At 42.6% G+C, this 142,085-nt stretch overlaps 1 protein-coding gene across 5 annotated transcripts; it reads right to left on the bottom strand.

Moving 5' to 3' along the window:
* Positions 1–75,678: 75,678 nt before the first annotated feature.
* Positions 75,679–135,698, bottom strand: MAPK9 (mitogen-activated protein kinase 9). Of its 5 annotated transcripts, XM_089909813.1 has the most exons (13): positions 116,572–116,677; positions 115,929–116,169; positions 104,165–104,294; positions 103,217–103,272; positions 101,624–101,682; positions 99,073–99,211; positions 89,527–89,692; positions 88,004–88,075; positions 84,659–84,841; positions 83,524–83,648; positions 82,438–82,501; positions 80,611–80,682; positions 75,679–79,260 (listed from the first exon to the last, which is right to left on the bottom strand). In XM_089909813.1, exons 6-13 carry the CDS (start codon positions 99,199–99,201, stop codon positions 79,118–79,120), a joined length of 954 nt encoding a protein of 317 aa, XP_089765939.1. In that variant the 5' UTR covers positions 99,202–99,211; positions 101,624–101,682; positions 103,217–103,272; positions 104,165–104,294; positions 115,929–116,169; positions 116,572–116,677; the 3' UTR covers positions 75,679–79,117. The 5 variants fall into 5 exon arrangements, with proteins under 5 accessions (XP_089765939.1, XP_022419022.1, XP_089765937.1 ...); XM_022563314.3 differs by lacking the exons at positions 103,217–103,272; positions 115,929–116,169 and adding an exon at positions 135,526–135,697 and having other exon boundaries at positions 116,572–116,742; XM_089909811.1 differs by lacking the exon at positions 103,217–103,272.
* Between the last annotated feature and the right edge of the window lie 6,387 nt (positions 135,699–142,085).

Raw genomic sequence — 142,085 nt, 5'->3', positions numbered from 1 at the left:
AGAGTGTTCTTTCACCTTAATCAAATCCTTGGAAATTTATCCCAAGAAAATCATCTAAAGAGGAAAAGTTTTGGAAAGGAGTTTGGTTTGGTGTTAATTATAAGCAGTGAACAAAATGCAGAACGCCACAGATGATGAACAGAAGGAGAACATACCCATTAGTGGAGTTTCTGTTGCCGTTGAAATGACAATTATGAGGACTCAGTGATAACACAGAAATGGTTATGATGTAACAAAGTGAAAATGGGAGGAGAGAAAACTGCACATATGACACGATACAAGCAATATTATTCCAATGAATAAAATTACAATGGGACACTGAAAAAATGCTTCATTGGTGTTCATGCCCCCTTTGCCCCGATGTATGCTATTGTCTTGGTGCTATCCATTCAAGCTGAATGAAGGTCGAGCTCAGTCATCAAACATAGCTGAGAAGACGAAAGGCCCCCAGAACACCTGAACACATCCCAGGGCTATGGCGGGTGGTGGGATCGCGGGCATGCTCACCCCGTGACCCTCTGAGGGGACGCAACCAACAGTGGCCCAGCCATGGTTTGAATGCAAAGTCCACTTTCTGATGTGTCCAGGTGAGGGCCCCTTTACCCCAGGACTAACCACACACCACACCTTCGAACACGCTGCACCTGCTTGCCTGGCATGCCTCCTGACCCCTGTGACCCCTGGGCCTCCCCAATCCCCCAGGCTTCACACTGGCCTTGGTCTCCTGGCATTGTGTTCTCTCCAGGAGGAGGCTGGCTCGCCCACTGCTGCACTCTAGGGCCCGGCTCCCTGACACACATGCACAGTGGGTGCTCGGTCAAGATACGTGGCATTCAAGTGATTCAGTGGTGCAGGTGAGAGGCAGTGAAGCCTGAAATTGAACAGTGCAAAAAGGGATGATGAGGTGTGGCCAACACACCAGGCATTCAAGTACTGGAGTCTGTGGGAGGGAGGCTGGGGAGAAGCCTGCAGTCCTGACCTGGGAAGGCCAATCTTCCCTGCCTGACGCCCCATCTCATCCCTTAGGCCTCCCATCTTACCGATAAGGAAACTGAGGCTCAGAGTGGGAAAGGCAGGTACCCAGCTCTCATGCTGAGTACATGGAAGAGCTGGGACTTGAGCACAGGTGAGTCTGAACTCCAGGCCCTGTTCCTGACCATCAGCCCACCTGGGCACTGATGCTGGTATCCCCAGGCCACAGTGTCAGAGGGACTCGGTCAGACACTTGAGGTGTGACCAGCAGTGCCCAAAACACGAGGAGAGAAAAAGCCCATGCTGGTTGGCCCGGGGTCACAGTGGCCCCTACGGGGACAGGCCATCCCTTCCAGGTATTAACTTTGGCCTGTGGGCCCACGTGCACAGAGGACCTCCTCTCCCAGGTGCCACATCTCCTTCCCAGCCCAGACCTGAGCTCCAAATCCACCCCTCTTGGCACCTCCATTGGCTGGGTCTGCTTTCTTGGCCTCCATCTCCTTTCTTTCTGGCTACAAACACAGGAGTTTTGCTTTGGGGAGTAACCACACCCTCTGATGAATACTGACAGTCCTGGTGGGACTACCAGGGAGGCCCACCCTCACTTGGCCAAGGGGCGGGAACCAGCCCAGCCTGGGCCAATCAGACGCACTGCCCTGGAAAATGCACTTGGTTGGTGTGGGGGGACCTGACCTAAGCAGGCCTGACCTGCTGCAGGCCAGGCCTGGGAGTGGCAGGGGTGGCTTCTGAGTCAGTTTCCCCCCAACCTAGGCTTGTGCTCCTGCCTCAGTTTCTCTGCCTATGTCTCCTATTCCCCTGCTTAGTCCCTGCCCCTCAGGCGTATATATGGATCCCCGTGTTTAAGTCTCCAGGCCCTGCATGTGGAGGTGCTGGGACTCCCATGACAGTTATGAGGGGTGGGCAGCGAGCCTGCATTGCATGGATCTGATCTGCAGGAAGACTGGCAGATGCAGGGAGAGGACCCCCAGCAAGCCACCCTGCAGGTGAGGCTGGTAGAGAGTGGCCAGAGCTGTGGGCACGAGAAAACACAGCTCCGCTGGGCTCCCTGAGGGCTGACCACGTGCTCAGACCTTCCAGGTTTAAGAGAGCCCAGAATTCCTGACATTTTGTATTTTGATTTTAATTAAATTTGTTTTTTTAAAAAAGCCACAGTGGGGACCACACTGTATGACGAAAGCACATTTAGAAATGACATCTCTGGCTCCTGGGTGGCCAGTCTACAACCCTCATTCTGCTGGCCCAGCCCACAGGGCTGGTGATCGGCATAAAAAAGCTGCCAAAAATGGAAATCCAAAGACCCTATGGAAGGAATGTGTGTGGCTGGTCAGTGCAACATGTCTTAGGGACTGGAGAGGAGATGTTCTCTCCAGCCTTCTTTCCTGGGTGGGCACCGGGCCAGGCTTGACCGAGGGGACAGAGGGAAAGACACTCCTAGAAAACGGCCCTGAAAAGTGCCTTTGTGCACAGAGAACAGGGAAAAGAATCCCTCCTCTTTAGTTTATGAAGAGGAACCGGTAAGATTAAGTGCACAAAGCACTCAGCACAATACCTGCCATGGAGAAGAAAGGACCACCAAGGTCAGTCCTCCCCACGGGTGCTCACCACCTGCAAGGGCTTAGAACACAACATGAGCAGCAATTCCAACTGCTAATGGAGCTCTGTGCCAAAATTCCGAACAGCACTCCTGTGCTTCACCAGGGTTTCCAAGCTGGTTGTGGCCTGATGGCCCTCTACCCTGCTCCTCCAGGCTTGTAGCTGGAGCTTCTGAAACCAGCTATCAATAGCTGCTGGGGGTTATCCCTGCCAACTGACTCTTGAAGGATGTAGTTGTGGCCACAACTTCAAATCAGAGCCACTTCTGCCTTTGCCTCCCTATGCAGCATACGTTTACACATTTACATATTTGCATCCCATCATTTCTTCCCCCTCCCCCATTATATCTTTCTCAAAAATTGTTGTAATATCTGCTTAACATAAAATTTATCATATTAACCATTTTTAAGTGTACACTTCAGTGGCATTAACCATCTAGTTGCTCAATCATCACCACTATCCAACTCCAGAAATTTTCCATCTTCTCCAAATAAAACTCCATGCCCAGTAAGCAATAACTCCCCATTCTCCCCTCCCTTCAGCCCCTGGTCATCACCATTCTATTTTCTTCTTTAAGAATTTGACAATTCTAGGTACCTGTATAAGTAGAATCATATAGTATTTGTCCTTTTGGAAGGCAGCTATGTTCACCACTATACCACCAACACTGCACAGCAGTATTTGTCCTTTTGGGACTGGCTTATTTCACTTAGTAGAAAGTCTTCAAGGTTCATTCCTGTTGTAGTATGTGTCAGAATTTCCTTTCTTTTTTTTTTTTTTTTTTTTTTTGCGGTACGCAGGCCTCTCACTGTTGTGGCCTCTCCCGTTGTGGAGCACAGGCTCTGGACACGCAGGCCCAGCGGCCATGGCTCACGGGCCCAGCTGCTCCACGGCATGTGGGATCTTCTCGGACTGGGGCACAAACCCGTGTCCCCTGCACTGTTAGGCGGACTCTCAACCACTGCGCCACTAGGGAAGTCCCAGAATTTCCTTTCTTTTTAAGGCTGGATATTTATACTGTATTTCACTGTATATTTATACTACATTTTCTTTATCCATTCATCCATCAGTGGACATTTGGGTTGCTTCCACCTTTGTCACACTGCTTTCCACAGCAGTTGTCCATTTTACATTCCTACCAGCAATGTAAAAGGGTTCCAGTTTCTCCACATCCATGCTAATACCGATTTTCTTTATTTTATTTTTGCGGTACGCGGGCCTCTCACTGTTGTGGTCTCTCCCGTTGTGGAGCACAGGCTCCGGATGCGCAGGCTCAGCGGCCATGGCTCACGGGCCTAGCTGTGACCGGGGCACGAACCCGTGTCCCCTGCATCGGCAGGCAGACTCCCAACCACTGTGCCACCAGGGAAGCCCCGATTTTCTTTATTTTTGATGGTAGCCACCATTAATGTATGAAGTGGTATCTCATTGTGGTTTTGATTTGTATTTCCCTAATGATCAGTGATGTTGAACATCTTTTCATGTGCTTATTGGCCATTCATATACATCTTCTTTGGAGAAATGTCTATTCAAGTCCTTGGCCCATTTTTGTATTGAGCTGTTTTTATTGTTGTTGAGTTTTAGGAGTTCTTTATGTATTTCAGATATTAATCCCTCTTAGCTTTGTGATTTGTAAATATTTTCTTCTATTATGTGGGTTGCCTTTTTACTCTGATGATAGTGTCTTTTGATGCACCAAAGTTTTTCATTTGGGTAAAGTCCAATTCGTCTATTTTTTTCTTTTGTTGCCTGTGACTTTGGTGTCATATGTAAGAAATCATTGACAAATGCAATGTCATAAAGTTTTTTTCCAATGTTTTCTTCTAAGAGTTTTATAGTTTCAGCCCTTATGTTTAGGGCTTTGATCCATTTTGCATTAATTTTTGTATATGGTATTAGGAAAGGGTCCAGCTTCATGATTTGACCTGTGGATATCCAGTTTTCCCAGCACCATTTGGGAAAGGATTTTTCTTTCCCCACTGAATGGTCTTGGCACGCTTGTCAAAAATAATTTGATTCTATACACTGGCATTTATTTCTGGGCTTTCTATTCTATTCCATTGGTCTATATGTTTGTCTTTATGGCAATACTACACTGTTTTGATTACTGTAGCTCTGTATTAAATTTGAAATCAGCAAGTGCAACGCAAATCCTACAACTTTGTTTTTCCATTTCAAGATTGTTTTGGCTATTCAGGGTCCCTTGAGATTCCATATAAAGTTTAGATGGAGTTTTCTACCTTGGCCAAAAACCCAATTGTAATTTTGATAGAGATTGCATTAAATCTGTAGATTGCTTTGGATAGTGTTAACATCTTAACAATATTAAGTCTTCCAATCCATGACACAGGTTGTCTCCACTTATTGGTGTCTTCTCTCATTTCTTTCAGTAATGTTTTGTAGTTTTCAGGGTATAAGTGTTTTGCCTCCTGGGTTAAATTGATTCCTAAGTGTAAGTTTCTAAGTTTATTCTTTTGATGCTATTATAAATGGAGTTGTTTTCTTAATTTCCATTTTGGATTGTTCATTGTTAGTATACAGATACACAACTAATTTTTTTTTTTTTTTTTTTTGCAGTATGCGGGCCTCTCACTGCTGCAGCCTGTCCTGCTGCGGAGCACAGGCTCCGGACGTGCAGGCTCAGCGGCCATGGCTCACGGGCCCAGCTGCTCTGCGGCATGCGGGATCCTCCCGGACTGGGGCATGAACCCGTGTCCCCTGCATTGGCAGGCAGACTCCCAACCACTGTGCCATGGTGGGAAGCCCCACAACTAATTTTTTTGGTGTTGATTTTGTAGCCTGCTACTTTGCTGAATTTGTTAATTAGTACTAACAGTTTTGTTTTGTTTTTTGTATGTAATCTTTAGGGTTTTCTATATATTAGGTCATTTGTTTGCAAACAGCTAATTTTACTTCTTTTCTAATTTGGTTGCATTTTATTTCTTTTTCTTGCTCTGGCTAGAGCTTTTTTCACTATGTTGAATAGAAGTGGCAAAAACAGGCATCCTTGTCTTGCCCCTGATTTTAGAGGGAAAGCTTTCAGTCTTTCACCAGTGAGTATAATATTAGCTGTGGGTTTTTCATGTACGGCTTTTATTATGTTGAGGTAGTTTCCTTCTATTCCTAGTTTGTTGAGAGTTTTTATCATTAAAGGGTACTGAATTTTTTCAAATTCTTTTTCTGCATCAATTGAAATGATCAGACGATTTTTTCCTTCTTTTTTTAATGTGATGTGTTACATTAATTGATTTTCATAGGTTGAGTCATCTTTGAATTCTAAGAATAAATCCCACTTGGTCCTTCTAATATGCTGCTGAATTCAGTTTTCTAGTATTTTGTAGAGGAACTTTGCATCGATGTTCATGAGGTGTATTGGTCTATAGTTTTCTTTTCTTGCAGTGTCTTTGTCTGGCTTTCATATCAGGGCAATACTGGCCTCATAGAATGAGTTAGGAAGTGTTCTCTCTTTACTTTTTGAGAAAAGTTTGGAAGGATTGGTGTTAATTCTTCTTTAAATGTTTGGTAGAAATTCACCAGTGAAGCTGTCAGCTCCAGGGCTTTTCTTTGTCAGGAGGATTTAAATTACTGATTCAATCTCCTTACTAGTTATAGGTCTATTTAGATTTTCTATTTCTTTGTGATTCAATCTTGGTAGGTTTTGTGTTTCTAGGAATTGTACATTTCATCGCGGTTATCTAATTTGTTCTCATACAATTGTTCATAGTATTTTCTTATAATCCTTTTGTAGAATTGGAAGTAATGTTCCCACTTTCATTTCTAACTTTAGTAATTGAGTAATTCTCTTTTTTATTGTCAATCTAGTTAAAAGTTTGTTGATTCTGTTAATCTTTTTGAAGAACTAACTTTAGGTTTCATTGATTTTCTGTAATTTTTTTCTATTCTATATCTTATTTACCTCTTCTCTAATCTTCATCAGTTCCTCCATTCTGCTAGATTTGGGTTTAGGTTGCTCTTCTTTTTCTAGTTCCTTGTTGATTTGAGATCTTTCTTCTTTTGTTTTTTTAAATAAATAAATTATTTATTTATTTATTTTTGCCTGTGTTGGGTCTTCATTGCTGCGTGCAGGCTTTCTCTAGTTGTGGCTGGTGGGGGGGCTACTCTTCATTGCAGTGCACGGGCTTCTCCTTGCAGTGGCTTTTCTTATTGCAGAGCATGGGATCCAGGCATGCGGGCTTCCGTAGTTGTGGCACATGGGCTCAGTAGTTGTGGCTCGTGGGCTCTAGAGCGCAGGCTCAGCAGTTGTGGCACATGGGCTTAGTTGCTCTGTGGCATGTGGGATCTTCCCAGACCAGGGTTCGAACCCATGTCCCCTTCATTGGCAGGCAGATTCTTAACCACTGTGCCACCAGGGAAGCCCTCTTTCTTCTTTTTTTTTTTTGTGGTATGCAGGCCTCTCACTGTTGTGGCCTCTCCCGTTGCGGAGCACAGGCTCCGGACGCGCAGGCTCAGCAGCCATGGCTCACAGGCCCAGCCGCTCTGCGGCATGTGGGATCCTCCCAGACCTGGGCACGAACCCGTGTCCCCTGCATCGGCAGGCGGACTCTCAACCACTGCACCACCAGGGAAGCCCTCTTTCTTCTTTTTTAATGTAAGTGTTTATAGCTATAAACTTCTCTCTTAACATTGTTTTCACTGCAACCCATAAGTTTTAGTATGTGGTGTTTCCATTTTCATTTGTCTCTAAGGATTTTCTAATTTCCTTTATGATTTTTTTCTTTGAACCATTGGTTAAGAGTGCATTGTTTAGTTTCCACAGATTTGTGAATTTTCTAGTTTTCTTTTTTATTGTTGACCTCTAATTCATCCTTGTTGTGGTTGGAGAAGATACTTTGTATGATAGATATCTTTTTTTAATATATTGAGACTTGATTTGTGGCCCATTATATGGTCTATCCTGGAAAATGTCCCCTGTGCACTTGAGAAGAATGTGTAATCTATTGTTGTCGCATAGAGTGTTTTGTATATGTCTCGTAGATCTAGTTGGCTCATTGTGTTTTTCAAATCCTATATTTCTTTACTTATCTTTTGTCTGATTGTTTTATCCATTATTGAGAGTGGGGTATTAAAGTCTCCAACTGTTATTGTAGAACTATCTGTCTCTTTAATTCTTGTAATTTTTTTCTTCATATATTTTGATGGTCTGTTTTAAAGTTATGTAAATGTTTATAATTGCTATATCTTGCTGTAGTGAACCTTTTATTAATATATGATGTCCTTCCTTATCTCTTGTAACCTTTTTAAATTTAAAGTTTATTTTCTGCTATTAGCATAGCCACCCCACTCTCTTTTGGTTAGTGGAATATCTTTTCCCATCCTTTCACTTTTAACATATTTATGTCTTTGAATCTAAAACGAGTCTCTTGTAGACAGCACGTAGTTCGATCATTTTTTAAAATCCATTCTGCCAATCTCTTTTTGACTGGAGAATTTAATCCATTTAGATTTAAAATAGTAACTGTTAAGGGGAATTTACTTCTGCCATTTTGCTATATTTTCTATATGCCTTATAGCTTTTTGTCCCTCATTTCCTGTATTACTGTCTTCTTTTGTATTTAGTTAATTTTTTATTGTGAAACATTTAAATTATTTTCCAATTTCCTTTTGTGTATATTCCATAGCTATTTTCTTTGTGGTTACCATGGAGATTACATTTATCATCCTAAAGTTATAACACTCTAGTTTGAATTTATGCTAGCTTAACTTTAATAGCATACAAAAACTCTGTCCCTATACCATTCTGTCCCTACACTGTTTCAGTTATTGAGGTCACAAAACCACGTCTTTATGCAGTTAGTGTCATAGGCTAATAATTATTTTTGTAAAAAAATCCATTAGTCTCTTAAATCATGTAGAAAACAAAAAGTGGAGTTACAAACCAAAGTTACAATAATACTAACTTTTATACTTGCCCATGTATATATCTTTACTAGAGATCTTTATTTCTTCATATGGCTTTGAGTTACTGATTAGTGTCTTTTTGTTTCAACTTGAAGGACTCCATTGAGTATTTCTTGTTCTGGTATAATGAAACCATTCAGCTTTTGTTTATCTTGGAATATCTTAATTTCTCCCTCATTTTTGAAGGATAGTTTTGCTGTATATTGAATTCTTGGTTGGCAATGTTTTTACTGTCAGAACTTTGACTATATCAACCCATTGCCTTCTGGCCTCAAAGGTTTCTGATGAGAAAAATGCCAATAATCTTATTGAGGTTCTCTTGTATGTGACAATTTGCTCCTCTCTTGCTGCTTTCCATATTCTTTTTGTCTTTATCTTTCGATATTTGATTACAATGTGTTTCATCATGGTTCTCTTTGAGTTTATTTTACGTGGAGTTTGTTGAGATTCTTGAATGTTTATATTCATGTTTTTCATCAAATTTGGGAAGTTTTCAACCATCATTTCTTCAAACAATCTCTCTGCTCCTTTCTCTCTCTCCTCTCCTTCTGGGAGTCTCACAACATGTATGTTTGTTTTCTTATTAGTGTCCCACAGGCTCCTTAGGCTCTGTTCACTTTTCTTCAGCATTTTTTCTTTATGTTCTTAAGACTCAATAATTTCAATCATCCTAGCTTTAAGTTCACTGATTCTTTCTTCTGTGTGCTCAAATCTGCTTTGGAATATATCTAGTGAATTTTTCATTTCAGGTATTGTACTTTTCTGCTCCGAAATTCCTTTTTTTTTTTTTATGTTTTCCATCTCTTTATTGATATTTCTATTTTGTTCATAGTTTTCTCAACTGGTCACCTCATCTTTGTCTAATAAGTCCATCATCTAGTCTTCCTCAGGGATGGTTTATGCTGATTTTTTTCTCCTTTCAATGGTCCACACATTCCTGTTTCTTTGTATGCCTTATGATATTCTGTTGTTGTTGAACACTGGACGTTTGACTCTTATAAAGTAGTAACTAAAATCTGGAAATAAGATTTCCTCAGGATTAAAAAAAAAAATTTCTTCAGGGTGCCTTTGTGCTGGGATCAGCCTAACATGTAAAATTAAGATCTTTTTGGGTCTTTTACGAGCCTGCACCTTTCCATAGGCATGTTCAGTAACTTTAGAAATTCTTCCCTATATGTGGTTATTTTTGAAAGTCCTAATCCTTAAATGTTTGGCTCTCAAGAGGGGAAAAAGAGAAAAAAGAAGGGAGGGGGAACCAGGCTCTGGCCCTTTAAATCCCCTAAAGCCTATTCAGCCAGCAGGAATTGCAACTATGGTGGCCTGCTTCTGTATCTGCACCTCCATGATCAGAAGCAATAGGTATAAGAACCCAGATCCCTGATATTTAGAGAACAAGGGCATTATTGCCCACCTTGGCTCCCATAAACTGTGTGCAAGCTGCTCCAGGAATATGTGCATGGCTGCCTGCCCTGAGGCTGAAGGGTGGAGGATGCTGCTACCATGCTCAGATCTGAAACTGACCAAAATTAACTGAAATTTACTGCTTAAGCCTTCCTCTGGGAGCTGCAGGCCTTTAAATAGACTCTGGAGTGCTGAAATAATTACATTAGACAGATTCTGCCAGTTCAACTGTCATCTAGGTGGAGATGGAATCCTGGTACTTCCTATGCCACTATCTTCCCTGATGTCCCCCCATTATATCTTTAACTGGGTATTGCTATTGGGTTTTTGTTTGTTTAGTTTCTTGTTTTATAAATTTATTTATTTTATTTATTTATTATTTTTGGCTGTGTTGGGTCTTTGTTGATGCACACAGGCTTTCTCTAGTTGTGGCGAGTGGGGGATACTCTTTGTTGTGGTGCTACTCTTCTCATTGTGGTGGCTTCTCTTGTTGTGGAGCACAGGCTCTAGGCATGAGGGCTTCAGTAGTAGTGGCGCGCGGGCTCAGTATTTGTGGCTCGCAGGCTCTAGAGCACAGGCTCAGTAGTTGTGGTGCACGGGCTTAGTTGCTCTGCGACATGTGGAATCTTCCTGGGCCAGGGCTCAAACTCGTGTGCCCTGCATTGGCAGGTGGATACTTAACCACTGTGCCACCAGGTAAGTCCCTGCTATGGGGTTTTGTATATGGATTTTTTTATCTCATTAGTTCTAATAGTCTTGGGTTTTCCAGAAACCAATCATGTCTACAATTAATAGTAATTTCATTTTTTCCTTTCTTGTGGTTAAACCTCACTCCCTTTTCTTGTCATAGTGTATTGGACAAAACTCCTGCAAAAACAATACTAGTGGGAATAAACATCTTAAATTGTTCCATCTCTCGATCAGGGACAGGTATGCTCTGGGACAGAGATGAGAGCCCTTCTACGATGATGCTCCTAGTCCCCTTGCAGCTTTTTGGGAGGGTTTGGGGCCACACACAGTTCCTGAATCTGTGTGTGCCCTGGAAGCCTCAGGCATCCTCCTTCCCCTGCCATGAGAAAGAGCTCCCTGTCTAGATGGCCTCTTCAGAGACCATGTTTCAGTTTTACTTCTATCTGTGCAGGGCTGCCTGTCTAGATGGCCTCTTCAGAGACCATGTTTCAGTTTTACTTCTATCTGTGCAGGGCCACCAGAGGCTCTGAGAAGAGGCCTAAATTCCAAGCTTTTCTCACAGGGTCCAGGCAAGACCTGCTCCCCAGGTAGGGCATCTGGAGCCTCAGCTGGCCCAAGGCATGATTGAGAGCGTTGAATGGGCATCTTTGATTGGGACTGCTTCTGCAGGAATAGGGACAGTCTCTGTGCCCTTAGGGGAAGAGGAGCTAAACTTGGGGCTGTTTCCAAGGGTCCTGGATGAAGTACTTGCCCCATCTGACCCAGACAGGCTCTGACCCCCAGGGGTTTCATTTCAAGAAGAAAGAGATTCTGTGTCATGTTTCATGTGTCTTTTGTTCTCACATGTCACTTAATCCTTAAAACGACCATATGGGAATGATTGCCTACTTCATAGATGAGCAAACCTGGGTCCTACATGGTAAAGTGGAGTGGATAAGGTTACTAGCTGGTGACTATTACCCAGATCCCAGACTCCAGACCCAGCTCCTATCTTTGGCCCTGGGAAGGAAACTGGTAAATGCTGAACGGAAGACAGACATGGCCCAGAGATTCAGCAGGGGAGCTGGGCTTAGGGGCTGAGAGCTTGAGGAGGGCAGCCTGATTACTGGGAATCCCAATATGGCCCAGCCTCCAGGAGGCAGGAAGCCCCCTGAGCAGCCCCTAATGGACTCAGCTGAAGAAGAGGTTTCAGCCCATGGCCAAGCCCTTCCCCCACCCTCACTGGAACCTCAGAGGAGGAAAGGGTCCAAGGGTAGGGGCGTGAACCATGCCATCTCATGCTTGGCTGCTCTGAGCAGTGGCAGCATTTGTTCAGAGCCCCAAAAACCTCTGTGGTCCTCCTCCCCTCCCTCCCTAACAAAGCCTGGAGCTGAGACACTCATCTCATTACAGTTTGGGTCCAATGAAGGGCTCCTCCTTGTTTCCTACTGTCTGAAGGGATACTGTGGGGGTGCTAGGGTCTCCCTCAAACCTGAGCGCAGAGGTGGCACATGCGCAGCCTGGCCTTGCCTTTGGGAGGCCATCCAACAGACTTGGCTGTGAGGGGAGGACTGGCATGGGTTATTTTTGTGCTCCATATGGCCCTCAGCTCCTGCTGACAGAGACTGCTGCTTCCATATCTTGGGAAGCTTGGGTTTCTGAGATCCTAGGGCCCAGCTTGCAGGCAATCTGTTGAGTGCAGGTTGACAGCACCAAGACCCACCACAGGTCAGTAAGTAAAATAGAGCTCTTCAAAGAGGGAAAATTGGTCTCTCTCTCGCTCCATAATCCATCCAGTCAGTCCCTTACTCTTGGTCCACATCCTTGATTGTTTCCTGAGGACACACTTCTAGAAGGAGCAAGACTGGGCTGAAAGACACCAGTCCTTACAAGCAAATCAAACTATACTGCCCAGTTGCTCCCCCAAACCACAGTGAAGGGGTTTTGTTTTACCCTTCCAACTGCCATGCTTCCTTACTTCCAGGAACCACTTCTCCCCACTGGCTGGAATCCTGCTTAGGTGGGCTTGGGGCGGGTGGTAAACTGGGTCCTGGCAAATGAAAATGAAGCATCCTCTCCTCTCACCCCTGAGTGAGGGACCCAGGTTATCCAATCAGAGTAAATATGGGGCCTTGCTTGGCGACCACCACAGAGAGACGTTCCCTTGATACTTTTTCCTCTCTTCACTTAAAAAAAAAACTAAACACAAAAGATTCTATGAACACACCTATAATTTAAATAAGAATTATTTTTATTATTATTAAAACAATATGAATGAACATCTGTGAACTGCTACCCAGGCTAAGAAAAAGAGAATTACCAGTACGTTAAAATCCCTTACGTACTTTCCCTGATGAATCCACTCCTTACTCCCTAACCTCTAGGCAATAACCATTCTGACTTTTGTGCTAATTGTTCCCTTGCTTTTCTTTATAGGTCTACCTGTGTATCTATCCCAAGAAACATACTTCTTAGTCTTGAAATTGAAGGGCAAGCACACACCAGCCATGCAAGGAGCGGGCAGCACTGTCCCTGCTGGGCAGAGGCTCCAGGAGGAGATGAGTGGAGCAGTCTTGGTCTAACTTCCGCTTCTCTGGGAGGTGACAAGGCCCTTTCTGGGGAACTCATGAGCAAGGTCACGAGTGAGTCTTGGGAAACACTGGGCTCTCCACAGTTGGGTGCCTGGCAAGACTGGGGTGTAGACCAGGCACTGGACATGCAGCAGCAGAAGTCCGGTCAGTGAAAGTGGGCTGCTCTGTCCTTTCTATATTTGAGCCCACTGTGGTCTACCTCCCACTCTCAGGGGAAAGCTGGAAACTTCTGTGAGTGATATGCATGTCTTCAGCAGAGCCTGAGGGGAGAGACCCTCATTAGCACATGGTCAAGACAAGCCAAGTACTGATGAGAAGCTGGCCCAAGTTGTCCTGGGTGTTCTGTCCTTGGGTTAAGAAGATGGCCTGATGGAAGGGGGGTCTTAATGATGACAGTTTGTTTCTTGGGTTGCCCTGATGCAGTGTGGCTCAGTTGCCTTCCACATGTGGTACAGAGCTGCTATCCTGGAATCATTTTCACCATCCTCCAAAGGATGATTCCCTTGTCATTTCTTTTGTGTGGGGTCTCCTTCTTTCTGTAGCTCATGTCTTCTTCTTTTCTGGTTTATTCTTTCATTTCAATGGAGCTCATCCTCCAGTGGCTTCTTGAGAAGAGTGCTTAGGAAACAAATTTGAATTGTAGGACACCCAGCTGGTGCTGGGGGTGTCGTGAGTGTGAGAGTAAAGGAGAAACACACACCGGATCTCAGATCACATCATGCAGACCTCCTTTGGAGGCCCCTAGACATTGCATCACCAGGGCTATTTTCTCATAGTCTTTGATACCTACTGAAATTCTCACGTCTGTTTGTTTGCTTATTTCTCCTCTGTTTCCCCACAAGATCAGGAGCCCTGGAACATGGTCTCTCACGTCCACTGAAGCATCCCCAGTGCCTGGACTGTGCTTAGGCACATGGTAGTTACCCCAAAACATATTTAAACGAAGAAATGAGTGAGCAGATAGATGGCTATTAGAGTCTGGTCCTATCTGGCCACTGACCTGTGGTATAGCCTGGGACAGAATGCTTCCCTTCTCTGGGCCTCATTTCCTCACTGAGCTAAGGGGACTGGGGTGGGAAGGTACTTGACCTTGTCTAGCTCTGGTCTGCACAGGGGCAAGAGCACTGTCCAAAGTCAACAGCTTCCTGCTCACAGGTCCTGCCTTCTTTCTGAAAATCAGGATGATTTTTGCATGCCTCTAGACACCGGATCCCTCCATCTTTCAGGGCCACAGAGGTCCCACACAGAGGCTGGAAATTCATCCCTGAGTCTCAAAGTGCCGGGCAAGAATCCAGCTGGACCAGGAGATGGAGAAACTGAGGACTGGAGAGGGGACACTCGCACTACAGGTCCAAGCTCTGGCTGCCAGCCTGGAGGATTCCCAGTCCTGGGTGGTGGATGGAGGGACCACAGTCCACATGCCACCATGCAGAGCAGACCCCGGTGGGTGTCTCAGATTCTCAGAGCCGAAAACAGAACTGTCCTCTGGACTTAGATCTCCTCTGTGTCACCCTGAGCAACTCAAAGCCAAACAGCATTTCATTAGTGACATTTGATGATCAGCTCCCCTTATCTCATTAAGGAACTTTTTACAGGCATGCATTGTCATAAATAGATTTATGATTTTACTAATATTTTGGTGTGTTAAACTATTCTGGTTCCTTTACCTTTCCATATACATTTTAGAATGACCTTGTCTGTATCTACAAAAACCCCTTCTGGGATTTTGACTGGAACTGTAGCAAATCTGTAGATTAATTTGGGGAGAACTGGTAACTTTACTATGTTGATTGTTCCAATCCATGAGCACAGTATGTATTATTATTTTTTTTTTTTGTGGTACGCTGGCCTCTCACTGTTGTGGCCTCTCCTGTTGCAGAGCACAGGCTCCGGACGCGCAGGCTCAGTGGCCATGGCTCATGGGCCCAGCCACTCCACGGCATGTGGGATCTTCCCGGACCGGGGCACGAACCCATGTCCCCTGCATCGGCAGGCGGACTCTCAACCACTGCACCACCAGGGAAGCCCCACAGTATGTTTTTAATGTCATTGATTTCTACATTTATCTTTATTATTTCCTTCCTTCTGTCTGCTTTGGGTCTATCTTGCTCTTCTTTTTCTGGTATCTTAAGGTGAAAGTTTTAATTATTATTTAAGATTTTTCTTCCCTTCTAATGTGAGAATTTAATGCTATCAATTTCTTTTTACAGTACTGTTTGAGGCATATCCCACAAATTTTGATATGCTGTATTTTCATTCTCATTCAGTTAAAAATATTTTCTAATTTCCCTTGAGACTGCCCCTCTTACCTACGAATTATTTAGAAATGTGTTGTTTTATTTCTAAGTGTTTGGAGATTATTCTGTTGTTCTTCTATATTTGATTTCCAATCTAATTCCTTTATGGTCAGAAGACATACTTTGTATTAATGCAATGTTTTTATATTTGTTAAGGTGTGTTTTATAATCCGACATAGTCTATCTTGGTGAATACTCCATGTGCATTTGAAAAGAATGTGTATTCTGCTGTTGTTGGGTAAAGTGTTGTATAAATGTCAATTAGATCCAGTTGGTTGATGGCATTGTTTGGTTCTGTATCCTTGTTGATTTCTGTCTACTAGTTCTCATGATTAGTGAGAGAGAAGTGTTGAAGTCCCTAAATATATTTGTGGGTTTTGTCTATTTTGCCTTTCAGTTCTGTCAGTTTTGCTTCATGTATTTTGATGCTCTGCTTTTAGAAGCATGCACATTTAGGACTGTTATGTACACTTTGCAAATGACCCTCTTATCATCATGTAACATCCCTCTTTATCTTTGGTGATTTTCTGGAGTTCATTCTGTTATTAATATTGCTACTCTAGGTTTCTTTTGATTAGTTTTTCATGGTATATCCTTTCCCATTCTTTTTCTTTGAACCTATCTATGTCATTATACAGTTGACCCTGGAACAATGCAGGGGTTAGCAGTGCTGACCCTCCATGCACTCAAAAATCCACATTTAACTTTACAGTCAGCACTCTGTATCTGCAGTTCTGCGTCTGCAGTTCTGTAGTAGATTTTCCATAATTCTTAAGGGCCCAAGGATTTGAGGGGTGGTAAATGAGCACTGGCTTTATCGTAAAGTTAGCATTAGCCCCTAATGAGAGATTTCTCCTACCCTTTGAAGCTTTGAAGCTAGGCACTGACTTGTCCTCTCCAGCTATTAAAGTCCTAGATGGCACCTTCTTCCAATATAAAGCTATATTAAAAATCTGTTGCTTAGTGTAGCCACCTTTATTCATTATCTTAGCTAGATCTCCTGGATAGCTTGCTGGAGCTTCTTCTTCAGCACTTGCTGCTTTACCTTGCACTTTTATGTTAAGGAGACGGCGTCTTTCCTTAAACCTCATAAACAAACCTCTGCTAGCTTCAAACTTTTCTTCTGCAGCTTCCTCACCTCTCTCAGCCTTCACATAATTGAAGAGAGTTAGGGCCTTTCTCTGGATTAGGCTTTGGCTTAAGGGAATGTTGTGGCTGGTTTGATCTTCTCTCCAGAACACGAAAACTTTCTCCATATTAGCAACAATGCTGTTTCACTTTTGTATCATTCGTGTGTTCACTGGAGTAGCACTTTTCATTTCCTTCCGGAACCTTCCCTTTGCATTCACTACTTGCCTAACTGTTTGGCACAAGAGATCTAGCTTTCCGCCTATCTTGGCTTTTGACATACCTTTCTCACTAAGCGTAATCATTTCTAGCTTTTGATTTAAAGTGAGAGGCATATGATTCTTCCTTTTATTGAACACTTAGAGGACCTTGTAAGGTTGTAATTGGCCTAATTTCAATACTGTTGTGTTTCAGGGAATAGGGAGGCTGGAGGAGAGGGAGAGAGACAGGGAAATGGCCTGTTGGTGGAGCAGTCGGAACACACATGTATTGATTAAATTTGTTGTCTTTATGGGTGCTGTTCGTGGTGCCTCAAAACAATTACGGTAGTAACGTCAAAGATCATTGATCACAGACCACCCTAACAATTACAGTAATAATGAAATAGTTTGGAATATTGTGAGAATTAACAAAATATACTGCAGAGACACAAAGTGAGCAAATGCTGTTGGAAAAATTGCTTGACACAGAGTTGCCACAAGCCTTCAAATCGTAAAAAATGCAGTAATTACAAAGTGCAATAAAATGAGGTATGCTTGTAGGTACTTTTCATAGTCTATTTAGAATCAATATTTTTTACCACTTCAAGTGAAATATAGAAAACTTAGCCACCACTAGGGTGCTTTACCCTCTCTCCTCTATATTGTAAGCATCTTATATGTTACATCTACATACAGTGAAAACAACATCTGACAATGTTATCATCTTTGTTTTCAACCACCAAACATATTTTAAAAATTCAAAGGGAGAATAGTCTGTTGTATTTATACAGGTATTTATCATTTCTGTTACTATTCCTTCATTCCTGATGTTATAAGTGCCCTTCTGGTATCACTTCCCTTCTACCAGAGCAACTTCCTTTAGCAATGCAAAAGAGCAGGTCTGTTGGCAATAAATTCTTAGTTTCCTTTCAGATGAGTGTTTCTTATAACATCTTCATTCCTGAAGGATCTTTTCAATGGATCTAGAATTGTGGGTTGACAGTTCTTTTCTTTCAGCACGTTAAAAAATGTTGTTCCAATTATTTGACCTCTATGGTTTCTAATGAGAAGTCCACAGTCATTTGACTCACTCTTCCCTTCTAAGTAAAGCATCATTTCTCTTGGCTGCTTTTAAGATTTTTTTCTTTGTGTTTAGTTTTCAGTGGTTTGATTATGAGGTGTCTGGGCATGAATTTCTTTGTGTTTTATTTTGTTTGGGATTCACCTTGTTTTGGGGTTCTTGAATATGTGGATTTATATCTTTGATTAAATTGAGACATTTTCAGCCATTATTTCTTCAAATACTTTTTCGGCATTACACTTTTTCTCCCGCCCTTTTGGGACTCCAGTGACATAACTGTTAGACTTTTTGCTATTATTCCATAGATGCCTGAAGCTCTGTTAATTTTTCTTTCAATTTCTCTCTGTTGTTCAGACTGGATAATTTCTATTGAACTACCTTCAGTATCACTGATCATTCTCTCTCATTTCCATTCTGTTACTAAGCCCTTCCAGTGAGTTTCTAGATTTGGGTTATTGCATTTTTCAGTTCTAAGATTTCCATTTGGTTCTTTACATCTCTTGTTTCTTTGCTGACATTTTCTATCTTTCCATTTGTTTCAAGCGTGTTTGCCCTTACTTGTTGGAGCATTTTTATAATAGCTGCTTTAAAGTCTTTGTCAGATTATTTGAATTTGCTAAGATTCATCTTAGCATTGGCATCTATTCATTGTCTTTTCCCATGTGAGTTGAGATTTTCCTAGTTCTTCACATGTCAAGTAATTTTGGATGGTGTTCTAGACATTTTGAATACTATGTTTACAAATTCTTGTTCTTTTAAAAATCCCATGGAGAATATTTATGTTTCTGTCTTAGCAGGCAATTGATCCAGTTGGGCTTGTTCCAAAAGTTGGGCTTGTTCTGATGGGGTTGTGGTTTTAATGTTAGTTTTATTTTCAAAGCCATTGAGTTGATGTTCAAATCTGTATGTCATGCAGTGGCTAATCTGAGATGTGGGCAATAGTCTTATTTTGTATTTTAGTTATCAAAGCCTATGATGTGCTCTTCAGGGTCAGATCCCCACATGTGCAGCTTGGGTACGAGCCCAGGAGTTCATAAACAATTTAAGAGGTTGCTTTCCTGACCTCCTCCCTTTCTACAATCTATGGTATTTTCCAGTGTCCTGGGGCTCCCTTTTTTTGGTCTTCAAGGCAGAAAGCTAGGGCTTTACTTATCCCGTTCTGCTATGCACTTCCTATGACTATGCCTGCATCCATGGCTAAGTGGTGTGAGGACAGAGAGAGATAGAAAAGTGGCAAGGTCACCCTGTCTTCAGTGGGGCAACAGCTCCTCTGCTCAGAGAGAAAGGTTCCCTTCCTCAGAGTTTTAGGTTCTTGTGGGGTCCAAGAAATGGTCTTGTGGGTTGCTTGTGAGCTAGAGTATAAAAGAGCACAGGAAAGATTTTTTAAATGGATTTTCCTGCTCTCTCAGAAATAAGAGGCCTCTCACTTGCTCCTTGAGCCAGAACCAGTGGGTGTCTCCTGAAGCTCTCGGTGCCAGTGTTGATGTCCCTTTTAGGTTTCAGGCTGCCCTGAGTTCAGGCTAGCGAACACCAGTGGAGGAAAAATGGTAAACTCACTGCCAGTTAGGTGGTACTTCAAATTCTGATTTTCTTCCCCAATCTGCCTGCTATTATTCAGTTTTCAAAGTCCTCTAGCTGCTCCATGTGTACTGTTAGATTTTAAGCTGCAGTGGGAGAGATAGGATGGAGTATGCTTATACTATCCTAGAACCCGAAAGCTGGTGCTTATATTACATTTTGTAGTTTTATTCTTTTTAAAAATCAATAATGTTTGTTTTCATTACATTAATTTTATGGTCACTTTCAATTGATGGGAAGTGATACTGGTGATTTAGATAGGAATGTAAAATTTCATTACAGAATACTTTCATTTTAATAAATGAGTTGATTTTATAAAAAATAGTAAGCAAGACTACACCAGTATCTGCCTGCCTGCTGTGCCCCAAACATGCATCCACACTCCCACCACTGAGTCAGGTTTTCAACTGTTTCCTCCATTTTAGAGGACCCGTCTTCTGTTCCTCTTGAAGGTCCAGCTGCAGTGTTCCCTCCTGGAAGAAGCCTTCAAAAATGCAGTGGAGGGCTTCCCTGGTGGCGCAGTGGTTGAGAGTCCGCCTGCCGATGCAGGGGACACGGGTTCGTGCCCCGGTCCAGGAAGATCCCACATGCCGTGGAGCGGCTAGGCCCGTGAGCCATGGCCGCTAAGCCTGTGTGTCTGGAGCCTGTGCTCCGCAACGGGAGAGGCCACAACAGTGAGAGGCCTGCGTACCACAAAAAAAAAAAAAAAAAAAGCAGTAGATAGGGGGCTGGGGCCAAATGCATTTGGAGGCGGCCACTAGAGGAACAGAGTAAAGAAAGGGTCCTCTGAGCAGCTGGGGTTATAGAGACAGACTTGGGAAGGGCTGGTAGGCTGGGACAAGGGGAGCGGGTGGCAGGTGGGCATGAGCTGCAAGGGTGTGTGTGGACTCCTCCCTGAGCATGAGTTTCCCCCCATGAACAATGGGGATGGTAAGCCCACATAAGCATGGAGAGGTTGTGAGCAACTGCGCCCAGGACAGCACTGGAACTTGGTCAGAACCATCCCCGGGTACATCCCATGACATGGTTGGGCCCTCCTCTAAAGTCCTTCTCATGGCCCATGAGGTCCCCCCGACTGGGCTCCAAGCCCACCACTCCAACCTCGTCCTAAATTCTCCCCTTGCACACACTGCACTCATTCTTGCCTCGGGGCTCTGTGCTTGCTGTTCCCCACTGGGAACACCCTTCCTCCCGGATGCCTCCCTCTCATCCCCCATCAGAGCCTTCCCTGACTGCAGGTCCACATGGCATTCACTGCCCAGTCATTCTCCACCCTGGACATCATTTCATATTCCTGTGGCATGAAGCTATCGTGTGTCTTATTTGTCTCCTGTTCTCCCCATGGGACCGTGAGCTCCTTGGGGGCACAGCTTTGTTAGTCCTATTCATGGCTGCACCCCCAACATCTGGACCAGGGCTCAGCCAGCACTTGCTGAATGAATGAATGAATGAATGAACAAACGAACAACCGTCACTAGGTGGTGACTGGATGCAACACCAGACAGTGGAGGGCAGAGGAAGTGCTTAGTGGTGCCTGGCCAGGAGCTGAGGCTGACAGTGGTGACCATGCTGCTTCATGGGGCTGGCCAGCCAGGCGACAGCTGCCAGGGAGGAGTGTGGCTTGTTTTGTGAGGGGAAAACAAGTGTCTTATTTATCACAGACAATGAATATCAGACTGTGTGAAAAACACATTTGTCACTGAGATGTGTGAATCAAGGACCCAGGAATGAAAGTGCTAACTGTTCCTCAGCTGAGATTCTTTTAGATACTGCTACCCACCAGCGGAGAGGCACAGCCCTGCCTGCCCTGCCCAGGCCCAGCCACCTCATCCCCTTGGAGGCCACCACCCCAGTCAGGCTCACCACCCTCCTGTGACTGACCAGAGTCAGCTGTCCCCAGGTTTCTCTCCTGTCGAACCTCCTGATGGCTCCTGTGGCCCCAGCCCTCAGCTGAGCCCCTCTCTGTGCTGCAGCCAAAGGGGCTGCACTAGCAGCTAGGTCATGTCCCTCTCTTGCTCCCCGCATCATCAGAGCTGAGTCCTGAACATGGTGGTAGCTGTGGGAGCTGCCCCAAGGCTAGGGCCCCTGCTCTTGGCTCCCTGCCTCACCTCAGGCTATGATGTGTGTGTCTCCCTCCAGTGGGTGGGGTCAGGATCACCCCTCTGTGGCCCCTGTCCAGCGAGAGGCTGGACATAAGTACTGGCTCTCATAAGCATTGTAAAGCCGCTCCAAATTGGGGCCCTTGAGTCCCAGAGAGTTGGCGACAGCCCGGGTCAGAAGGCCATGGTCCTGGTTCCAGGTGCAGGGGCCACACCTTGAGACACAGGCCATGGCTCCCATCCTAGGCATCCTGGGGCCCCCCTCCAGCCCAGGAGTGGGATCCTCACCTCTTTAACCTCCTTGGGGAGGGAGTACCCAGTGGGCTACAGGGAAGAAAAACCATTCTCAGCTCAGGTTTTGTGGCTTCTGAGTTGCAAGAGCCTGGGACTTTCAGCTTCCATAGCTGAGCTCTGAAGGCGGGCCTCAGGTGAATATAGAAGGTGTGAGCCATCTAGGAGGTCATGGGCCCTGGGGCCTGCTCACCTGGAGGTGGCAGGGCAGGGGGAGCCTCATGTTCAGACACTGAAGACTGGAAGAAAGGGACATCAACAAGGACCACGGTCCCCACCCTGCATGGCCCTGGAACCCAGCATAACCCTGGAGATGACAACACCCCAGCAAACCCAGAGCCAGCATTCTGGGCTGAGGGATTTGTCTTTGTTAACGCTGAAAACACTTGGAATGTCTAGTCCACTGTGCTCGGCACCCACTGCCTTGACTCCCTGCTGTGGGTCAGCCCCGGCTGCCTGCACACCTGCAGGGATGCTGCCCATATCTCCTTGGAGTTTGAGGCAAAAATAGCTAATTGCATCTCCAAGTGTCTGCATGAGTCACCCGCACCTCCTGACAAACACCTCTCAGGTGTTTTCAAGGATGGGAAATGGTTGGCAAAAATAAAGCCTTTGTTTTTTATCCCTGTGGCTTCTGGGATTCGTTTCAGAGTGTCTGGGGAGGCAAGCCTGGGAGGCCTGGGGACGTGCCCTGTGGGCTATGCGCTGGTGGTGGGGGGTCTTCCTCACCGTCTGGCACTGGGACAGTCCCTTCCCCTGTATGAGCCTCAGTTTCCACATCTATAAAGTGCACTGATAATAGCCACCCTGAGGTGGGTCTACTGGGGTCAGGAGCAGAGTCAGTGCTCTATCGGTGTGGTCCTGCCCACTCTCTGACAAGGGGCACTCAGGATCCTATCGTTCTCAGATGGCCGGGAGGCCATCCCAGCCTGCTCCCCTGCCTCCTTCAGGTGGGAACTGCCCCTGGCCCAGGCTGCCCGGCCTTCCACTGCCACTTGTGTTATCCTGGCCTCTCTCAGACCTCAGGATCTGGCCAAGTGCACCTTATGCCATCCTGGTCAGGCCCCAGGAATCACGAGGTGGCTAAGGAAGTGGGGGCATGGAGGTGCAGGGATCCCCAGCAGTCAGGACGGTCTGGGGTGTGCACAACTCCCAGATGCTGCTGCCCACTAGCTCCTCTCAGACCCTCCCATCAAGCCCAGCCAGGGCCTTCCTGCCCCAGCCTGAAAAGAACTGGGCCCACCTCCTCCTTTCTCTAGAATCCCTGCCAGGCCCCACCGTGGAGCTGGAGCCCACCTGGATCTCCTCCCCACAAGTGTGGCCTCTCACCCTATAGCCCTCCCACCTGCCCACCAACATTCCATTCCCACCTCTCCAGGCCTTTGCACTTGCTGTACCCTCTTCTTGGATGGCAGAGGCTGAAGTTCAACCCGCTGTCCTTTCCTCCAGGGAGCCTGACTCAATCCCCTCCGCTGGTGGCCAGAGCTCCCTTTCTGGGCTCCCATGCCCTTCGCACAGTCCTCTGGGCACATATGTCCCTGGGCAGGGCTTGCGTTCCCTGTCTGGCTCTCTCACCTACTTGTTCATGGCCAGGGAGGGTGCAGTTCACCTCTCTGTCCCCGGTACTGGTCTTGGCGGGCACCGGCCAAATGCAAGCTCAATGGTCACTCCAGGTAAGTCACCTGAGGTTGACAAGCAGAGGCCCAGGTGTCCTGCCCTTTTAAACGGTGAATTTGCTGACCTTATTTACACAAGGGCTTTCATAAGAATCAGCATTTCTGCCTTCGCTCAAGAGCTCAGAAGAGCCAGCCACATCAGGCCTGTGTTCCCGCCTGGCACCTGTCCCTCTACCCGGGGATGCCACCACCTCACTGTCCCCATCAGCCGCGTGTCCCTGCTCTGCCTGGCCTGATTAAATCCTCTGTGGTCGCCTGGGATTTGGGCACCTCAGGGTACCCTGGGGCAGGGGTCCTGCTGTCCTGGGGCACACTGGAGACCAGACCCTCACACTGACTGTACCTGTGGAAGCCACATGGACATCACTCCCTGGGGCTGTTTCCTTCTAGTTAGAGATGTCTGTTAAGGGTCTGGAAAATCGTAATGAACAGAGAAATCATTTCATTTCTCCCTGAATTTGGAAATCTTCAGGAAGGAGATTCCCATTCCCTGTGGGATGGGGCTTCCCTGGTGGCGCAGTGGTTGAGAGTCCGCCTGCCAATGCAGAGGACACGGGTTCGTGCCCCAGTCCAGGAAGATCCCCCATGCCGCAGAGCGGCTGGGCCCGTGAGCCATGGCCGCTAAGCCTGCGCGTCCGGAGCCTGTGCTCCACAATGGGAGAGGCCACAACAGTGAGAGGCCCGTGTACCACACACAAAAAAAACAAAAAACCTGTGGGATGGTCCCAGAGAGTTGGGCAGCTGAATGACTAGGAGGGCGCTGTGGACTTCCCACCTCTTCTCCTCCCCCCACACATGGTAGGAACTGGAGAAGTAGGGTCTGAGTGACACCCAGCAGGGCCACTTATCTGAAAATAACTCCGAGAAGTAAGAAGCTGCTTTTAAATACTTCTCATTCTTGCTATAAGAAGAGGCTCTCACAGCTGAACTTTAACAAATTCGTCATTGTCTTTTCTGGGAAGACAAGGGAAGATGAAGTCATCAGTGTTATAATAAAACAAAGAAACATACTGTTTTTCTCTGGCTTCTCTCAGGAATGTCGAGTAGACAGAGAAAAGGCCCTTGTCAGAGAGGCTGGGAGGATGTATGTGTGTGTCTGAGCCCCGTAGCTGGTGGCTCCATTTGGCATTCTGAGTCACTCCCTATCCTGGGCTGTAGCCTCTGGACCACTGGGGCCCTTGTCCACGGCCAACAGCATGCAGCATGTGCACAAACACAATTGTGAATCTGGTTCCCTCCAGGCTTGCTGAAAAGCAGTTTGACTGTCACCTGCAGGGGACACAGAAGGGGTTCTGTGGTTGTCACAGAAGGGGAAACTGAGGCTCAGAGAGAGGGCCTGACCTGTGCTAGGTCACCCAGCTGGATTGAGGGGGGGACCAAGATGGTCCCCACCCCTTCCAGGGATTCAAATTGATATTGGGCTTTTATTGACTTCTGAAATGGGTCTGGGGTAGCCCACAGCCGGGACTGATTCTGACTTGGGAGGGTCTCCACACAGAGACCCCAGGCAGTTCATGTGGGGAAAGGCCCAGGCTGGATTGTGGGCTACTCGGATCACAGGCACTAGAGGCTGCCCCAGCGCACATGGTCAACCCCGGGGGCCCAGGCAGATCAGTGCCTCCCCAGCCACTGTCCTAAAAGACAGTAAAGGAGGTAATGGTGTTAGAACTTGAGTCCTGTGTAAGAGGCTACTTGTCCATGGCCCCCTTTGCAGAAGGCAGTGAGCTTCTGCCTCTGAGGCTGAGACCTCCCACACTGGGGGTAGGGCCATCTTGGTCAGATGTGGGCACTGGACATCTGTCCCTGCCCTCAGCATCTGGGGGAGGCTGGAAGTCACTGGAGTTGCTCCTGGAAAATGCAGATGCCTGGGCCTCGCCCCAGCTTGTGGACATCCTGGGTGGTTCCAATGCTCAACCAGCCAGATCCTTCACCTAGAGGAGTCCCAGATGTGGGGACCCACAGACCACCACCCATCTGGGAGCCCTCAGGCAAGTCCCATCCCCCTAAGAGCTTCCTAATAAAGTGGATACAGTGGACAGGAGGATACAGGTGTGAACCAGCCGCCACGCGCCAAACTCACAGCCCAAAGACGGTTAACACACACATCCTTGAAAATAAACACATGAGTATTAAGAAAGCCCAACAATGCCCTGGCAGAAAGGGGACAGCCAGTTTTCCCTCCGACAGATTCACCAGTCCTTCTACTAGTAGCAGTAGTGATGGTGGAAGCAGTAAGAGGGATCACAGCGACAGCAGGAGCCCAGACTCACTGCTCAGCCACTGGGTGGATTCCTCATCGTCTCTGTCCCCCACCACGCCGTTGCTCTCATCCTCCCTGTTTCACATGAGGTGACCCTGGTTGAGTGACTTGCTGCTGCAGGGTGGGGAGCTGGGGGAGCCAGGCCATGGCACAGCATGTGACCAAGAACGCAGCTCACCCCACTTCCTCCATTCTGGGCCCTGGGCCACATGTGTCAGTGCATGGAATCCCCAAGAGGGAGTGCTGGAGAAGTGAGGACACCCACCAGAAGGAGAAGTTTTCACAGGGCTAGGGACACCGATATGCCAGGTACCAGCAGGGTGATAAGGGTGGGGCCCCCCTGCGCGCACCTGCCCTGTGCAGTCCCCTGGGTCCCTCCAAGAGCCTGACTTGGGCTTAGGGCCTTCAGAACATGAAACCGCTCATTTCAGCGTTCGTTGAATGACACACTCCAGGATCAATTTCATGATATTTCCGGTCTGACTACTCTCTGCACAGCTATTCACTTAATCATGCTCTTTATATCAATTCACATTTTAAAATTAGCATCATTCTTTCCAATAATATCTATGAACTCATAGGTCTAATGTGCTGGCTGTGTGCTTTTTAAAATGCATTAAAATAAACATGTCAACACATAACAGTGACTGAATAGTGAACAAGTGTTGTAGTCAATCCTCAGCCCAGCCTGAAGAGGCAGGATTGCTGGTCCCTGAGGACAATGGCTGTTGGGTGAGGTGGATTTTAGGACCTCTAAAATCTTGGGGTCTCTTAGGCGAACGAAGCTGCCTCCTTGACATGCCTGAGACCCACAGGGACCCATGTCTTTGGGCCTCAGCTGGCTACACCCTCCAGCAGCAGGTGGCCCTTGAGGCAGAGGTCACGCAGGCCACGCCCTCCCCTCAGCACGCTTTCTCTGTGGTCTCCAGTCCATGGAGGGCCTGGGAGGGCAGTGAATGGTCCAGCCATGCTGAGTGCTGCTTTAATCTTGCAAAGGCCTGTCCTAAGTGGCTGCCAATCCTGTCATCAGGACAATGACTTCCAGGTTCTGTACGGGCCACCAGGCCAGCCCAGGCACCACCTATCATACCTCCAGGACTTGCCAGGATGTGGCAGGGAGGAATCACTGCTTGTGCAGATGGGCCATGCTGCTCTGGGGACAGGGGACCCTGGCTTTCTGGGACTAATACTTTTCTTCAAAAAAAGACACAGACACTATGAAAACATCACTGTTCTGGTGATGGCAGCTGTCAGGGCCTGGCAGAGGCCAGTCCCACATGAGTATCCTCCTGGCCCCAATCTGCTCCTGGAGGAGGGGGCTACAGAGAAGAGGGGCTTCCAGGGATGGTGACTTTGCCAGCATGTGGGGGACCGAGATGTGTGGGGTGAGACCCTCAGTGAGAGAAGGAGTGGCCAGGTAAGGGGCAGTGAGGGTGATGCTAGTCTAAGGGCCATAGAGCAACTGGAGTTACTTCCAGAAATATCCCTCCTAAGAAAGGATGTCTTTGGGGCTGTCTGCACATAATATCCCTGGCTCAGCAGCCCTGATCCCTTCCCTCTCCAGGCCCACCTCCTACTCAGTGCAGGGGCTGGCCTGCCTTAGTAACTTATTTCAAGGTGAACTCACTGAGTGCTTATGCTCTGCTCACCTAGCAGTTTCCCTAAGGAAGCAGCCTGTTAATTGGCTCCATTTTAACCTCTTCTCAGTTCCAGCAGCCCCAGAAAAGGCCCTCAGATGAGTGTCTGCACTATCCCTCTGGCCAGGCTGGAGCAGTACATGGACCAAGTGAGGCTAGGGCGCAGTAAGCAAGAGAAAGACCCCAGCTTGCCTCCTGGTCCACACCAAGACTTGGCCCTGCTGTAGCTGCCCAAGGTCACGGGACTCTGTGGCTTCTGCCTACCCAGCATCTATTCCTCCTTCTGGCAACAGAACCCATTCTGTCCTCTCTCTCTTGCCTGTGGTATTAAAGGCACATGGCCCTAGTGGCTACTTGGGGTAGGAACTAGCTTGGCCTACAGTGCTTTGGGATGGGCATGCGATTCAGGCCCGGCCACTCGGTGCATTCTACCTCCAGACTTTGGGATAGATTCATGGGTAGGCATGTCACTTGGGTGGGCCACCAGATAGATAAATGTTCTTGGGACATTTATCCCAAGATAAATGTCTTGGGAGCAGAGACTCTGTCTTCTGCTTAGGGAAAGTACAGGACAGGAGGTAAGTGCAAGGTTGCTGAGACCCTTCTTATAAAAGAAGCCCATGTGGAGAAAGAAGAGCCAACAGGCAGAGAGCCTGAGACCATGTCCTAGATCTAGCCATGCCTGAAGTCTACCCCTGGGCTTTTTATTTACAGATGCAAATACATTCTCTTTTTGTGCTTATGTCTGCTTGAGCTGCGTTTCTGCACATGCAATAGAAAGAACCTTAATGACCCAGGCGCTCAAGACAGGCATGTTTTTGGAGTACACCACCACCGTGGGCTGTGGGAAGCGCATTGGCTTTACACATAGGCTGACCAGGGCAGATGTAGGTTTGGTCCTTAGCTGTGAGTTCCTGGGGAGGTCACCTTCCCTCTCATATTCTCTTCTGTAAAATGGATCTAATGACCCCAGCTCACAGGCTGATGTGCCAAGGTGACATCTGGCCTGGAACTCAATGGCAGGAAGGACCAGATATGGGAAGGACATCCTGGGAGTTGGGGAAGGGCTGTGTAGGGGGGCAGCAAGTGCCAAGGCCCAGAGGAGGGAGCAAGCCAAGAGGAGCGAGGCCGCTGTGGCTAGAGCAGGTGACGAGAATCCTCACCATGGGGCACGGGATGGGGAAGAGGTAGGTTTGCTCAAGTGTTGTGGGATGGCCCTGGTGGGTCTCTACTGGGTGAAGAATGGGCATGATTGTGGGATGAGCTGGAATCAGGGGGTGGAGAGAAGTGGCTGCATTCTGGACAGATCAGGAAGTTGACACCCACAGGCCATGCAGATGTTTGGATGGCAAGGGGGTGGCTGATGGAAAAGGACACTCAGCTACTCAGGTTGGCACCTGGCCACCTGGGTGACTTGACTGGGATGAGGGAGACTGTAGGGAGAAGAGGTGGGAGGGGTGGGGGGAAGCCCAGAGTGGAACAGTGGAGGAAGGAAGGGCTGATCAGTGGGCCAACCATACAGAGAGCAGAGGACAGCATGAGGGGATACCCCAAGGTTTTCAGGACCTGCTCCAGAGCAACTGATGGGTGGCATGAAGGCAGAAGCTAGCATGGATCTTCACCTTCGACCTTAACCATTACTCTGAGACCCTATCCAGGGAGAGTGCAACGATCAATAGCACCTGCCAAGGGCAAGGAGGCTCACCACACTGCTAAGAATGTGCAGCACCCGGCAACAGGCACTGGTTAAGCGAAGTGTGGTCCCTCTCTTCAACAGAATACCATGCAGCAGTCAGAGGAGCACAAGAGATGCTGAGAATGTCTGCCAGCTAAGGAGTGAGAAAAGCCAGTTATAATTCAGGCTATGTTTAGAATGAGCGAAGCTTTGCAAAAGAAAAATATACCTCCATGCACCCAGAGAAAAAGTCCAGCACAGTCAATGATGAGAGGGATTATCTTGTCCTTAATAGGCTAGTGAGTAGTTTTGGTTTCTCCTTTACCACTTTCTGCATTTCTGACATTTTCCCCTTTAATGGCTTGTATTACTCTTACAAAGAAGCATCAGAGAGTTTTCATTTTGGGGAAAAAAGAAAGGAAATACAAGGAGAGAGCAGACAGGTGATGGAGGAGGAGTGTGGCTCCAGGTCCCCCAGCAGACGCCAGGGGCCTGCAGCTTTGGGGAAGGCAGCCAATTCCTCTCTCTCCAGCCACTCGTTAGTCTGAGGAGGTAATAACACACAGAAGCATGCAGGGCACATTTGAGTTTAATAAAAAGCAGGGATGATTGACTCCAAGTCATTTCTCAAAGCAGAAGCCAGCATATGGGATGGCCTGGCTGCTGCCTTCAGACACCAAACAGCTGCAAGGCCGACTCTTTTCTAAAACCAGTGCTGCCACCACTGCTCTTTGAGATGAGCTCCAAGACCCAAATACTCAGAATACAAACTGCCATTTGGGGGTTCACACTGGCATGTGCACAGCTCTTTACAGTTGGCAGAGTCCTTTCACATGTCATTCCCTTTGAGTCCTAGGTTCCTGCATATACACTCAGGGAGCTAAGCCCCCGCCCCAGGCTGGTCACTAGCAAGCAGCCCAGGACCCAGCTCCTGCCCAAGGGACTGCCAAGTTTACTCCCACAAGCAGAGCCCCTGGGGCCCTTAGCTTCTTTTTCAGCCTTAGTTATTGTTACTTGTTTGTGTTTTAACTTTTTAATGAAGTATAGCATACATCCTGAAATGTACACACATTTGAAGTGTGCACCTAGGTGAGTTCTCCCAAAGTGAACACACCTGTGCAACCAGCACCCAGGTGGAGAAACAGCACATTTCCAGCTCCCTGAAGTCCAGCCTGGGCCCCTTTCCTCTCATTAACCCTTAATTTCAGCTGGAAAGAAAAATGAAGAGGGATCACCACGTAGGAAACCATCACTGTTAAGACAACGCCTGAGACGTGCAGTACCCAGAGGGCTACTCCTAAATGCAGAGAAAGGAGATGAGGAGGGGCCCCATGTGCCCTGCATGTGTGGCTGTGGTGGGCTGCACACCCAGCTTGGGGCCACTCTGCCCCTCTTGTCACTGGTGGTCAGGAGGCCGCTGCCTGGGGATACACCAAGCCTGCTCAGCCTCAGTCCCACCCCAGGTCTACATAAAAGAAGCAAAAACAAGGGAAATATATGGGTAGATATAAAGACATTTTTTCTTTTCATTTAAATATCTTTAAAATGTAATTGACTGTTCAAAGCAAAAATAACGTAGTGTGGGGTTTATAAATATGTAGAAATACAATGTATGACAACAGCACTGTTATGGGTTTCACTGTTTCCCCCCAAAAAAGATATGTTGAATTTCTAACCCCTAGTATCTCCGAATGTAACATTATTTGGAAATAGGGTCACTGTAGATTTAATTAGTTAAGATGAGGTCATTCTAGAGTCAGATGGGCCCCTAATTTGACTCGTATCCTTAAAAGATGATGGCCATTTGAAGACACAAGCACACTGAGAGGAAATCATGTGACAATGAAGGTGGAGATTGAAGCTTCAAGCCAAGTAATGTCAAAGATTTCTGGCAAACCACCAGAAGCTAGGAAGAGGCAAGGAGGGATTTTCCTATTGGTTTCAGAGAAAGCATGGCCCTGTTGATGCCTTGATTTTGGACTTCTACCCTATGAGAGAATAAATTTCTGTTGTTTTAAGCCAACCCAGTTTGTAGTACTTTGTTACACAACTCTAAGAAACAAATACCAGCACAAAGGCTGAGAGACAACGGAAGTACACTGGCATCAGGTCCTCATACCATATGTGAAGTAGTATAGTATCACTTGAAGGTAGACTATGCTAAGTTAAAGATGTGGTGGGAAGAATTCTAAGATGGCCCCTCAGATTCCCAGCCCCTGGTGTACACGCCTTGTGTAATCCCTTCTCCTTGAGTGTGGGTGAGACCCATGAATGTCATGGATGGTACTCCCATGATTAGGTTATGTTACACAGCAAAGGTGAAGGGAATTTTACAAATTTAATTAAGGACCTTAATCAGTTGGCTTACAGCTAATCTAGATTAGGTCAGGCTCCTGGGTGAGCCTGACCTAATCAGGTGAGCTATTAAAAAAAAAAAGTCTAGAAGTCGGAGACTCGCATCAGAAGCTCTCCTGATGTCCTTGAGAAACTAAGCCACTATGAGTTCAACAGCTGCAAGGAAATGAATTCTGCCGCCATCTACATGAGCTTGGAAGGGGATCCTAAGGTTCAGATGAGATTCCAACCCCAGGCTTCTGAGACTCTGAGGAAAGGACCCAGCTAACCTGTCCCTGGAAACTGACTCATGGAAACTCTAAAATAATAAATGTGTGTTGTTTTATGTTACCAAGATTGTTTTAATGCTTTAGGTAACAACAAAAAAGTAATACAATGTATATTATTATTACACCTAAATCCAGCCCTAAAATAACATAAAACAGGAATACAGCTAATACATCAACAAAGGGGATAAAATGGGATCACTAAAAAACAGCCAATCGCCTAAATCCAGCCCTAAAATAACATAAAACAGGAATACAGCTAATACCTCAACAAAGGGGATAAAACGGGATCACTAAAAAACAGCCAATTAATCCAAAATAAGTCAGAAAAAGAACATAAAAAGGATAAAGAACATCTGAAATAAATAAAAAGTAAATAACAAGGTGGTAGATATAAATCCAAAAATATCAATAATCACATTAAGTGTAAATGGTCTAAACAACCAAATGAAAAGGCAGAGATTTTCAGATTAGATAGAAACCTAGAACCACACAGAGCCCTCTATTTAAATATAAAGACACAAATAGTGGCAAAGTAAAAAGATGAAAAAAAGGAAAGAAAGATGGTGTGTCTACATTATTCTCAGAGTAGACAAAGAGGGGCATTTAATAATGACAAAGGGGTCCATTTATTAAGAGGACATAAACATCCTAAATGTGTACTCACCTGATAACAGAGTTTCAAAATATATGAAGCAAGAACAGATACAACATAGCAGAATGACTGAGGCATAAGAATGAATAAGTGACCTGGAAGATAAAATAGTGGAAATAACTACCACAGAGCAGAATAAAGAAAAAGAATGAAAAGAATTGAGGACAGTTTCAGAGATCTCTGGGACAACATTAAATGCACCAACATTCGAATTATAGGGGTCCCAGAAGAAGAAGAGAAAAAGAAAGGGGTGGAGAAAATATTTGAAGGATTACAGTTGAAAACTTCCCTGACATAGGAAATATTCAATCAAGTCCAGGAAGTGCAGAGAGTCCCATACAGGATAAATCCAAGGAGAAACACACCAAGACACATATTAATCAAACTATCAAAAATTAAATACAAAGAAAAAATGTTAAAAGCAGCAAGGGAAAAAACAACAAATAACATACAAGGGAATCCCCATAAGGTTAACAGCTGATCTTTCAGCAGAAACTCTGCAAGCCAAAAGGGAGTGGCAGGACATATTTAAAGTGATGAAAGGGAAAAACCTACAACCAAGATTACTCTACCCAGCAAGGATCTCATTCAGATTTGACAGAGAAATTAAAACATTTACAGACAAGCAAAATCTAAGAGAATTCAGCACCACCAAACCAGCTTTACAACAAATGCTAAAGGAACTTCTCTAGGCAGGAAACACAAGAAAAGGAAAAGACCTACAAAAACAAACCCAAAACAATTAAGAAAATGGTAATAGGAACATACATATCGATAATTACCTTAAATGTAAATGGATTAAATGCTCCAACCAAAAGACACAGACTGGCTGAATGGATACAAAAACAAGACCCGTATATACGCTGTCTACAAGAGACCCACTTCAGACCTAGGGACACATACAGACTGAAAGTGAGGGGATGGAAAAAGATATTCCATGAAAATGCAATTCAAAAGAAAGCTGGAGTAGCAATACTCATATCAGATAAAATAGACTTTAAAATGAAGCATGTTATAAGAGACAAGGAAGGACACTACATAATGATCAAGTCAATCCAAGAAGAAGATATAACAATTGTAAATATCTATGCACCCAATATAGGAGCACTCCAATACATAAGGCAAATAGTAACAGCCATAAAAGGGGAAATCAACAGTAACACAATCATAGTAGGGGACTTTAACACCCCACTTTCACCATTGGAGAGATCATCCAAAATGAAAATAAATAAGGAAACACAAGCTTTAAATGATACATTAAACAAGATGGACTTAATTGATATTTATAGGACATTCCATCCCAAAACAACAGAATACACTTTCTTCTCAAGTGCTCATGGAACATTCTCCAGGATAGATCATATCTTGGGTCACAAATCAACCCTTGGTAAATTTAAGAAAACTGAAATCGTATAAGTATCTTTTCTGACCACAATGCTATGAGACTAGATATCAATTACAGGAAAAAAAATCTGTAAAAAAATACAAACACATGGAGGCTAAACAATACACTACTTAACAACCAAGAGGTCACTGAAGAAATCAAAGAGGAAATCAAAAAATACCTAGAAACAAATGACAATGGAGACACGACGACCCAAAACCTATGAGATGCAGCAAAAGCAGTTCTAAGAGGGAAGTTTATAGCAGTACAATCCTACCTCAAGAAACAAGAAAAATCTCAAATAAACAACCTAACCTTACACCTAAAGCAATTAGAGAAACAAGAACAAAAAACATCCAAGGTTAGCAGAAGGAAAGAAATCATAAAGATCAGATCAGAAATAAATGAAAAAGAAATGAAGGAAACAGTAGCAAACATCAATAAAAGGAAAAGCTGGTTCTTTGAGAAGACAAACAAAATTGATAAACCATTAGACAGACTCATCAAGAAAAAAAGGAAGAAGACTCAAATCAATAGAATTAGAAATAAAAAAGGATAAGTAACAACTGACACTGCAGAAATACAAAGGATCATGAGAGATTACTACAAGCAACTATATGCCAATAAAATGGACAACCTGGAAGAAATGGACAAATTCCTAGAAATGCACAACCTTCCGAGACTGGAGCAGGAAGAAATAGAAAATATGAACAGACCAATCACAAGCACTGAAATTGAAACTTTGATTAAAAATCTTCCAACAAACAAAAGCCCAGGACCAGATGGCTTCACAGGCGAATTCTATCAAACATTTAGAGAAGAGCTACCACCTATCCTTCTCAAACTCTTTCAAAATATAGCAGAGGGAGGAACACTCCCAAACTCATTCTATGAGGCCACCATCACCCTGACACCAAAACCAGACAAACATGTCACAAAAAAGAAAACTACAGACCAGTATCACTGATGAACATAGATGCAAAAATCCTGAACAAAATACTAGCAAACAGAATCCAACAACACATTAAAAGGATCACACACCATGATAAGTGGAGTTTAGCCCAGGAATGCAAGGATTCTTCAATATATGCAAATCGATCAATGTGATAGACCATATTAACAAATTGAAGGAGAAAAACCATATGATCACCTCAATAGATGCAGAAAAAGCTTTCAACAAAATTCAACACCCAATTATGATAAAAACTCTCCAGAAAGTAGGCATAGAGGGAACTTTCCTCAACATAATAAACGCCATATATGACACACCCACAGCCAACATCGTCCTCAATGGTGAAAAACTGAAACCATTTCCACTAAGATCAGGAACAAGACAAGGGTGCCCACTCTCACCACTCTTACTCAACAAAGTTTTGGAAGCTTTAGCCACAGCAATCAGAGAAGAAAAAGAAATAAGAATCCAAATCGGAAAAGAAGAAGTAAAGCTGTCACTGTTTGCAGATGAAATGATACTATACATAGAAACTCCTAAAGATGCTACCAGAAAATTACTAGAGCTAATCAATGAATTTGGTAAAGTAGCAGGATACAAATTTAATGCACAGAAATCTCTTGCATTCCTATACACTAATGAGGAAATATCTGAAAGTGAAATTAAGAAAACACTCCCATTTACCATTGCAACAAAAAGAATAAAATATCTAGGAATAAACCTACCTAAGGAGAAAAAAGACCTGTATGCAGAAAAGTATAAGACACTGATGAAAGAAATTAAAGATGATACAAGTAGATGGAGAGATATACCATGTTCTTGGATTGGAAGAATCAACACTGTGAAAATGACTGTACTACCCAAAGCAATCTACAGATTCAATGCAATCCCTATCAAAATACCACTGGCATTTTTCACAGAACTAGAACAAAAAATTTCACAATTTGTGTGGAAACATAAAAGACCCCAAATAGACAAAGCAATCTTAAGAAAGAAAAACGGAGCTGGAGGAATCAGGCTCCCTGACTTCAGACTATACTACAAAGCTACAGTAATCAAGACAGTATGGTACTGGCACAAAAACAGATATATAGATCAATGGAACAGGATAGAAAGCCCAGTGATAAACCCATGCACATATGGTCACCTTATCTTTGATAAAGGAGGCAAGAATATACAATGGAGAAAGGACAGCCTCTTCAATAAGTGGTGCTTGGAAAACTGGACAGCTACATGTAAAAGAATGAAATTAGAACACTCCCTAACACCATACACAAAAGTAAACTCAAAATGGATTAAAGACCTAAATGTACAGCCAGACACTATCAAACTCTTAGAGGAAAACATAGGCAGAATACTCTATGATGTAAATCACAGCAAGATCCTTTTTGACCCACCTCCTAGAGAAATGGAAATAAAAACAAAAATAAACAAATGGAACCCAATGAAACTTAAAATCTTTTGCACAGCAAAAGAAACCATAAACAAGACCAAAAGACAACCCTCAGAATGGGAGAAAATATTTGCAAATGAAGCAACTGACAAAGGATTAATCTCCAAAATTTACAAGCAGCTCATGCAGCTCAATATCAAAAAAACAAACAACCCAATCCAAAAATGGGCAGAAGACCTAAATAGACATTTCTCCAAAGAAGATATACAGATTGACAACAAACACATGAAAGAATGCTCAACATCATTAATCATCAGAGAAATGCAAATCAAAACTACAATGAGATATCATCTCACACCGGTCAGAATGGCTATCATCAAAAAATCTAGAAACAATAAATGCTGGAGAGGGTGTGTAGAAAAGGGAACCCTTTTGCACTGTTGGTGGGAATGTAAATTGATACAGCCATTATGGAGAACAGTACAGAGGTTCCTTAAAAAACTAAAAATAGAACTACCATACGACCCAGGAATCCCACTACTGGGCATATACCCTGAGAAAAACATAATTCAAAAAGAGTCATGTACCACAAAGCTCGTTGCAGCTCTATTTACAATAGCGAGGACATGGAAGCAACCTAAGTGTCCATCGACAGATGAATGGCTATAGAAGATGTGGCACATATATACAATGGAATATTACTCAGCCACAAAAAGAAACAAAATTTAGTTATTTGTAGTGAGGTGGATGGACCTAAAATCTGTCATACAGAGTGAAGTAAGTCAGAAAGAGAGAAACAAATACCGTATGCTAACACATATATATGGAATCTAAAAAAAAATGATTCTGATGAACCTAGGGGCAGGACAGGAATAAAGATGCAGATGTAGAGAATGGATTTGATGATATGGTGAGGGGAGGGGAAGGGTAAGCTGGCACAAAGAGAGAGAGTAGCACTGACATAAATACACTGTGAAATGTAAAATAGCTAGTGGGAAGCAGCTACATAGCACAGGGAGACCAGCTTGGTGCTTTGTAACAACCTAGAGGGGTGGGATAGGGAGGGTGGAGGGAGATGCAAGAGGGAGTGGATATGGGGATATATGTATACATATGACTGATTCACTTTGTTATACAGCAGAAACTAACACAACATTGTAAAGCAATTATACTCCAATAAAGATGTTAAAAAAAAAGAACAGATAGAACTGTGAGAAGAAAATCGATAACTGCAGCTGAGATTTTAATGCCCCCTACTCAATAATAGACAGAATAAGTAGACAGAAAATCAGGAAGAATACTGAACACTTGAACAACATTACCAAGCAACTTAAACTGATTGCTGTTTACAGAAGAACATACAAGAACAGCAGAATGCACATTCATTTCAACTGCACACTCAAGAACAGCAGAATACACATTCATTTCAAATGCACATTCAAGATAGACTATATTCTAGGCTTTAACACAAGTCTTAGTAAATTTAAAAGGACTCAAGTCACAGAAAGTATATTCTTTGACCAAAAAGGAATTGAATTAGATATAATTAACAAAGGTATCTGGAAAATCCCCAATTATTTGGAAGCTAAATAATATACTTCTAAATAACTTATGGGTGAAAGAAAAAATAATCAAGGAATTAAAACATATTCTAATTTGAATATAATGAAAACACAACATATCAAAATATGTGGGATGCAGCTAAAGTGGTACTTAGAAGAAATTTTATAGCAGTAAATGCCTATATTAGAAAAAAAGTAGATCTCAAATCATATACTCACATTGATGACCTCAGCTTCTACCTTAAGAAACAAGAACAGCAAATGAAACCCAAAGTAAGCAGAAGAAAGGAAATGATACTATTCAGAGCAGAAAATAAATGAGGTATACAACAGAAAAACAATACAACAAAACAATGAACCAAAAATCTTGTTCTCTGAGAAGATAAAAAAATTTAATAAACTTCTAGACAGACTAATCAGGAAAAAAGAGAGAATATGCAAATTACCAATATCACAAATGAGAGAGGTGACATTAATACAAGTTCTAAAGATATCAAAAGGATAATAAGGAAATACCATGGACAACTTTATGCCAATCAATTGACAACTGACAATAGATAACATGGAAAATTTTCTTAATATATACAAACTACCAAATCTCATGAAAGTAGAAACAGATAACCCAAATAGCCCAATATCTATCAAAGAAATTGAAACTGTTGTTAAAAGCCTTCCCATCAGGAGTAAGACAAGGATGTCTGCTTTCACCATTGCTATTCAATATTGTATTGGAAATGCTAGACACTGCAATGAGGCAAGGGAAAGAAATAAAAGGCATTAAATTAAAAGGAAACAGTAGAACCATCTTTATTCAGAGATGACATGACCCCCTATATACAAAATCCTAAAGAATCCACAAATAAACTACTAGAGCTATTAAACAAATTTTCAGTAAAGGTGCAAAAATACAAGCTCAAGACACAAAAATCAGTTGTTTTTCTATATATTAGCAATTAACACTCTGAAAAAGAAATTAAGAAAAGAATACAATTTATTTTTTACATTTATTCTTTTATTTTTATTTATTTATTTATTTATTTATTTTGGCTGCATCAGGTCTTAGTTGCAGCATGCGGGATCTTCGTTGAGGTATGCAGGATCTTTCGTTGTGGTGCACGGGCTCTTCGTTGCAGTATGTGGGCTTCTCTCTAGCTGTGGCGTGTGGGTTTTCCCTTCTCTAGTTGTGGCGTGCAGGCTCCAGGGCATGTGGGCTCTGTAGTTGTGGCGTGTGGGTTCCAGAATGCGTGGGCTCTGTAGTTTGTGGCACGTGGGCTCTCACGTTGAGGCATGTGAGCTCAGCAGTTGTGGTATGCGGGATTAGCTGACCTGTGGCATGTGGGAACCTAGTTCCCCAACCAGGGATCAAACCTGCATCCCCTGCATTGGAAGGCGGATTCTTTACCACTGGACCACCAGGGACGTCCCTATTTATTTTTTAAATTAAAAAAAATTTTCTTGGAGTAGAGTAGATTTACAACATTGTGTTTGTTTCAGGTGTACAGCAAAGTGATTCAGTTATACATGTACATATATTTTTTAGATTCTTTTCTCATATAGGTTATCACAGAATATTGAGTAGAGTTCCCTGTGCTATACAGTAGGTCCTTGTTGGTTATCTATGTTATATATAGTAGTGTGTGTATGTTCACCCCAACTCCTGATTTATCCCTCCCCCCACCATGTTTCCCCTTTAGTATCCATAAGTTTGTTTTCCGTATCTGTAACTCTATTTCTGTTTTGTAAATAAACTCATTTGTATCATTTTTAAAAATTAGATTCCAAATATGAGTGGTATCCTATGATATTTGTCTTTCTTTGTCTGACTTACTTTACTCAGTATGATAATCTCTAGGTCCATCCATGTTGCTACAAATGGCATTATTTCATACTTTTTTATGGCTGAGTAATATTCCATTGTATATACGTACCACATCTTCTTTATCCATTCCTGTCAATGGACAGAGGTTGCTTCCATGTCCTGGCTATTGTATAGTGCTGCAATGAACACTGGGGTTCATGTATCTTTTCGAATTATGGTTTTCTCCGATATAGGTCCAGGAGTGGGATTGCTGGATCATATGGTAGCTCTATTTTTACTTTTTTAAGGAATCTCCTTACTGTTCTTCATAGTGGTTGTACCAATTTACATTCCCACCGACAGTGTAGGAGGGTTCCCTTTTCTCCACACCCTCTGCAGCATTTATTGTTTGCAGATTTTTTTGATGATGGTCATTCTGACCGGTGTGTGGTGATACCTCATTGCAGTTTTGATTTGCATTTCTCTAATAATAGTGATGTTGAGCATCTTTCCATGTGCTTTTTGGCCATCTGTATGTCTTCTTTGGAGAAACGTCTGTTTAGATCTTCTGCCCAGTTTTTGATTGGGTGGTTTGTTTTTTTGACATAGAGCTGCATGAGCTGTTTGTATATTTTGGAGATTAATCCTTTGTCGGTTGCTTCATTTGAAAATATTTTATCCCATTCTGTGGGTTGTCTTTTCATTTTGTTTATGGTTTCCTTTGCTGTGCAAAAGCTTTTAAGTTTAACTAGGTCCCATTTATTTATTTTTGTTTTTATTTTCATTGCTCTAGGAGGTGGCTCCAAAAAGATCTTGCTGTGATTTATGTCAAAGAGTGTTTTGCCTAAGTTTTCCTCTAAGAGTTTTATAGTAACAGGTCTTATATTTAGGTCTTTATTCCATTTTGATTTTATTTTTGTGAATCGTGTTAGAGAATGTTCTAATTTCATTCTTTTACATGTAGCTGTCTAGTGTTCCCAGCACCACTTATTGAAGAGACTGTCTTTTCTCCATTGTATATTCTTGCCTCCTTTGTTGTAGATTAATTGACCACAGGTGCGTGGGTTTATCTCTGAACTTTCTATTCTGTTCCATTGACCTATATTTCTGTTTTTGTGCCAGTACCATACTCTTTGATTACTGTAGCTTTGTAGTATAGTCTGAAATCAGGGAATCTGATTCCTCCAGCTCCGTTTTTCTTTCTCAGTATTGCTTTGGCTATTTGAGGTCTTTTGTGTTTCCATATAGATTTAAAATTTTTTTGTTCTAGTTCTGTGAGAAATGTCACTGGTAATTTGATAGGGATTGCATTGAATCTATAGATTGCCTTGGGTATTATAGTCATTTTGACCATATTGATTCTTCCAATCCAAGAACATGGTGTATCTTTCCATTTGTTTGTGTCGTCTTCTATTTCTTTCATCAATGTCTTATAGTTTTCAGAGTACTGGTGTTTGTCTCCTTAGGTAGGTTTATTCCTAGGTATTTTATTCTTTCTGATGTGATGGTACGGGAATACAATTTATAATAGCCTCCAAAAGAAGAAAATATCTGAGAATAAATTTAACCAAGAAGGTAAAAGACTTGTACACTGCAAACTATAAAATATTGTTGAAAAGAAATGAAAGAAAACCTAAATAAAATGAATGATATTTTATGTTCATAGATTAAAAGATTTAATATCATAAAAGTGGCAATACTACTCAAAGTGATCTATATATTTAATGCGATCCTAACCAAAATTCCAATGGCCGTTTTTGCAGATATCAAAAACCCATCTTAAAATTCATATGGAATTGTGAAAACAAAGCTGGAGAACTCACACTTCCTGATTTCAAAACTTACTATAAGCTACAGTAATCAAAACAGTGCAGTATTGGCATAAGGACAGACATACAGATCAATGAAACAGAATCAAGGGTCCAGAAATAAACCCATAGATGTATGGCCAGTTGATTTTTGAAAAGGGTGCTGAGATCATTCAATGGGGAAAAACAGTCTCTTCAGCAAATGGTGCTGGAATAACTGGATATCCAAATGCAAAAGAAGTTGGACCCCTTACCTTGCACCATATGCAAAAATTAACTCAAAATGGATCAGAGACCTGTATATAAAAGCTAAAAGTAAGAAACTCTTAGGAGAAAACATAAGGGGAAAGCTTCATGACATTAGATTTGGCAGTGGATTTGTAAATATGACACCAAAAGTATGAGCAACAAAAGAACAAATGGATAAAACTGGAGTTCACCAAAATTAAAAACTTGTGTGCAGCAAATGGCATTATAAAGAATATGAGGGCTTCCCTGGTGGTACAGTGGTTAAGAATCCACTTGCCAGTGCAGGGGACACGAGTTTGATGCCTGGTCTGGGAAGATCCCACATGCCGTGAAGCAACTAAGCCTGTGTGCCACAACTACTGAGCCTGTGCTCTAGAGCCCACGAGCCACAACTACTGAAGCCCGTGTGCCTATAGCCTGTGCTCCACAACAAAAGAAGCCACTGTGATGAGAAGCCCATGCACTGCAACGAAGAGTTGCCCCTGCTTGCTGCAACCAGAGAAAGTCCGCACACAGCAACAAAGAACCAATGCAGCCAAAATAATAATAATAATAAAATAAAGAATATTAAAAAGACAAATTACAGAATGGTAGAAAATATTTGCAAATCATGTGTCTGATATAGGTCTAGTATCCTGAATATATAAAGAACTCCTACAATTCAACAACAAAAAGACAAACAACCCAATTTAAAAACTAAACAGTCAAATTACTTGAACAGACATTTCCCCAAGGAAGATCTGCAAATGGCCAACAAGCACATGAAAAGGTGGTTAACATCATTAGTCATTAGGGAAATACAAATCAAAACCACAATGAGATACCACTTCACATCCACAAGGATGGCCATAATCAACAAACGGAAAGTAATGAGTGTTGGTGAGGATGTGAAGAAACTGGAACCCTTGTTCAGTGCTAGTGGGGATGTAAAATGGTCAGCTGCTATGGAAAACAGTTTGGTGCTTCCTCAGTAAGTTAATCATAGACCCAGCAGTTCTACTCCTAGTTATATACCTAAAAGAAGTGAAAACAGGTACTCAAACAAATACTTGTACCTGAATGATCACAGCAGAACTATTCACAATAGCCAAAACGTGGAAACATCCTAAAAGTCCATCAACAGATGAATGGATAAATAATTGTGGTATATACATACAATGGAATATTATTCACCCATAAAAAGCAATGAAGTACTGATATATGCTACAACATGGATGAACCTCAAAAACATTAAGTGAAAGAAGCCAGACACGAAAGGTCACATACTATATGATTCCATTTACATGAAATATCCAGGATAAGTACATCTGTAGAGCTAGAAACAGATTAGTGGCTGCTAGGGGCTGGGGGAGGGCAGAGTTGGGAGCAACTGCTTAAGGGGCATGGGGTTTTAGTTTGCGGTAATAAAAATGTTTTGGAACTAGATAGAGGTTGTGGTTACACAACCTTTGTAATTTACCATATTAACAGACTAAAAAAGAAAAACCATATGATCATCTCAAGGATGCCAAAAAGTATTGGACAAAGTTCAAAATCCATTCCTGATTAAAAACTCTCAGCCATCTAGGAATAGAAAGGAGGTTTCCCAACTTGATAAAGGGCATCTGTGAGAAACCTACAGCTCATGTCATACCAAATAGAGAAAAACTGAATGTGTTCCCCCTAAGATCAGGAAAAGGCAAGGACGTCCACTCTTATTACTTCTATTCAACACTGTACTGGAGGTTTCACTAGTGCAATGAGGTAAGAAAAAGAAATAAAAGGCACCCAGATTGAAAAGGAAGAAATAAAACTATTTTTATTTGTAAATGATGTGATCATCTATGTTGAAATTCCTTTAAAAGCACTGTAACTAATAAATGAGTTTGGCAAGGATGCTGTGTACAAGATCGATGTACAAATATCAACTGCATTTCTATTTACCAGCAACAAGACATTGAAAATTGAAATTTAAAAATATGATTTACAATAGATAAAAAAGTACTGAAGGCTAAAGTTGAGAAAAGATGTGCAAGAGTACCTGGAAAAGTATAAAACATTTCTGAGAGAAATTAAGGATCTAAATAAATGTCTGTTCATACATCAGAAAATTCAATATTCTTGTCAATTCTCCCAAATTGATCTATAGACGGTAGAAATTGGCAAGCTGATTCTCAAATTTATTTCAAAATGCAAGGGAATGAGAACATCTAAAACTACTTTGGAAAAGTAGAACAAAGTTGGAGTACTTACACTTCCTGTCTTTAAGACTTATTTTAAAGCTATAGTAATCAAGAGAGTGGGGTGCTGAAATCAAGATAGACCAAGCGATCACTGGAATACAATAGAGAGGCCAGAAACAGAGCCACAAGTTTACGGTCAATTGATTTTTTAAGAAAATGTAAATGCAATTCAGTTAAGAAAGATGGTCATTTCAATAAATGGTGTTGGAACAATTGGTTATCTGATGCAAAAACACTAATATTGATACATTCTTCCCATCATAAGCAAAAATTAACTCAAAATGGATCACAGATTAAGACCTATAAAGTTTCTAGAAGAAAATATGGGAGAAAAATCTTTGTAACCTTGGGTTAGGTAAAAATTCCTTAAGCACCAAAACATAATTGAAAAGAAAAAATTGATAAAGTGGACTTCATCAAAATTAAACACTCTGTTCTTCAAAAGACACTGTGAAAAGAATAAATGACAGTCACATAATAAGGGGAAAATTTATAAATCACTTACTGATAAAGAACTTGTATCCAGGGCTTCCCTGGTGGCGCAGTGGTTAAGAATCCTCCTACCAATGCAAGGAACACGGGTTCGAGCCCTGGTCCAGGAAGATCCCACATGCTACAGAGCAACTAAGCCCGCGCGCCACAACTACTGAAGCCCGCGGGCCTAGAGCCCATGCTGTGCAACGAAGAGTATCCCCCACTCGCTGCAACTAGAGAAAGCCTGCACGCAGCAATGAAGACCCAACACAGCCAAAAATAAAAATAAATAATAAGATTTATAAAGAACTTGTATCCAGAATATGTAAGGAACTCTCAAAAAGTAATAAGAAACAAACCTGATTTTTAAATATGCAAAATATCTGAACAGACATTTCATCAAAGAAGATACACGGACGGCAAATAGGCATAAGAAAAGATGTCCAAATAATTAGCCATTAGGGGAATGAAAATTGAAACCACAATGAGATCCCTCTCCACAACTATTAGAACAGATAAAATGAAAAAGACTGACAATACCAAGTGTAGCAAGGATGTCGAGCAAGTGGAACTTCCATACATTGCTATGGGGTTCAACCATTTTGGAAAAGAATTTGGCAGTTTCTTTAAAAGTTAAACATGAACTTGCCATATTACCTAGCCATTCCACTCCCACGTATTTATCTAAGAAAAATGAAAGCAGGTATCCATACAAAGATTTGCATGTAAGTGTTCATAGCAGCTTTATTTATAATAGTCCCAAAGCATAAAGAACCCATATGTCCATCAGCAGATGCAATGGATACATGTATTTGATTTTTATTACTTTGTAACAAATACCATAAACGTAGAATACAATCACCGAAAACTTAAACAAATTAATTATCTCTCAGTTTCTTTGGGTCATGATCCTGGAACATTTTGGTTGGGTACTCCGCTCAAGGACTCACCAGGTTGAAATCAGGGTGCCAGCAGGGCTGCCATCTCATCTAGGCCTTAGGTTCCTCTTCCTACTTCACTGCTGGCTGGCAGAATTCAATCCCTTGCAGTTGCAGGACTGAGGCCCTCAGCTCTAAGAGGCCACCCACCTTCTGTACAACATGGCAGTTTGCACCTTCACGGCCAAAAGGAGAGGCTTTAAACCTGTCTGACTTCCAGAAGAACCCAATTAGGTCAGGTCCACACAGAATAATCTCCCTTTTCATTAACTCACAGTCAACTAGCCAGTGACCTTAATTACATCTGCAAAATTCCTTCTGGCATATAACGTAACCTAATAGCCTAAAATCTCATATTCACAAGTCCCTCTCACTCGAGGGGAGGGGATTACCCAGCACATGTACCCCAAGGAGTGGGAATCCTGGGGGCCATCTTAGAATGCTGTCTACCACATAAACAAGTTGTGGCACATCCAACCAACAGGAATCCTGCTCAGCAATGAAAGGGAAGAAACTGTTGATACACACAACAACATAGATATACTTTAAAATAATTTTGATGAGTGAAAGTAGGTAGATGGATATTTTGATTGCGGTGATGGATTCATGAGTGTTTACATGTTTACATGTGTCATGAGTGTCTACTGTATGTCAGTTATACACATGTTTAAAAAAGAAGTTTATAGAATGTGATATTCGATAGCTATTAGAAAACATTTAAGTATGTTTTTCAACTTTTCAACCTGTATCTGAAATACAGATTAGTTATTTATGATGACACAATATTCAAACTGAGGTGTGCTATAAGCACAAATGCACATCTGATTTTAAAGACCATATGAAAAAGGAATGTAAAATATATCATTGGTAACTTTTATATTGATTACATGTTGGAATGATAATACTTTGGATACGTTTGGTTAAATAAACATAGTTGTTAGTTGTGTTACTAATCTTAATTTCACCTTTTTTAATGTGGCTACAAGAAAATTTCAAATTACCCATAGGGCTCCATGATATTTCTACTGGACAGTGCTGCTCTAGATCAAACTGCTTGGTTAGGGAAGTATGGGGGATAGACAAACAAGTTCACTGACATCAGAAGGAGACCAAATTCAGAACATGGGACACTCTACAGGACAAATGTCCCCTTTTCTCTAAGAAATCAATGGAATGAAGACCAAAAAACCCCTAAAAAAACCCAAAACGTGGGGGGGGAGGACTATTTATAGAATAAAAGAAACTTAAGAGTTATAAAAATCAAGTGCAATGTGTGAAACTTGCTAGGATCCTGATTTGAACAAACCAACTATAAAAAATATTTCTGAATTAATTGGGGCATCTGATTATAGACTGGCTATTAGATAATAATCAGAAATTATTATTAATTTCATTAGGTGTGTCAATGGCATGACGCTAATAAATAAAATCCCTATCAGTTCCTTGATGCATATCATAGTTATGACAGGGGAAATGATAGGGTGTCTTGGATTTGCTTTAAACACCTAACAGGACAGAGTACAAGTAAAGGAAGATGGGCTGTGAGCTAACAGTGTGGGAGATGAATGCATGAGGTTCATGTTTATCCTATTCTTTACATGTTTAAGTTTTTGAGAATTTCCATAAAAAAAAAAGTTTTACTACAAAGCTACAGTAATCAAAACAGTATGGTACTGGCACAAAAACAGAAATATAGGTCAATGGAACAGAATAGAAAGTCCAGAGATAAACCCACACACCTATGGTCACCTAATCTATGACAAAGGAAGCAAGAATACACAATGGAGAAAAGACAGTCTCTTCAATAAGTGGTGCTGGGAACACTAGACAGCTACATGTAAAAGAAAGAAATTAGAACACTCCCTCACACCATACACTATAATAAACTCCAAATGGATTAAACATCTAAATATAAGGCTGGATACTATAAAACTCTTAGAATAAAACATAGGCAGAACACTCTTTGACATAAATCGCAGCAAGATCTTTTTGGAGCCACCTCCTACAGTAATACAAATAAAAACAAAAATAAATAAATAGGGCCTAGTTAAACTTAAAAGCTTTTGCACAGCAAAGGAAACCATAAACAAAATGAAAAGACAACCCACAGAATGGGATAAAATATTTTCAAATGAAGCAACCGACAAAGGATTAATCTCCAAAATATACAAACAGCTCATGCAGCTCTATGTCAAAAAAACAAACAATCCAATCAAAAAATAGGCAGAAGATCTAAACAGACATTTCTCCAAAGAAGACATACAGATAGCCAAAAAAGCGCAAGAAAAGATGCTCAACATCACTAATTATTAGAGAAATGCAAATCAAAACTACAATGAGGTCACCTCACACCGGTCAGAATGACCATCATCATAAAAATCTGCAAACAACAAATGCTGGAGAGGGTGTGGAGAAAAGGAACCCTCCTACACTGTTGGTGGAAATTTAAATTGGTGTAGCCACTATGGAGAATAGTATGGAGGTTCCTTAAAAAAGTAAAAATAGAGCTACCATATGATCCAGCAATCCAAATCCTGGGCAAATATCCAGAGAAAAGCATAATTTGAAAAGATACATGAACCCCAATGTTCATTGCAGCACTATACAATAGCCAGGACATGAAAGCAACCCAGATGTCCATCGACAGAGCAATGGATAAAGAAGATGTGGTACATATATACAATGGAATATTACTCAGCCATAAAAAAGAATGAAATAATGCCATTTGTAGCAACATGGATGGACCTAGAGATTATCATACTGACTGAAGTAGGTCAGACAGAGAAAGACAAATATCATATGATATCGCTTATATGTGGAATCTAAAAAAAGGGTACAAATGAACTTATTTACAAAACAGAAATAGAGTTACAGATGTAGAAAACAGACTTATGGTTACTAGGGGGTAAGCTGGGGGGAGGGATAAGTTGGGAGACTGGAATTGACATATACTCAATACTATGTATAAAATAGATAACTAATAATGATCTACTGTATAGCACAGGGAACTCTACTCAATACTCTAATGGCCTACATGGGAAAGGAATGGACACATGTATATGTATGACTGATTCACTTTGCTGAACACCTGAAAGTAACACAACATTGTAAATCAACTATACTCCAATAAAAAAAAAAAAAAAAAGTCTGTGACTTTCTCCCTGAAAGTCGCAGGGGGTCTGGGTGCCATGTGACCTTGGGCTGCCCTCCCTGTCTGAGCCAGGGGTGAAAATGGCCACAGGAAGGAATGAGGGCATTCCTCATTAAGGTGAGTAGCCACTGGTCATATTTATTATATGCAGTGTGCTGTTAATGACTCTGCTCATGAAATTGGTTATATATGGTGCAATAACCTAACTTGTTCCTTCTTCTTACACACTATTTGCAAAATATAAGTACATTTTCCCTGGCAAACATTTCAGAATTGCAACATGCAGACACTTAAAGTCCTTTTCTTCATCCAAAGTGCTAAAAGAATTTAGCTGCATTTATGCAGAAACATCTGTTCTCAAAGCATAGGCCACTGGGGGCCTGCAATTGACATCAGGGGAGCAGCTGTCACACACACTGTCGTCTCAGCCTCCTTAACCCTTTCGACAATCCCCCTTGCACACGTTCACACAAACCACCAAGTGTGCAATGTTTTATTCTTAAGGGGTTTGTCAGAGCAGCTGGTTGTCAGAACTCCTGAGCTGGGGAGCCTTCCCACATGACTGATGGATACTGCCATTAAACGTGAAGGAAGTGGAGAGTTCAACCATCCTCATGGAAATATGTCACAAGTGGATTGCACCTCCCGATCAGGGCTCCAGATCATGGATAACCTTCTCTGAGGATCAGAGCCAGGCACATATCCAAATCCACCTGCCCAGGTGGTGTCTAGGTGTGTGAGTATGCAGGGTGACCTGCCCTGTCCCTCGGAGCCTGGGGTCCTCCCTCTTGGCTCCTGTGCCTTGCTCTCTAGTGTTTTTGTTCTGCTGAAGATTGGCAGGGAAACTGGGCAGTGGCTGGTTCAGAAGGCCCAGAGAGCCCTCCTAAGCTGTGCTCCCAGCCTTATGCAGGATGGCAGTGACAGAGTGGCCCAGTGCCTGTCCTCAAGCTGCTCACAGCCAAGATGTAGAGAGCAGGCACTGAGCTGCCAGGGTCTCTCATGCCAGGGGCCTGGACCCTTGCTCCTTCTTCCTTGCTTACCTGACCACCACATTTTGCCTAACTGCTGTTTGATCTTCCATAGCAGCTGAGGTATAGCCTCCTCCTGGAAGGCTCTCTTGAGTTGACCCTGACTATGGCCCTCTCTCACCCACACATGAGGTAGGGGGCACTGCCACCCTGCACCTGCACCAGGGCCTGCTGCAGAGCAGTACCCCAGTGATCTAGTGGTTTGATTAACTTAGTGGTCTCCAAAGTAGGAAGTGTGTCCCCAGAGTAAAGACCAACATGAGGAATTTGGGAAGAAAATGTGAGAACTCCTTTTAACATTTTAGCATTCACTTAAAGTGATTTTGTTATGAAATGTTTGTTACATAAAAAGATTATCTGTAACATATAAGTTATGAAGCATGATAACAAATTTAGATGCCTGGAGGCCCTCCACCCAGTCGGGCGGTGGAATGTTGTCAACCCCTCCTGTGCTATCCTCCCAACCCACCCTACTTTCATCATTCCCACTATCTGGAATTTTTTTTTATCAACTCATATAACTTAACAGCAAAAAACAATGTTTTTTTTAAACAATTTGATTTAAAAATGGGCAGAATATCTGAATAGATATTCTTCTAAAGAAGACATACAGACGGTCAATAGTTATATGAAAAGATGTTCAACATCGCTAATCATCAGGGAAATGCAAATCAAATTCACAATGAGATATCACCTCACAAGTGTTAGGGTGGCTACTATAAAAAAGACAAGAAATAACAAGTGTTGGTGAGGAGGTAGAGAAAAGGGAACCCTTGTGCACTATTGGTGGGAATTTAAATTGGTGCAGCCACTTTAAAAAACAGCATGGATGTTCCTAAAAAATTAAAAATAGAACTACCATATGATCCAGAAATTCCACCCGAAGGAAACAAAAACACTGACTTAAAAAGATATCTGCCCCCTCCCGTTCATCGCAGAATTATTCACAATAGCCAAGACATGGAAACAACCTAACTGTCCATCAATGGGTTAATGGATAAAGAAAATGTGGTATATTTATATATATACAATGGAATATTATGCAGACATAAAAAAAGAATAAAATCCTACCATTTGTGACAACATGGATGGACCTTGAGGGCATTATGTTAAGTGAAATAAATCAGACAGAGAAAGACAAATACTGTATGATCTCACTTATATGTGGAATCTAAAACAAAACAAAACAGAACAAAAAAGTTGAGCTCATAGATACAGAGAACAGATTGGTGGTTGTCAAGGTGGGGGTGGGGGTGAGTGAAATGGGTGAAGGGGGTCAAAGGGACAAACTTCCAGTTATAAAATAAGTAAGTCCTGGGCATGTAATGTACAGCATGCCGACTATAGTTAACAAAACTGTATTGTATGTTTGCAAGTTGCTAAGAGTATATATCTTACAAGAAAAAAATTTATCCCAGAAATACGTATCCCTAAACAATATACTGTATGGCTTAATTGCTTTTAAGTTTTATAAAAAAATGGTGTGTGGACTTCCCTGGTGGCGCAGTGGTTAAGAATCCACCTGCCAATGCAGGGGGACACGGGTTTGAGCCCTGGTCTGGGAAGATCCCACATGCCACAGAGCAACTAAGCCTGTGCGCCACAACTACTGAGCCTGCGCTCTAGAGTCACGAGCCACTACTGAAGCCCGTGCGCCTAGAGCCCGTGCTCCACAACAAGAGAAGCCACCACATTGAGAAGCCCGTGCAATGCAACAAACAGTAGCCCTTGCTTGCTGCAACTAGAGAAAGCCCGTGGGCAGCAATGAAGACCCAACACAGCCAACAAAAAATAAAAAAAAATTTTTAAAATGGCGTCGTTCTGTACACAGTACTAGTGACTTGATTTTTTGCACTTACCATGATGGATGAAGATTACATCCATACAATGCTTCTAAGAGTCTGCTCTCTGACTGTTCATATGTGAGTGTTCCATAATTTCTTTTTCCATTTTCCTGCCAATGGAACATAGGATGGTTCCAGTTATTGCTGCTTAGAGCAGGGGTCTAGGAGTACATGCACACACAATTCTCTTGGGGACACATCAGCAGTGGAACTGCTCCTTTGCAGGATATGCTACAAGTATATATATTCAACCTCACTGGATAATTCTCAGCTGTTTTGCAAACTGGTCGTACCAATTTACACTCCCACACATAGATCAGAAGGGTTTCTACTGATCCACATTGTCTCCAGCATTTATTATCACACATATTAAATTTGCTTATTGAATGAGTGTGCAATAGTGTTTCTTTCTTAAATATTTGATAGAATTCACTGGGAAAGCCACGTGACATTTTCTTTCTGGGAAAGTTTTTAATTATAAATTCAATTTCTTTAACAGAAATAGAATTGTTCAGATTTTCTACTTCTTCTTGTGTCAATTTTGGTTTTGTCTTTCAAGGCATTTGTTCCTTTTATCAAATGTATTGATATAAAGTACTTCATAAAAATCCCTTGTTATCCTTTTAATGTCTGTAGAATATTGATAAATTGTATTTTCACCTAGTCTTAGAATTTATCAATTTTATTAACCTTTTCAAAAGGTTTTTTTCTCTACTGTTAGTTTTCTATTTCACTTATCTCCATTCTCATGAGAATGTTTATAAACAACCTGACACACCCTGCCTGATAGATAGTAAGCACTCAGAGAGGCACTCCTGGTTGAGCCCAGCTCAGCCATGAAACTGGGCAGCTGCTTAGCATGTGGGTGGTCAAATGAATGGACAGACAGGTGGCTGAGCAGAGAGTAGAGGCCTCATAAAGACAGAAAAGAGGGCAGGCCACACTGCTTAAGAATAGCCCAGGCTGTAAACATCTCAGACCATAAACAGCATAGACCAAGTGCCAAGGCCCACACTGGCTGGATTACCCTGCAAAGTCCACTTACATCCCTGAGCCTCTGTTTCCTCAGAGGAAAGGAAAGTAGACGGAAGTTGCTATGAGGCCACAGGTACACAGCTGCTGCCGCTGTGCAGGTGCTTCAACCATCAAAGACAGAAGTGGCCATTTAATTACTATTTTTTAGCCAGACTCATGTACTTTTGAATGTTGCCTGGATTTAAAAACAAAAAATGAACAATTTACTGACCAAATTAACCAAGTACATAATGACTCTGCAGGGGCAATATTTAGCTGATTCCAAGAGGCTGCATTCCTTCCAGTCCTTGGCGAGATCCCTTGTTTATAAGGCAGGAATTCACCAATTAGGATGATCCCTGGTGCCAGGACTGAAAGGCCTTTAACTGACAACACTGGAGCCTGTGTTAGCTTTACTCAAAAATAATAAAACGAAGGTGACACCCCCCCACCCCAAGTTCATGGACCTTTCACAGGTTAGTCCATAAGACTCTTCCTGGCTAAGTTTATGTGGTTTGGCAGTTTGGGGTACACCTGGTGGTGCCTGGGGTAGTATGACCCTAAGGAAATCACGGAGATGACATGACACACACGAGAGGGCTCCTTTCTACACGCCCCGGCCCGAGGGAGCTCTGCAGGGCAAAGGAGGGTCAGGCCACTTTTCGTCATCATTACCAAAAGTGAGGGATGCATGCTGGGTCACCAGGAAGGGAAGGGAATAAGCACGAAGTGGATGCCTCTTTTGCACCAGGCACCAGCATTATGGGCCCCATTTGGTGTTTGAAATCCAAAGTGATCCTGGGAGTGTAAGAGCAGTCACCCAGTGAGGAAGCAGTGGGTTCAAACCCCAGTCTCTGTGACCTGGGTGCCTTGTACTATCTCTGGTTCCCTGGGGAATCTTTGGGGGCCCTGCATGAAAGGGGCATGGTGGGGCACCTTTGCAGAAAAAGAGAACCCCCTGAGGTAGAGCCAGGCCCACAGGGCCAGGCCCAAAGGCCAAGGGTGTATTGACAGTAACAGGAAGGAGACTGGGAATGATGCCTGAAGGATGGGAAGGGAAATGGAGGCCAGAGCCTAAAATTTCCAGAGGATGCCTGACGAAAGCCTTCAGCCCCAGGTTCCTCAGCCTCTCCCCACAAAACCCCTCCCCTCATGCTCCTGGCAGATGCCCTGGCCTCCAGGAGGGCACAGGACACACAGGCCGAAGGTGACATGCATCACAGTTGGTAATTTTAAAGCAATTTCAAACCAAAACAGTTAACCTGAATGAAGTTTTGAGAAAGGAGTCCAATAAACCCAGGTTATCAGAGAAAATTCATGTAGGTCCTTCAAAACAACACATGAAATATCAACCAAAAAATATGAAGAAACCATTGTGGATTAAACAGATTCTAACAGACACGACAAACAAGGGCAATACCTGATCACTGATTGGATCTTGGATATAAAAATGAGACCCATAAAACATCACTGGGGCAACTGTTGAAAGCTGACTATGGACTGTTTATGAGAAATGTGTTAATGTTAAGTTTCTTGAGTGTGATACCTGAATAGAGGTTTTGTAGGAGAACATCCTTGTTCTAAGGGGATGCTGATGTCTTTAGGCAAAGGGCATGATTCCAGTAACTAACTCTTCAATGGTTCAGCAAAAGTAATGAGCAATGAGATAAAGCACATGCTCCAAGATATTAACAAGTGAGGTATTTAGGTGAAGAGTACATCATTCTTTATGAAGCTTTCCAAGTAAAAAGTTTGGGGACATCTCTGGGCCCCCATAGATAACAGCAATCAGCTAAATCCAAACCTCTCCATAAAGATGAACCAAAAGAGCAAATGAAAGCACCCACACCCAGGCCTGGAACATGATCAGGAGGCAGGCTGCTGCCTACCTGAAATTGGTATGAAAGAGACCCAACTTGCAGAGCCTGCTCCAGAGCCCGCTGGTATTGAGGGTCAGGCAGAGACCACGTGGGAAAGAGGAGCAGGGAGCTAGGTCCAAGACCTTAGAAAAAATAACACCAGAAGGAGAAAGTCCCACCTGCATGGGGAAATTCTGAGAGCAGGTCTGAGACCAGGGGGGATCAAGGCACTGAATACTGGGGAATTGAAAGGGAACAAAGTGTGTGGGACCAGAGGCGGCTGTCTTGGAACTGTCCTGCTTCTAGGAGATGTGGCTCTGAAGTAGAGGCCCTTGGAGGTTTGGTGGTAGTAGATAGGAAGAAGTAGCATGGAAATTCAAGGACCTACAGAAGCAAAAGTAAACACAGAAGACACATAACCATCCCAAAGCCTTAAAGACACCAAGTAGGGATACTGCACTTCTCTAAACCAACAGAAGAGGGAATTCTTGAACTAAGAAACCTGATGTTATCCATATGACCAACTCCTGCCTACATTCATTTTATTATTACCAGTCCCAGCTAACCTAAAGACATTTCTAAGTTAACAGAAGGTAACAGACAATACCCATACAAACCAATTTAAGGTTGACAACCATTTAAGAATGACAATCATTCTCCCCACAAATCAATTCACAGGGGAACAATTTAATAATGCCCCAACTTGAACTGCCTTAAGAAAAGATTCATATATGAAAAAAAACATCTGAAGTATAAAGTTGATACGGACCAAAAAATAGGTAAACATGAAACTAGAGTTTCCCAAACTCAGGAAAGAAAATGAAAGACAAAATCAACTCAGAACTGAACACTAAATTAGAAGCTCTCTTAGGGAGAAGAGATTTGACTGAAAAATTTTTAAATGCTCATTGAGGAAATGAATGAAAACAACCACAAAACAGCAGTGAAGAGAACCATAAAGAAAGTGATAGATACAGAAGACAGGCAAAAAAAAAAAAAAAAAGATCTAGCATACAGACATATTACTGGAAGAAAAAAATTTTAACATTTAAAATTATTATCCAAGAAAACTTTCTGGAAATGAAAGAAGACTTGACTCTGCATAGTCAAAGCCCCCACTTATACTTGAGAAAACATCTCAAATGCTCAACTCCAAGACTTTTCCTAGAAAACTGATTAGACGTTAAAGGTAAAGAAAAAAATAATCCTTTGGAGCTCTAAGAAAAATGATCAAGTCACTCACAAAGGGAAGGAAGGCATGTTTATTTCAGACTTCTTGTCAACAACATGTAAGAAATACCATCCAGAGCAGCATTTTAACAAACTCAAGGAAAGAAAGTGTAGGTCAGGATCCTATAACCAGCCAAGCTATCCTTCAAGTATCAGGGTTATAGAAAACATATTGAACATGAAAGAAATCAGGGACTATTGAACTCATGAGCCCTTCCTGGAAAACCCATTGGAAGCTAAGCTTTATCAAACCAAGAGATGACTGGGGAAACTTTAGCAAAAAGAAATATTAGCAAACAAAATCCAACACCATTGTGGTGGACAGACTCTAGGGTGACCATGATCCCTATATCTCCTGGTATTCATGCCTTGGGTGCGGATGGAACCTTTGACATTCCTCTAGCCAACAGAATATAGAAAAAGTGATGGGATATCACCTCCTGATTCCCCTGCACAGGACTCTGTCTAGCAAATTTACTCTAGAGGCTCTCTTTGCTGGCCTGATAAAGAGGCCATGCTGGGGAAGCCCATGTGGCAAGAACCACAGGTGGTCCCCAGGAACTGTGGGTGGCCTCCAGAAGCTGAGAGCAGACTCCAACCACCAGCAAACACTTAAGCTGTCAGTCCTGCAACCACAAAGAACTGAAGTCGGCTAACAACCATATGAGTGGAAAAGCTAATCCATTCCTAGTTAAGCCTCTGGATGAAAACCCAGTCCTGGCTAACACCAGCAGGAAGCCAGCTAAGCCACGCCTGGACTTCAAATCTATAGAAACTATGAGATAATATATGTGTGTTGTTTTAAGCCACTACATTTATGGTAATTCATTACACAGCCATAGAGCAATAGATAGCTAATCCAACCATATCAAAATATATCATGCCTAGTGGTTTCTATTCCATGAATGCAAAGATGGCTTAACATTCATATTAATAAATTTTGTGTCTTATTGTTTGCCTCACTCTCATCCCAGACCTGATATTAGGAAATCCATTAATATCATTCATCTTATTAATTATGCTAAGGAGAAATATCATAATTGTCTCCACAGATATCTTCAACAAAAATCAATACCCATTCCTTACTTTAAGAAACCACCCAATAAAATAGAAATTAATGGATACTCCATATATATATGTGTATATATATATATATATATATATATTCTTACCCTAAAGTCAGCATCCTTCTTAGTGGAATAAGTATTAGAGGTCTTTTTACTAAGGTCAGGAGCAAGGTAAGGGTGCCTATTATATCCAATATTTAATACTGAATTAGAGGTTTTTAGCTAATTTAATTAGATAAGAGAAAGCAATTAGATGCATAAAAATCAGTAAAGAAGTAAAACTATTTCAATTTTCACATGACAGAATATCTGAACTATTTAACAGAGTCTAACAACAAAATAAATTTAATGAGGTAGATAGATATAAAATAATATACACGTAGACAATAAGAAGTTACAAGATATAATGGAAAAAAAACTTTTATAATAGCAACAAACAAGGTAAAATACTCATGAATAAACCTGACAAAGAATGTGAAGAAAACTTCAAAATGCTCCTGAAAGTGGTCTTGAACAAGTAAAAGGTTAAATAGTCTTGAACACAAAGGAAGACATTCCTTGTTTTTGGATAAGATGACTCAACTTCATAAAAACATCAATTATCCTGAAGTTATACATAAATTTAATACAATCCTAACAAGAGATACCAGCAACATGTTGGAATAGCTAGGAAATCCCTGAAATTAAAAGCAGTGGAAGGAGGATTAGCCCTACCAGATATCAAAACACAATAATGGATATTGAGTTCAATCTCTTTCCCTTGTTGCAATAGTTGTAGATACAGTCTTCCTTGCTGTTCATACACACACACACACACACACACACACACACACACGCACACACACACACACATACTGTAATTCCTACGTGTGAGACCAGCATATGATGGGACAGAGGTGTGAGACAGACTAGAAAGCCCAGAAATAGGTCCAACTGCATTTGGATGTTTAGTATATGATACAGGTGTATTTCAGATCACTTGGAGAAAAGATGGCCTTTTAAATAAATCGTGTTGGGATAGAGGGATAGACATTTGGAAAAAGATTACATTGGATCTGTAAACTAAGTACAAAACCAAACGAGTATTGGAAAACATAGGTGAATTCCATTACAACTGAGTGTGAGAAAAGCCTTTCTAACTAGGATTCAAAATCTAGATGCAATAAATGAAGGATGATTAAATCAACTATCTAAAAATAGAAAGCTTTTAATGGCAAAACCCACCATAAACAAGTTAAAAAAAACCTGGGAGAAATAGTTGCAATATAACAAAGATAAAGCACTAAATAAATATCTCTAATATGTATTTTGAACACATTTTTAAATCCAAGTTAAAGAATCCCCCCAAATGCAAAAGGAAATGGACAAAATATATGGACAGGCAATTCGCAGAAAAAGGTACTCAAATGACTCGTAAACAAATGAAAAGCTGTCTAATTTCACTCATAATAATAGGAATGTAAATTAAGATGCACTGAAATACTATTTACTGGCTCTTAGATCCACGAGGGTGTGGGAGAAATAGACACTGTGATACCTTGCTGGTAGGAGTGCAAAATTTGGGAAGAGGGGAATCGAGAATAGTTAACAAAATAAATATTTATTTACTCTTCCTTCTTGGAATTAATAATATGCTTCCACAAACACAAGCAACCTATAGGCAAGGTTATCCATTACTCCACTATTTTTAATAGCAAAGGCCTGAAAAAAACCAAATGCCCATCCATAAGACAGTTGAATAAGTAGGGAACAGCCTCAGAATGGAGTACTATGTGGCTCTACAAAAGAATGAGGGAAGTCTCTGTGAACTGGTAAAAAGATATTTTTCACTGAAAAAACCAAGGCACAAAAAAGATGTACATGCTAACTTTTGTAATAATGCATGAGTGGCTTATTTTGCAAAAGAGACCCAGCAAGAATAAACCAGAAATGATTTCAAATGATTACCCATGGTATGGGAACAAGAAGGAAGAAACAGGGATGGGATTGAGACTTCTAAGTACAGCTTTTCTTCTTTTCTTTTTCTTTTTTTTAGTTTTGACCTTTGGACCATGTAAAACAAATGTTTTACATATTCAAAAAATAAAAGTATATCATAAAGACTAAAGGGAAAAAAACCCACCAAACTGTGTGCAAACACAAACAGATGAAACTAATGGTATATCAAATTGAGAACATACTCACATAGTGATGACTTTAGCAGCCAAAGAAATCCTGAACTTGACCTGGTAGATTTTGATTGGTAGTGGTTTGGATGTAGTGATTCTGAAACTATTCTGGGTGTATTCTAGGATTAAGCAAATTATTACGTATATTTATATTCTGTGGGAACCAGGTTCTTACTGTGGGAGAAAGGACATGGAAACATTAACTTTTAGTTTTAAAAAAAGAGCTCTTGGCTCAGTCCACTGAGAAGGCCTAGAGCCAATGACGCCAAGGTAGCAATGAGCACATCTAATGCCCAGATACTGGTTTCTAACCCCACTCCCAAGCCCCACTGAAAGACACCGAGGCTTCTTGAGAAATGGCTGACTCTAGGTCTGAGTCAAAGTACAAGTGAGAGCTGGAATAATATTCAAAAACTTATGGGAACATGTCAAAGGATGCAGAGACTAACCTGAACACCCAGCCCAAACAGCCAGCATCTCTTCTCTACAAATTCTTGGCAGGCAGGCACTCCTTCCCCTGCCGGGTGCAGGGAGATCTGAGATTGGCGCCTAGAAGGATGCAGGAAGTGGGGCAGTGCTTGAGACCAAACCAGGCTCTCTTGTCCACCACAGCTAACAACTCCACCACCTGCCGAAGACCCTGCCCTTCTCATGCCCCTGGCCTTGCCAGGATGGCAGACTCCACATCCAGCAGCCAGTTGTCTCATCCTTGAAAACCCCTGCTCCCTCTCCTGCCCCCTGCAGTCCTCTCCACCCGCCTCAGGAAGTCCTTTCAATACTCACAACTCTAAACCCTCCAGGGTCTGCCCACTGCACCCAGAGGAAAATTCAAACTCCACAGCTCACATAACTGGCTCTGTTCCAGCTCCTCCCACCCACCACCTGTGCCTGCTTCAGGGGCCTTGCACCCTCAGATCTTTTTGTGGGAGTTCACATCACAGCCAGTGGTCACTGCTCAGAGACACACTCCCTGACCAGGATAAGGCTCCCCACCCCTCTCCCCCAGTCCCTACCCTAATTACCCGGTTTTATTTTCTTCCTACCACTTATCTTCTGCCATGACCTTGGTTTTTCCTTTGATTACTTGTTCAGCTTCCTTCTCCCACACCTGCTTGTAAGCACGCACTGGGTCCAGGAGCAGATACCATACAGTAGGAGCTCCATGGATGCTCTAGGCGAGTGAGCCAACAACCCCAGCCACTCCCCTGACTCAGTGGCTGGAGTATAGCTTTTGGAACCAGTCCTACCACCGTTGAAACCCCAGCTTTGCCACTTCATGGTCCTGAGACCTTGAATAAGTCCTGTCACCTCTCTAAGCCTCGGTTACTTCAACTCTAAGATGGGGACACAGCACCTGCCCTGCAGGAAAATCTTCCCAGGACACTTCTCTGACTCCTGAGGCTCAGCAGAACACCTGCCTCAGGGGCCCAGGAGGCAGGGGCGGGGGAGCAGGGGTGAGCCCCTCCACCACCCCAAACTGGCTTGTCTGTTTTTTCAACATTGCTCCCCACGCTGAACCTGGGGCAGGGTCAGGAGCCTCCCCTTGCCTCTTCCCCTCCCCGCCTCCCTTTCCCCACCTGAACACAGAGAGGAGTGGACTACAGGTTCCCTGGCCCTGCCTGCCGTCACTGTGTGAGGGACACACCCAGAACCCGGAGCTGACCCCACTGTCCCTGCAGGCTCTCTGGCGGCAGCACTGATCCTTTCCTCAATCCGATCCCAGCTTCAGAGACAACACCACCCTCTTCTCCCACAGACAAGGCCCATTCCCTTCTTCGCAACCACTCGGCAGGTCAGCCTTACTGTTACTATTTCGCAGCTCGGGAAACTGAGGTCTAGTGTTGGGGAGGCCTTGGGTCCAGGCTGGCTTTTCTTTCCTGCCACCCGAACAACTGAGGAAGCTTGCTGATCGCGCCGAGTCAAGTGGCGGGGCGCGCGGCACAGCCGGTCTCTAGCCACGGCGGCTGGGGGTGTGCCCTCCGCCGGTCCCCTCCCGGTCGCCACCCCTGCCCACGCACCCGCGCCCCTCGGGGCACACTCCCCGCGCGCCTCGCAGCCCCTCCCATCTTCCACCACCACTGCCGCGAGGGCTGCACACTCCCGCGCGCCGTGGCTTCACGGCCGGCCGCCCGGCCGGCCACGCGCACTGTCACCCGCGCGTCCACTTGTGCCCCAGGTCAACCCTGCGCGTCCCCGCGCAGCGGCCCGGACACCCGCCGTCCCGTCAGGCTCGCAGCCCCGCACCTCCGCGTCGCGACATACCAGGCACTCGCGCCCCGCCGCCGCCGCAGCCCCTCCCAGCGCCCCTGCCCGCAGCGCCCGTGTCCCGCCCGGCCATGCCCCAACTCACCGGCTCCCGGTGCGCCCAACCCCGGAGCCCGACCCATGGGCAGCGCCCGCCGCGCCCGCTGCCAGCCGCGGCGCTGCAGACCCGGGCCGCTGCCCGCTGCCTGCCGCCCGCGCGGCTCCTGGGTGCAGCCCGCCTTGCGCTGGCGGCCGGCCCTGTAGCAGCGCGGCGCGGCGCCCCCTCGCGGCAGCAAGGGGAAGCGCAGGGCGGGCAGGGCGAGGGGAGGGGCTGCGGGAGCCCCTGCCGGGCGGTCCCATTCCCATTCCCTCCTGAGGCCTCCCATACCCGAGGTGTCCCTGCTCACCAGGCCTCTCCTCTGCTGCAGGCCTCAGGGTCAAGGCCACACGTCCAGACTTGCATTCAGAACCCTCAGCTGTGACTCGCCTCCCACCCCCGTGGAGGGGGACGCACTACAACCATCAGATGCCAACCCCCTCTGCCACAGCATGGCTCCTGCTGGACTCTGCACCTGAACTGCCCCCCCCACCGACTCCCTCACCTGGAAAACCCCTGGCACCCTAAAATCTGGTTCACCTCTCTTCCTCAAGGCTAGGCTCTGGCGACCCCTCTGGACTCTCCTCCTGAGGTGGCTACTGAACTGTGGTTTGTCTGTGCCCCTGTGTCTGGTGGGCACAGGGTGGGCATCAAAGGGTGGGGAAGAGTGCTCATCAACCCCCAAGCGGCTTCTGTAGGGGAGGTGGTCCCGGGAACTGGCCCACTGGGAGGGTGGGTCACCACTGTGAAGACACTGGGCTACTAAGAGGATAACTAAGAAGATAACCGGTGTGCTATTTCACTTTTAGAATGGAGGAGGGCGCCTGAACAAGATCCAGTGACCTTTCTCAGCTGGCTCCACCTGGACATTAAATGTGTCCTCGTTTGTCCCAGTGTAGAGGTCAGGATATCTGTCTTCTGCTTTAGTCAGGACCTGCCTGAGGAGATGTGGCAGGTCACCCAACCCAACTAGCTTTAGCAAAAATAATTTATTGGCTCATGAAGCATTAAAAGTCCAGATATTCTGCTTTCAGGAATAGTTAGATGCAGACGCTTAAACATTATGAATAGGAATCCACCTCTCCCATCTCCCAGAGCTTCTATGGCAGAATGGCCCCTAGCAGCCCTGGGTTGACACCCTCAGAAAGAGCACACGTGCCTGATATTCCCAAGAGAGCCCAGAGCTGCCGCACGGGCTCTGAGGAGGCCAGTTCTGGCTATTTCCAAAGACCTGAAGAATGAGGGTTACAGGCCTGGGTGTTGCTTCCCTGGAGCTGAGGGTGAAGTAGCCCTTGTGCTAAGCCTGATGATGGAGCAGGGCTCTGCTCTAGCATGCCCCTGCTCTAGCATGCCCCAAGGGCTGTTTCCAGAAGACTGGACAAATGAAAACAACAGAGTCCAGCCAGTATCTTGCACAGTTGGCAAAACTGAGGCCTGGAGACAGCAGGCATCTGCCTGGGGCTCATAGATGTATTAGGGCAGGTGGGTTGGTTGGGCTGGGCAGGGAAGCAGCAGGGCCTTGTGACAAGGCTAGGGCCAGAGGCTGGTCCCAGTGAGGGTCATGCCTGAAACCAGTGCTGATGACCAGGCTGTGGTGAAGGGGAAGAAGAAACAGAGGCAGGTTGGGGGAGGTTCCCAGCACAAAGATTCACCTCAGGGCTTAGGTGCTAAGGCCAGTCCTGAGGCCAGTGGGTCTTCTCTGATTCTCACCCCATTCCCCAAACCCTCAGGTCAGGCCTCAGAGACATGCTGGGGTTCTAGGGAGAGAGGGCTGCATGAGAGGACTCAGAAGAGCTGGCCCACTCACCCGTGACACGCTGAGGCCCGAGCAGCACTTCAGGGCCCCCTCACAGACTGTAGCTCAGAGGAGGAGGGCCAGTCTCTCCCTATCCCACCCCACCCCTCTCTGTGAGCAAAGGCTTGGGGACCACTGAGGCACTGCTGTCATGCTGGGTGCAGGGTTGGGGCTGCTTGGAGTCGGGGCAGTGCTTGGTGTGGTGGAGGAACTGAAGCCTGTGAACTTGCTTGTGGCCACAGCACATGTCCCAACTGCCTGAGTGAGGCAGGGCTATGCCTGGGACAGGGAAGAAGGCCATGTCTCCTGAGGTCTCCTGCATCCTGTCTCGCTGCCCCGGAGGTCAGGTATGTGTTGAGAGTACAGCATGTGCTGCAGTCACCACCTCCCAGCAGCTCCTTCAGCTGAGCCTCGAGGCCAGCAGGGAGTTCTGCTCTGAGCTGTCCCCAGCTTGGCAGACACTGGCTGCAGGTGCCATGGCTAGACCCTGGGAGAGGTCTGGCCCCATGCAGGCACCACATTTTCCCAGGCCCCTCCCCAGCCTACCTGCATCCATCAAGTCCCTTTGGCCTGTGCTGCCCCAGCCTACCTTCCCACTCCAGAATATGCCCAGGGACTAGTCCCCGGAGTGTCCGGTGTTGGGACAGAGGGTGAGCAATCCTGAGAGCTATCTTCTCAGTCTACTCTGCCCCAGCCCCTCCTGGGACACACCTCTGGTGGATATTTCCTGAGGGCCTATGTGTGCTCTGCACCATGCCGGACACTAGGATACCACAGCGAGCAGGACATGGGGTTCTTGTCACCTCAGAGCCCACAGTTTAGGGAGAGGAGACTGAAAACTAACCATACAAACAAAAGAATAATAAAAATGATAATTTCAGAGAATCCTAAGTGCCATGAAGTCACCAATACAGGGTGAGGTCTTTGAGTGTGTCCGGGGCTACTTTAGATGGAAGGGCTCAGGTAAGGTCCCTCTGGACACATGGGGTTTGGGCTGAGACCCTAAGGAGGAGTCAGCCCTACAAGGTCTGTGGGAACATTGTCCTTAACAGAGAGGATAGCAGGAGCAAAGACGCTGTGGCCAGCTTACACTCCTCTTTTGTGAGAAAGACAGGAGGCAGTTGTGCCTGGAGAGGAGGAGAGGGTGCGGGAGAGTACAGAAGCCCAGGCGGAAGGGGCCAGGGTCAGGTCGGGGCCTCCTGGGGGTAAGGAGCTGGGACTCTGTTCTTTGCGTGTGGCCCAGGGGCGGGCTCCACCTCAAATCTGTCAGCAGCCCCTCTAGCCGGAGGTGTACTGGTCGTGACGCCCATGAGACCTTTCCCAGCAGCCCCAGTCGCTGCCTTGGTTGCCCATGGTCCAGATGGCACCTCCCACCCACATACAGCTCTGGGACCACCTGAATTTGTCCCACCAGCCCAACACTGGGATGGCGGGGCTGGGGTCCTTGTCCACTGAGGAGGCCACCGCTGGAGCTGCTGCACTGAAGTGCACATGAGGGAGGGAGGCAGGCAGGGGACATCTGAGAAGCACAGACCCGGGGCAGGGGCAGGGGGCTGGGGGACTGGGTGATGGGAAGATGAGGAGAAAGTGTGAGAAATCAGAGGCAGCTGGGGTCTGGCCAGGGTGGATGGGGGATTTGCTGAGACTATGGGGCCAGGGAGCTATTAGGGGACATCTGGAGGCAGCTGGATCTGTGGGTGCAGTCTGAGGTAGGCCCTCATAGGTGAAGGAAGGAGATCCTGTGGTCCCAGCTGCTGTAGACACTCAGACAGTAGCCAGAGCCTGTGAGGGCCCCTGCAACATGTCTGCCCCAACTCTTGGCCCAGCTGGAGCAGGTGACTCAGGAACGAGCCTGACACCAAGCGGGCTGCCAAGCACCGGCACCAATAATCAGAGAACAGTGAGGACAATTTTGGCCTCTGGCCAGTGCATTTTATTAGTGAAACCCACAACTCATCCATTCTTGGATCTGGTGAAAACTCATCCTCTCTCGCTGCCCCGGAGGTCAGATCTGTGTTGAGGGTACAGCATGTGCTGCAGTCATCACCTCCCAGCAGCTCCTTGAGCCGAGCTGGCTCTGGTGAAAACTCTGCAAACTTACTATGAGGGCAAATCTCCAGGGGAAAGTCATCACATGGCCAGCCACTGGTGGGGGGTAACCGTTATGGACTGAATGTGTCCCACTCAAATTCATATGTTGATTGTGAATCTCTATATTGTACACCTGCAACTTATATAATATTGTACATCAACTATACTTCAATTAAAAAATCTACTATGTATCATATAAATGAACTGCAAGGATATATCGTACAGTACAGGGAATATAACCAATACTTTATAATAACTTTAAATGAAGTATAATCTATAAAAATTTGGAATCACTATGTTGTACACCTGAAACTAATATAATATTGTAAATCAACTATACCTCAATTAAAACACAGTTCATGTGTTGAAATCCTAAGCTCCAAGGTATTTGGCGGTGGGGCCTTTGGGAGGTGAACAGGTCATGAAGGTAGAGCCCTCATGAATGGGATTATCACCCTTATAAAAGGGACCCCACAGAGCTCCCTTGCTCCCTCTGCCAGGTGAGAACACAGTGAGAAGGTGGCCATCTGCAACCTGAAAGAGGGCTCTCACCAGAACCTGACCATGCTGGTACCCTGATCTCAGACTTCCAGCCTGCAGAACTGTCAGAGAGAAATTTCTGTTATTTATAAGCCTTCTGGTCTGTGGTACTTTGTACAGCAGCCTGAGTGGACTAAGACAGTCACATTTAATGACTGTGTATAGACCAGGGCCCTGACCATCCACTGAGTCTGGGCAGGGATCACGGAGGAGAGAGAGAGTGTGTATGCATGTATGCGTGTGCTTGTAATATGTGAGTGTGTGTGGCATGTGTGGTGCATGTGTGTGGGAGGTGAGTGTCGGTCTGGTCCCCATCACAAAGCTCCAGGCTTGGCTGGCTGAGGACAAAGGCTGGCATTACAGATGCGGGGGGGGGTCCCTGGAAGCGGGGCGGGAGATGAGGTGCAGGTGGTTCATGTAGGAGAGGATCCCAGGGAGCTGGGGAAAAGAGGGAGGGTGAGATAGGGAAGGGTGGACAGCCCATAAAGGGTGCATTGTTCAGATGGTTACTGTCATGGCTGATAAAGGCCTAGACCCTTTAAGGAACTGTACAGGAAGTGTCTCAGCATTCTCCTGCTGGGCAGAGAATTTATCCATGTCCCCTCTACTTCCAGGTTGCTCCTGCATGAAGGCTGAGTGTACAAGCAAAATTCCTGAGGCAGAAAAGCATGAGCTTGAGGCTGGCCACCCCAGCACGCGCACAGTGCCATCCACCCACCTGCGCTGAATGCAAGCAGGTGAGATTGAGTCTCGGAGTACAAAACTTGCCTGCCACAGGCCCCCCGTGGGACACTCAGATTCCCTCAGGTCACCCCCTTTCCCACCCCTCCCAGAGTCCCTTGCCTGCAGGCAGCACTTCTGCCAGCTAGGTGGCATAGCTGGGGGTGGCCACCCCTGCTGACTCCTTTCACTGCCTACTGGTTCAGTGGCACGAGGAGCCCAAAGTGGCCCAAAGGAGAGACTGAGGTTCGGAGGAGGCATTATTGGGTCCTGGGGCAGTGTCCAGTAGAGCCTAAATCTGCAGGCCTGGAAAACACCTCCTGAGGGTCCTCAGCTCCCAAGCTTAGGGGAAAGTATGTGACATGATGGGCCCACCAGGTTCTTGTCAGGGGACTGATGGCATAAACCTCCCCTTCCATCCTAAGTGCCCTTGGCACCTGCCACAACTTGAGATCTCATTTATCCAAGATGTCAAATGTCACTGTGCTTAGGAATCACCTGGAGCACTTGAGGAGAGGCAGCGCCCCAAGACCCCCATCAAGACTCAGGTTTAGGGGTCTAGGTGGCCCCACAGTCCGTGCTTGTAACAAGAGCCCCAGGTGATTCTGATGCAGGCAGAAGATGGGTCACACTTCAAGAAATGCTTATTTAAAAGGGTACAGGGTGGGGGCTTCCCTGGTGGCGCAGTGGTTGAGAGTCCGCCGGCCGATGCAGGGGACGCGGGTTCGTGCCCCGGTCTGGGAAGATCCCACATGCCGCAGAGCGGCTGGGCCCGTGAGCCATGGCCGCTGAGCCTGCGTGTCCGGAGCCTATGCTCTGCAATGGGAGAGGCCACAACAGTGAGAGGCCCGCGTACCACAAAAAAAAACACTAAAAAACAAAGGGTACAGGATGATCCCTCCCATTTTTGGTGGGCAGAATAATGGCCCCCACAGATGCCCAAGTCCTAATCCCCAGAACCAGTGAATGTGTGACCTTACACGGTAAAAGGAACTTTGCAGGTGTGACTTAGTTAGGACTTTGAGATGGGGACGTTACCTTGGATTATCAGGGTGAGCCCCATATAATCAATGGGTGCTTAAAGGCAGAAGAGGGAGACAGAAGAAGAGTCAGAGAAAGATGTGAGTATGGAAGCAGGGTCAGATGCTACTCTGCTGGTTTTGAAGATGGAGCAAGGGGCCAAGAGCCAAGGAATGTGGGTGGCCTCTAGAGGCTGGAAAAGGCAAGGAAACAAATTCTCCCCTATAACCTGTAGGAGGAACCAGCCTTTCTGACACCTGCTTTAAGCTCAGTGAGACCCATGTGAGACTTCTGATCTACAGAACTGTAAGAAAATAGACTTGCACTGTTTTGAGCCACTGTTTGTGGTAATTTGCAAGTGGTAACGGGAAACTCGGACACCATTCTGCAAGAGAGGCATGGAGAAGGCAGGCAACTTATGCAGGTGGCACAACAGGGTGGGGGCCCAAACCCTGCATGCTTCCCATTAACTGCCCTGGGGGCGGGGTGGGAGGCAGGCAGGTCAGGATCAAGCTGCTGCCCGCTGAAGGGCCCACAACTGGGCAGAGTTGATGTGTTATGGGCCCTCCCTGGGAGCTCATTTACAACACAGATGCCCAAGACCTTGGACTCAGAGGATCTGTGTGGGGCCCAGGAATCTGCATCACAGCATCAAAATGGTTTACCGACCTTCAATTGTTTAGAATTTATCAGCAGAAAAAGCACAGAAGGTGGTTTTAGGACATCCAAATATCCCAAATGTGATGCTGGCAACCTTGATCATGTAAAAGTGTGTGTGAGCAATGTGGCAGTGGAGCCCAGGTTTAACACCCATCTGGTCAAGTGGGACCCACGGAGGCTGCCACAGAGGCAGTGACGTGTGGTTACAGCTGCATTGTAGCAGGCTCACTCCAGTGTGGGGTAAAGGCCGGGCTGTGGCTGGACAAGAGTGGAAGCCAGGAGCCCCTCTAGGCCATCACAGCCACTGCTGAGCTATCTGTTGGAGATGGAGCCAAAAGGATTGGAGCCTCCTTCACCCAGGCAACTTCTTTTCCTTAGTTGTCAGCTCAGCTGGATTAAGTATTTGTGTCTTATTAATGGGACACGGGAGCCTCTCAGCAGGCGTTTGCTGAAAATGAAGGAGTTGTATGAGGGGAAGAGGGGACAGGAGGGGTCCTGGAAGTGGGGACCCCTGGGAAGCATCCTGGCCCAGCTGAGGAGTCCCGACATAGTCCTGTAGAAGGATGCATTTTGATTTTGTGCAGAGGCGGCAGTGTGTCCATGGGGAGTGGGGCTTTCTGCCTCCAGCTAGGCTGCTGGGCTGTTTCTAGACCAGTGGGTTTGGGAAGAGCCTCGGCCAGGCTGTCTGCCTATGCTCAGCAGGGCTCAGCCTCGTTCCACAGGCCCACAGCACACACAAGCCCCAAGTCCTCTCACTGCCACCGCCACACCGCCTTAGTCTTTCCTGGTCTGATGGGTCCAAGGTGGCCCCTCACGGCTGTCACACCCTGCACTTCTCTGCTAGCTCACCCTCCGCGTTTGAAATTTGCTGCCTCCTGCTCTTCCCAGAATAAGCCCTGCCACTACCCAAAGGAAGCTCTTTTCTATTTAGTTTTCTGAGAGTCTAAAACAAAAATATGTTATTTATTGAAACAGTTTCAATAAACACCCTTGCATTCGTGAATAAACAATACAATCTTGGATTCAGTTAGCATCTATGAAAAGGGCATAATTTTGATCTGTCTTTATTCAATTTTGGAATCAAGATTAATCCAGCCTCCTAAACTGAGTTGGATGGCTTTGAAAATCTTGGATAAGTTAGTTTGTTTCTTGAAAATGAGTAAAAATTGATCTGTAAGATTAATTTTTTCTGGAGAGTATTTGGGGGTGGGAGGGTACCCTTTGATTACCATTTCACTTTCTCTGACAGCCACTGATCCACTCAAGTTTTCTGGAGGCCACCCAGAGCACACCCGCTCCTCTGGCCTCAGACCCCATTTTTGCATGCTCTCTGGCTGTGGGAGCTTATGTTTTCTTCCTGCCTCCATTTCCCCGACTTTAAGATGGAGATGATACTGACCTCATGGAACTGTTGAGAAGATTAAATAAGCTCGTATGTGTGATGTGCATAGTACCATCATTCCTTGAGACAATTTCAGTGCTTTATATGTCTATAGAAACTTGTCTACTTCTTGTAGATGATCACATTTATTAGAATACTGTATATTTTCTGTCTATAATAACTTCCCTTTTCCACTTTGTCACTTGCATATTATTTCTTGATCATATTTCTAGAAGTTTATCTAGCTTATTAATCTTTCAGATTTGCTGATTTTTTTCTCTCATTTTTATTTTCTAGTTTCTTGTCCCTGTCCTTATCTTTATTATTACTCCTTTTCCGTCTTTAGGCTTGCTCTGTTGCTCTTTTGTCAATCTCCTGACTTGAACATTGAACTCATTAAAAAAAAACTGTCCTGTTTTTCATAAATGTATTTAAGCCTTAGCTGGGTCAAATTTGGCATGCAGTGTTTTTCTGAGGTCATGCAATTTTAGGAATTTCATAATTTTTCTTATGATTTCCTCTTTCACCTAGATTGCTTTTAGAGTATTGTTTAGTTCCCAGATATGTGAGATCTTTTCAAATTTATTTTGAAATTTATTGCACTATCACAGAAAAAGTTGTGTATTTTTAACTTTGGAATTTATTGAGGCGTCCTCTGTAGCCTGGTATATAGTCAATTTCCTTTAAATTCTATGTGTGATCAAAAGGAATTTGCCTATTGGGTAATATTCTCTATGAGTCTAAGTTTAATAACTGTGGCATTCCAGTCTTCTAGATCTCTGCTAATTTTTCACTTGCTTGACCTGTCAATTTCTGAGAGGAGTGCATTCAAATTTCCACTACATTTTATAAGTTATTTCTCCCCAGGGTACTGTCAATCATTACACACACACACACACACACACACACAGAGATTCTTTAGTAGGTTTCTCTGATGTCATGTGGACACATTTACCCACACGAATGCTGCCTATTATAAACACTACTAACATATCTACATTTAATAAAGTATTTATTTATGTATATGTCTATGTATACTTCTTTGTCTTTAAAGTACATGCATATACCTCATTATACACGAGCTTACAGACACTAAAAAAGTCTGGGGGACTTCCCTGGTGGCGCAGTGGTTAAGAATCTGCCTGCCAATGCAGGGCACACAGGTTTGAGCCCTGGTCTGGGAAGATCCCACATGCTGTGAAGCCACTAAGCCCATGCGCCACAACTACTGAGCATGTGCTTTAGAGCCACGAGCCACAATTACTGAGCCCATGCGCCTAGAGCCCGTGCTCTGCAACAAGAGAAGCCACCGCAGTGAGAAGACTGTGCACCGCAATGAAGAGTAGCCTCTACTCACAGCAACTAGGGAAAGGCCACGCACAGCAACGAAGACCCAATGCAGCCATAAATAAATAAATAAATAAATTTGTTAAAAAAAAATCTGGTTGCATGTAAAAACAATCATTGGGGGGAAATTAGTGACTATATGCCAGCATAAATGTGTGTATACAGGAACATATGCATCTATATAAGCAAATGTGCATGCATGCATGTATAGCTGTATGTATGCAGAGAAGGCTCAAGCACATGTGGTAAGATGTTAACCTTTGGGGAACTGGGGTGAGGAAAGGTATACAAGAACCCTTTGGACTATTTCTGCAACTTTTCTGTCAGTCTGAAATTATTTCAAAATAAAAAGTTAAAAACTTAATGAAGTCAGTAGAAAGGACTGGAAGGAATCAGCTTTAAGGAACTTCCCTGGCCAAAGTTACAGCAATTTAAGTCTCCAAAAGAATGACTGGAAATAAAGAAAGAGAAAGTCAGAAATATAAACCTTCTTGTGATACCATTTGAGGTAGGGATTGAACCCACACCTTACTCTGAGCACTGGTTGCTGAAGGTAAGGAACAACACGTGGAGCCTGCCTTTCAGCCAGAGCTGATCTGGGAAGCTCTCCCTGAGAGCCGAGTGACAGCGAACTATGTCAGTGGGATGGCTGAACTAAGCCCTTGTAAAATTCCTGCTCATGGCAAGGATTATCATCTGGGGTTAACTGCACGAGATACGTGGTGGATGGGGCCCCTGCCAAAGTAAGCCCACGTGGATGACTTTCTAGTCATGAGAAAAACACGACTGTGTGACAGAGGATTGGACTGGCATCATCCGAACCCAGAGGTCAATTTTAGCATCGGTGACAGCAGGTCAAAAAGATATGAAATGTCTTCTGGTGTGAGTTCATATAAAGAACACACTATCACTTAAATGTATTATAACCAAAAGATGTGGGTGTATCTATCAAACCTTTGGATATGCATTCCAGATCCAAGAAATACTGGAGATGGACAGCATGGTCAATGCAACCCCGTGGAAGCAGCCACACAGAGCTAGAGAGTACACATCCTGCAGGCCAACCTGCCTGACAATCCTGGTGTCACGGAGGATTAAAAGATTCTTAAGAACATGACAACCAGAAACCAGATACCAGGAATGCAAGAGCTTCAACTAGATCCTGGCAGGACACACTAGTAAAAGGACTCTGGGGACACTAGGGAAATCCCAAGGCCCTGGGTATTAAACCAGATGAAAACTTACCGACGTGGACAGCTGGAGACCATTAACTGAAAAATGTAGGTTATAAAATGCATGTACAGTGTGACCTCATTTGGGCAAAAAGCAAAACAAAAAATCATCTAGATATGTATGTGTCTATAGAAAACTATCTGAAAGATATACAATAAAATATCAAGTGGTCATCTCTGGACGGGGGAATATGTTGTGTTTAGTTTCTCATTCTTGATTGTGTTTTCACACATATCTTTTTTTATTTAAAAAAGGGAGCAGATGGGACGAGAGGAGGTGGAGAGAATGAGTATAGACTGCTCTTCATTTCTGTTGTGAAGGGGAGCAACTCAAGTTAAGCAGCTTTTTCTTTTTAACGCAGGTGACACAAAGGTAGGAAGTGATGGAGCAGAGGTGGGGAGAGTGACGACACAGGACAGAGATGACTGTAGGAGTGAAGTTCCTGAAAGGGGCTGGGGGTCAGCTCCTGTGGGAGCAGGGAGGGTGGGTGAGGGGAGGAAAAGGCAGGCCTTCACTTGCTGCATTCTATTCCTTTGTCAAGTACCGTTAGGGAGCCATCTTTGAGAATATCTGAGAACAAACACGTACAGCTGAGTGTTCTGGTCAAGTAGTTATTTTTTTAAATAGCATCTTTAGTATGATAATTTGCTGCTTAAAAACACCCAAGAAATCAACTTTAATGTGGAGAGGTGGACAAACTTAACTATTAGTGAAATTCTGTATGCAACTCTAGCCCAGATTAAAATCAAAAATAAAAACAAAGTAGCCTGACTGCTATTAGCTGAAAAAAGGCAAGGTATGTTCAAGGTGATAAACTGTGCTGGATGGACACAATTCTGTAATCAACAGGCTACTGGAGGGCAGCTTGGCCCCTTGTGGAATCACAGTTGCGTGCACTTCAAAACATCACTTCTTTATTCACGTGGAAAGAAAATAAGGCCAACACTTGTTTCTACCCCGCTCCCCTGCCCACTCACTCACTTGTGGACACTGAGACAGCAACTGGTCACATTTCTAAGTGGCCACAAGATCTCAAAGGTGTAGACATGAAGGGGAAGCTGGAGCTCACCACCTTCTCCTCCCAAGAGAAAATAAAAGAATGAACTCTGAGAACCAGTGCCCGGTGCCAAACTCATTTCTTTTCTTGAAGTAAGTAGATCAGAGACACCTGCTGAAGTGTCTTCATGATTTCTTTGAGGTGTCCATTAAGATTCTTCTTCCTGACCTCATGGCAAGGTAACACTCCACGTGAGCTGAATGACAAGCCATTGGGCTGAAAACCCTACAGAGGAGGCTGGCAAAGTGCTGGCCACATGGCTCCTGTCACTGTGACTGCTGGGTCTGCCTAAAGGCTCCATCCTGCCGCTCAAGGTTATTAGTCACCTTGTGGATAAATTTTCAGAAGGCCTGTTCATGCTCATAAAACTGACGGATGTCACAAGCTGGCAGACAGAATGCTTATGAAGAATGACAGAATCAGGATTAACTGCAACATCACAAAATCCAGTAATTTTGCTGGATTACAGGCTGCGAGTGTGATGTGGCTGTTAAAGCTAAGGCCACCTGAGACTGTGTTCATTAGTGGGGCCTTGTTTGGAGGGCGTGTGCTCAGGCTGTATCTGAAATACTACGTTCACTTCTGGGCCCATGTTCTTAGGGTGCACTGAGGTGGTGAGGCTCTGGAGGCTTTTTCATATGAAAGAGAGTTGGGAGAACTTTGAGTTTAAGCTAGAGAAGAGAAGTCTTGGAGCTCACTTTTCCAACTAATGTATTAAAGCCTGTCTCATAAAGGTGGATCAGACTCACTCTATTTCACCAGAAGGAAAGACGTGGGACCAATGGGTGGAAGTTGTGGGAACCAGGTTTTGGTTCAGTTAAAGAAAGAACTTTCTAACAGTCAAAACTACAAAAAATTCAGTGGGAGGAGCATTCTCTTCACTAAAACCATCTGAGCAGAGGCTGGATAACCTCTTCAGGTTGATTCCTACCCTGAATGGCAGTATGAACTAGAGAACCTCTTCATCCATTCTCACTCTCTATGAAATCTAAGTGTGTAGACAAAATAAAGCCAAGAATTTATTTCAAAGCTCAGCACAGAGCTACTTCTTTAAAATGAAGAGATGCATTTAATCACATCTATGTTTCTATGAAGTCTGTATTATAAGCCTATAGTTCCTACCCTGCACCTAAGTTCCATGTGGAAGGAATACTGTAAATGATCCATTTCACTGAACTGAGACTCTATATGCTCTTTTTGACACAGAACAAGAACACTGACTTGTGCTGGGGCTCAGAGTAAAAATGTCCCTATTTATACCCAAGATCTGTATGTAAAAGTGTCAGAACCACTAAGAGCAGAAAAGGCCAGCAGAACCCTCCTTCAGGCTCTGCTTCCCTCTAAGACCACAAAGCATCCAGAAGCTGCTTCTAGAAAGGGGCTCTTAACACGGTATCCACCAGGGTTCAGGATTCCTCAGAAAGTTTGGCAAAATTTTGTGCTCATGGCCTTTTTCTAAGGAGAGTATCACAGTTTTCATCAGACTCTCAAAGGTGTTCATGACTATAAGAAGAGTAAGATCTGCACAAGTGTGACAGCACTCTGAGGGCAATTCTGCTGCTCCCTTCCTGATGTGGGTCAGGGGCTGCAGCTTCCTCACTGTTGTGCAGGGGGTAAGAGAACTGATTCTGGATTTCCCTGCCAACACTAAAACCCCACAGCACAGAAATGGCACGGCAAACACCCTTGTTCACAAGGACCCCTGAGCCCTGAGGACACAGTGAATGAAAGGTTTCCAATGGCCATGACAGGCACATCCCTCTTAAATCATGGTCACATTTGGCTTCAAAGAGATGTCACTGGCCAATCTGTCACTGTTATTATGGATTTTATTACCACCTTTCCTGATTAAAGACCAAAAATATCAAATAATCACCTTATTGTCAAAGGTAAGCTTACACTTAAATTCACACAAGTAGCTACAGAATCTTCAGGAAAGTATATAAGTTATTCTGAAATACTACCCCTTCTCCCACCAAAAAAAAAATCCCACCCACCTACATGTACCATTTAAGTCAATAAATTAAAAGTATTTTAGTACTATCTACTCTGAAAGTAGGAAGGGGGTAAGATAGAGAAATGGAACCTAGATCATTTTCAAGAGAAATGTTTTCCTTTTCTAGAAACCTTTAAAATTAAGATTGATACTCATCCATCTGGAATGATTCTAGTCCTTTTAAGCAGTGAAGAGAGTGAGCCATTGTGGGCCCTTCTATTCCTATGGTTTTAAGTAGTAAACATCCTAAAGGGCCTCAAAACCAGAAGCAAAATGAAAGAGGCTCATCCATGCACAAAACCACAAGCACAATGCTGGAGAGGGTGTGGAGAAAAGGGAACACTCTTGCACTGCTGGTGGGAATGTGAATTGGTACAGCCACTATGTAGAACAGTATGAAGGTTCCTTAAAAAAACTACAAATAGAACTACCATATGACCCAGCAATCCCACTACTGGGTATATACCCTGAGAAAACCATAATTCAAAAAGAGTCATGTACGAAAATGTTCATTACAGCTCTATTTACAATAGCCAGGAGACGGAAACAACCTAAGTGTCCATAATTGGATGAATGGATAAAGAAGATGTGGCACATATATACAATGGAATATTACTCAGCCATAAAAAGAAACGAAATTGAGCTATTTGTAATGAGGTGGATGGACCTAGAGTCTGTCATACAGAGTGAAGTAAGTCAGAAAGAGAAAGACAAATACTGTATGCTAACACATATATATGGAATTTAAGAAAAAAAATGTCATGAAGAACCTAGGGGTAAGATGGGAATAAAGACACAGACCTACTAGAGAATGGACTTGAGGATATGGGGAGGGGTAAGGGTAAGCTGTGACAAAGCAGGAGAGTGGCATGGACATATATACACTACCAAACGTAAAATAGCTAGCTAGTGGGAAGCAGCCGCATGGCACAGGGAGATCAGCTTGGTGCTTTGTGACCACCTAGAGGGGTGGGATAGGGTGGGAGGGAGGGAGACGCAAGAGGGAAGAGATATGGGAACATATGTATATGTATAACTGATTCACTTTGTTATAAAGCAGAAACTAACACACCATTGTAAAGCAATTATACTCCAATAAAGATGTAAAAAAAAAAAAACCCACAAGCACACAAGCACCATTAACGATTTGAAGTAATACAAGGAAAGACTGACGGATTGGTGGATTCTTCTGGCCACACCTTGTGAGAAAACAATTACTCCGAATACTCGATTTTGCACTGCATGTTTTTGAAAACTCAGATTCAGGAATCTGCAGAATATTTTCAGTAAGAGATCTAACAGAAATGTTTTGCTTTTCAATTTAAAAACATTTGCTAATATTGATTGAAATGATGACACTCCAATATCTACCTGTGTTCATGTTAAATCTGTAATCAGAGATGGTGATGTAGAAATACACAGTCAACTGTCACTTAAAAACACACCACAAAAATTGGACATGCTATACACTTCTCTTTTAAAATGTATTTGTATTATTTTCACCAATCAAAACACACATAATATATTTTATTATAAAACATTAGGCAATGTTACTTTTGAGATATGCAATCTGAAAGGTCACACCTGTGTTTACTACCAGTGTGAAACACCAGAGGAGTTACATTAGAAATCAACCAGACAAATTCATCATACATCATTACCATGACTTACACAGCATCAAATCTGGATTAAACCAGTATCCCATTCAGTGTTTCAACTATGGACTCTGGGTGTCAGTAAGGGGCCCTGCCAAGGGTTTTCTCCTTTCAGCACTGCGGCTCTGAGTTTCAGGGTGCAGAGATAAACACAGAGCCCTGTTTCCATCTCCTGTTTCCACAGCTGATCAACACTGAGCAGGATGTGTTTCGAGAATGCTCTCCTACTCTGACAGACTCTGTCTGCTCTCTGGAACCTGTACTTGAAATCAAGACCTGACATAGGGGAGGCAGTCACTTCCTTTTTAACAAAAAACTAAGTCAACAAACAAAACGAACCTAGTCCAAATTCCAGGCTAATAATAAATTACCTGGTTTATAAAAATATGTGTCCAAAATAGTTACTTCAGGGTTGTGTACAATATAAATTACAAAAATAAAATAGAAAAGATGAAAAATTGAGCAAATTTTTCAGTTCTTTATCCAACATCAGCATTTATCTATGGAGAGCAGTTTGAAACCATCTGCACTGCACCAGGGCCCTGGCACATCTCGGCTCAGGAGGGAGGACCCTGAAGTGGGGTGAGGTATTTCTATGGAGCTCGGCTGTCTGCAGCCCTGTGGCCTGTCCTAGGTGCACTCACTGATCTCTGATGGAAGGTGGTCTTGGCAGGAAACCCGTCCACACCATCACGGACTCCATCCGTGAACACACAGAGGAATGAGTGAGCAGAAAGCCAATCTGTGCGGCACCTAGCTCCACTTACAAATGGTGCCTGGCTGAATGTACAATCACCCAGCGAAACCTTGATGCGCCCTCAGCATCCCTGTGCTGCATATACATAAGCCTAGGACAGATAATGTATTTTTAAAACTCTCACCTTTGTTTTTCTCTTTAAAGATAGATTTAGTAAAGTCTTTTTAAAGAATGTGTATTAGAGAGGAGGCCATTTTAAGATGTTTATATATGTATAGTGATAACTTGCTTCACAATACCATCAGGCCTCCAAAACCAAAATAATCCTAAGCCATGTAATAGGTGTTTCTGCCTCAATTCAAGTTAGTATTTCCATCTTATAGTTGAATGTGTCTAAACCTCACAATATAAAACTATTTATTACTTCAATATTAATTTTGTTCATCAAGGGTTCCAGTTTCCAGTGATAAGACCAATAAGATACAACTGGTGTAGAGATAATCATATATTTTAGATAATATTTATAATAAACTTTCTTATCAAAGTTCCTCCTCAGAACACATTCTATAGAATGTGAACAATGTTGATTCAATAGCTTCCAAAATAACTAAACACAAGATATGAATTTGTAACAGAATAAGCTCAAGGGAAAAGCATTATGAGCACAGGTAGCCGTATGTGACCATCGTAACTCCATTTCTGCAATGACACTTCAATACTCAGCATTTTACTGAACTTTGAATGATTTCCATATCAGTCTGAAAGTATCAATTTCAGGTGAGCAGTTTAAAATCAGAAAATGTTCAATAGTTAATTACTACCCTTTAGGATATTTCCTCCATATCCCTCAGAAGTTTTTCCAGAACATTCATGGATTTCCCTTAGGAAAAGGAAATGCCTCCACAAAGTGGAAAACAAACCATAAACAGGCATTCTGAATCAGTCTGCTTCCTAAAACAGACCAAAGGGGGATTTATGTGGTTTCTTTCAGAGAAGAAAGAAAGTCGAGTAAGAATGCTGTGTTGGAAGAGGGAAACTCTGCCTTGTGAAATCACGTATCTCACCTTGAGTGACAGAAGGTAAGAAAGGACCCAGTCCAGGCTCAAGCAAAGCAAGCACTTAGTAAGTGACTGCAATCATCTTTAGTGATCACTTCATAAAATTCTACTCTAACAGCAGGTGATGGGTTCAAGAATCTATTTGCCATCATATTATTGACATAGGTATTAGGTGGCTAATAAAGAAGGTGAAGTTCTAGGTAGCATTTTAAATTAATAAGTCCAGAAGACCAAGAAAAAAGAGATAGGGAAGATAGGATTTTAAAGGTATATATGTTTTAAGCAGCACAAAACAAAACTTAAAATTTTATCATGCAGTAAAGCTGAATGTACAGTCACCCAGACTAAGACAATTTAGAGAAAACAAAGTGTCCTGGTCTTAGCAGTGGTAATTCTCAGCCCCAAACATGACAAATTTAAGAAAAGTTACATTTTAAATTTATAGATTTAATTATATTCCTTCTGAAATACGAAAGAAAATAACTCATACCCTAAAAGAAGGCAAGATATGATAATATGATGGTGGCCAATTAATACACATAAATCTATTTTTCTGGACAGACACCAAATTACTTAAGAGGATTAAGAGACAATTCTAGAAGCAGCACTACCTTGAAGATTATTTGGCTTTATAAATACTGATTTCCAAAGTGCTAGAGGGCAAGTCTGAGCAAGCATTTGTGGTCACATGCATATAAGTCCCAACGGTTACTGAGGATGAGAAACTGTCACTATTACTGTACAACTTAAGAAAAAATTCATCTATTCTAATTGCTCACCTGAAATGACCTTGAACAAAATCTCTAAAAGTGTGGTTTGCACTTTTTTTCTTTAGACATAATCTGCTTCATTTTATAATCTAAGCAAGGCAAGCCTAGTACGACTGAGTAGGGGCAAGGCATCGTGTTTCTTACATGCAGAACATGGAGTTTTTCTATTTGGTTCCATCAACTCCCAAGTATTTCAGGCCCAAGGAAGCGAGAGTTCCTTCACTGATGACAAGCTTGCTATTTCTAACTTATCATCGACAACCTTCAAGGGGTCCTGTTGAGGCATCCAGACTGCTGTCTGTGTCTGAGGCCAGCGTCTGCTCAGTGGACATGGATGAAATGTCATTGATAGATGACGACTGAGAAGGAGTGGCGTTGCTACTTACTGCTGCATCTGTGCTAAGAAAACCAAATATAATAAAATCTGAGGCACGACATTGCTGCAAATCCAGGCAACGAGACTTTAGGTCATTTCTCAGCTCTGTCCTTTTGTAGTTTCCTATACTATTGGTATAAACAAGAAGTTACTTGACTATACATTTTGAACTTTTCCTGGAGTCTTTCTTTAGGCTCAAAATCCCAATTATTCCTCCATCTTTCCCTGCAATATTCTCTTTCTTCCCAGTGGCTAAACATCATATATGTACTCATGTATAATCATGTTATTAACTTCTTTAAAAATACCTGCTGGTTTTAAAAAGATATTAAAAGAAAATTGCTGAATTTATCCTAAAACTATCAGTATCACAAAAGGCTTAAGCCCAAGTAGGATTCAAGTGTCATCAGACATTTCAATTATAATCATAAACACTTAGTCCAAGGAAAAAAGCATCAACCTTTGAAAAATTCTTTTGCAATAAAAATACCTTCTAAAAGAAGGATTACATGCAAATTAAAAAAGGAAAAAAAATTAGTGGACTCTTGTTTATTTTATTTTTGCTTTCTAAATCCCCAAAGCTGTCATGTTAAGGCAAATGAAACTATCCTATTTCCTACTATCTATATTTTAGTCTGGTTTGAACAAAAACAAAACATCCAGGTTCTCAGAGGTAAGTCTTAAATTTGCGCTGAGTTAACAACGAGCACCTAAATTCGTATTGAAGTTATATAATCTCTAGACACTTGACACATTTGTCATGCTGAATATAAAATTCAAGAATAAGAAGCAGTCCAACATGTACTTACGTGTGTGTGTGTGCATGCACTTTCCAGTGGGAGTGGAGTGAGAAAATAAATATAACTAAAGAGTTTTGTTTAAGTAGAACCCTACAGGACACCATAGATACTATGTCTTTAATACTCATACAATTACCTAATTGTTAGTCAGACTTCTACCACTAAGTAAAACACGTAGAAAGATGAGAGAATTAGATGAACAATTTTCTCAAAAGAAAACCCAATTCCATTTTATCTAGATTCAAATTAATTTTCATTTTTAACTGGTTGGGGGCAGTACAAAGAGGGTCATGCACATTGAAAAGGCTTTAAATTCGATTTCCTTATCAGCAGCTGTTACAAGGATGAAACAAGAATGTTCATAATATAGTTGGTTCGCTGCCTGGCACAACAGTAAAATGTTAGCTGCCACCACCAGGACAAACCGAAAAGGAGAAGACTATTTCACATAAGGAGTTTTCAAATCCAATGCTGGTCAAGCTGGCACTTAACACACTGTTGCCACTTATAAAAAATGAATAGGGAAAGAAAAATATTATGCAGTCAAACTATTAAAGCAATCACTAACCTGAAGGTTGATCTTTCACAACACCATTCTTGCTTCTTTCTTCCCAATCCATTACTTCTTTGTAAATTAGCTCTTCAAATAGAAATGCAAGTTAAAATGATTCATCAGTTTCTTTGCATCTCAAAATACTGCTTCCAAATCAATTGGAACCACTCCAAGGGCACTGTGATGTGCTATTTTTAATTGTGATAGACAATTAAGTAATATAGTTTACCTAGACCAAAATATAATTTGATCCATTATATCTCTTCAACCCAGCTATTGAGACAGCCAGGGACTTCCCTGGTGGCGCAATAGTTAACAATCTGCCTGCCAATGCAGGGGACATGGGTTCGATCCCTGGTCCGGGATACCACATGCTGCAGAGCAGCTAAGCCCATGTGCCACAACTACTGAGCCTGTGCTCTAGAGCCCGCAAGCCACAACTACTGAGCCTGCGTGCCACAACTACAGAAGCTTGGACGTTTAGAGCCCGTGCTCCACAAGAGAAGCCACCGCCTGTGGGCTGCAACAAAGAGTAGCCCCCACTCGCTGCAACTAGAGAAAGCCTGCACGCAATCAAAACCCAACACAGCCAAAAAAAAAAAAAAGACAGCCAAAAATGTATGGTTGCTCTGGATTCATGATGAGGGTTTTACAAAGTGGGGGTGAGGGAGAGAGAATGAGAGAGACACACAGAGGGAGAGAGGTGGGGAGAGAGGGAGGGAAAGTACTAGCAAAGTGGCTCTAACAGAACAGTTTAAGTACTGGATACACTCACATCTTTTTGCACATGTTTTCCTCCATCTTTACTGTGGTTCTCCAAATATAACCCCTCCAGATTGGTCAGAAATTAATCTAATTACCTAAGTTTTTTCTTGGCTTCAATCTCAGTTTTCCTCAATTTTCATTTGTAAGAAAAACTAATTACCTATTAACTAAGCAGCTTCCTAAAATTTTGCTATTCATGAAATAAAATTAGCATATTGCAAGCAGTTAGTGAGGCCTATGGGTGTGCGCACATGCAGGTTGTTAGTATCCCTATATCCCGGGGAGGGGCTCTTGGGAAGGACACATCACCATGTTTGACTTGCGCTGACCATAGTTCTCAATTACTACTGATTCTGCTTTTTAATGAAAAATTTTTAGTTCAGCCTCTTTTTTACTGGTTTAGTTTGCTGTGGGTTGTTTGGTTAATCTTAGTGGTAATAATAACTATCTGCATATTTTTGATCTGCAATTTTCCCCAAACTCTTATTTTAAAACACATATATAACTACATGGCTTACAAATACAGCAGAAGTTCACATGACCCCAGTGGGGTCTCCCACGGCTGCTTTACAGAGACCTGTGAATTGGGGTTACTCAACAATTTGCAACATGTTGTCAAGGTAAGTGTGATACAATCACTGAGTTTAGTTTACAAACCAAGATTTGATAATGTAAGATTGCATGAAAAAGCCTTTATTTTTCTCTTTTGAAGCAAATAATATGCAATTCATACACGTTCCTCTCTAATTCTGTTATCTTCAAGTTCTTTTTCTACTGGGAAATAGGAAGAGAGAGGATAAATGGGCTTCAGGGTTTCTCAACTCTCTCTTAGAAAGGCTATTGTCAAAAAGTGCAGGCATGAAGCAGAGGCAAGTGTTTTTTCTTGATGCCACATTGAAGTGAAATTAGAACAGACTAAGCCACACAATGATTTCATATTTGCACAGTATAGAACACTTCACAGATACCTCTGCTTTGCCTACCTGTATACAATGTTGGCAACATACACTTTTTAAAAAATCTTGCCCCATTGCAAGAAATGTCATAAGTAACAATCAAAATAAGTTCCGTCTTTACCTTTCCATTCTTCAATTGCATGTTCTCTTTCTTCCAACTGGGCATCATAAATTTGAGGTGGTGGCTAAAAGTTAAATTACAGCTAAAGTCAATAGTTAAAAAAATAATGAGGCATGAAGAAAAAGGATCACTTTGTAAGACTTCTAAAATATTTATAATATGGATGTAGTTTCATTAAATACGTGGCTTATTAAAGATTTCTTTATAAGTATGATTTCCATCAGTTTCAGAATCAAAATAATTGAGGAAAAGTTAACCAAAAAAATAGAGCATTATAGTCCTCTTAATAATCACACTCTAAAGACATCTGCCCAAATGTAATTATAAAATTAGTAATCACAGGCTGCTTCTTAGAGATCTACCCTGGACAAGGTACTGTGCTATGAAATACAGAAGCTGCAAAACACATTTCAGGTTTATATTTCTTCCTGTTAGAACTCCCAAACTCAACCCCCAATTCATAAATGGACTGCTTCAAAAATTTGCTTAAAATCATGTGTTTATAAATCAAATTCTTTTCATATAAAACAATGTTTAAAATGGTGGTTAAATGCATAGGTCAAGACATAATAATGAGCATGCCACTATGTGGTTATTTCACTTCCAGCTAAAGACCATCCATACCAATGCTGCTACAGAAAAATGCACATGAGCACCAAACTCAGAAGTGGAACCCCCCTAGCAGGTACCTCTGGGGAAGGATGAACAAACTTGTGATTTTCAGGAAGTTTCTTAGCCTGACTGGGTGCCTAAACAAGATGATGTAAAGCAAAGCCCAAGGCACAGTGCCAGGTACACAAATGGATGCCTAAAAAAGGTGATATTATGATCACACATCAGCATCTGCATAAATGAAGATAATTATATCACCACAGCATAAGCATGTTCACTCCTGAGGTACTCTGAGCAGAGCCCCACTAACAAGAGTCCCAAAAGGGGTTGTGAGCCATGTTACATGGCCTCGTTGTAATCAGGAGTCCTTTTAAATCTAGGACTTTATGTACCCATTCCAGACTAACAGACAGAAGGTCCAAGGAAATGTATGCCCTGCCTTTACACATAAGCCTTTTCAAAATAGATGCTTACCGCTTCTGCTTCAGCAGGGTCATACCAAACAGTGATATAAGGGTGACGCAAAGCTTCATCTACAGAGATTCGCTTGTCGGGATCTATCACTAACATTTTTGATAGTAAGTCTCTGGCTTGACTTGCTAGGGTAAAAACAAATATTAGATTAATAAAGTAATACCGTTAACCTGAAAATCACACAATAAAGAACTAAATGTGATAGCAGAGACAGAACAAAAATATATTAACTTTGAGAAACTGTTGATAGCTTCAAGATTATTAGAGTCTTTTTCTTTAACAGTAAGTCAAGCAGCCACTTCCACTACAAACCAGGCTTTCAAATGTGCTTTCAGCTTCTGAATTTGGAAGGGAGAAGGACAGGGCACAAGGCTGAGAAGCCACGTCCAGGGAGGGTGCAGGAGCTAAGCTAAGGGTGTCACTGCCAAGAATGCAGGCATGAAGCAGAGGCAAGTGTTTTTTCTTGATGCCACATCGAAGTGAAATTAGAACAGACTAAGCCACACAATGATTTCATATTTGCACAGTATAGAACACTTCACAGATACCTCTGCTTTGCCTACCTGTATACAATGTTGGCAACATACACTTTTTTTAAAATCTAGAGATTAGTAGTTAGAAAAAAATCCAACAACTTCGATAACTTGGTTAAATATAAGGCTCACCTAGGTTTTAGCAATTAAAATTCACTAGTATAGGCAAAGAAGAGATGGGGCTTTTCTGAATGAGGCACAGTTTATCTTGATGTAGAGAGAAACAAATCTATTCTTTCCCTTAAAACACTTAGTGACAGGCACAGGAGAAGGGGAGAAGGAGCCTTTTAAAATTTCTGACTGTTCAACTGGGCTAGAATCTTTATTCAAGTATTCTTTATACCTGAAAACTGTTTGAATTCCATTTGCTGTAATTAACATAAGAGTCTTTCAGACTGATGTAAATATTCTGACCACAGCCTTCAGTTACGTCACTTTATTGAGGACAAAACTTCTAGGTCTTTAAGCTTTCTGAAATGCCTTCATTCTACCTGTAAATGACTTTGAGGGTTTCAACTATTTTGTCTCTCAATGTTCACAGGTTTTAGAATGCAAACATAAAGTGAAAGCTTCACCCAGTATAAGAAAAAATGATATCTTACTTTTAATTTTGTCTCGTTCAGATTCTGATGGGAATATCCAATCTGGAAAGAGTTCTTCAAATTTGATTCCAGGATACTTTGGTCTGTTTTCTACGTAATTCCTCACAGTTGGCTGAAGTTTCTTCATGAAATCTGCAGATGGTGTTCCTAGCTGCTCAATAACTTTATTCCACTGATCAATATCTAAGGAGTCTCTTGAGGAAAATACAACTGAAATGCCTTATATTCATATTACATAAAGTAGCATCATTCAAAGAAAAATTATATTTATACTTATCAACAAGTAATTAACCAGGCCACCTCACTGGGTCAGCAGAAGCATTCTGAAATAATATTCGAAAAAGGTTTGGGCTCCAAGTTAAGACTATTTAAAAAAAACTCTGCATCTTTATAAACTCTGATCACAGTTTATTAAATCAACACGATGAAGTCTATATGCCTTCCCATTCTAGATCAAAATAAAGTTATCTTGTAACTGAAGAACACCTATGACTGAAAGGCTTAAACATGAAATTAGGTAGTAATTATATAGGCAAATTGAAATCTGTTCTCATAATAAAACTATGTTAGATCTAAAGCTCCCTAAAGTAGAGAGACCTATCTGATTGCTCAATTTACAGCTGGGAGCCACCCCTGCGAGGCAGGTCTGGAGGGATGGGGTGCATGAGGGGGTGGGCAGGAGCCAAGGCTCTGGACTTTCTGAGCTCTCACCATGTCCTTTCCCACTGTAGCTGTGCTTACATTGAGCAGTGACAGCTTTGAGAGGTCATTCTGTTTTACTTGGCACTGACCCGGACCATCACTGCAATACAAAGGAGTGTGTTTCATTTCCTTTCAAAGTATATGACCTGGGTTTCAGACTCCATTGTGTATTAGACATTCACTAGGTGTCAGGCAGTCAATCTCCCTTGGGTCTCACCTTCCTATTTGTAAAATGCAGACAATACCAGCTTTGCCTCTTTCACTTGGGGCTTGAGATAACTGGCAAGATGAATGTGGAAAGGGATTCTATTGATAAAACCATAAAAATTATACAAGAGAACGCAAGCCAGAGGAATCAAATAAACAGCATCTTTAAAAAGTGACTAATTGAGGTATGTCTTAGAAAAATAAAATGACATCACTGTGAAAGAATCTAGGGAACAGACACATGGTCTTTAAAGAACAAAGGAGGAGGCCCTCTCGCTTCCTGTAATGTCTTTCTTCTTGCTGGTACACCATCCACTGGAGGATTCCATCACCAATCAAACAATTTTTTTTCTCCCATCTTAAAGCAACAGCCACTCTCCTTTGGCTGAACATCGTAGCTTAGCTACCATTCCCATTTGCAGCAAAACAGAGTTGTGTATACTTGTATCTCTAACTCCCAGCCTCTCATATTCTCTCTTAAACATCCTCTCATCAGACTTTTCCCCCATCACTTCATGAAAACTGCGCCCATCAAAGTTGCAGGTGACCATCCCTCAATTCTCAGTCCTCACCTTTTTGACAGTGTCAGTGAGCCTCCCTCAGTAACCTGCTTCCTGGCCTCCAGGGTCCCTTGCTCTCTGGGAGGTGCCTGCCTAAAGCTTTCTCTTTCTCTTAGGCCATGTGGGGACAGGAGTTCCTTTTCTACCTCAGGTTACGAATCTAAAACAAATCTCTGAGAACTGCAATCTGGTTTCTGGAAACTTTTTCTATCTAATGTTGGAAAAAGTTAGCAAAATTGTCTTTGGAAAATGATGTAATCTCTGTGTATGTTCTGAGAATGACAGTAGGTGACGTTATACATAAAATTATTATTACTGACATTGCAAGATGTTAATATGTAAATTAAGAATTTTAAATTACTTAATAGTGTACCAAAGAGTTCCTACACTTTTCATTTCTGTACTTTCTGAAGAAAACCTTTAATTAATTAAAGAAAGGAAAGTCACAAAATGAATTAAAAATTGAGACAAACTGAATGTTAAGTAGATACTTCTAATTATGTATCTTTAGGGCATTCCCTGGCAGTCTGGTGGTTAGGACTCTGTGCTTTCACTGCTGTGGGTCCAGGTTCAATCCCTGGTGGGGGAACTAAGATCCCACAAGACTTGTGGCATGGCCATCAATCAATCAATCAATCAACCAATCTTTAGAATACATCAACTTTTCCCTTTTTAAATGAATTTATTTGCAAATTAAAGATCTCCTTTTTTACATATTGAAACAACTGAATCTAAGGTAAGGCTATGGAAAATTGCTAGAAAATTTATTAGAACAAAATAAAATGCTGTATTTAACTTCACATAAAATCTGTGATGTGAAAAATGTCAAGGAAGGTAAATAAAATGATAGGAATAAAATCTTTTCATTCCAGGTCTGTGTTGTGAAGAATTTATATTACAAATAAACCAACCTCATAAAATTATAAAAAACTAAAATTACTTTAATAAAATACATATAAAACATGACTATATAACTTAAGTTCTTTTAAAGATAACCATCAATCTGCCAGCAGAGACCACTTTCATAACAAAAAACAAAATCAAAAGACTAATGAAAATTTTAGGTGGTTAGAACACAAATGAAAAAGGGTATACGTGAAGAACCATGTTAGAGCAAAAAATATTGAAGATGGAAGAATATGAGGAATATGAGAAAAGAAAGCTATTGAAACTATCATATATCTACTCTCCTTTATGCTATATGTCATTAATATGATTTGCTGACCACAGTATAAGTTAATCTTTTGCATTTTATATTTATTTAAATGTCTGTTAAACTTCCCCACTGTGTCACAAAATAACCTAAGTGGATCTTCTAAAATTTTCTACAAAATGTCAGAAGAGTAACAAAACAAAAAAATGTAGCAAATATTGTTTCTCACAAACTTTTTACTTTAATCTTTTTCATTTAGGTATTTATGTAGTTTGCTTCAGTTCTTACTTTGGAGGAAAATATTTTAATTCATCCTGGTAACTAATGAAATAGTATATTAAACAAATTACAAATTATTGGCCTATTAAATTTAGACAACTTTCTAGATAGCTAAATTAACTGAATTAACTAAACAGAATTTTCATTTAAATATCAGAATACATTTGTCAAAGAGTAAATACATTTCTTATAAGCTATTTTTAATAAAATTAAGAACTAATATAAATTGGTTTAACTTAATTCTATGCCTCAATAAAATTGTTACAGGTAGTCAAGCAAAAAAGAAACATAAAATTGAACCATTTGGTGTGTGACACTAATTTAACAAACATAATCAAGACCCCCTTAGAATACAGTCTAGAATTACAACATTTTCCTTTTGACCTCCTGCTGCCCTTGGTATTTATGGAAAACATGGCCGGGAAGGTCCCCCGGGAAGGATACGATCAGTGCCTTGGAATATCACACAACCTTTCACCAGCTCTCCCATGATGCAACCCACTGACCAGATATCAACTGAAAATAAAGTGAAATGACAAAATTATGAAGTGCCATGAACAAAACAAAGGTGAGGAAAAGGATTCTAACAGTGTACTAAACACACAAACAAGGAAAATAAATTGCTAGTAACGGGTGAACTTTTTTACACAGTATGAAATATTGCTGACCTCTATCTTGGCCTTCGGTTTGCAGCAATCTGGGCTTTTAGTGCCAAAGAGTCCAATACTTTACAGCTTCAGAAACAAAGTCCCAGAAACAAGAAGTGCCTGTCCCCACAAAGCTGTTTCCAGGCACATGCCCACCCCTGCCCCCAGCCTTCGTGGTTAGTGCTGGGTCTCTCCCTGTGAAGGATACAGTCTCTTCCTGGGAACAGGACTTTATGGAGGACCATTTCTGCCATGATGCACCCGACAGACCAGATGTCCACTACCAAACACCAGGTGATTAAAACCAGCCAGAGACTCTCCAACACATGTCCTTTCTCAAACCCCCTCCCAAACAAAGACAAACCCAGCTTGTCAGCAGGACTTTTGTAAAATATGAACACCACGCCTCCAGAATGATCCTTTTTTAAACTGTCAAGTCAGCAGGGCCTCACAGGGACAGGCTTGTCTGGGCTCCAGGTGAGGGCCAGAGGTGCCCCAGCTTCTGGCTGTTCACCATCTTCTGTGGGGGCCCAGCTGAATTACAGGCCTCAGGTGACCAGGCAGAGGGCTATTTATTGCCCCTGCTGCTGGGGGTGGGGTGAGAGAAGCTAACAGGGGACCTAATTTTCTCTCATGTCCACAGAGGACTGGAAGCCCACAGAGCTGTGTCTCTCAGAATGGGAGCACAGGTTATAAAATATCTGAATAAACTTGAAGCATAACTCATTTCAGATGACTTAGGCAAACTTTCAGATTCTTTTTTTTAACACGTGAATGTGATTTAGTTCTTTTTGACAAATTTTTCAAAAGTTAAGCTTCAAAGAGCTCTGATATTGCTTGAATAAGTTTTGCTGTGAAAAAAATACCAATTTTACACACAAAAAGCACATGTTGTATTATTCCATTTATATCAAGTTCAAAAATAAGCAAAATCAGTCTCTGTTGCTGGAAATCAGGATAATGGCTTCCTTTGGGGATTGAGACCCAGAGCGGGACTGGGGAGGCCTTGGGTGCTGCTCGTTATGTGGGTGTGCTCCCATTGAGCTGCACACTTGGGATTTGCATACGTTTCTGTAAGTATGTTATACTTTGATAAACGTTCAAAAATATTAACTTTAAAAGTGAATTTTTAAAGTGGATAATTTTAGCCAGTGGAAATATAAAATTAATTATTTCTCATCTGTGAACTATGATAACCTATGTATAACACAGCCTCCACATTATACTTCATACAGTTCACAGGAAAGAGAAAAAAACTAGTGATGACGAACAGCACTATTTTTACACATCTCGGCCTCTTCCAGTTCTGTCTGTACTCACCGTTCTCTTTGTAGCCCATGCCCAGGATGACTTCAGGTGCCCGATAATACCGCGTTACCACGTAGGGGGTCATCATAAAGTTGGTGCATGCTGTGCGAGCCAGGCCAAAGTCAAGGATCTTAAGGGTACAGTCTGACTTTACTACAATGTTGCTAGGTTTCAAATCCTAGGGCAGAAATGATTTAAATTAATAAAAGGCACCAAAACATGCTAAGTAAACAATCTCACATTGGTAAGGATTTGTGAGGTATGTGAGAGTGCTGGGAGAAGGAGGAAAGTTAGAATTGAACCCTGGGATTTTGGAACCATTTTGGAAAATCCTACTCTCATATTGAAACTAATACAAATCAGCCTAGAGAGGCCATATGGTTGCCCTTACCCCTGTGTGGAAACCTTCATGACACTCCTTTGCTTAAAACCTTCTGAGAACTTCCACAACACCCTCTCCTCCCTCACTCCACGCCTGGTCATCCTTCAGTTCCCAACACTCTGGCTCTTCCCTGCTGTCCAATACAAATATAACTCAACCCACATGTGTAATTTACATTTTCTAACAGCCACCTTAAAAAAAGTGACTAGAAAAGGTAAAATTAATTTTAATAATATTTTCCTTTACTCCAATACAGTATATTTCCAGAATATTCATTTTAAAATGTAACCAACATATAAAAATTATTAATGAGATATTTTACATTCTTTTTGTTTGGTACTGTCTTTGAAATCCAGTGTTTATTTACAATTATAGCCACACTCTGAGTACTTAATAGTCTCAGGTGGCTAGTGGCTATAATACTGGACAGCACATGGCTAGAATTCTCTGACCCTGGAATCTTCCAAAGGCTTCTTCTTTCCTTTGAAGAAGAATCCCATGATTACCAACCCCAACTTCCCACCCTTCCCTGGGACCTACCACTCCCCACCACACATACTACCCTCAAAGTCCCTCCTCTGCCCCTCCCAGCACGGGCTCTGTAAGAGGAGGCCTCAAGGGTCTCTCTGTGCTTTCAGCTCTTAGCCCGGAGTTTGGCACAGCAAACTCTCAGAAAATGTTTGTTGAGTGAATGTACACATCATACTCCACCACACTCTCAACACAACCTATCACTTCTGTAGTTTTTTCCTTCATAACTCTAGGGACTTTCTCCATGGTGATCCCCCACATCCCAGACCCTTCCTCAGGCCACAGGAATTTGACTCTTGCCTTGGACTCCAGCCTGCAAACTCACCCTAGAAACTATGACTTCTAAACAATCCACATCTATTCTTTTCACAAGTGCTTTCCAATGTGTAGCTACAACGTCAAACTGCCAAGTCACACCACACAGTAAGACCATCACTTTTAGTGACGTTTCAGGCCCAGCACCTGGCTGAAACTTTCCAATCGATGTGTCACCAACGGGCATAGGTGTGCCTTGAGTGATGGCTGCCAGGTGTTATTGGGATAAGCAGAAAAACACTTAAAAATTACATCAGCTAAAATTATGTTTCATTACTGCTAAGCACTCTCTTTCTAAACATCCGGAATTCAGTAAAATATAACTTATAAATATATATCACTTAAAAACATAATTAAAATTCCCACCAAGCCCATGCAGATGCACTGGTCCCTGGCTGGCCCCAGAGCACTTCCGCTGTGCATGTCCCGATGTGGAGATGTGCTGTGGGGAGCACTGCCAACTCACCCACAGCTGCTATTCTGCACAAAGGAAAGCAAGCGAAGAATCAGCCCCACGCTCAAACCAGTGACCCCTTCCTGTGAGAAGGCAGTAATACAGCTAAGGTAAAACAAACCAATCTGTTTCTAGATTCCTTTTTTAAAACCAAAGAGTATGGCAGGAACAGGCATTTCATAATACAAATTACTAACATAAAATAATGCTCAACTTCATGAAAATTAAAAACCCAAATGACAAGGAACAATTTTTAGTCTCTCTTCTGGCAATGAGGAAAAGAATGGCAATATCCAGTGCTGGAGGAAGAAGCAGAAACAGACCCTTCCTTACACTGTTGGTGGGGACGTCAATAGGTGCTTTCTTTTTAGGAGACTGATGTTTTTAAAAATTTGAGATGTCTATACTTTACCACCAGCAGCCCCTGAAATCCAACCTGGCCCTGAACTAACACAGCGCCACATGAACAAGGATGATTAGAGTAGTGCCACCGGCCAGTCTGATGAACTGCTGTGTGATTAGTAGACATGCCCATTCCAGCCACCTCCACCTGTCAGAAGATTGTCCTCTTGCACTGATTTTGTTGGAACAATGCACTTTACTGCCATCTGCTGGAAAACTGTGATAATAAAATGCAAACCAAGCTGTCAAAGGTGTGGCTTGTTGTCCTGGCAGGACTGGGAGAGGCAGCCCCGCCTCCCAACGCTTGCCGATGGTCTCAGGGCGCCTGAGGGCTCCCCACATGCACAGCTGCTCTCCCACCAGTCTCCACACACAACCAGAAGAAGCTTTCCACAAACAAACTGGACTTGTAGTTTGAAGATGGCAGAGTAAAGACAGTTCTGCCCCTTCAAATCTTGAAAACTACTCCGAACAAGAAACACACATTAAAATAAAAATGACACCTAAATTTAGGGGCTTGACCCAGAGTGCGGGGATGGCATCACTGGGGCAGCCAATAAGGGTGCACAAAATATCTGCAACCAAAAAAGGGCAAGAGCAGAGGTGTGGAAGGTTGAGGCCGTTGCTATTCCTGGTCAGTCCTCGGTCTAGAACCCACTGACTGAAGAGGTGTCCTAAGAGGGAGAACCCTGCACATTGTAACAAGCGTCCACTGCCTTGATTTCCCCACAGGTACCTATGACCCCTTACTCAGGTGACTGTACCTGGGAACAGCAGACATTTGGAGAAGTGTTAGACACAAGTTCTAAGTGGATACTGAAAGTCAAAGACTCAAAGCAACATCATGCCTCCTCTAGCTGGTGGTGGGGGGTGAGTTGTGGAGGCCAGGTAATAAATGGAGACGGGTCCAGATCTCTTCCAGCTATATTATGACACAGGCCTAGGGCAAAACTGTGGAAGAATATTGCTGTTCACCTCACATGAGTGTGAATGGTTTCTGATCGTCTTTTCTAATCAGTATGGAAGAATGCATCTGCCCAGTCAAAGGCTACATGCCACACCTGAGGCCTTACTAATCTGCTCTAGCAATGACACCGTGTCCAGCACAAGCAGCTGCAATCAGGACTACTGATCAGCTAAGGCTCGATGGTCTACATTCTCTAGCATCCATCTAGTTTCTTCAAGGGCTGGACTAGTGAATTAAACTGAGCTATGAGGGACCACCATCCTCGCATTCTTTGGGTTTTAATGGCAGCATTAATCTCCTCCATTCTCCCCCACCTCCCAGAGTTCAATAATGTTTTTGATGTACTATCTTGAGGGGGGCAGTTTCAGGTTTCCACTTGGCCTTCCCCATCATAACTCTTACCTCACAGACCAGAGAACCAATGTAGGGGTCACTCTGCTAAGAATACCAACTGCCAACTGTATCAGTTCCAATCACACACTCGAGGACTGGGGAGATGACTGTTGGGTGGGTCCATGGACCCTGTGGCCCACTGTGAGCCACCAGACTTAGAACCCTCAGGAATGAAGATCTGGGTCACACTGAGGTAAGGCACAGAGACCTGCCAAGGTGATGGCTGAGGGTGTGAATAATGGAGAATGGAGAGAATGAGTACCTGTTGTGGCTCCGAGGTCAACTGTAGTGAAAGGGGCTATAGTTGGTCCCTTCCCCTCAGGAAGGGAGGCCCACAGGGAGCCTGAGGGGGCTGCTCCTGACCTGTGTGGAGAAGCAGAGCTGAGGGGGGCAAGGGTGGATGGTGGTAGCCATGAAAATGCGTACCTGGCTCTCTGCTGTGGGACTGCAACTGACAGACACCCCACTGAGGTACCCTGACCCTCCCCTCTGCTTATGACAAGGCCACACACCCTACAGTGGCTCTTGGCTAATGACTGCATGGGGAAGGAGGTCCATTCTTATGAGACACCAGATTCCTCTGACAGGCAGCTCCCAACCCTCCTTCATGCCCTCTCTACTCCAAGGGGTCAGACTGGGCTGACCCCTGTCAGCTTCCCCACCTCCTCTGACTCACTCCCTCTGTTCTTCCTCACAGGCCTTCTCCCCATGCATCTCTTGCATGTCTAATGTCATCGTGCTACACTAATGCCTTCAATGAAAAACCCCACATGCTCTATGGGGAGGGAAGGCAGCAGAAAGGAATAAATGACTTGGCTGAGTAGAGTAAATTCCAACCTCAGTGAGTGGCCCGCAGTGAAATAATGTGGACCACAACACCTGGGAAGGGCTTAGGAATTGAACGACAAGTACTGTGGAAGGCAGGATGGGGCAGGGAGCAGGACACTGAGGGATCTGGGGTGGGGGAAGGTTCACAGAAAGGTAAAGGTAGACCTCCCAGATCCACACAGAGGTGTTGGTTCCTCCTTTACTCCTACTGGCCTATTATCTAGAAAAACTAAAACCAAGTTTCCAGACTCAGGCCTCAAGCACAGTACCAACAGATCTGCTGGTATGAGGCACAGGAAGGGCATGGGTGAGGGGCCCAGCCTGAAGACAGGGTGCTGTAGCGAAGGTCTGCATTTTGCCACATGAGAACTACAGCCCCACCCCACACAGCCTTTCATACCAGCAGCCAGATTGCTCTCCCTCAGTCAAGAGACTGGAGCCTTTTCTAGAGAAACTAAATGATGTCCAGAGAAAAGACCTGCAAACAGAGACACCTGTGGGTATGTGTTGCTCTAGAGAAAAACCCCTCATTCAACAATCCCAACCCATGCACTTCCACTTGGCCTTCTAATCCTTCAGTCTTAAATAGGACCAGTGACAAAAGGTCACCAGACGTTTGAGGAAAACCTCACACGTGACAGCGAGAGACCAAATGCACTAAAACAAACAAACAAAACAAAACAAAACAAAACCTCAGGGGAAAGGAAAACACTGCAGGCAGCAATAAGAAAACTTCAAAGGGACTTCCCTGGCAGACCAGTGGTTAAGACTCCCAATGCAGGGTGCATGGGTTCGATCCCTGGTCGGGGAACTAAGATTCCGCATGCCACACAGCGTGCCTAAAAACAAACAAGAAAAACCCAGAAAACAAACTTCAAAGAAATTCTAGCCTTGTAGAGATGATAGTGTCTCCGTGCAAGAAGAACAAAATGCTATTTACCACAGCCAAGACATGGAAGCAACTTAAGCGCCTATCAACAGACGACTGAATAAGAAGATGTGGTATGTGTGTGTGTATATGGAATTACTCAGCCATAAAAAAAGGAATGAAATACTGCCATTTGCAGCAACATAAACGGACCTAGAGAATATTATACTTAGTGAAATAAGTCAGAGAAAGACAAATACTATATGATATCACTTGGAAGCTAAAAACGGATACAAATTAATATATATACAAAACAGAAACAGACTCACAGATATAGAAAACAAATTTGTGGTTAACAAAAGGGAGAGGGGGGGCTTCCCTGGTGGCGCAGTGGTTGAGAATCCGCCGGCCGATGCAGGGGACACGGGTTCGTGCCCCGGTCCAGGAAGATCCCACATGCCGCGGACCGGCTAGGCCCGTGAGCCATGGCCGCTGAGCCTGCGCGTCCGGAGCCTGTGCTCCGCAACGGGAGAGGCCACAACAGTGACAGGCCTGCGTACCGCAAAAAAAAAAAACAAAAACAAAAGGGAGACGGAAGACGGGTATGGGATTAACAGATACAAATTAACAGATACAAATTAGGGGTATGGGATTAATAGATACAAACTACCATATATAAAGTAGGTAAGCAACAGGAAAATACTGTATAGCACAGGGAATTACACCCATTATCTGGTAATATGGAATGTAATCTGAAAAAATACTGAATCACTATGCTGTACACCTGAAACTAACACAATATTGTAAATTAGCCATATTCCAATAAAAAAAAGAACAAAATGCTATAAAAAGGAACTTTTAAAAATAAAAAAGAGCTCCAACTAACTCATACTTCAGAGAAAGACAGAATAAAGAACACAGTAAAGAAGGCATTCTGAAAGAAATAATAAAAAATTTTCCAGAACTCTATGGCATGTTCTTCCAGACTGAAGTGCCCACCACAATTAATGAAAAAAATTTCCATATCAAGGCATATCATCCTAACATTTCAGAATACAAGAAATAAAGAAACTTTAAAAAATGTTTCCAGAGATAAAACAAAACCCAAAACAGGGCACTTGCAAAGGATCAGTAGTAAGAATGGCATTAGAAAGTTCAAAAGCCATACAACACTACACAACAGGGTACTGTATTTATACCTTAGAGGGGAACTGATTTGTAACTAAGAATTTTCTATCCAACCGAATTATTAATCATGTGAGAGGGCAGAATAAAGAGTTTCAGCTATCTGAGGCCTCAAAAATTTTACTTCCCATGCACCACTTCTGGGGAAGCTATTGGAGGATGTGTCCCACCAAAACAAAGGAGAGATAGGGATCAGGAAGTGGGCTCCAACTCCAGAGAGAGGTGAAGGAAATCCCCAGGAAAACGCTGGAGCGAGGTCCAGGATAAGGTCTCTGCATCAGGTATGGGGGCAGCCAGTCCAGATGTGAGCAGGGCTGAGGCGCCAGGAGACAATCAAGGTGATGGAACAGCTAAGACATTTGGATGCAGTGAGAGAAGACTTAGATACCTGGCAGAAACCTTAGGGTTTAATTAGCAATAAGGATGTGGAAAACTGCTCCCTCCTTAAAACAAACAACAAAGACCAAAACTCTAACAAATAAAAGACAAGTGTTGTTAACTCTAGGGACAAAAAGTTGAAAGGAAAAGAAATATAATCATGGTGTAAATATAGGCTTAGCTGTGAAAAGCGTTTACAGGGTCACGATGACGTAAAACACACTATGGACACTGATCCAAACCAATTACATTGTAACTATACTGGGAGGACAGGGGGACAGGAAAGGTGGCAGGTGAGGGGCACGATTGGTGAAAAAGAGCTAAATCAGTACCTTATGTCCCAAACTGAAGAAAGATCAACAAATAGAGATCTCATCATATTATTTCAAGATATGGAGATAAACACCAAAATAATAGCTAAAAGAACTGAAAGAATTTGTTCTGGGGAAAGAGAAATAAGAGGGAGGAGGTGGGGGCTCTTTTTTAGTAAGTATTTGTAAAACTATTTGATCCTTGATAAAAATACAAAACAGATCGACCAACTTATTCAGCAAGTTGCAGAACAATATATGTACAAGATGATCCTGTTTTTGAAAAATATAAGTTAAAAAGGACGTAAGTATAGACAGATATGCTGGTATTAGCATCAGTAAGAAAATGTGTCAGTGTAAAGTTAGGAAGGAAACACACCCAACTGCCATCACTGGCCTCCTCCAGGTGACAGGTGGGCTGGGGACTTCCATTCAATTTTTTGAATTATACAAGGTAAAAATTGGTGGGAATCCAGGTGTTTTATTTTTCAAGTAATTAAATTTTATGTTTAGAATGAAACCATTTTAGTAAGCAAAACCGAATGTGTGTATTTATGCCTATCGTATAGTATACAGAAAAAAGGACAGGAAAAGTTCACAGAAAACCGTTAACAGGCTTAAAGGGATAACTGCGGTTCATCACCTCTTGGGACCTGGAGGGGTGGTGGGTGTGCAAACAGGTGCCTTATCTACCTTTCCCACAATGACCACGTGGTACTTTCACAGCAGACACAAAGTCTGGCAGACTCAGAAATGTGTGAACAGGAGGGCATAAGACAAGGGGAGGGACACCCAGTGGGGAGGTAAATGGGATGGAGAGGTGGTTGGCGGAATCATGCTGGGCAAACCAAAACTTTCTTGGACCTTCTGGTCCGCAGGCATGGGCCTAAACCGCAGGGACGGAACATCACCTAACACAGGCACATGCATGCTGCAGCTCTTACAAAACCCCCTAAAATGGGAGGATATTGCTGCCCCATGTATGTCTGGGCCCAAGAAGGGAGATACAAGCAAGACAAACTGTTTCCTTTTACAAAATTAATAAGGCCTAACATAATGAAGCCTAATAATCTGGGAACTTATTCTCAGTTAAGACTTTAATACAAAATGTATTTAAGAGAAATTAGGAGTGCCTTAATTTATATAAAGGTCTGTGAATATTTTTGAAGAGAAATAGAATGTTATGCTGGGAAATCTTTATTTTTAATTAAAAAGACCAATGTTACTATTTTTAAAGCAAGTTTGTCAACAGTATTTATAGAATTTAAACTGAACACTTGGCGGCAGCAAAGGCTGTATTTTAAATGACTGAAGGCTGGTCAGGAATCTTTGTGCCAGGCGCCCAACAGGCACTGGGAGGGCCAGGACTGGCCTCAGGCTGCAGACCTCACTCAGGCCTCAGGCCTCATGCTCACAAGGGGCAAGAGTTTGGCCCTCTCTGGATTGGTGGGCTCTGCTACTGTGTTAGGTCTCTGATCAGTGGCTGTGATGGAAACAGCCTTTCCTGGCACCCAACAGATCCAAAAGAATTACTGCTACTACACCATCAAAAATCTCTCTATTCTTTTTTGTATGAAAAGGCTTCATTGTTTTTGTCTCACTATCTTCTTCCCCCCACAGATTTCAGTTCAGAGAAAATACAACTTCTTGCTGTTGAAACATAATATTGAAAGACAGTCTGTCAACAAAATTAGTAATAATTTAAGGAATGCTAAGAATGTTTTCAATAAAACTATCTCTGCCTCTAGTCTCACTCAACATTATAGTTGCTAAAAAACCAAACAAACAAAAAACCAAACAAAAAAACACAACTCTATCATAATTTGCCCACACAGCAGTACAAGTGAAGAAAATAACAAAAACTCATAAAACCAGCTTAGAGAATATCTCTCTGGTTTTTAAATATGTACCCCCTGACAGGCAACACCATCATTCAAATTCCAGCCTTGGCCTAGTCAAAAGGTCTGCCTGGAACCTTTCCGAAAGCTCCCACCAGTATGGCTGGGATGCTGGAGTGGTAGAATTTTACGATGTAAGCAATGAACACTTGGGCCATAATTCACATAAGACTTCTCAAGCAACTGTATCATATACTACTTGGCCTCTAACTTTCCCCCACCCCAAATCCAAATTCCTTGCTCACTAAAAATGGGATTTCAAATATGGAAAAACTATTAACACCAGGTAAATCTGGGTAAAGAGTAAAGTTCTTTGTCCTATTCTTGCAATTTTTCTCTAAGTTTTAAGTTACTTTCAAATAAAAACTTAAAAAAAAAAAGAAGTATTTTTCTGCAGTACTAGTCTGAACAGCTGGCTCATGCCTGCATCCAGGGTGGCTCACATGGGCCCAGGCAAACCAGACATTCCACAAATGTCTTCTAATCTCAACTATATTTGGAAGAGTAACATGATCCCATAGTTTATTTGGATTTTCGACATTGACAAATTTTTTAAAAATATTATGTTCTTTTGTAACTGGAGATTATGACAACGAAATGATTGTGATTAAAAAACAAAACAAAACAATATGGTATCACTACTTACTCTATGAATTATACCAGCTGAATGTAGATGTTTAATACCACAGAGCATCTGGTAAAGAAGGTAGGACATTCTTTCATGGTCCAACTCCATATGAATAACCTGACATAAGTTAGCATCCATTAATTCCATAACCAAATACCTGGGGAAATAAATGATCAGCCATGTACACATGAAAATTATCCAAAATTCCTTTATGGTTATTAAACTAGAATTTTTATGAAATAGTAATAACTTACCACCTAGTCACTGCACTGGCTAAAGTAAAAAGATAACTTGTTTTCCCTAAACATTTATAAGGTATCTTGAAAAGAAGCAAATGTATAATGAAAGTTTGTAAAAGTTTTCAAAAAATGAAAACAACTAACAACAAAATGCCTTTCAAGTTAAATACAAAACAATTTTTATATCATAGTAAATAGAATCTCAAACATTCAAATTCTCCTATATTTAAACATTTTTGCTATTGGATCATTCTTACCAATATAGAAACCATGCTGTTATTGCTCTCAGCTTAAGAAAACTTTGACCTTACTTCCCCCACCAGCTACCATCCTGTATTTTTGCTCCCTATGCAAGCAAAACTCCCCAAAGAGGTGTCTATACTTATCATCTCCAATTTTTTCTCCCATTTTTCCTTAATCCCACTTTAATCAGGCTTTTGCCCCCACCACTTTGCTGAAACTGTCCTCAAGGCTCCATGTCGGCCTTCCGTGTTGCTAAATCCAGTGGCCAGTCCTACAATCCTGGCTGACTGTGCCCTTTTCCTATCCCCAGCTTCTTACTGTTGAAGTGCCAGCACTCGGTCCTTGGTCTTCTTTTCTCTAACTGTACTTACAGTCTTGGTGATCTCTGGTCTCTGGTCTCAAGACTTTAAATACCATCTATAGACTGACAACTACCAAATTAATACCTTCAACCCAGATCCCCCTGCTGAACTCCAGGCTCATTTATCTAACTGCCTATTTCACAGTTCCACTTGGGTGTCCAACAGACATCTTGAACTAAAACTGAGTTCCTGATTCTACCCTACCTCGCAATCTGTTCTGACTGTAGCTTTCCACATCTCAGTTGAGACCACTTTTATCCTTCTGGTGCTCAGGCCAAAGCTCCAAGTGTTGATCTCAGCTCCTCTTTCTCTCATACCACACATTCTCTCTAGGAGCAAACAGTGGGGTTCTACCTTCAAAACAGTGTCAGCATCCTATCTCTTGCCTTTACCATCACTATCACCCCTCTGGTCTAAATGCAGCCATCATAATCTCACCTGAATTGCTGCAATAGCCTCCTGACTGGTGTTCTGTGTCCTACTCCTAACAGTGGGTTCTCGACCCAGAAACCAAAGTTATTCTTTTAAAACGTAAGTCAGATAAGCTTACTCTTCCTGCTGAAAGTCTTACTGACTTGTAAAGGAAAATCCTTACAATGGCCTAGAGGCCCAGCAGTGTCTGGCCCTGTCACTTCTTTGAACCCACCTCTTCAACTTTCCTCTGCTTCCTCTGATCCAGCCACACTGGCTCCTGCTGTTCTTATAACACAACAGGCACACTCCCTCTTCTGCTCCTTTACACTGCCTGTTCCTTCTATCTTGATACTACCTTCCCCCAAATATCTGTAGGACTAACCTCCTCACTTCCTTGAAGGCTTTCTTCACATGTCACCAATCCAGTGAGGTCCTTCCCTAACTACTCTACTTAAAGTTGCAACCTGACTCCTAACGACCAGCACTTCTGAACCCCCTTACCCAGCTCCATTTCTTCTACAACATTTGCCACACATCCTAATGAATGACATCATTTCCTTATTTGTTATGTTGACTGTCTATCTTCCCTGGCTTTCCTGCAAGCTCTAGGAAGAAATATGACCACCTGCAATTCTTAAAAAATGAAAGGTATTTTTGCTGTTTTGGTCACTAAAGTATGCCAAGTTCAAGAGACTGTCTAGTACACAGTTGGCAATCAAATATTTGTTTGTTTTTTTTTTTGGCCTCACCGTGTGGCTTGCGGGCTGAAAGCATGGCGTCCTAACCACCACACTGCCAGGGAATTCCTGGCAATCAAATATTTGTTGAATGAATGAATGAATACATGAATAAATTTAGGATAAAGTTGTGTATTATATCTCAATAATAAATTAATATCTCATTTCATCATTACTAAGATAATTCTATTTCACATTTTGGAAGTTTAATGACTTACCCATTTCAAATAATAATTATAAACACCTAAACCCTACAATCTTGGGGACTAGAGAAAAACATGTTATATTTTATATTTCAGTAAAGGAAATCAGCAGCATTAATGGCACTGTCTGCTCTGAAGAATTATTTTCAATCATCCTTTATCTGCTGTAGAAATGATAACCATCTAGGCACAAATAGTTGAATATTATTATTCATTTTCCTTAATATTTCTCGTCCACAGAGAAAAGTGGCTAGGATATCATTTAAAAATGTGTTCTCACCTATATTTCCTAAGTAAAAAAGCAGTTACTTTCTTTTCTAAATTTTCACTCTTTGATGAGCAGTGTATTACTGAATAAAAATTATACTTACACATCTTGAAATTCTTCTAGAGTTTTCTGTGGTGTAAACACATTTAACAAACTAATTATCTGAAAAAAGAAAATTATATCTCAGCATGTCAAATGACTCTACTTGATTATAAAAATTAAGTTTAACATTAAAGTGTGTTAAAACTAGAAAAAAAATCACAGCAGAGCTTTGTATTTATTATTATTGTTATTGCTTTTACCAAAACATTCTATTACACAGCATTTGAAAAAAGCTAAATGATTAGGATTCTCAACTTGGAAATAATATGCACTTTTAATCAAATCACTTTTATGTGTCCCCAGTAACTTATTACTATAGAATTTTAACACATAATGTCTTTCTAGCTCTGAACATAAAAAAGTAGCAATTACAAGTAGAAAAACACTAAATAAAGCAATATGTTAACTCTGAAAACTTAAATACAATATCCAAATTTCTAAAAAGTTTTGAAATGTAAAGGCTAAGCTTATATTTTTGGTATGATAAAGATGAAATGCCTCATAGCATTACCTATTAACATTACCTTTACGTAAGGAGGATTCAAGAACTGACCCCACCACAGGCCTTGGTCCTGGCACCCCAATGGTTAAACAATGAATTCTGCTGCTTGAGCATCAAACACACGTCCTCAATCATTTCAAATGACTGAGGGAAAGATGAATTATTCAGTATATAGGATTTGAGTGGCTGGCTAGCCAAGGGGGAAAAAAACTAGATTCATACTTCAATCTTTACACCAAGATAAACTCAAAATGGAACAAAAATTTAAATCTAAAACATGAAACCATGAAACATTAAAATATGAATAAACATTTATGCAATTCTGGTGTAGAAAAGCCTTTTCTAAGCATGACAGGAAACCTAGGAGATTTGATTATGTTAAACACAACAACAAAAATCAGTATGACAAAAACAACCTAAATTAGGTCAGATGGAAAAGTGAGGGTTGACAGCTTTAATATACAAAGATCTTCTATAGATGCATAAGAAAGAAACCAACAGTCCTAGAGAAAAATTGACAAAGGCCATGAAAAACAAACTCTCAAGAAATAAAAATAAATGGCTAATAGAGATATGGAAAGAAAATCAACCTCACAAATAAAAATAAGGTATGATTTGTCATCTATCAGTTTGGTAAGGTAAAACAAATCAACAGTATGTAGCTCTGGGGTATTTTGAAATAAAAGACATACTCAGATACTCAATAAAAGTGTAAAATTGACAGTCTTCCTTGAGGTTAATTTGTCAGTATATATTATTAAAACCAAAAGTATGCATAGTCTTTGACCCAGCAATCTTGGCCAAGGAATTCACCTGGACAAGTGTGCAAAGATGCAATGTATAAGGATGTTCACTGCAGCACTGCTTATAATAGCAAAAAACTGGAAACAATCTAAATATCTGATAATAGGTGATTGGTTAAATGAATTACTGTGCATCTGTACTATGTAGCCATTTAAAAAATGGTTTATATCTATGTTCATTAATGTATATGAGATCTAGCAACATTCCACTAGGGAAAAAGCAGGATGTGTAATAACATAACTGAGCTTATTTATGTATGTGTGTATATATATGCATAAGAATGCTCACCAAAATGTTAATAATAGTGGGTGGTGGGATTCAAGGATTTTTCTTTCTTGTTTATACTGTTTGAATTAAAAATAATAATAAACATATTTTTTTGTAACCTGAAAAAAAAACTTTTTTACTTTTTGTTTTAAACCTGTAAAATAAAGCATGCATTGGAGAATTTAAAAACAAACACAAACCACAGACTCAAAAGATTGAACCTATCTTAGTTTTGTGTTTAATGTCCCTACACCAGAAAAATCCAGCATAAATGTTACAACAAAAGGAGCCATATAGAGTTGAGTGTACTTTTAAATACTTATCCCCCCCACCCCGTAACAAAAAGAGGTCACATGGGAGGGGGTCTCCAAAGCCCCTGCCAGACTTAACATTTTATAATTTTATAACATGGCAAGGTTATCAAAACCATGTTCAAAATAATGCTCAGGCATCAGTAGTAGAACATAAAATGGGCCTGAGTACCTCATTTTCTAGAGATATACTGTTTTTCCTTAAAATTTACAATGCTTTGATTTCTGTAGAGATGCCAAGTACAACTATCTTGAATATAACATCATCTAATAACATTTATTTAAATAAATGTGAATATGTAAAAGCTACTTATAGAACAACATTTTTCTAAAAAGTATTTGGATATTTCTCAATTTGCCAGGTCAATACTGTTGCCATTTTATACACAGGGAAACAGTGAAAACCAAATGGTTACAAGGTTAATTGACATTCCCATCTGTGTTGAGTGACTTAAATTCCTATGGACAATGATGCCTCTTGCTGACTTCAATATCTCCAATGTTGATTGAAAATTCTGTCAATAAAATATAACCATTTAAATAGTATTTTTATCACTAGTTTACCCTAGGTCTAAACTCATTGTACCTCCAAAGACCCAGATGATTATGGCAGCATTGACAACATTAAAGTATTAGAGGAAATATAGACATAACTTACATTTTTATGATTGACACATTTTAAGAGGACAAGTTCACGATAAGCTCTCTTTGCATGAGTCTGATTCTGAAAAGGACGGCTTAGTTTCTTGACTGCAACATTTATCCCAAGAACTGTATCAAAAGCAGCACTATAATTGAGAAATATAATAGGCAACCCATTAGGATGATTTTGGAATATACAGCAATGCAGAAGAATGTACATTCAATGTATTATCTTTTTAAATGAATAACAAATAAGGAAAAATCTGCTTGCTTCTACTCTGGTACTTCTGCACATTAAGAGCAAGGTGAGTTGGCTAAGAGTGCAGGACGAATGGACTCCTCTGCAGAGGCGCCACCATGGCAGCTGAAGCTAGGATGGGATTCAGCAATCCTTTGCACATGGACGTCTCATTATATTAGTTGAGATTATTATGTTCAGAACCAAGTAATTTAATACAGAGCATGTAAGACTGCTCAGGAAACAAAATCTTCAGTTTAAATATGCCAATAAGTTGAAAAAAAGTCACTGGTATCACAGAATGAAATATAAGTATATTTTGGAGTATCACAGTAGAGAAAATGGTTTGAACTCATGAGATGGATATAATAAATCTAGATTTTGATTGATTGTGTTTTTCCCAGATGTAAGAATCTAAAAGGAAAACAGAAGCCAAAATCTCAGTTCATGGTAAATCCCCAAGATACAAAATCCCTAACATAAGCAATTGCTATACATAAAATTCTGCTAGAAATACCTCCTCGTACTACTATGGTTAAGAAATAAAATCCTCTAGGATCTTTGTTTCCAGAATCTCAAGTTCCCAGCTGAAATTTATGATTGATTTTCCTCCAGAAAAGAGACAGGAAAAATTGAGTACCTTCTGTACTAGTTTCAAGCTAGCACTAACAGTATGATTGCTGTCACTGTTACCTTTTGGCTCCTCATCAGGGGTTAAAAGCTGCTAAAGACCATCTGAGAACCTAAGCACCATTTAAAATACTGTTTCTATTTATTTATTCTATTCAGTTTATAACACTGTTTACACTTATTCACGTCTATTAATTTTTTTTTGCCAAAAAACCCAAACTTAATTCAATTTTAACTTTTTAAAATTGAAGGCTGTCTGCTTGTAGCATTTGGTTAAGAATTATTAGAAGCTTCATGTTACTTTGGAATTACTTTTTCTTTAATTCACATTATGTGTTCATGTATACACAAATGTAAAATCACATGCCCAGGGACTTCCCTGGTGGTCCAGTGGTAAAGAATCCGCCTTCCAATTCAGGGGACTTGGGTTCAATCCCTGGTTGGGGAACTAAGATCCCACATGCTGTGGGGCAACTAAGCCCGTGTGCCACAACTACTGAGCTCACATGCCGCAAACTGCAGAGTCCACGTGCTCTGGAGCCTATGGGCCACAAGTAGAGAGAAGCCCGCATGCCACAAGGAAAGATCCTACACGCCTCAATGAAGACCCTGCGTGCCACAACTAGGGCCTGATGCAGCCAAAAAAATAATAAAGAAAATTAATTAATTAAAATCACATGCCCATATGCAAATGTAATATTCATATGGATTATAAAATGTCAAAAATAAATCTATTTGTGAAACAAATCATTAATTAATACATGCACATGTGATTTGTACATATATATATATATATATATATATATATATATATTTCTCAGTCTTGAGAATTTAAAAACAGACACACCTTTTTTGGTCTCAAAAGTTTTTGTCCAATGAGCAAAATGGACCAATTCTGAATATCTGAGCAGACTCATGCTTCCCCATTCCTAGTTCCAACTCCAGGAGGAGCTACCTTCAGTTATTCCTGGCTTTACTTCTTTTAGTAATATCTCAACTCCAAAGAATATACTTTTATCACTATTTCCTCATTTATCAACTTCAGAAATTAGCTATTTACTCCCCATTATGAACACTGAGGATTTAGTCACTTCGTTGAAACCCCCAACTCCTCCTAGTTTTTTGTTCTCATGTTATTATTATTTGTTGTTGTTGTTGGTACGCGGGCCTATCACTGTTGTGGCCTCTCCCGTTGCGGAGCACAGGCTCCGGACACGCACGCTCAGCGGCCATGGCTCACGGGCCCAGCCGCTCCACGGCATGTGGGATCTTCCCGGACCAGGGCATGAACCCGTGTCCCCTGCATCGGCAGGCGGACTCTCAACCACTGCGCCACTAGGGAAGACCTCTCATGTTATTTTTAACTTTTCCCTTGGTCACCCTTGTAACTTTAAATAACATGCCTAAACTTGCCGCATCAACCTTCAAAGGAACCTCTTGCTCCCCACTATGTAAAATGAGAATATTACACTTCATCTCCTTTTTCCTCCAGCTCTCTAATCTCTTTTCCTCCAATTTCTGTCTTAAATGGTCAAGTTTAATAACACATCTTTCAATCCCTATAATTAAATCTTCTGTGTTTCTTCCTTAGGATGTGTCTAAAAGTTGAAAATCGACTTACAGAGTGTATGTATGTATGTGCACACATGTAAACATTACTAATTTCAGAGCGAGGATTACATTTCATTTCTAAAGATCACATGACCCTTGCCACTCATAAGAGAATGTGATTGTTTCCAGCATTAAGGTTAAATGGATTCTCTTCTAACATTCCGTAAGTTCTCAAACATCATGCTGCTTTAAATTTGTTTTATTCTTAGATCATGACTTTTTCTAACTTTTCTACCACAAGTTTCTAATAAACTTTTTTTTTCTTATTAAGAGAAGACAAATACACCTCTTTAGAGCTGTCACTAGTACTTCTTACCTCCTTACTCACATTATCTATTGTTTGGAATCTATTCCATTTTTCGGAAAGACATTTTTCTTGGGGTTTCAAGGCCTGATGTGTACCTATTGCCCTGGGATTTCTTTTCTCTGGCTTCCACTGTTTCTGGTGTTACACGTTCTTGTATTCTTTCTTGTTGGAGTACACTCTCAAGGAATTTCCTCAGAAAAAAAGGGCATGGAAGATAAATTATCTTACTCTTCCTTTATCCTTGATTGATAGTTTGTCTTCTAAGCTCGAAATCAATTTTCTCTCAGAGCTCCAATGATTTCCAGAGTTGAGTGTTGTTGGTGAGAAGGCGTATGCCTGTCTGGTATTCATTCTTTTGCTTCCTTTTTTGTTCCTTGTCTTAATGATTTATTACAAAGAACCATGTTTTGTCAACAACCCCAAAGCACTCCCCCCCACTAATCACTATCCTTCCTGCCCCCCAAAGACGATAACTACTTCTGACTTTATTTTTATACTATAATTAAAAAAATATATTTATTTGGCTGTGCTGGGTCTTAGCTGCTGCACGCAGGATCTTCAATCTTCATTGCGGCATGCAGGATCTTTTAGTTGTGGCATGTGGGATCTAGTTCCCTGACCAGGGATCGAACCTGGGCCCCCTCCATTGGGAGCATGGAGTCTTAGCCACTGGACTACCAGGGAAGTCCCCTACTTCTGACTTTTATGATAATCACTTCCTTGCTTTTACATGTATCTTCAAGCCCCTGCATCATTTATTTTTGCCTGGTTTTTGAAACTGTCTATGCCTGACTTCTTTCACTCAACATTATATTTGTGAGGCACATCCGTTGTTGTGTGAAGCTATAACTCATTCTGTGTCATCGCTATAATATTCCTTTGTTATGATTATATGACATAATGTTGATAGATACATTGGTTGTTTTCAGTTTGCAAGCAAAAACCATGGTCATAAACATTCTTGTACATGGTTCTGGGCATGCATTTCTGACGAGTAGATAGCTAAAAGTGGTATTACATATAGTTTATTTTAGTAGATAATGCCAAACTGTTTTCTGAAGTGGTTTGTTCTATCAATTTCTAGGCATTTGATTTTTTTGTAGTATATTGACCCTGTGTCCTGCAAGAGGGCCAAGTTTAACAAAAGGGAGATCACAACGGAAGGGGTGGGGGGGGCACTAGTCCAATCACGAGAACCCTTTAGAAGCAGAGTTTGTTTGGCTGGTGGGAAGAGGGGAAAGTCAGAAAGATCTGAATCCTGAGAAGGACTAGACATGTTGTTGCCTTTAAGATGGAAGGGGGGTCACGTGAGAAGGAATGTGGGAGCCTCTAGGAGCAGAGTGGCCCCTGGCTGATAGAGAGCAAGGGAATGGAATGGAGACCTCTGACCTACAGCTGCAAGGAACTGGGTTCTGCCAAGAGCCTGAATGCACTTGAAAGCAAATTCTTCCCCAGAGCCTCCAGATAAGAGCCCAGTCCAGTGACACCTTGATTTCAGCCTTGTGAAATGCCAAGCAGAGAACCCAGGAAATCCCACCCAGATTTCTGGCCTACAGAACTATGAAATTATAAATGGTTGTTGTTCTGCTTTAAACCACTAAGTTTATGGTAATTTGTTACGCGGCAATAGAAAACAAATACATCCTCTCTTCCATATTTTTCTACCCTTTTGTCTCCCCAGGCTTCATTCTGGATACTTTTTTCCTCACCTATCTTTCAGATCACAATTCTCTCTTCAGTTATATCTAATATGCTTTTAAACCCACCCATTAACTTCATAATTCAATTACTATGTCTTATAGTTCTATAAGTTCTATTTAGTTGTTTTAAGTTTTCATTTTCCACCAAAACTTTTTCATACTGTCTTTTATCATCCGGAACATAACATCATAACTCTTTGGAAGTCTGGATCCAATAATGCCAATAACCCCTGTGGATCTGTTTCTTTTCTCTGTTGTTTGTGCTGGATTTTGTGAATGTTGTCCAATCTCCTTGTGTGACTAGTTATTTCTGATTACGTCTTGCACCTTGAACTTGCAAAACTGTTTGCTATCTAGAAATAATTTGATATCCAGTATGATCTATCTTCCTCCAGGTAGAATTTACATTTATTTCTGCTGGGTACCTGGGGGCACTAGCAATTTGGGCTCACCTCACTTTGGGTTCAGCAAATGAGATGATGTGAAGTTAAGTGGCAGTTCCTGCAAGGGCTGGTTTCTTTTTGGTTCATCCTTACTTCTAGGATGCAGCCCTTTATTGGACCCAGTTAAAGCAAAGGAAGTTCACTAAGCCCCTTTAGAGGGCCCTGGACTCCAATCCCTGTCTCCTATAGCCCCACAAAGCAGTCCAAAGGACTCTAAGTCTCTCAGCTGCCCACTCCAGAATTTTCAAATGCCCTCAAGGGAAAGAACACCCCAAATCCTTGGCTCCTCTTACTAGGCTTCTCCTTCCCCAGATACTGGCCTAATAATTCTTCATTTACTTACTCGCTCTCTAGGGGCAAATGCTGAGCATGGGGGTAGGGGTGGGAATGTTGGGAGCCAACTAGCAAAACTGTTTCATAGACACACTTTTAATTAACATCCCTACTTCTAGCCACCCGTTTCATCTTCGTTTTTTGTATCTGGCATCTGTATACTCACAACCTCTTTGGAGTTCTACTATAGATAGGTTCTCTTCTTTGTGGCAAATGTCTTACCTACTTATTCTCACTTCCTCTGCAGAAACTTGTTAAATGCTCTCATATCCACTGATTACTGCTCTCCTGTCTCTTTGTTTAGGTGTCTGATCTTAAATTAGAAGTTCCAAACTATACATTTTAGAGGTGTAACTATAAAGACACAATGATTTGCCCAAGGTCACTAAGAACTACTGCTATGAGGATCTGAGCTGGACTTAGAACTCAGTTCTCCTGAATCATAGCCTTCCTATGCCTTATAGCATATATCTTCTTTATCACAAAAATTTTGTTGTGGACATTATGTTTATTTATATATACTAACAGAAAACAAAACAGTATAAGAACAGGCCAACATTCATGCTTGTACAGAACTAGAGGAAGCAAAAAGGAATAAGAGCTATACCAACCATTTCATGTTAAGGTTGTAACTGTCACTTCTAAGCATTGTCAGATCTAATATTACACTTTTTTTTTAAACACTTCATAAAAGATGCTCAACATTGTTGATTATTAGAGAAATGCAAATCAAACCTACAATGAGGTACCACCTCATAGCAGTCAGAATGGCCACCATTAAAAAGTCTACAAGGGACTTCCCTGGTGGCACAGTGGTTAGGAATCTGCCTGCCAATGCAGGGGACACGAGTTCGAGCCCCTGGTCTGGGAAGATCCCACATGCCGCGGAGCAACTAAGCCCGTGCGCCACAACTACTGAGCCTGCGCTCTAGAGCCCGCAAACCCCAACTACTGAGCCCACCCGCCTACAGCCCATGCTCCACAACAACAGAAGCCACCACAATGAGAAGCCCACACACCACAATGAAGAGCAGCCCCTGCTCGCTGCAACTAGAGAAAGCCCGCACGCAGCAATGAAGACCCAACGCAGCCATAAATAAATAAATAAATTTATATATATATAAAAAGTCTACAAATAACAAATGCTGGAGAGAGTGTGGAGAAAGGGAACCCTCCTACACTGTCGGTGGGAATGTAAGCTGGTGCAGCCACTATGGAGAACATTATGGAGGTTCCTCAAAAAACTAAAAATAGAGCTACCATATGATCCAGCAATCCCACTCCTGGGTATATATAAAGACAAAACTATAATTCAAAAAGACACATGCACCCCTATATTCATAGCAGCACTATTCACAATAGCCAATACATGGAAACAAAGTAAATGTCCATCTACAGATGAAAGGATAAAGAAGATGTGGGACATATATACAATGGAATACTACTCAGCCATAAAAAAGAACGAAATCATGTCATTTGCAGCAACATGGATGGAACGAGATTATCATACTAAGTGAAGTAAGTCAAAAAGAGAAAGACAAATACCATATGATATCACTTATATGTGGAATCTAAAATATGACACAAATGAACCTTTATGAAACAGAAACAGACTCACAGACATAGAGAACAGACTTGCGGTTGCCAAGGGGGAGAGAGGTGGGAGAGGGATGGATTGGGAATTTGGGGTTAGCAGATGCAAACTATTATATGTTAGAATGGATAAATGACAAGGTCCTACTGTATAGCACAGGGAACTATATTCAATATTCTACGATAAACCATAATGGAAAAGAATATTTTAAAAAAAGAATGCATATATACATATAACTGAACCATTTTGCTGTACAGCAAAAATTAACAACATTGTAAATCAACTATATTTCAATTAAAAATTTTTTTAATAAAAGCAGAAAAAAAAAGTTAAGCACTTCGTAGAACTGTTTCATAAAACAAATAGTCCTTACTACTTTGGTTAAACAGCTTGACATTTTAGAAGGAGAGAGAAAAAGTGAATATATATATATGAAAGAAATGTACACACCTTTTCCCCGTAGAGCTTTAAAACCTTGAATTACTTAATTCTATTAATAACTTAATTTTATAAATACTTCAAATGATAAACATTTTAAAACTTACTTCCTAATTATTTTACTAACAGTTTTAATGAACAACAGAAACATAGAAACAAATAAATCAGACAACTGTAAAAACAATTCAAAATTAGGAGTCAGAATATTTTATTTGGACCCCAGCTCCTCCTTTTAATCCTGTATCAATACCTGCACTTTGGTTTACCTACACACCTGTCCCTATATCTTTATCAAGCTCTAGTTTAAACAGATGATTAACAAGTTTTGTAAACCACGCATTATTGCTACTATTATATTTTACTTCTCAAAAATGTAAAAGCACATGTATATTAGTTTCCTATTGTTGCTATAACAAATTAGCACAGATTTACTGATTTAAGACACAAATTTATTATCTTACAGTTCTGGAGTGTGTGTGTGTGCACACGTGCGCACGTGTGCATCAATCAAACCAATCACACACTCCTTGGTTCGATCAGAGAGAAGGCTCTATTCCAAGATTGAGGTGAGATTATCTGAAGTTCCACAGATAAGTCTCAAAAGATCAGGGATAGTGTCAGGACAGGGACAGAAGAGCAGGGTTTCAGAGGAGACTCCAACCAGGAGATGCAGTAGGGACAAAAGTGATGGGTGTGGGAAAGAACCTGTCATATTTGCAGAGAAGGGACCATTGGAGAAATAAGTTATCTAAAAGTTAGGGCTTGATGGTGGGTACACTCAAGCCCTTCCATCACTGATGAGGAAGAAAGGAGTCTAACTGGCACCATTCATAGTTTCTTGCTCTATCTACACAGCAGAACAAGGTAAAAGATCCTCTCCTTGAACTGTGTATAAAAAGAACACTTTTCTTTTAAGGACCTTAAAGCATAATGCCAATATCCAAGACTCTGTGCAAAACAGAGCCAGGAAAAAATCCTCTGAAGACATGTGGGGGAAGTATCACAGGAAACGTTTCTCTCTTGTCAGTCTGGGACTACCATTGCCTGCACCACCACTGCTGCAGTTCAATGGTACCACGAAGTCTCAAGCCTAGAAGGAAGGTGAGGAGTAGTCACCCACCTTCCCGGCTGAGAGGAAGCCAACACAGGCTCTGGTAGAAAGTAGCAGTAAAGTAATAATGGAAACCAGGTCTCCAACCATCTAGGCCCAGCTCTCGTGATGGCACCTCCTCTAAAAGCCAAAAGAAAACATCCCAGAAGTCTAAGAATGATTTTCATAATTGCACAAACATTTCTAAAAGAAAGTATCAATAATCTGAATCAAGTTAACTAACCTCTTTTCCATGCATCAGTAAAGTTAACCCAACTAAAAGGTTTTGATCTGGTAATGAATAACTGGCTTGGGTTACAAAGTTAAGTGAATAATTACATCAAAGATCACAAAATAAACTCTTAGCTGTGCAAAAGGCTCATTAAGAGCTATTTTAATCAGTTCAAAGACTTCTTTCTTGAGCAGAAAAGGGTGAAACCCAGTTTTTGATCCTTCCTTAAAATCAAAATTCAGGCTATGGAAATGGGGATTTGCAAGACGTGAAATTTAGGATGGTGTTAAAATTTTAGCCTCTACATGTATGTGAGGTGAAAGTTGCTCATACAAATGTTAATAAAATTGTCATAAAATTATTTAAATGAAAATACTAAGAGTTAAGTGAAAGTACAGTTAAGACTATATCAATATATAACGTAAGTTACAAGAAAATGACAACATATTTTAATGCATAATATAACGTGAAAATATTTCATACAATACTATAGTATCAGGGGTTAAATATCCATTAAAAATGACAAATATCCTTAAGTTAAGGCACCTTTCAGTTTACATTTTTTTTCAAAAAAATTTTTATTAAGGGGGGATTCACATAAACATAAAATGAACCATTTTAAAGTGAACAATTCAGTAGCATTTAGCACATTCACAGTGTTGTGCAATCACCACCTTTAAGTAACCCCAAAAGATTTTCATCACCCCAAAAGGAAACTCCATACCCATTATGAAGTTGCTCCCCATTCCTCTCTCCCCCTTGCCCTTGTTACCACCAATCTGCATCTTTCTCTATGGATTTACCTACTTTGGATATTTCACATAAATGGACTCATATAATAATACTACCTTTTATGTTTGGCTTCTTTCACTTAGCATGTTTCTGAGGATCATCTATGTTGTAGCATATATCAGTGCTTCATTTTTTTTATGAATAATATTCCATGTATGTATATAACACAGCTTGTGTATCCATTCATTTATTGATGGACATTTGGGCTGTTTCCACCTTTTGGCTATTGAGAATAGTGCTGCTATGAACATTTGTATACAAGTCTTTTTTGAACATCTGTTTTTAATTCTTTTGGGAATATATCTAGGGATATTTACTGGGTCATGTAATAATTCTATGTTTAACTTGTTGAGGAACCGTCAAACTGTTTTCCACAAGTGGCTGCACCATTTTACATTCTCGCTGGCAATGTATGAGGGTTGTAATTTCTTCACATCCCTGCCCACCTTTGTTATTTTCCATTTTGTTGATTATGACCACCTAGTGGGTATGAAGTAGTACCTCACTGTGGTTTTGATTTGCATTTCCCAAATGGCTAACAATGAGCATCTTTTCATGTGTTTATTGGCCATAAATCTTCCTTGGGGAAATGTCTATTCAAGTCCTTTGCCTGTTTTTTGTTTTTTTTTTTAATTGGGTTGTTTGATGAGAACCTACTGTATAGCACAGGGAACTCTACTCAGTGCTCTGTGGTGACCTAAATGAGAAGGAAATCCAAAAAGGAGGGGATATATGTATACGTATAGCTGATTCACTCTGTTATACAGCAGAAACTAACACAACATTGTAAAGCAACTATACTCCAATTAAAAAAAAAAAAAGACGCTTTTACCTAAAAATAAATAAATTGGGTTGTTTGTCTGTTTGCTGTTGAGTTGTAGGAGTTCTTTATATTCTGAATATTAGACTCTTACCAGATACACGATTTGCAAATATTTTCCCATTTGTGGGTTGTTTTTTCACTCTCTTGACAGTGTTCTTTGATACACAAAAATTTTTAATTTTGATAAAGTCCAATTTCTTCTTTTGTTGCTCATGCTTTTGGTGTCATTTCTAAGAATTCAAAGTCATGACGCTTCCCCCTTTGTTTTCTTCTAAGAGTTTTATGGTTTTAACTCTTACATTTAGGTCATCGATCAATTTTGAGTTAACCTTTTACATGATGTGAGGTAGGAGTCCAACTTCATTCTTTTGTATGTGGGTATCCAGTTGTCCCAGCACCATTTGTTGAAGAGACTGTTCTTTCCCCACTGAATAATCTTGGCACCCTTTTTGAAAATCAACTGGCCACAGATGTCTGGGTTTATTTCTGGACTCTTAGTCTTTAAAATTCTTTAAAAATTCAGAACTTTCCATCTTATAATTCTACCACTGCTTTTACCAGAGGAGGTTTAGCTTATAACTGTTTATTTGGGAACTTTCATTTCAAAACTAGAATTTTTTTAATGAAAAATACACACCCATAATGAGTAAATTCATTATTAAACATTTCTTTAAAAAACAAAGATGGGAAGTAGTATATGAAAACTGGAAATCAAAACTAATCTCTGAAAAACAGTATTTTTTAAAGTAGCATGTAATTTTATTGTCATTTACCGTGCTGTAATGAAGTCATTAATTTTAACTGCAAAACCCTTATAAAGCTCTCCATTATACAATTAATTATGAATTTCTAGTCAAGCTCTTAATGTGGTTATTACATTAAATGTCCTTGATATCAGTCTTGCTTAATTCCCTATGTCAAATTACCATCCAGTTCCAAATAAGAGATGGGTTATAAATCAAAAGAATATTTTACTGTCTAGAACTTTTTATTAACATCAAAGTATCCTAATATGAACCATCCATTCACCTTAAAACTTTCCTGGCACACTGGATTTAAGTACCAATATAGCATGTTATCAATTGGAAGTTAAGATCACCACTATTTTAGATGCAAGCCAGGCATTCCTTCCAAACAGCCCCTTCCCCCTCATTAGTTTTTCTGGGAGTCTCTGAACTACCATCTCCTCTCAGCTTCCAGGGCCTCTAACTACCTAAGCCAAAGAAAACAACTAACTTCCCTGATCTCATATCTCTACAACAGAGGATCAATTACTAACCACTGATGCAGATTCTCTAAACTCAACATCTCTAATAAAAATATAAACTCTCCTACCAGACCATCCAAGAGTTCTCTTTTACTTGAATCCCCTTTACCTACAAGCTCTAATCATTGGGTGTTTAGCTTTACCACAGTTCCTTTTAGATGCAAAGACAATCTTGTTTTTACTAACCAAAAAACGAAGAAAAGATTTTGCCAAAAAACTAAGGGATAAAAAGCTTGGGAAGTGCTGATAACTGTAGTCTAGAAAACATGTGAAAAACTTTACCTTTAGCTGGCCAGTGATGTCGCGGCAGCTGACTGTCTTACCAAGCAAGAGACTAAGGTTCAGGGTCAGACCAACGGTTCTGACGTTCTGGGCTGGACACATAGTTGAAGTGAGACACCAAGGAAGAGACGGCCAGCCCAACCCCTCATACGGCATCCCTTCCTGGTTAATCCATGGGGTGATAATGACACTGACTGGCCTCATCCTGCCAATGAAGGGCAAGGCACTGCAATGACGGCGCCTAGAAATGAATAGGAGTGATTGGGAATAAAAGGGGGAGGGGGGAAAGGTGGCCAGGATGAAGAAATGAATAAAACTCCAAATTTCTGTTACAACTCACTGTCATACCTATTACTCTAATATCATAATGACAGGGGGAATGGAAAAGAAAAAAAAGAGAAAAGAAACAAAGAAAAATTGCTACCTATTTAAATTTACGCAGCATTCTAAGAATTTGAGCTTGTATCCTACAATCTGACTATATGTAACTAAAGCAAGAGGTTGATTCAATTTAGCTTATAAACCTATAGCAAAGAAAAGGGTATTTTTATCATCAGTGTTTCTAAATTCTGACGACTTAGATCTATTAAGTTTTTATTACAACAAAAACTCAATCTACACTACTGAAACAGACCATACTTACCAGACAATTCCTTGGGCTCCAGAGCCAATTGGTTTCAACTGCTGGTAACGTTTTAGGACAGTGAAAGTTGAGTCTGCCACTTGTACACTGTAAAACTGACTATCACATTTACTGTCACTCATGATGTAGTGTCATATAATATTCCAAAGAGCTGGTACAGTCGTCAGATTCCTTGAAAGAGAAACAGAATGAACATGGATTCTTACTGAAATTATACATGCATAGCTCACTTAATAGTGTTTCAAATTCATTGGTATATAAGACAACGTGGCTGTAAGTTGGTAAACTGAGTTAGACCAAGTTCTGAACTTAAGCAACATGCAAAAAATGCAAAGACATTTTAATGGTACAAGATTATCATGAAAGGAAGGAATTCTGAGACCCTGCATGACCATATCTTAAGGGATTGGATTAGGAAATAACAACCTTTGGAGAAAAGAATTTGTACATTTTTATTAGCCATGACAAGACTACATCACTATGTGATTCCCATCAGCTTGCTTCCTGTGGGACCAGATTACACCGTGCCGTCTCAACCAGATATGGAGGCACTCTGGAGATGCTGCAAAATGAACGTCTACAATTCATTCATGCAGAAAAACAAATGGACCAGTCTTCTGCTGTGTCCACAAATTCAGGTTAAAGTGACGAACTAGAAAGCAAGTCTGATGCCAAAGTGATTGTAAAAGTGGTAAGTTAAAACACAACAACAGGGTGTTGGAGGCCTGGTGACACCTGTGTGTGCCGTGGATGCTCGTGAGTGCGCTCCTACCTTGTGAGGTGGTCCCGGAGCTGGCCTACATTCCCTAAACCCTACATCACTAGTGGGCTTCAATACAGACAGCCATAGACAGAGAACTCTGTCATAAGCTACAGCCAAAAGCATGGACACTATGGTATCCACGAGGCATGAATATAAACTGGCAGCCCCGGAGCAGCCTTTCTGTGGTTTAGATAGTAGGCTGAGATTCCTACGCTGCAGGAGCCTGTATGATTTTATACAGAAAACAAAGCAAACAGAAATCGGCAGGCAGCTACCTTTACTCCGTTCCCTGGCTCTTGTCTGATAATGTTTATTCAAAAGTTAGCAAGCTATTTATATTGGTCATTTCTTAAAAATTAAAAAGCCAACAATAAAATCATTTAGGTAAATATTCTACACTGCTTACAAACACAGAATTTAAATTTTATTCTACAGCTTCCCCAAATTCCTGCTTGTTTGTTCTAACGCCTAATATTTAATATCTACCCACTGAGTTTTTGGAGTGATGATATGTGTTTCAACACAATGATGTCTAGGACTTCCATTAAACATGGAAATTAACAACAAGACTGAACAAAGAATTTAAATCAAATGAATAGTTTCTCCAACTGACTGTTGCTTCATGTTTTACCATTCTCAGGGCAGTGGCTGAGGTACAGCTGGTAGTACCAGCAGCCATTTTGACCAAGAGCCATTGCACACTGGCTGGGGATTGCGTCTGGGAGGCCAGCATTGCACTAGATAAGCTAACACACTGCTCACAACGACCGACAGGAATTATCAGCCCTGTGTTACACTGGAGTGACCCAAGGCTTAGTGAGCTGGCCAAGCCATGCTGCTGTGAGAAGGGGGCCCTAAGCTCTAGGAGGGGAGGGAAAGGTCTGTCTTGTTCATGGTGGCACCCTGTACTCCCAGGATAGGAGGACAGGGAGGGCCTGGCCCCTGGGACAGAGTGACCATTCAATATACCTCTGCTGATCAGACCCATAACACTGTACACTGTAGCTAATGATTCCCTCACGATGCTGCTCTATTTTACTGACATCTGAAGGAGCATCTTTTTCTTAATTTATTTATAGTTTTTAAGAGGCTGAGACAATTCATCTCAACATTTACGGGGTACCTTTGTACAAGAAAGTGATAAATAATATAGAAGACATATATCAAGATCAAACAGGTATTGGTCTTGAAGCAGCACCTACTTCACTATTTGGGGGAGAAGTGTGAGGAATGAGTCTATTATCTACATTGTAATATAAGTTATAAAGAGGTAAGGGTCATAAGCAAAATAGAAACAAAGCTGAAAGGCAAAAGAGGTCCTACCCACAAGCAGGGGTGCAGAAAACAAGAAGAGCTTCATGGAGGAGGTGGCATTTGCCCTGGATAGTTTTGCCAGAGACAGAGTAGAAGCAGAGAACTCAAACTGGCTGTGCTCAGACATGGTGAATTGCTCAGCTTGACTAGTGGAGTAAAAATGCAAAGGATCAGAGACAGACTCAACGAGAAGGCAGGAGCCACTACAACCTGCGATTTCTTGGCCATATTGTAATGCACCAGCAATACTGGTCATTCATAAAGCATTTCTTGAGCACCACTGTGGACCAGGTCCTTTGCCAGAACCTGCCTTCTGCGTTTCAAGCTTACAGAGAGCGTACACTGCGGGTACACTCAGAAGAGATCGGATGCAAGGAGAGCCCTAAACCCAGAAGAATGGAGGTTTAGGGTGAAGGGATAGGAAGTAGCATGTGCAGAGAGCTGGAGGTGCCTTCTAAGCATGACAAATCATTTGAGATTTGATTCTGCTGGGTCATGGGGGGAAAAAACTGGAGAGAAAACAAGGCCAGATCACCCCAGGCCCTGGAAGCCGCTCAGAGCCATCTGGGCCTGGGCCTGAGGGCTGTAGAGCCATCAAAGCACGAGAGGCATGGGTTCACACTCGCTTTTCAGAGAGGTCATTCGGGAAGCTGAGAAAGGGTTGGATTCGAATGGGTAGGACTCAAAACAGGCAGACCTGACAAAAATGGCAGGATTGTGGCAGGTGGGGAAAAGAAGGAAATGCACGGCTTGGAGGAAGAATGTACGTGACTTGTTGCCCTGTAGGAGATGGGGAGAAACAAAGGTGAAACAGCTGGAGGTAAGCAGGAGATAGCTGAATCGGAAAGTTCGGCTTTGGACAAGTTAAGTCTGAAGTGGCCAAGGGACAGTATGACAGGCCTAGGCTGCTGACCTACTCCAGGATCCACTCCTCCCTTCGTTTTAGTAACAGAAGCCACCCTGTTCCAGCTGGACAAATGGCTACCCAACTAGAGATGACATCTGGTCACTTTCCTGGCAGCCAGCTGTGGCCAGATGACCAACCTTTAGCTAATGAGATGTGAGCAGAAGTGATGTATGCTACTCCCAGATCATTTTTTTAAACAGAAAGCTGCTTGCCTTTCAATCTATCTTTCTCCCTTGCTGTTGGCTGAGGGATCAGCAGTCATAGATCCAGAGATGGAAGTCACATGCTGAAGACGCTAGAGTCACCCACCAGCCTGAGTCTGGAATGACCTTGTGGCACTGAGGTGGCCCCCATTCTGGTCCACCTGCCACATTGAGATTGGCACAAATTAATCTCAACCTTGTTGAACAACTCTGGAACTCTCTCTGCTACAGCTGTTGTAACCTGTACTCAGACTGGTACAGTATTAGGCTAGCTTTTGTGAATTGGGGGAGTACATTATATTATTAGGTCAATAATTAACATAATTTCATCTCAAGATTTTAAATAATTTTAAAATTAAAATAAGTTTCCCTTATTAGGCAGAAAAAAAAAAACCACCTAAGACAGAATCTGTCAAAGCCACCTCCTCTGTCAATCTTGGGCTTCATGGGCTTCATGAGAGCAAGAGAAAGAACCCCAAACCAAACTAAGAAAGCATGTAATTTAACTATTAATGAAATCAACTCTCTCTTGAGATTGTATTTCAACAAAATGGACCTCAACCTGGTTTCAGAAGACAATTTACAAATTGAGAGGTGTTAAGAATTCTTCATGCAACCACATTACCAACACATTAAGAATTCTTCATGCAACCACATTACCAACACACTGAAGGTGCAGTCCCTGCCTTAACTTCCCTCACCAGAAGATGCTGGTTCCTCACCTCGGTTCCCAGCAGTGGGACCCAGTGCCTACCGTGTTCACTGTCACTCGGCTTCTGCAGGTCTGCCTCTGCCTCCCTCCGCCAGGTCAGGAGCTCCTCAAAAGCAGGGAGGGCCTGTCTTCCCTCTCATAAGACATTGTTCAATGCCCACCATTTTTCCACTGAAAAAGCTCCTAGAAGAACACACTCTGCTCCTACAGACCTAACTGTGGTGAGTGGGTGCCTTGAGGTTAGGAATTGGCACGGCCTTTGCTAAAGGCATCTGGCTCATGTCCACACTCTCCCCACTTACCATGCTGCTTTGATGAATGCTCGTTTAATGAAATGCTCTAATCGAAAATCTCTATTTCTCCAAGACTGGAGACCTGTAAAATCTACCCACTCTATAAATAAACATTGGGCAGGAGAAACATTCCTACCTGTTTAGAGCCTAGAGTAAGAAATGCTTTAAAAATTTTTTCTCTACCTCTAGTATTCTAAATATAAGCAATTCAGGTACTATAAATATTAAATCTGATTAACTTTTCTAAATAGAAAAATTAGCTCTAACTACAGCTTTACATAGTTATAAAATTTTAAAGTGGGAAAGAACAGTGGAGAGCATACAGTCTGAGTCTTGTGGGGATGACAGCTACCATTTACTGAGTTCTCCTAACAAACTCCTGACGGCCTCCTGTGTGCCAAGCATGAGGTAGCAGCTGTCAATGGAGTACTAATTGGACAGTCCCTTCCCTCAAACCACCAACTGAATATTTATCACACCACGTAGGAGGTGTCCTAGGGGAATGCACAGGCTGCATGGCAGAAGCCCAGCAGAGTAGTGTCCAGAGGGCAGAGTGAGAGAACAAGTGGAATGTGTGAGTGAGAGATGGATGTAAAGGAAGGCTTCCTGGAGGAGGCAAGACCTGCGTGCAAGTTAAGTATCAACCTAGGTGTGACGAAACAGGTACTTTCACACATGATGGTGAGAACTATAAATTGGTAAAACATTTTTTGGAAACAAAATAGGTAATACCTAAGGAAAAATTTTAATGCACAAGACTCCTAACCTGGCAACTACAATTCTATAAATGTATCTGACAAATACATGTGTACAAATATTCAAAGATATTTGTGCAAGGATGTTTGTAGCACTGCTTGTAACAGGCAAAAAACTAGAAATAACCTAAAAAGTACCCTTGGAATGACTGAATAAATTACGGCACAAAAGTATAATAAAGCCATTAAAAACAATGCAGGGACTTTATGCATTGATATGGAAAGATGTCTAAGATATATAAGGAAATAAAGCAAGTTAAAGAAGAGTGCATACAGTAAATTCCAATGTATGGAAAAACACACAAACACATGCACACACACACACACACAATATGCTAGCAAGTGCAGAGAAACAGTGGGAAATGAGACTTTCATTCTTGCCATTATAACTTTCTGTTCTTTTTTTTTTTAAACTATGCACATATTTCACATTTTAAAAACTAAACAAACACTTTTAAATGAAAAGCTGCAAAATGGTCACTCTGACACCTTTACAGAGAATGGATTTGAGGCAGATGAGACTGGAGGCAGGAAGGCAAGTGGGCCAGGCTCTGAGTACACAGTTATACACCTTCTCCTAACAGCCTGTGAGGTGCGTGGTACTGTCCTCACTCTGCAAATGAGGAAACAACTCGGAGACAGTAAGGAACTTGCCCAAATTCTCAGCTGGAAAGTGGCACAGCCTGGATTTGAATTGAGGTGTATTTGACTACTATATCCATGTTTTTCCCAATATGCTACTGTAATATCTCTAGAAAGTAAAGTGACTGTCCAAGGGCTGGTCAAGACCAGGCCAGAATAACGCAGATCTTCACATCTCATCTTGTTGTCTTCACCCCACTAAGACACTTTCTTCTGATGATGAAGATAATTCAGTGATCCATAGACTCAAACCTTTAATCACACTAATGTTTCAGAATACCCAGGACATTCAATATTTAAATTAACTGACTGCTGTGATTAAAAGCAGATTTTCACAATCACCCTCTTTGTTTCAATGCTTGCTGCTGAAAGTTTTAATCAAATTGTTTTTTCCTACTTTAATTCATATTAAAAATAGCATAGCACAACAACTTAATCTTTCTTGGATAACCAAAATCTTCACAGCACCTCAGGGCCATTCTTCTGAACATCAGTTCTTAAGTTACAGTACATACTATGATACAGGATTGGTTATTATGTCACTCACAGGGACGTGAGTGACTCCAGCAAGGATTCTTCCTGCCGGCTCCTTGTAGTCGTCAGTCTCCCCATCTCCAGGCCCAATGCCCAATACCCAGTGTTGTGAGTAAAGGCCTCATTGCTCCCCAGACATACCAATAGCCAAAGTGCTCTCCCAGCCTCCATTCCTGATACCTCCAAACCACTGTATATATACCACATTAGAAAGAAAGATCTGTCCACTTGAAAACCTTTACATGAATGCTTATAGCAGCTATATTTGTAATAGTTCAAAACTGGAAACAATCCAGATGTCCTTCAGTGGGTGGGTGGTTAAACAAATTGCTGTATGTCAATACCATGGACCATCACCCAGCAATAAAAATGATCGAACTACTGATATACATTACAACTTGGGTGGGTCATAAGGGTATTATGAAATTTTAGTGACAATTTTTAGTGATAAAAGCCAATTTCACAAGGTCCATAGGACATAATTCCATTTATACAACATTCTTGAAATGAAAATTCTCTATATTATAGAGATATAGAACAGGTTAGTGGTCACCAGGGGTTATGGATGGTGGGGGGCAAGGCGGGTGGTGTGGTTATAAACGGGTAGTACAAGGGAGATCTTTGGGATGATGAAATAGTTCTGTATCTTGATGGCGAAGGTGGTGATTATATGAACCTCCACATGTGATAAAATGACATAGAACTGTACAAGCATTGTACCAATGCTAACTGCCTGATGCTGGTATTATACTATAGTTACATAAATATACAACCATTGGTGGAAACTGGGTGAAGAGTGTACAGGACTTCTCTGCTATTCTTGCAACCTCTTGTGAATCTATAATTATTTCAAAATAAGGAATTAAAAGAGATTTGTTGAAAATATGCAGTGATCATACTGCTCTCCTGTTTAAATTCCTTCAGTAGTGACTGACTGCCTTGACAGTAAAATTCTAATTCTTATAACAGCAGAGGAGTTCTGCAGGGCCTCTGGCCCACTCTTCGGCACTATCAAACCACCTGGGAGCAGCAGACCCCAGCTACTGCATACCTCAGGTCTCTGCCTGAGCTGTCCCATCTGCCTGAGATGACTTCCCTCCCCCTTTTGCTCTCCTGGCCAAACTTCATCCTCCAAAGTCTAGTGCAAGCACCTGCTTCTCCTGCAAGTTCTCCTCTATAGGCTTTCCTTTCAAACTGTGCAGGGCATGTCCCTTTTTTGGCACCACATCATGTATTCATTTGCATTGCAAGTCTATCTCTACTTCTACCTGTGAGCTCCTCAAGGGCAGAAAATGTGTCTGATCTATTTCTCAATCCTTTACTAAGTACACAGTGGGTGCTCAGGAAATATATGTTAAGGCAAAACTAAGCAGGAGAGTAAATGTGGTAAGGCAGCTTCGTGCAATGGCTAAGATTAGGACTCTGGAGTCAGAGAGCAGTGGGTCTGCCATTTATCTGGGTGAGTGAACTTGGGCAAGCAATTACACTCATGTGTAGAACGGGAATAACTGCAGAATCAACCTCAGAGGAAAACTAGCACAGTGCCTAGCACAGGGCAAGGTCTCAACGTCAGCTGACCTTAAGACACCCATTCTACTTATCCCAACAAATGTCTGCATTCTGCAAATGTGAATTAAAATCTGGTAAGTGCAAAAGCTGATGACATGGTTAACACTGGTGAGCACCTCAGTGAAAGACACAATAGACAGGAGGCAATGCACAGAATTTACTTTTCATTCTAGCGTGTGGTAGGCAGATGATGTTTCAGGAAATTTTTGAATTTTTTTTTATACAGCATGTTCTTATTAGTTATCTATTTTATATATATTAGTGTATATATGTCAATCACAATCTTCCAGTTCATCCCACAACCATCACTCCCCCTCCCTGCTTTCCCCCCTTGGTGTCCATATATTTGTTCTCTACATCTGTGTCTCTATTTCTGTCTTGCAAACGGGTTCATCTGTACCATTTTTCTAGATTCCACATATATGTGTTAATATACGATATTTGTTTTCCTCTTTCTCACTTACTTCACTCTGTACGACAGTCTCTATGTCCATCCATGTCTCTACAAATGACCCAATTTCGTTCCTTCCATTGTATATATGTACCACATCTTCTTTATCCATTCGTCTGTCAATGGGCATTTAGGTTGCTTCAATGACCTGGCTATTGTAAATTGTGCTGGAATAAACATTGAGGTGCATGTGTCTTTTTGAATTATGTTTTTCTCTGGGTATATGCCCAGTAGTGGGACTGCTGGGTCATATGGTAATTCTATTTTTAGTTTGTTAAGGAACCTCCATACTGCTCTCCATAGTGGCTGTATCAATTGACATTCCCACCAACAGTGCAAGAGGGTTCCCTTTTCTACACACCCTCTCCAGCATTTGTTGCTTGTAAATTTTCTGATGATGCCCATTCTAACTGGTGTGAGGTGATACCTTATCGTAGTATTGATTTGCATTTCTCTAATAATTAGTGATGTTGAGCACCCTTTCATGTGTTTGTTGGCAATTTGTTTATTTTCTTTGGAGAAATGTCTACTTAGGTCCTCTGCCTATTTTTTTATTGTGTTGTTTGTTTTTTTAATATTGAGTTGCATGAGCTGTTTATATATTTTGGAGAATAATCCTTTGTTGATTCGTTTGCAAATATTTTCTCCCATTCTGAGGGTTGTCTTTTCGTCTTGTTTATAGTTTCCTTTGCTGTGCAAAAGCTTTTAAATTTCATTTGGTCCCATTTGTTTATTTTTGTTTTTATTTCCATTAATCTGAGAGGTTGGTCAGAAAAGATCTTGCTGTGATTTAAGTCAAAGAGTATTCTGCCTATGTTTTCCTCTAAGAGTTTCATAGTGTCTGGTCTTACATTTAGGTCTTTAATCCATTTTGAGTTTATTTTTGTGTATGGTGTTAGGGGGTGTTCTAATTTCATTCTTTTACATGTAGCTGTCCAGTTTGCCCAGAACCACTTATTGAACAGGCTGTCTTTTCTCCATTGTATATTCTTGCCTCCTTTATCAAAGATAAGGTGACCATATGTGTGTGGGTTTATCTCTGGGCTTTCTATCCTGTTCCATTGATCTATATTTCTGTTTTGGTGCCAGTACCATACTGTCTTGATTACTGTAGCTTTGTAGTATAGTCTGAAGTCAGGGAGCCTGATTCCTCCAGCTCTGTTTTTTCTTCTCAAGATTGTTTTGGCTATTCGGGGTCTTTTGTGTTTCCATACAAATTGTGAAATTTTTTGTTCTAGTTTTGTGAAAAATGCCAGTGGTAGTTTAATAGGGATTGCATTGAATCTGTAGATAGCTTTGGGTAGCATAGTCATTTTCACAATATTGATTCTTCCCATCCAAGAACATGGTATATCTCTCCATTTGTTTGTGTCATCTTTGATTTCTTTCATCAGTGTTTTACAGTTTTCTGAGTACAGGTCTTTTACCACCTTAGGTAGGTTTATTCCTAGGTATTTTACTCTTTTTGTTGCAATGGTGAATGGGGCTATTTCCTTAATTTCTTTCTTATCTTTCATTGTTAGTGTATAGAAATGCAAGAGATTTCTGTGCATTAATTTTGTATCCTGCAACTTTACCAAATTCATTGATTAGCTCTAGTAGAGTTCTGGCGGCATCTTTAGGGTTCTCTACATATAGTATCATGTCATCTGCAAACAATGACAGTTTTACTTCTTTTCCAACTTGTATTCCTTTTATTTCTTTTTCCTCTCTGATTGCTGTGGCTAGGACTTCCAAAACTATGTTGAATAAAAGTGGCGAGAGTGGATATCCTTGTCTTGTTCCTGATCTTAGAGGAAATGCTTTCAGTTTTTCACCACTGAGAATGATGTTTGCTGTGAGTTTGTCCCATATGGCCTTTATTATGTTGAGGTAGGTTCCCTCTATGCCCACTTACTGGAGAGTTTTTTTTATCATAAATTGGTGTTGAATTTTGTCGAAAGCTTTCTCTGCATCTATTGAGATGATCATATGGTTTTTATTCTTTAATTTGTTAATATAGTGTATCACATTGATTGACTTGCATATATTGAAGAATCCTTGCATCCCTGGGATAAATCCCACTTGATCATGGTGTATGATCCTTTTAACTGCTGTTGGATTTTGTTTGCTAGTATTTTGTTGAGGATTTTTGCATCTATATTCATCAGTGATATTGGTCTGTAATTTTCTTTTTTTGTAGTACCTTAGTCTAGTTTTGGTATCAGGATGATGGTGGCCTAATAGAATGAGTTTGGGATTGTTCCTTCCTCTGCATTTTTTTGGAAGAGTTTGAGAAGGATGGGTGTTAGCTCTTCTCTAAATGTTTGATAGAATTCACGTGTGAAGCCACCTGGTCCTCGACTTTTGTCTGTTGGAAGATTTTTTTTTTTTTTTTGCAGTACGCGGGCCTCTCACTGCCGTGGCCTCTCCCGTTGCGGAGCAACAGGCTCTGGACATGCAGCCTCAGTGGCCATGGCTCACGGGCGCAGCCGCTCCGTGGCATGTGGGATCTTCCCGGACCGGGGCATGAACCCGTGTCCCCTGCATCAGCAGGCAGACTCTCAACCACTGCGCCACCAGGGAAGCCCTGTTGGAAGATTTTTAATCACAGTTTCAATTTCATTACTTGTGATTGGTCTGTTCATATTTTCTATTTCTTCCTGGTTCAGTCTTGGAAGGTTATACCTTTCTAAGAATTTGTCCACTTCTTCCAGGTTGTCCATTTTAGTGGCGTAGAGTTGCTTGTAGTAGTCTCTTATGATGCTTTGCATTTCTGCGATGCCTGTTGTAACTTCTCCTTTTTCATTTCTAATTTTATTGCTTTCAGTCCTCTCCCTCTTTTTCTTGATGACTCTGGCTAAAGGTTTATCAATTTTGTTTATCTTCTCAAAGAACCAGCTTTTAGTTTCATTGATTTTTTGCAATTGTTTTCTTCATCTCTATTTCATTTATTTCTGCTTTGATTTTTATGATTTCTTTCCTTCTACTAACTTTGGGTTCTGTTTGTTCTTCTTTAATTGCTTTAGGTGTAAGGTTAGGTTGTTTATTTGAGATGTTTCTTGTTTCTTGAGGTAGGATTGTATTGCTATAAACTTCCCTCTTAGAACTGCTTTTGCTGCATCCCATAGGTTTTGGATCGTTGTATTTTCATTGTCATTTGTTTCTAGGTATTTTTTGATTTCTTCAGTTATCTCTTGGTTATTTAGTAATGTATTGTTTAGCCTCCATGTGTTTGTGTTTTTTATGTTGTTTTCCCTGTAATTTATTTCTAATCTCATATTGTTGTGGTCAGAAAAGATGCTTGATATGATTTCAGTTTTTTTAATTTACCAAGGCTTGATTTGTGAACCAATATATGATCTATCCTGGAGAATGCTCTGTGTGCACTTGAGAAGAAGTGTAATCTGCTGTTTTAGATGCAATGTCTTATAAATATCAATTAAATATATCTGGTCTATTGTGTCATTTAAAGCTTGTGTTTCTGTATTCATTTTCTGTCTGGATGATCTGCCCATTGGTGTAAGTGAGGTGCTAAAGGCCCCCACTATTATTGTCTTCCTGTTGATTTCCTCTTTCATAGCTGTTAGCATTTGCCTTATGTATTGAGGTGCTCCAATGTTGGGTGTATATGTAATTGTTATACCTTCTTCTTGGATTGACCCCTTGATCATTATGTAGTGTCCTTCCTTGTCTCTTATAACATGCTTCATTTTAAAGTCTATTTTATCTGATATGAGTATTGCTACTCCAGCTTTCTTTTGATTTCCATCTGCATGGAACATCTTTTTCCATCCCCTCACTTTCAGTCTGTATGTGTCCCTAGGTCTGAAGTGGTTCTCTTGTAGACAGCATATATATGGGTCTTGTTTTTGTATCCATTCAGCGAGACTGTGTCTTTTGGTTGGGGCATTTAATCCATTCACATTTAAGGTAATTATCGATATGTATGCTGCTATTACCATTTTCTTAACCGTTTTGGGTTTGTTTTTGTAGGTCCTTTTCTTATCTTGTGTTTCCCAGTTAGAGGAGTTACTTTAGCATCTGTTACAAAGCTGGTCTGGTGGTGCTGAATTCTCTTAGCTTTTGCTTGTCTGTAAAGTTTTTGATTTCTCCATCAAATCTGAATGAGATCCTTGCTGGGTAAAGTAATCTTGGTTGTAGGTTCTTCCGTTTCATCACTTTAAATATATTGTGCCACTCCCTTCTGGCTTGTAGAGTTTCTGCTGAGAAATCAGCTGTTAACCTTATGGGAGTTCCCTTATATGTTATTTGTCGTTTTTTCCTTGTTGCTTTTAATAATTTTTCTTTGTCTTTAATTTTTGTCAGTTTGATTACTATGTGTCTCAGCGTGTTTCTCCTTGGGTTTACCCTGCCTGGGACTCTCTGCACTTCCTGGACTTGGATGGCTATTTCCTTTCCCATGTTCGGGAAGTTTTTGACTATAATCTCTTCAAATATTTTCTCAGGTCCTTTCCCTCTTTCTTCCCCTTCTGGGACCCCTATAATGCGAATGTTGGTGCGTTTAATGTCCCAGAGGTCTCTTAGGCTGTCTTCATTTATTTTCATTCTCTTTTCTTCATTCTGTTCTGTGGCAGTGAATTCCATCATTCTATCTTTCAGGTCACCGATCCATTCTACTGCCTTAGTTTTCTGCTATTGATTCCTCCTAGTGCATTTTTCATTTCAGTTACTGTATTGTTCATCTCTGTTTGTTTGTTCTTTAATTCTTCAAGGTGTTTGCTCTTTAATTCTTCTAGGTCTTTGTTACACATTTCTTGCATCTTCTCGATCTTTGCCTCCATTCTTTTTCAGAGCTCCTGGATCATCTTCACTATCGTTATTCTGATTTCTTTTTCTGGAAGTTGCCTATCTCCACTTCACTTAGTTGTTTTTCTGGGGTTTTACCTTGTTCCTTCACCTGGTACACAGTCCTCTGCCTTTTCATTTTGTCTGCCTTTCTGTGAATGTGGTTTATGTTCCACAGGCTGCAGGATTGTAGTTCTTCTTGCTTCTGCTGTCTGCGCTCTGGTGGATGAGATTATCTAAGAGGCTTGTGCAAGCTTCCTGATGGGAGGGACTGGTGGTGGGTAGAGCTGGGTGTTGCTCTGGTGGGCAGAGCTCAGTAAAACTTTAATCTGCTTGATGGATGGGGCTGAGTTCCCTCCCTATTAGTTGTTTGGCCTGAGGCAACCCAGCACTGGAACCTACGGGCTTGAACTTCTGCTGCCAGGTCCTTGTCCCTGTGGTGAGCCAAAGCTGCTCACTGCCTCTGCAGGAGACCCTCCAACACTAGCAGGTAGGTCTCGTTCAGTCTGCTCTAGGGTCATTGCTTCTTCCCCCTGGGTCTTGATGCACACACTACTTTGTGTGTGTCCTCCAAGAGTGGAGTCTCTGTTTCCCCCAGTCCTGTTGAAGTGCTGCAATCAAATCCCGGTAGCCTTCAAAGTCTGATTCTCTGGGAATTCCTCCTCCTGTTGCCGGACCACCAGGTTAGAAAGCCTGATGTTGGGCTCAGAACCTTCACTCCCGTGGGTGGACTTCTGTGGTATAATTGTTCTCCGGTTTGTGAGTCACCCACCCAGCAGTTACGGGATTTGATTTTATTGTGATTGCACCCCTCCTACCATCTCACTGTGGCTTCTCCTTTGTCTTCGGATGTGGGGTATCTTTTTTGGTGAGTTCCACTGTCCTCCTGTCAATGACTGTTCAGCAGTTAGTTGTGATCCCAGTGCTCTTGCTAGAGGGAGTGAGCACACGTCCTTCTACTCTGCCATCTTCTCAGGAAATTTTTAGAAGACACCCACTTTCCAACATATAATAGTAGTTATGTTTCTGAGAGTTAAGAATTGGAAAAATGGATTTTCTTTTTTTCGGTACGCGGGCCTCTCACTGTTGTGGCCTCTCCTGTTGCAGAGCACAGGTTCTGGACGCGCAGGCTCAGCAGCCATGGCTCATGGGCCCAGCCGCTCCGCGGCATGTGGGATTTTCCCAGACCGGGGCACGAACCCGTGTCCCCTGCATCAGCAGGCGGACTCTCAACCACTGCGCCACCAGGGAAGCCCGGAAAAATGGATTTGATTCTAGAATCAGAGCTGGAGGATCTACTACCTGGGTTGCACCCTCATGCTTAGATATGCTGAAATCAAACTAGTAGCAGCATCAGTTTAGATATACAATATTTAAATAGTCAAACAAATTAAATCATTTACAGTTCTGTAGAAATACATGTGTGTGTATGTTTATGTGTGTGTATATATATATTTTTTTCTTTTTTAAGGAAAAGGAGTTTTTTAAAAGCAATCATTCTCAATTATTCTTTCTCTTAAAATCATTGTAGGGGAGTGGAGATATGTTTTTTTAAACAAATTGTTCTAAAAAAACCATATGTTTTTAAAACGAATCCCCAAGTTTTTCCTACACTGGCCTATGGAAAGACAAAGTAACAGGTGGTTTTCACACTGTTCATTCTCCTAATAGCCAAATAATTCAGTTATAGAAATATTCAAATAACAACTTCACAACAGGCAAGAACCCGTTTAACATAATGAGAGTTAATATTAATGCCTCTCTTTTTTTTTTTTTTTTTTTTGCGGTACGCGGGCCTCTCATTGCCGTGGCCTCTCCCGTTGCGGAGCACAGGCTCCGGATGCGCAGGCTCAGCGGCCACGGCTCACGGGCCCAGCCGCTCTGCGGCATGTGGGATCCTCCCAGACCAGGGCATGAACCCGTGTCCCCTGCATCGGCAGGCGGACTCTCAATGACTGTTGCACCACCAGGGAAGCCCAATGCCTCTCTTTTAAGGGGGAAAAAAAACTGCCTCATTTGTAATCCATATATCCTTAGAATCTATTTTTAGTATTCCTGAAATGTTTCAGTGTATGTAGTCTTTGCTTAAGAAAGGGTCTAAGGCAAAATTAGCTGGGGAGAAAAAAGGAGTAGAATACTTTATAGAATCCAAAAACAAAAAAAGAACCAAGAAACCAAATGACATTAAATAAAATCAAATCTGTTGAATTTCACCATCAAATGTTTAGTAAATTTCCTTAGCTGTAAGGAATTCCTATGCTAAAATGGAGACAATTCTTGCTCTTTTTTTTTTTTTTTTTTTTGCAGTACGCAGGCCTCTCACTGCTGTGGCCTCTCCCGTTGCGGAGCACAGGCTTCCAGACACACAGGCTCAGTGGCCATGGCTCACGGGCCCAGCCACTCCACGGCATGTGGGATCCTCCTGGACCGGGGCACGAACCCATGTCCCCTGCATCGGCAGGCGGACTCTCAACCACTGCGCCACCAGGGAAGCCCCGCTCATTATTTTTATATCTATTAATTTACACCCCAACATTTTCCAAAGAGGATTTGAGGCACCTTTTAACAATACTTTAACTGGCAATCCAAAGGCCAATAAAAAATGTGAAAAGATCCACAGTCCTTGCTGGGCAAAAGATATACAAACTTGTCCCCGAAATAATATGCCCTCTTAATGAATCAATGGGTCCAGGCACTGAGCATCAACAGCGGCTAACATCATAGTGTGAGCCAACCAGGACTACTTGCCTCTAGAGGAAGCGTGCACTCCCTTAGGAAGGCACCCTGGATCCAACCAAACCTCACCTAGATCCAACTACAACTTTTCAAGAAATACAGAGAAACAAGAAATTACATTGGAGAGGTACAATCAGTAAAATCCCAATAATGGAAAAGCTATTGCTTCAACAAATAAACTACAAGGAAAAGAAAAAAAGAAATAAAGGGGGATCTACAGATTAAAAGAAATTTAAAAGACATATGAACTTATCACAATGTATGGACCTTATCTGGATCCTGATTCCAATGAAGAAACTATTAAAGAAACTATAAAATTTATGAGACAACTAGAAATTTGAATGCTGACTGGCTATTTGATGATATTAAGGAATTATTGCTTTTCAAAGTTTAAAAGACTCCTTGTCTTTTAGAACATAAACTGAAAAATTCATGGATGAAATGACATCATAGTTAGGATTTGCTTGAAAATAATAGGTGGGGTGAGGTGTATGGATGGGATTAGGGACAAACAAGATTGGCCATGAGTTGGTAATTGTTAAAGCCAGATACTACTCTGTCTACTTCCGTATATGTTTGAAATTCCTCATAATAAACAGTTAAAATAAAGACTGATGTTGAAACTAGTTCATACAATCACAGAAGGCCAAATACAAATTTAATTTTCCTTAATTCTTAGGGAAAATTATGTAAAAATGTCACCTTCTTAACCAAGTATAACTACATATTTAGATTGGAAATAGCTGCCCTACTGCCAAATCAATAGTCTTAAGAAAAAAATGTGGTTTTGTTTTACCTTAGGCATCATGAAATAAATTGGTTTACTCACTGTTAATTGCTTCATCTGGCACTTTTCTCTATCCAGAAAATTAAGAAATTTGATTTTAAATAGACAAATTGAGGTATATCCTCTAACATTTATTTAGGGAGGCCAAATAAACACATTTTAATCTGTCAACAAATTATTTAAAGTGGTATCCTAAAAATTAAATCCTCAGGAGTGGATTCTCCTCAGGAGACTCAGGAGAATCAAAACTTTTCAGAGAAGACTATGCCAAAATAGTATTATTTTTAACCCTGCAGAATCCTTTTGAAGGGGAAAAAAAAGGGTTAAATGAAGGGAAACATTATCTAAATTGGATGTTGTTCTTCCAGAACAAATGAAGAGCCAAAAGAGAATACTCAGAGCTGAGGGACCCAGGAAAGAATGCTGATCTGGGGGATACCTGGGTTCAAATTTCACTTTCCAGCTGCTTGCTATGAAACAAGACTGCTGAAACTCCGGGAGCCTCTGTTTCCTCCTCTGCAGAAATGGGCTTCATAGCTGCTATCACAGAGCTCCAGTGACAATTAAATGAGAATACCTGGACAAATAGGGCCTAGCTCCTCTGGCCTTGGGCTACCTTTCCAGCTCATTGCAACTCTTCCCTCCTATACAACCTGCACTGGAGGTCGACAATCCTGCAACAAAGCTGAATGAGGTCTGTATTTTGCTTGTTTCACGGCATTTAAAACATTTTAAAATTAGCTACTGCCAACATTTCAAAATCAAGAGAGTGTAGATACAAATGTCGAGTCCTGACTTCTTTCTAAAAATTGCTGGGTGAGCTGGGTCTGGTTCTCCGGGGTCCCCACTACTCCAAGCTCTCTTACACCTGGCCCAACAGGCTGATTTTGACCCCACATTGATCTAAAGTTCTTCCTTCACCCTGCCCTTTCCCACTTCTTGCCTCCCCCACCTGACAAGTTTCTCATCACCATTCAAGGCTCAACTCCAGCACCAGCCATCACCTCCTCCAAGTTTCCAAGGCACAGCCCCCCCTCTACAGCCAGCTGTCCTAATACTCTCTACATGTCTGCCTTCCCTACTGGGCTCTTGGGCTCTCTGGAGGAAGGGACCCTGTTGCTATTGCCTTTGTGTCCCCAGGGCCGAGCAGAAAGCCTGACCTAGATAATGTAGAATTCAGTAAATGTCTCCTGAATGTGTGGAAGGAAGTTACAGCTAAAACATTACAAAAATGTAAGATTTTATATCACAGCTTGTTCTGACAGTTACCAAATAAAGGGGTCAAGGACATTAAAATGTTTCACAAAATGAAAGCAAGTTTCCATCTGCATACTAGTTTCACAAGTTAGTCAGAAGTCACTAAACAAACATAAAGGAAAAGCAACAGGCGGGCAGGGTCGTTCATTCATTCACTGGACTGATATTACTGAGTACTTACTGTGTGCTTTCTAAGCACTGGGGATAAAGCAGTGGACAAATCAGACAACTACCTGTTTTCATAAAGCTACATCCTAGTGGGAGAGACAGAAAATAAACAGGCAAATCAATAGAATAGTTTCAAACCAGATACTAGGAAGAAAATTAAACAACATAATGAGAAAGAATTACTAAGGGAAGAAAGAGGGTGGTCAAGGAAGGCATTGTGTAAAGTGAGACATCTGACCAGAAGAAGAACCAGAAGGAATCAGCTGTGCAAAGATCCAGGAGACAACTCCAATCACTGGACACAGCAAGTGCAAAGGTCCTGAGGTAAACAGCGTTCAAGGCAAGTAAGGTGGGTGGGACAGGAGAACAGTGCTCTGGGTTGGGGGAGTGGTGGGGGGTTGGCGGGGTGGGTTGGGCAGGGCCCGCTCTGGCGTTGCTGGGCACCGAGTGTGCAATGACAAGGCATTGGAGCCGCGTTAGTATGGGGGACTATGGGCGAATGGGGAGGGGGTTCCTGCCACACTCAAACCAGCAAGGAGCAGTATGCCGCCCAATTTTTCACAAATGTGCACTGGGCTCCTGCCCAGGCGCTTTCACACACATTCATATAGCCTGACAACAACACTGTCCCAAAGGGCAGACATTTCTCCCACTTTGCTGAGGGGAAAACCGAGAAACATCAAGTGTCAGTGCCTTTGCTAAGGTCGCAGGAACCAAATCCCAGGCTTCTGAGCATCCCGGAGCAGGTGTGCTGCTGTGTGCCAAACAATCGGGGGGGGGGGGGCGCCCACAGACCCTACGGTAGGTCTGCCAAGGCCAGACTAGGGAGCGGGCCCTCAGCTTTGGGGTGCTGACAGCCGGGCGGGAGGGGTGACTGCGGCAGCCCGGGGGACGAGGGGCTGCGGCCGGGGTCACCAGCACCCCGCAGACCCCGGTCGGCCCCACAGAACCCGGTCCTCCAGCCCCGCGCTCCCCCTTCCCCGCGGATCCCGGCCGCGCGGCCCTCCCGCCGTCCCTCCCCAGCGAGGCTCGGCCCGAGAGTCCCCGCTGGGCCTAACCCGCCCGCCGGGCTCACCTCGCCTCCCCGCCGCCGCGCCAAGAGGAGAGGGCAGGCGGGCGGACTGGCGGCGCTGCGCGCTGGCGGCTCGCGGCTCCGCTGCCCGGGGCTCGGCCGGTCGCCCCGCCCCGCTCTGCTCCGCTCCGCCCCGCCGCCGTCGCCGCCGCCGCCGCCGCCGCCGCCGCCGCCGCAGTGGGTGTGAGGGGCGCCGGAGCGCTTAGATCCCTTCCGGTCTGGCTCCCTTCTCCTCCGCCGCCGCCGCCGCAGCGGCGCTCGGCCTGACCGACCCGCGCGCCGACCAATCGGCGCGCGGTAATCCGGACTGGTGCAGCCAATCGCGCGCGGGGTGGTGGGGACGAACTACTGCCGGGCGGCTCGGGCGGGGCGGCCGGCGGAGCCAGGGCCCTCAGTGACTGGTGAGCGGCGCTCGAAGGTAGCGCAGCAGATCGGATCCGCGCCTTATTGACGCAGGCACCGTTGGGCGAGCTAGCTGAGCTCGTTTCCCCCACAGGGGCCCACGGCGCGGCGGCCGAACACGGAGCCGGGAGACGGCGGAGAGGGCGGGCTGGCGGGACCGAAAGCCAGGCCACAGGGCTGCAGGTGCAGACTGGCAGCGGCGAATCGGCCTGGAGGGAGACGGAGCCGGTCCATTTGGGGGAAACCCGGGGTGAGGGTGAGGGTGAGGGCGAGGGCCAGGGCGAGGGGAAGCTGGGGCCTTGGCGTTCAGGACCGGGAGGCGGAGGCGGCGAGGGAGTGGGGACGAGAGGAGAGGACCTTGGATTCCTCTGCTCACCGTGAACGAGTTTGTAGGGGTGCTCCCAGAAGTCGGGGACGGAGATGCGAGGAGGTGGCCATGTGCAGACAAGTATCCTCGGCAGGTCAGCGACAGGGCAGGAGAGAACAGGCTGGTGCGCCTGGGGCCTAGTTCAAGCTTCTGTCTCAGAGGAGAATGGCAGAGTCGTAAATGGAGGGAAGGGAATGCAGTGCTGAGGGACCCTAGGACCTGGGGTTTGTTGACACTGACCTTTTTTTTTTCCCTTATCCTGATCACTTCATTTATTTATTTTTTAAACATCTTTATTGGAGTATAATTGCTTTACAATGTTGTGTTAGTTTCTGCTGTATAACAAAGTGAATGGAATCTTTAAAAAAAATGGTTCTGATGAACCTAGGGGCAGGACAGGATTAAACACGCAGACGTAGAGAATGGACTTGAGGACACGGGGAAGAGGAAGGGTAAGCTGGGACGAAGAGAGAGAGTAGCATTGACATATAGACACTGACCTTCTTTTGAGGCATCTCCCACAGCCCTCTAGCCTCTGGATCTGGTTCCAGCATGTCTGGAGTCATGTGAAATGATGGGAGAGGTGTCGTCGGATCTGTGTTTGGATGAGCAAGGCTGGAAGTGAGGCAAGGACGCTGGACACAGTGGGGAAAAGCTCAGAGGTCCGTGGATGGGGTGAGGGGAATTGGACTTTGCAGATGGGGAGACTGGTGGACTGTGAAGGAGGAACAGCCCTCACAGGGTGGCCAGGACCACAGGGTGGCCAGGGCAGGGGCCAAACTTGGGGGAAGGAGCAGGACTCTGCAGAGGGGGGAGGTTAAGGGGCTGAGGGGCATGGAGCAGGGTGGCAGAACTGGGGGAAGCTGGCAAGCCTGTGACCCATGGCCAGGCTGGGGGCACCAGGACCTCAGAAGAGAGGTAGGGTAGAGGAAGGGATCCAGGTGCGGTGTCCCCCTTAGGCCACCCCCTACCTTGGCTACCAGAACAAGTTTTCTAAAACTGAGTATGGCCCATCCCTGCTTGAAATTGTAACTCCTGAGTGTTGCCTGATTGAGGAGGGCCCACCTGATAGGCTCCTGCCCACACTCAACCTTACTGCCACCTGCCCCAGGTGCACAACAGAAAACAGGGAGCAAAAATTGCCACCATCAAGGATTATGGGAGACCGTCGGAGCTGTGGTTTTACGATGGAGCACTCATGGGTGCTTCTCCTCAGATTAGGAAGGAGCATCCATTCTCACACACAATCCAGCCCCGACTTTGCAGCACTCACCCCATGGAAAGTGAGTACCAAAAATCATTGTACACACATACAAACCTATATGCATTTCCTGCTGAGTTTTCTGAAAGGATTCTGCTTTTTCTGGCTTATGAAGTACAGGGAACATTTATGGACATAGAGCTGAGGTTACAGGGTGGGGGCCAGGGAGCTGGTCTGTGCTTGGAAGAGTGCACAGGATTCCAGTTGAGGCCAACAAGAGAGAAGATCCTGTCACAAGTGTGGTGAGAACTGCAGGGGTGGGGGAAGGGGGAACACATGAGCACTGACAGCTGATCTAGCCTGGCAGGTGGAGAGGAGCAGTTGAAGAAGGCCTCCTGGACAGGAGGAAGCCCCAGCTGAGGCTGGAAAGCCAGCAGGAATGTTCTGGGCCAGTGCTTTAGGCAGAAAGTGCACTCAGACCCAGAGGTTCAGAAGTGAGGACATGCATGCTATATTCAGGAACACATATCACCTAGTCTTGCTGGAGATGGAGAAGGGGGACTGGAGAGTTTTGAGGGCTTTGAGGTGCGTGGACTGGCACAGCTGACCGGAGGCCCATAGGCTGGCTTCAGCTCACTGATATGCCTTGTTTAACCCTGAGAGTTGTTTGTTTCTTTGTTTTTTAAGTTTTTTAGTTGCCAACATTTAAAAATTGGGAGCTTTCACCTTGGAAACACTCAATTGTTGGTTTCTCTTGAATAGTTAAAGCTCTGGCAACATGGGGCCCACATTCGCATAGTAGTCAGCTGGAACTGAGTGGCAGCTGCCCCTTTAGGTGAGACCCCTAGTTCACCACAGTCTCCACAACTCCCTATTATCCACATCTGCCTGCAACTTCACTCACCCCTTACCTAATAGGCCTTGAGGCATCGCAGGGTGGAGACCTGGCTGTGGAGGTAAAGGGCAACTGTTGTGGAGTATTAAGAAAGGAAGTGAGCAGAGTGATTAGATGTTTATTTTGGAAAGATCACTAGGGCACATGAAGTTTCAGGGATGAGGGGCTTAAGACCACAAGACCAATTAGGGAGCTATTGCAAAGGTCCCTGTAAGAGAAGATGAGGTCTGGTCTGGGGCCAAGGCAGCAGGTGTCAAAAGGAAGGATCTGATTTTAAAACTGTTTCAAGACTTTAGGGAAATTCAAATTAAATTACAACCCACTATCACTACACACCCCACTAGGATGGCTGTATGAAAAAAGACAATAGCAAGTGTTGATGGTGACGTGGAGCAAATGGAACTCCCATACACTGCTGGTGGAAAAGCAAAATGGTTTATCCACTTTGGAAATAGTTTGATAGTTTCAGATAACATTAAACACATAGCTGTCATACCACCCAGCAATCCCATTCCTCGATATATACCCTAGAGAAATAAAAGCATGTTCACACAAAGAGCTTACGTGAATGTTCATACCAGCCTTACTCAAAACAGTTAAAAACTAGAAACAACCCATGTGTCCATAATTCAGTGAATGGAAAGACAAACTGTGGTACATCCATGCAATAGGATATTACCTGACACAGAAAGGACTGGCCTGGTGGCGAGTGCACAGCACAGCATGGATAAGTATTAAAAACATGGTAAGTGAAAGAAGCCAAACATAAAACTATACATGATTCCATTTATATGACCTTCTGGAAAAAGCAGAGTCACATCAGTGGTTGCCAAAGGTCAAGTGTGGGGAGGGGAATGACTCCCAGGGGCCATGAGTGAATTTTTTGGGATGATGGGCATACTCTGTTGTATTTTAATTATGGTGGTCCTCATATGACTATATATGTGTCAAAACTCAGAATTGTGCACCTAAGAAAGGATGACTTCTAATGTGTGTAAATTATACAAAACAAACTTGATGTAAAGGAAAAAAAAAAACTGTTCAAGAGGTGGAATTGTCAGGTCTTACAGGTAGGATGTAGGGGTGAGAGAGGAGGAGTAGTCAGAGAGAAAAACCTGGCTTGGTTCTTGGCTGGGGACTTCTGCCCTTGGCCTGCTCATGCTTCTGCCAAGGCTCATTAGAGCGTTTCTGGCTGCCCTTCCCTGCCCTTGATGCTGCTGCTGGCAGACACTGCCCACCTCCCCATCCCATGTGGGCCTCTTCACCTGGGTTCCAGTCAGGCTCTCCACTTAGTTGTGCTCCTCTGGGCAAGGGATTAGAGAGCCTCAGTTCAATGGGGAATGGGCATCGGTGGTGACCCCAACCTGATGGGGGCGCTGCGAGGACTCAAGGAGCAAAGTACCAAACGCGGGGTGCCGACCTTACACACGGGGTATGTGAGTGTTCTCATTCTGGCTGCTTTCGGCCCCCTCCCTCGACTTTGCCTGCTCTCCCCACAGTCCGTTAACCCCTCCTCTCTCTTCTCCCAGCCCTTACCAGGACCAGAGATGTGCCAAAGGATTCAAGTTAGGACTGTTTTAGTTGTGTGTTATAGAAAGCCACATTGCACTTAAACCAATGGGGACAATTTGGGGGAGTTTCCTGCATTGTTGCACCTGAGGGAGAGCAGGGGTAGAGCTGGCTTCAGTACTGCAGGCTTGAGAGCCAGGCTGAGGCCTTGAAAGCCAGAGGCAAGCTCTCTACCCATCCCATTCCTCTGTGTCAGCTTCCTTCTCTCCATGTCACCTTCTGCTCTTCCACCACCCATGGGGAGTGACCCTCTGTCTCAAGTCGTTTGAAAACCCCCATAGGAGGACTCTGATGGCTCCCCCTTGCAGGGCTCCCACCCTTTGCTCGTCAGTCAGGCTCATGTGAGGACGTGGCAGGCGAAAGGGCAGAAAACAGCTGGGAAAGACAGAAGTCTGGGTTTTATTCTCTGGTAATAAGAAACAGGGTGTCTTATATACACTACCAAATGTAAAATAGATAGCTAGTGGGAAGCAGCCACATAGCACAGGGAGATCAGCTCATGCTTTGTGACCACCTAGAGGGGTGGGATAGAGAAGGTGAGAGGGAGACACAAGAGGGAGGGGATATGGGGATATATGTATACATACAGCTGATTCACTTTGTTATACAGCAGCAACTAACACAACAATGTAAAGCAATTATACTCCAATAAAGGTGTTAAAAAAAAACAGCATGTCTGAGCTGGGGGCACAGCTGAAGACATGGGAGCTGTATGAAAATGGGGTTGATCCATGACTGTATGACTGAATGCAGTGACCCTCAGCCCTCCTCTTCCAGGTTTCTCCCAGAGCACCAGCCATTGGACCCTTGCTCAAAGGCAAGGGACTGGAAAGCTCTTCTCCGGGAGTCTGACCAGCCCTGAAGCCTAAAGTAAAGGCTTGACCTCCATCCCCTCACAAGCCCCCTTCCAGATTGACCGGCAGTGAATCTTGGCATCAAAATAAGCCCCACTGTGTGCTCAGGACTTTCCACCTACCTTGAATCTGACTGGACAGCCCAAGGTCACATGGCAAAGAAAATTAAGACAATCAAACAGAAAACTGCATCTTGAAAGAAACAGAGACTATGTAGAGAAGAAAATTCCAAAGGAAAAAAAAAATCATTGCAGGCTTCAAAGAGTATGAAAAAATATTGCATCCTAGTAACAAGAACCACCATTAAAAAATTCAGCACACAAGTTATGTCTTGCTCTCTCAGCTGAGATGGCCTAGAAGCAATGACATCCCAGGAGTGAAAACACAGCCAGAGCCCAGGTCTTGTTTTCTAATGCCATTCTCAAATAAAGGAAACCAGGAGTCCTTGGAGCAATGGCTGATTCTAGGGCAGGGGCAGGGAATATACAAGATGAGCCTGCGCAAGTTGTAGTGCAAGAAAGGGAAGTGCTTACAAAGTACACACACAAACGAGGGGTCATGTCACAAGAGCCAACTGAAAGAGCTCCCAATAGCCATAGCTGGAACAATTCAAACAACAAAATAAGTAACATAGCACCGGGTTATGACTCAAAGTGTAAAATAAATATCCATGAGTTTCATAGTAACAGAAATAAATGATTTAACAAAAAGATGGAGAACAGACAAATCTGTACTGAGTTCCAAATAATTTATGTGGATACTCCCCTCACGGAGGTGAAGCGTAACTCCCTACTCTTTAAGTGTGGGATAGGCATGATGGCTTCCTTCCAAAAAATGCAGTATGGAAAGGGGGGAAAAATAGAGTACCCGACAAACACTACCTCAGTCAGGGGTCACCTGACATAACAGTGATAAGACATGTTGATAGTATGTACCCTTGATATGAAGTGATGAGAATGGCATTTTACTTCTGGGGTCTTCCGCCCCAAAACACAGAGCGCCAGTCTAACCACAATAGCACCAGGCAAATCCAAATGTAGGTCATTCTATCAATACAAAATACCCAGCAACAGTCCTTAAAACTGTCAAGGTGGGCTTCCCTGGTGGCGCAGTGGTTGAGAGTCCGCCTGACGATGCAAGGGACACGGGTTCGTGCCCCGGTTCGGGAAGATCCCACATGCTGCGGAGCGGCTGGGCCCGTAAGCCATGGCCGCTGAGCCTGCGCATCCGGAGCCTGTGCTCCGCAACGAGAGAGGCCACAACAGTGAGAGGCCC

The sequence above is a fragment of the Delphinapterus leucas genome, chromosome 3, assembly GCF_059928025.1.
Source record: "Delphinapterus leucas isolate spDelLeu-1000000601 "Yukka" chromosome 3, BTC_Dleu_Yukka2, whole genome shotgun sequence".
NCBI lineage: Eukaryota > Metazoa > Chordata > Mammalia > Artiodactyla > Monodontidae > Delphinapterus > Delphinapterus leucas.
This window is presented reverse-complemented; position numbering and strand designations above follow the sequence as displayed.

Excerpts from the sequence above, each read along its gene's own strand:
- MAPK9 (XM_022563314.3), bottom strand. The coding sequence starts at position 116,693 with ATGAGTGACAGTAAATGTGATAGTCAGTTTTACAGTGTACAAGTGGCA. Across the intron at positions 99,212-101,623 it reads CTAGAAGAATTTCAAGATGT|GTATTTGGTTATGGAATTAA; the intron begins GTAAGTATAATT and ends TTATTTCCCCAG. Across the intron at positions 79,261-80,610 it reads TGTGAAAGATCAACCTTCAG|ATGCAGCAGTAAGTAGCAAC; the intron begins GTTAGTGATTGC and ends TTCTTAGCACAG.